Here is a 144,179-nt window from a genome sequence, read left to right as displayed (position 1 = left end):
ATATGCATGTTTAGACTACCACGAGTATGCAGATTCCCTTCTGAAAAATTCACTACTTCACTCTTCAATATGACATAAGTATGGGAAAACAGGTCTGAAATGAAATGATAAAATGGCATCTTTAATGAGAAACAAAACAGTAAGAACTATAAGACAAAATGACATTTGACAAAATAAATGCAATAAGCAGTTTTCATTGGCTAAAAAGGGAATATGCTAGACAGAGCAGTACAGATTGCTGTGCAAATGAGAAAAGGAGGGCACAGTTTTGATTTATCTTAATGTTCATGATACGTACAATGAAGATTCAAATTCAAATATGCGACATCTTTCCATAAAATTCTTGATCTGTTCTTTTAGTTTCCCTGTTTGCCCAGTCACCTCATTTGAGTGTGCTTATTCAAATATCTTATTTTCCTGTATTGCTTGTTTGATTCATCTGTTGTTCTGACAAGGAATACAGAATAACAGTCTCAGTTCTATAGGTAACTTCACATGGCAGCCACTACCAAAGTTGATTTAAGTTGTTACTGAAGAAGATCCTTAAATTGGCTTTGTTTCTTCCCTACTATGCACATATTTTGTAGGTTTTGGATAGAATGGTTAGGTTTAGGAAAAAATGTATTTTGGAATATTCAGATCATTGCCACATCTGTGGCCTGAATCCCAAGAACTGCAGCTAGTTGGACTTTGTACTTGTCTGTCATGAACACTGCTCCCCAAGCTGCATGTTAAACTTCTTGAAGCTGGGAGTTTAAAAGTTTGTGATGTGGCCTGGGGTGATGGGGAGCTGGGCATTATATTAGGCATGTCTAACTCCCTGTTTGCATCTAGTGTAGCTCTTTGAAATCTGGCCTATCAGTTTTGCTTGACATTTTTAACTTCAGGCAATCCTAGTATTTAAGGTAACACTGAAGTCTGTGTGTATCATATGGAATTGAACGAGATTAAAGTTAGAAAAGGAGCAGGATAGATTTAGAACATTTGGGAAATGTTGCAAGGAAATCAGTGGACTCATTTTTAGAGCCTATATGATTACACCAGTTAAAAGATTTTTTTTTGAAAAAATGCTTTTATAAATTAGTTATTTGCACTTTACCTGCTGGCTATTCAATTTTGGTAGTTAAAAGTCTCCAGCAGAGTTTTATAATCCCCACATGCTTAAATATACTAAATGTTCTTTTTCCATTAAGGTTAATGTTCGTGAAGAAATGGAAGAGTTTTTTCCAAGAATGTGGAAGATAAATCAAGATAAAAGAAGGCTAATGAAAAGTGTTAAAGATCAGAAAATTAAAATTGAATGGGGGAAAAAATTGAACAGAAGATTGGTCAGATAGAAGCACTTGAATATTTTTAAGGCTATAATGAATTGTTTGAATTGGGGAAGAATACACGAAGTATGAAAAATGAAAAACTCAATGAAGAATGAAGAAAAGTAGAAAGCAAGAGTGAAGTAGAATTAAAAGAATCTGGAAGAATGAATGGGTCCTAGGTTAAGTAAATGTATGGTTTATGTTCCAGTGTCTGTATGATCAAGTTGTAGATGAATTTGCATGATTACTTAGTTAATAGAGCATTGGTCATCCGGTTCAAGTAGGGAACTATTTGAGGAAATCACGCAAAGTTAACAGTGGGTTAAACAGAAGTTTGTCCTGGAGGGTATTGCCTAACCATTTGTTTTTCAGGCACAATCAATAAAATATAGTTACTTTAATATAAGAAGGTAGGCATTTGTGCAACCACTACCATTTGTAATACTGCTTTTTTTGTTAGGAGTCGCGCTCCCAGTCAAAATCTCCAGCTGGGAGTCCTGCTCGTGTAAAATCTGAGAGCAGGTCAGGATCGCGTAGCCCATCCAGAGCTTCTAAACATTCTGAGTCACGCTCTCGATCAAGATCAAAATCCAGGTATGTGTCTGTTGTTATACATTCTGTCTTTGCATAAAACTTACTTATTTTGGGCCTCCAAGGTATTGAGGGGTTTCATGGAAGAGCTTTTGAGTTGTACTTTTTAAGAATATATGGATTATTTTAAAACGTCAGACCTTGTTCTTTAGCAAGGTTGAACTGCTCCTCAGAGTAGCATAGAATTATAGGAAGCTCCCTTATACAGTAGACCACTTGTCCATCTCACTCAATACTGTGTACACTGTGTACACTCGCTGCCTGTCACTACCCAGAGCTTCAGACAGCCCTATCGGGAGATGCTGGGGTTTGAAACTGAACCTTTGGCATGTGAATCTTTTCCTGTGCCATGCAGCTACAACCCTTCTCCACAGTTAGGTTGTTGTACCTCCTCATGGCCTAGTTGCAGCACCAACTACACTATGGAAGTGCTCTGAAAATTACCCTGATAGCTATAGGAGATATGAAAATTCTCCTTTCTGATGTCACAAGGCTTTGTGCCTCTAACTGGAGAACAGTTTGTAGATTACCATCACATAAGACAAAACATAAGACAAATCAGATCCTAAAATGTAAGAAAAGCTATCTCCTTTCTGTCCCCAGTGACAGTGAAGCTTCCATAAACCGGCATTCCATACAATGGCTTGATTTTCACACAACAATAAATCACCTAAGAAATAAACCATGGCATCCTGTGAATGAGAAACATGTGTGCACACTGCACAACCACTCCTGCTTTGCTTCATTCTGCCTGGAACCAAGAGAAACAAATCACAAGGCTGGTTTTGTTCTCCTTTAGCTTCTACTCATGATTTAACTTGGTTCCACGACAGACCAAGCAAAACAGGAGTGATTGAGAAACATGTGACTTACCATGACATGTGAACCAGTTCTTTGTGGTGTTTTATATGTTCTGTGGTGAACTGCTACCTTACGAAATTGTTGTATTGAAACACCATTACATGGCTAGCGATTACTCAAGAAATTACCTGCACAAGTAGTTAAGAAATTCAAATTGTAATACAATAAAATGCAATGAAAGAAATAAGCAGTCAGTACAGTTAAATCATATACCATCTAGCACAGCACAATACAATTGCTACAAAATGCAGAAAAAGAATTGAGTGGTCCACCAAGACCCTAAGCAATTTTCATGTGGTCCATGTGGGGGGAAGTTTGGGAGCCCATGGAACAGATAAATGTTGAAAATGTTACTTACATTTTACAAAACGTTTATTTTAAAATACTTGATATTTTAAAACTGTGCCAGATACTTACTTTGATATGCTTTCAGGAGCATATATAAAAAAATAATGCATGAATTTATGAAAACTTCAATATTTCTATGGTGTTTCACAGGTGTTTTCATATAACAAATAAAATGTCTCATTTGAAGGTCCAGGTCAAGAAGGCATTCTCACAGGCGTTACACTCGCTCTAGATCCCATTCTCATAGAAGGCGATCACGAAGCAGATCATACACTCCAGAGTACCGGCGTCGAAGAAGCCGCAGTCACTCTCCAATGTCTAACCGAAGAAGGCACACTGGCAGCAGAGTATGTAGTGTAAGCTTGTAGGGAAATTATTTTAAATCTCACTATGAATATATGTATAAGAAAAGCTAATCCATTTAACTAATTTATTTTTGTTGATTAGGCATAACATCCACAGCTTGCAGGTTTCTGCGGTCAAGAATAAGAGGAGCCTTGGCATTTTCTGCTTGTCAGGTCTATTAGCGTTTACCCTAGCAACCAGCAGTATGAATACCCCACAGTACTTTCCCAAACAAGGAAGTGTAGGGGAGAGGAGAGGAGCACCCTGATTTTCTCTTAAGGGGCGGGGGGTGCTGGTGGTGGAAAGAACTGGGGGCTTTATGGGAGGAGGCCCCCCCCCAAAAAAAACCAAACCCAAGAGGTGTGTAGTTCTTTGCAAGAACAGACAACTGTGATATCCAATAGCTTTCAAAAGAGTTAAAGTTGGGCGTGGGAAATGAGATTTAAATCCTTGCTGGTATGAAGATATTTGGGTAGACTAGATCAGCTGTCCCCAGCATGGTGTCTTACAGATGTTTTGGACTACAACTATCAGCCCCTGTCAGCAGGAATCACAAATACAATTTCTTCAGAAATTTTGCATCTATCCTGTGCTGGTTTAGGGAAAGTTATATGTCAGAGGCATTTCATGATAAACTGTTGATTGACTTTAAGTGGCCAGGCAATCTCAGTGGTTATTTTTGGCCCCACCTTCCCTTTTGAAATTGAGGTTTGGTGGAAGCAGCTGAAATTGGCAAAACCCCTCCGATAATTATGGGCACAGGACTCTGTCTTTGCCTCTATTCTGGTTTTGCTATGCCGCATCCCTTGTGGTAGGCTGGTAGGATACTCTGGGTTACTCAAATTTACATAAAAATTATTTATGTAAATATTGAGGCATTATGGGATGTAGGAGTCTTTGTAACTCACTCCCATTCCAAGCCACCATTTTACCTGCTGGCTCTGGCAAAAAAAAAAAAAAAAGGATCCTGCAAGCCAAAAGTCAGGTGTTTCTATATTTCCTATACTGTATATAGAAATGATTATACATTTTAAAATTATGGAATTACAACATCTTAAGGCTCCATTTGTTAAACTGATCTGATTTCAGGAGTGGGAAAGGAACTTGAGATCCTTTCTACTCTCCTTGGAGAGTTTTGGAGCACATGTGCGGGTGGTACAAAGCAGGTAGGTTTCCATTGTATGGCTGATTAAATGTTCCCTCTTTTGCAATAAGACACTGAGGAAATTAACAAGACCTGTTTGGCTGTTTCAAGGAAGTTGTTCTTGAACAGAAAGGAGAATTGCAGGCAAATGTCTGAAACATGAAACCAGAATGCTATATCATTCCATCTGCCCATCACTAGATGGTAAATACATTTTTTAAGCTGTAAAAGACTAAACCATCATGACAAGAACAGAATGCAGCATTTTGGTCAGATTTCAAAGAAGTAATTCTCTTGTTTGCAGCCCTTTGCATGTTGTGGGCTGCAGTTTCTATCATCCCTAAGCTTTGGTCATGCCGAGTGGGGCTGATAGAAGTTGTAAGTTCAAAACATCTGGAGAACCCCATGTTGGCTACCCCTGCAATATAATCTTGTAGCCCAAAACATCTGGAGCGCACCATGTTGGCTACCCCTGCATCTTGCCATAACTGCATTAGAAACCCTCTAGCCAATATATTGTCAAACCTCTGTAGGATTAGCTGCTCTGTAGTAAGTCCAGCCAGTTTGCTGTACTCTCTCTGCAGCCAATCTGCCCCTCCCCCTAGTCAGCATAATGAAGCGAGACCTTCTGAATCCTCTTTCATTATGAGAATTGGATCCAGTGGTGGAGTAGGCATAATAGATCTTCCTTTCCCTTCTTGTGTTACTCAGAATGTGCAGTTATCTAAAATAACTTGCTGCCTATGTCAGTGAAAGAATGAGTGAGTGTGCAACTGGCACTGTTCTAGACATGCTTTGATACTTGAATTTGGTTCATTTTTTAGGCTAATCCAGATCCTAATACATGCCTTGGCGTGTTTGGCCTCAGTTTGTATACTACTGAGAGGGATCTTCGTGAAGTCTTCTCTCGTTACGGACCTTTGAGCGGTGTCAATGTGGTTTATGATCAACGAACTGGACGATCAAGAGGATTTGCTTTTGTTTACTTTGAAAGAATAGATGATTCTAAAGAGGTAAATTTATTAAGTTGGGAAGGTTGCAAAGTTTACCAGTGATTATGGGGCTGTAGAGGTTTCCCCACAGAGTTGAGATTCCCTGGAGACTTCCAGGTCATTTGAGAGGCCTGGAGCAGTCACACAAGCCTTGGGGCCAAGGCAGAACATAAGCATATAATGAAAGGCAAATTCAGTGCGCGCGCACACACACTCCCTCTTTTAAAAAAAGTTGTAATAGTACTGTATAAATCTGTGAATCAGCCACAGTTGTCCAGTGCAGACCTCCCTCCTGATTGCTAATAATAATCAAGACTAAATGAAGACTCTGAGAGTGTACACTCTGTGCCCACTTGTATGTAAATTCCCTTTTAACCACACTGTAGGGTTACACCTGATGAATGTAAACACTAACCAGGATTTCAAACTAGGCATTTGAAAAAACTACATTTGAGAGAGGAGAACCATAATAAGCTTCTGAAAAATAAACTGGCATTAAAACTTAAATTTCAATTTTTAGCTTCAGTAAATAAAGTAGTAATATAGTTTTAATCAAATCATGTGGCTGCTATAATGCATAATTTTGACTGAGAATGTTTCCTTGTGTTTACACAATCATATATAATATGAAATTTGATCTGCTGGTTACTGTAATTCTTAAATCTACTTGGTTGTGCCTCATTCATGAGGGGGAGCATGTACTTCAGGCTTTTAAAAAAAACAACAGCTATGCTATGTCATTTGGGTCTGTTTGATTCCAGAGACTACGTTGATGATGTGTCAGTACTTATGTGAAGCTGTTTGATAAAAGTATGAAATTTGAATGGTAGTCTTTGTTGGTGTTCCTTTGCATAATAGCATTTTCCAAGTTGTCTTGGAGTAACTATATATTGGTATGACTAGTGCTATAATCTATGATGCTTTGATTCAGGAATTTCATTTGTTTTTGTAGTGTGGACCTTTTGGTGGGAGAAGATTCTTTAAAATAGTGTTTGCTGTGTTTCAGTGATAGAAAGAAATCACTAGGTGGCGATATAGTCCACATTTAATCACATTTGAAATACTGAATCAAAGTGTAGAATGTTCTAGTTTTTATTTTTAATTTCTTACAATGTAAACAGTAGCCATGTGGAACTTGATTTTCCCCTAGTTTAGGCCCTAAATTATGAATAAGCCTTTTTTCTAGGGCTGGAGTTAAACAGAAATCCAGTGCCAAGAATGTAATACAATAAAAAACCTGAAGTGAGTGTTCCGGTTTTTGAACATTCTTTTGGAAGCCGATTATCTGACGAGTCTTCTGCGGCTTCTGATTGGCTGAAGGAGCTTCCTGCAGCCAATCAGAAGCCACACTTGTGGTTTTCGGATTCTGTTAGACTTCCAAGGTACAACTGTAATGTTTAGGTTGGGTCAAAAGCTACCATTTTGTCCAAATAAGGGGTTGCCTGCTCACAAAAAGGCATACTGTGGCATTCTTGAACAACTACAAGCATGACAGTTGCTGTAGAGCCTACCTGCTGTAGATAAACAAATTCTTTGCTAGTACTTCCATAAGCATTTGTGGAAAAGCAGTTCCATATATTTTCTCCAGTCCATATTAAGCAAAAAAAAGAAAAGAAAAAAAGAAAAAAAATATTTGCATCAACAGACATGGAGTAGGTAGCAACCAAGAATCTCCACCACAACCATACACACAAAAGGGAGCAAGGGTCAAACCTTTTATCAGGATTTATGTAAATTTGCTTATGGATTATTAATAATAAAATAGGGGTAATATTTTTCTTTGATTGTATTTTAGTGTTTTTATATTGTGAACTGCCCTGTGATCTTCAGATGACAGGTGGTATAGAAATTTAATAAATCATCATTATATCATTGTAAATTATTGATGCTGTCTAATTTGCATGATTAAGAATAGAACTCAAAACTCACTGTTAATTGAGGCAAAGCATATAACATCCATGAGAGTGCATTGGAGATAGAGCCTGAAGTGGAGTCAGATCCTTAATGCATTGTTTGAGTGAACTGCCGTGTGGTGAGTGAGTAATTAGGAAGTCGTATAGGCTGAACCTGCCATTTTACTAAGCTCTGCTGGAATAGGTCCTTGTAAGTGAGATGGTAGGAGACAGAAAGCATGAAATGGCAGCTGAACAGCAGCAGTAACCCAGCCATGTGCACCCTGCAGGAAGCCACACTAGTGTGCGGTCCCTTTGCTTCAAGGGAAATGGCTCCCTGTTTACCTTTTTTGGGAGCTTTAAAGGCAAAGTGTCAGGAATGCATCAGCTTCTTAGCAGGGTGCTGGCTTTAAAAGGGATCCTATTTCACTAACTTTAATGCCCCAAGTCAGTGGAGACATTTTAATTCTCTCTGCTAGAGAAAAGACGGTCCACTGATTAGCAGGATACTAATAACTAAAGACAAGCTGATTTTGCTTAATGAGAATAAGCACTAATTTCTCATTACTGGGACTAAAGTATATGCCTTCTTTGCAGGCAATGGAACATGCAAATGGAATGGAGCTGGATGGCAGGAGAATCCGGGTGGATTATTCTATCACAAAGAGAGCACACACGCCCACCCCTGGAATCTACATGGGCAGGCCAACCCAGTAAGGAGTTTTCCTGGTTTAATCAGAAGAACTGCATTTTAGAGTCTGCGATTCATAAGAAACTATGTTGTCAATAAATGCAATAGTTCTGTCTCTTCATAGGCTAATCTCTGTCTTACTCAAGAAATTCCTTTTGAAAATCCATTTGTTTCATGTTCTTTAAACTTATTGTCATTATTTTCATGCCACCTCATAACTCACTGTTGCTGAGTAGCATGCATTACAATGCACTGTAAACAATAATTACAAATACAATTAAAGGCAGACAGTTCTGGATAACTTTTTAAATGTGAACTCTGCCCATTGAATGGTCTAAAGAGCTATCTAATCCTGTAGCTTAAGCCAGTCCGTGGACCCGAGTAATACCTCGAATGGGAAACCCTGCGAGCTGCAAGTTTAAATGTTAAAAATGTGGGGGTTTTTTCTTGAAATAAGAGAAATCCTAATATTTTGCATAATGCATCTTGTCTTCCCTCCCAAAAAAGTAGTGGAGGTGGTGGCGGAGGAGGAGGAGGTGGAGGAGCTGGCCGTCGCCGTGATTCCTATTACGACAGAGGATATGACCGAGGCTATGACAGATACGAAGAATATGATTACCGTTACAGGTATGCATTCTGATTTAAATGAAAAGGCTCAGAGGGAATCTTTGTCACAAGCATGAACATTGCATAGGCATAGGCAGACACATGGGCAGGAGCTGGTTACAGAGTGAGGCTGTAGTATGCAAAGTTGGAGAAGAAGGTAAAAGAAGAAAGGGGTCGTGTGGCCCACTGAGTGTGAGGGGAGAGTGAATGGGAAAGATGGGTTCTAAAGCAGGCATAGGCAAACTCCGGCCCTCCAGGTGTTTTTGGCCTACAACTCCCATCATCCCTAGCTAACAGGACCAGTCAGGGATTGTGGGAATTGTAGTCTCAAAACATCTGGAGGGCCGGAGTTTGCCTATGCCAGGTCTAAAGGGACAAGCAGACTGAGCAAGAAGAAAAGGAGAAGCCTTGGGTTGCTGTAGAGCCTTCTGGTCCCTGTGCTTCTTTGTCTTCTGGACACACATACCAGTCCCCCCCCCTTTATTCCTATTTGGTTTGCTGGCAAAGTAGATGAAAGGTTTATATTTCAAAAGTAGTAATAAACTAGGGAAAGGGATAAGAGTGGGTAGTTGTTTTAGGAAGAGAAAGTTAATGTGAAAGGAACACAGAAAACGGATGAAATATGGGTGGTTGGGATAAGAATAGGGCCAAAGTTAGGTGTGAAAGGAGTCTAGAAGAAATGATAAGAGATAAATAGAACTACTTTAAGATGCATGTGAATGGCAGAAGGGAAAATATTAAATGCTGCCTTCACTTAGCCTCCCCGCTTCAAGCAGAATTTGCTGGTCCAAAGTCATGTCAGTACTTGAGCTCCCTGCTGCAAGAAGATTGCTCTGGCATAGGACTGAGCTGTTTCTAAAGAAGCGTTAAATATCAATAGAAAATGTCTGTAATTGCCAGGTAATTGTGCTAATCTCTGGGTTCATCCATCCTCATTTAATTACTGGCTCCATCCTTCCACTACCATTTTGTGACTGGTGGGCCCCACTAATTTTAGCCCTTAAGTGGGCCCTAGGGGTAGAAATTTTGAGATAACTTTATAGTATTCAAAAATTCTGTTAGTTCATATAGTGATCTATAGTTTGTATAGTGATTTATGGTTTGTTGCAAATAAGATTATTGCATCCATATAACTGCTTGTCAATTTATTAAAGCACGTTTAGCCTGTTTTACAAACTCTGCAATAGTCTCAAAGCATATAACAATAAATATTTTGAAACGAAATAATTAAAGCCAAATCAGCCAAGTAAAATAGCTTAAACATCTTAGAACCGAGAAAACAAAAAAATCCAGTACCTGATAAAACAGGGAATTAAAACTATTCCATATAAAAGCTAACCTGTGGTCAAGAGTTTACAGTATCATGTTGTAATCATATATGTGGTTTTTTTTACACCAGTCTAGTTACATCTTTCTGAAAATTAAACTTATCCAACATCTCTTCTAACCAGGGAGCTTGGATAGGAAGTTGTGTTTATGTAGTATTACAACTTAGTGTGCCATATGACGTTGGTGTTGAAATGACTGGGTTGAGGAGGACTAGATTATCTTTGTAGTCCCTTTCAACTCCAGGTTTCTTTGGCACAAGAACTATTATTTGTTGCAGCTGCAGGAGCACATTTGAGGGTGAAAATAACATGCCCATGTGAGTATGGTACCCAGAAATTAGACTGCCTTACATTTGGTCAGGTATAACAGTAGATACTTATGAGAGCTTGAAGATACAGACTTACGTGAAAAAGAGGTGTGTGTGTGTGTGTGTGTTCTTAATCTGTTAATGTCTTATGGTTTGTAAAAACAGTGTTTCCATAATAATCAGCACCTTAAATCACTGTGGAATACTATGTAAAAATAGATGTCTTTAAAATATGTCCAATATGCTGTGGGAGAGAAAGAAACCATGCAAATGAAGCTTGGTTCTTCCATATGATGTGTATGCTGTACAAATCATTTGACAATATTTTTTAAACTCTTGAATAGTACATACGCCACATGTACTAGAGCCACTGCTAACAAATGTATTTGTATACTTTCTTCAAAGGAGGCGATCACCTTCACCCTACTATAGTCGTTACAGATCACGGTCAAGATCCCGTTCCTACAGCCCAAGTAAGTATAACAGCAGTCTCACCAGAGTGGTTACAGCAGAAGAAACATCAAATCAAAGCACTGCCAGGCTTCTCGCCGCCCCCCCCCCCCCAATCCTTCCAATTTGCCTTATGGATATTCTCCAGTGATTAGACAGTAGCAAGGATACCATCTTCAGAGCTCCTTTTCCGTCTGTGGCTCTCCCTCTCTGCTTGCAGACAGGGATCCACAAAATCCTATAGTGTGTGCAACACCTTCACAGGGACCATAGGATTGCAACCCTAAGTAAACCATTCGTATCTAGTAGAAGTTGTTTTTAGCAAAATGAAGTGTGACCAAAGGGGAATTCACTGATACTGGGTGGAAGGAGAAACAAATGAATATGGAATTATGAGCTGATGGTTACAGTGTTCTCTCTTCTTTCTTTCAGGGCGCTATTGAAGAAGAGAAGCTAGTCACAGTTGCAAATACAATTTTTAAACAGCAAGTTCCGAACTTCGCTTTCCCTATAGATCCCCTGCAGTTATCTGAAACCCTATTAAAAGGTCCTTGGTTCATTTAGAATATATGTATTTTCAGTTGAAATACCAGTTTTCCATCTCTTCTTATTGTAATACTCCAGGTGTAATTGTTGTAGCTTTATGTACTTAAATATCTTTAAGCGAAAACTAAATAGGAAACCCAAAGTGGTAATACGTTTTGTGAATTTTTTTTTAAAGCAAGTGGATTTTTGTTGAACGTAATGGGGAAGGAAAACAGAAGTGTGTTAAAGCCCTGCATGTTGTGTTTCAGTAGAAATCTACTATTTTAATGAACTGTTCATCTTTCTGCCTATTACTTTTGAGGAAGAAAGTGTTGTTCTGTATCTTCAGTTATAGCCCAAGTCAGTGCATGCTCTTAAACCAGAGCATTTTCACTCATTTTCTCAATGCAGTGATTTAATAATAATAAAAAACATTGGAGGGAAGTCTTTGAAAAAAACAAAATTCTCGTATACTACAAATTTCACCTTGGCATGTGTTTAATATAATCACAGTGCTAATATGGATGACATTTGAAATTTGGTTAATATTAAATTGACTGGAAAACGTTCTTATGTTTGCCCCATAATCAGGACAGGCCTAATTTACTGGGCGTAGAAAATATTTGATCTGTTCTCAGCAGTTCTATATGGAAATAAAATTATGGTTAAGCAGGTTCTGTTTGGTACTATGGATTTCAAAACTATTATTTTGCTTCTCAGAATAAATTTAAATTCTACCAGTGCAGTGTTTCAGCATTTAATACAATTGGTTAGATATGCTAAGTTTCTTGCAAGGAATTAACAAGTAGTATTTCCTGAAATCTTGGTATTGGATCCAACCTAGGTTAGCTGCTCTTTAAGTCCCATCAATTTCACCCTTAGATTTAGAGTTGGGGTAGCGGTGTGCACAATAAAACATATGAGTCTGCTTCTGGAGAGAGATCCAACAGCATCTTCCCTAAAACTATGGACAATCTGGAGTCACTGAAATTTAGCACATGGAAAAAGAATTGAGGAATTAAGCTCTGGTGTATCACTCCCTGTATTAGTAAGTGTGCAGATATATTGAACAGCAAAATGGATGGAGAGAGAGGGCAAGATGGGAACCCAATAAATGGGAGAGAGCCTATGGGCATGCAAAAATAATAATTATTATTATTAGTTCATTAGAAGAAAGCTTCTCCCCAGAATCGACAGGAGCTGTGTATGTGCATAGCTCTCATGATGCATGCAAATATGGGTAGCAGAAAACAGCATGGAGGGGTTGAGCCCTCAGCTGGCCAAAGAAAGGTCCCACACTGAAGAGAATCAGGAATCACTGGGGCAGAGGGAGAACTGGCATCTTGGTGTGTGTTACATCCTAGGTGGGAGCAGTTGCCATTGCCCCATACACTGCAAGACGCTAAAAAAAGTCATGATGCCCACATCACCTTCTCCCGCCTCACTTTTTGGTTTGTCTTGCTAGAGTACCAAAATTCCAGGAAAGCTCAGTATTTAAAAACAGGCAAACATTTTCTTTTCCCTAGTTGTCCTTTCTGGGAGCAAACACCACTTTTTGGTACAACTAACTAATGGTCAACCATACTACAATACTGTGTGTAGCTTCTGAGTTGAGTAAACTTTTCAAATCTTGGTGTAAGGGATGAACTGGAAGGCACCCACAACAAAACTTTAAGAAACAAAACAAAACAGCATTAGAATGCATGATATTTACTTGGAAAACAAAGAGTAGCAAGTATGTACAACCCAAACTTTCTATCATTAAGCATTGTTGGGCTTAAGCATAAGTGCTTATACAATACATACTTGCATAACCTAAAGTAATACACATATCTGTGGCCAAGGAAGAAAAAAGTACTTCTTTCTTGACAGAAGTTTTGACTTCATCCTTTTGAGTCTCATACTGTGATGTGGAGATTTCCTTTCATTTGTACACACAAATTGCCTCCCTTTTTCCTCATTTACCAGCTCAAATGCGTACTGGTCTGGGCGGATAATGTTTGATGTGCAGAATGGTTTGGTATATAATTTCAAAGCATTCAATACGTAAGACAAATGTTCCATATCCTTTCTCATCTGAAATTTACAGGCACTTGGAATGATTGAGAATCTTCACCATTTTTAGGCATTTCGTTTGAACTCACAAGGGGCAAGCAGTCTGTCAAGCCCTACCCCCGCCCCCAGTTACACTGCATTGGCTGCAGAGTGTGCCTGGCTAATGTATGAGTGTCATTAATCTGAAAGGGGCTGCTTTACTCGCATATTGAGGATGGGAGACCTGATTGATGAGAGTTCCGATCCCTATACACACGGAAACTGCTTAACACCAATTGCACATTAGCTGGGGCTCACCCAGTTCACTACCGCTTGTTATTTTGCATGTTAAATGTGAATTCCTAAAGAGGAGTCATGCTGCAAACTTATGAATTCTGGAAGAGTAGTGCTGTTAAGCCTGTTGCAACAGGTAATCTCATGTCACTATAAACTTAAGATGCTAAGCAACTTGGTTTCCCAAAAGCGATAATGTTAGGATTCCTTTTTCCTAAAGTTTCTTTTTCATCCAAGTGCTCTTCTTTTGTGTGGTACTTAAAAAGCATGGGGTTTATTTGTTCACATCACTAATCAATTTACATGCCCTTGTCCTCTGATATTTCTCCACTTTTATTTTAGATAGATAGGAAGGATTTTTAAATCCTGCCACTTTTGAACCTAAGATGCATTACTAATGCTTTCACACTTACTCATACGATGTCATCTAAATATTATTTCAGGCATAATTTGCATGGGAGTTGAATATATTTAGGTGTCCTGACACCAGAACTACTTGGGATCCATGTGGATGCATGCATGTGTTACAGGAAGAGATTCATTACTACAGAATACTGTGCATTTTATAGTAATCTGTGGTGGAGCTCATTGTGAATCAGTTTTACATCTATGTTAACGGAAGTTAAAACTAACTCTTACTGGGGGGAAATTAAGGGTGGATCTAGACACAGGTTAAAAACGCTATAAACAAGTCAGAAATTAAATTGTTACAACAAAAGGGGGGAACCTATACAACAATCCATATAAATTCCTTTTTGCTCTCTGGCGTTATCTGATGTTGGATGTTTATAACGCTTTCAAAAAGTATTATTGTGACGAATGTAGCTGAGTCCTAAGCCATGTATGGCGGGGAAGACAGTTGATGAGATTTTTCTCTAAGCTATATCCCTGTTCAGATGTTTATAAACTTGTGTTCTCAATTATGCAAGTGGGGTACAGCAGGTATACACATACTAAGCCCACTACATCACATCACATCACCATGACAGGCCCATCTACATTGTAGGGCAGGCTTCCTCAACCTCGGCTCTCCAGATGTTTTGAGGCTACAATTTCCATCATCCCTGACCACTGGTCCTGCTAGCTAGGGATCATGGGAGTTGTAGGCCAAAAACATCTGGAGGGCTGAGGTTGAGGAAGCCTGTTGTAGGGTGAAAGTTTGTAGTGGGAGCTGGTCGTCGTCAGGCAGCTCCTGTGATTTAGAACCTAGATACTAAATCAAGTGGGGAATCTGCACGATTGCATAAATTCAGCCTCAACATGTGGAGTTCTATGGGACTGTCAGGAATGGGATGGAGGAATAGAATTAATTAGCACATCCCCACTCACCTAGTGGAGAACAAACAAGTTTAAATGCCTAAACAGGGCTTCTGTTGTGTGGTGTTTCCTGTGACTATGGAGACAATAGTCATGGTTGCTCAGCAATTTGCTTCTGATCACTTGCCTGTAAGGTGGTAGTTTATTTCTCAAAAGACAGGTTTGAACTGGCTAGTGTTCTCCCCAAGGTGAGCAGAATTGTATCTAAAAACAACACTCCCTTTCTAGTTTTCATTATTTTGTCATCTTTAACTCATAATTTTTTAAAACATTTTTTTTTTCCTTCCAGTAGCACCTTAAAGACCAACTAAGTTAGTTCTTGGTATGAGCTTTCGTGTGCATGCACACTTCTTCAGATTCTTCAGATTCTTCAGTGTATCTGAAGAAGTGTGCATGCACACAAAAGCTCATATCAAGAACTAACTTAGTTGGTCTTTAAGGTGCTACTGGAAGGAAAAAAAAAATTTTGTTTTGACTATGGCAGACCAACACGGCTACCTATCATAATTTTTTGCCATCTTGCTCTCTGCTTGGACAGCTTTGGGGTAAAATGTTTTGATCAAAGTGTTTATCACTCTTTGACTCTTGTACTGAAACATTCTATGCCTGGTATCGTCAAATTGTTTTTGTTTTGTTTTTTAGATCCTTAGTCTTCAGGTTTAAAAGAACAATTTGCCATAAAGATCATTGGGAGAGATCAATTTTCTTAAATTCTTGTCTCAGTATGTTGAACAGCAGGAACAGCTCCCTTTGGCTAGAACATTATAGATCCTAGTGCTTTAGAAAAATACTCCTTTCTCAATTTGATTCTCTGAAGGTTGTTTGATACCAGGACACAGTGGTATGCAGGAAACTCATACTTGTTTTGAGGCCAGTCCATAGGAAACTAAATGTAACACTGAAGCAGATTATTACCCCTGTTGCCTTACAAACCAACCAACTAACCCGCCCCCCCCCAGCCGTTGCACAGAAAAACTTCCAAAATAGAAAAATAATTAGCTTCAGTTTGCTGAAAGAAACAACTATGCTTCCTTCCCGTTTTTGGTGATAGGTGGCAGTCTGGAGTGGATAGAAATTAACTGTGCCCACTCCTTTGTTTTCTTCCTCCCTCTGCTTGACTACAAGAGGTTTAGAGAAGCTAATCTACCACTTTCTGGCTGTACTGCAGGTTTTAGCACCTGCTGCAGAGTGCTGAAAATGTATTACTTCCTGACTACTTAGTTTAAAATAGCATGCATTCAGAAAAGGATGAAGGCTTTGTAGTGCCTGTACCCTACACCACCTGGCTGATGATCAGCATTCACCGGTCTCCACAGTACTCCCTGTTACCCTGGTGCCTTTTTATCCTTCACAAAATGTATTGGTGGATTAGAGACGACCATTAGAGTGAGCTGTTGAGTGATGTTGCATATTTGCAGTCCATATATCATTGTAGTGTAAGCCTCGGAAGTGGAGCCTGTTACATTAGGTAACTATTTTTACACCAGCGGCTCTGTTTCAGAAAATGTGTAACTGCAATTTAGCCTGGGATGAAAGGTGAAGCAACATCTCTGTTGTTGGTTAGGACAGAGGGGGTCTTGTCTCTTAAGCCTTTTAATATGTAAAAAGCTTAACTTGAAGGGTCCTTCGAACTACATTTAAAATAAAATAAAAAAGAAAATGAAAAAGGTATAGCTCAATTTACTTGATGAGTGTTCACCTCTGCTCATAAAGACACACCTTTTTACCCTGGCTTTTGACACTTGAGACGTATGTTTTTAGATGTAACGTGATGTAAGTTGTTTAAAACTTTTACGCTGTGTGTTTAAATTGTTATAACCCACATTGGGAATTTAGGATGAAGGGCAGATTAGTGATAATAATGTGCCTATTGTTTGTCACACACACAATTTATTTGTTTGTTTGTTTGTTTGTGCATGTTTGTGTAATGCTTGGAAGAACCCGCTGGGAAGAAAAGTAATGTTACGGGCAAAAAGAGGTTGCTACGTGAGGAAGACTCACTAAATAAGCTCAGAAACAGCCTGTGCTGATGTGCATTTCTTTGTATCTATTATAGAAGCATAGAGTTCATCTGAGGATCATCTATGTCCCGTATAGGGATCGAACTTGCAGCCTTAGCATTATCGGCACCACGCTCTAACCAACTGAACTATCCACTTGGATTAGGAAATAATAAAAAGGATTAGGTTACATGATTTGTTGAACATGTCTGCTGTTACCACTTTCATATCCCGTTCCACAAACAGTTTAACATTTAAAATACTTCGCCTCAAAACAGTAAAGAAACGAAGCATTTTAAAACAGTCGACATATTTTACACTACCACCAATCAAAGTCTGAACACATTGGTTTAGGATGCATTGGTAACCTTCAATAAGGCCCAAACTAGATCTGGCACTAGTCATGTGGTCATCCCTAGCATGTAGGATTTTTAAAAAAATCAAACTGCAGACATGGGTCTCTGATCCAGAGTAAGAGCACAGCATGGGTGGAAGGGGCCTTTAACTCTTCTCCCCCACCCACCCACCAAATGCGATCCTGTTTCAAATCAACAGACCCAGTCGTGCGACTTCAGGAAGCTCCCCAATCCATTTGATCCTCACAACCCTGCGAGGTGGTTGCTGGGTAGCTATTGATAGCCGCCTCCTACTTGCTCACATTCTAGCAGGTCCCATTAAATGTACTGAGGGATTCGGATTACACTTGGATCACTTTTGGTGTGGTGTCTGTCTCCCATTCCCTTTACACACAACCGTCCCTTTCACAAAACTATTACTGCTTCGGCAGAGGCAGCAGCCTGTAAGCCTGCATTGTAAGAGAGGCTGAATGTAGGAGCAGAGAATTGATGCAGCTATTTTATTTTATTAATCCAAATAAGGTAAGTAGTGGTATTGATGAAAAACTGATAAAGATGTTGGAACCAAATCACTATGCTAAATGTGCCTGCATGTACAGGCTTTCAAGTTCTATGGAAGCCTTTTCATACAACTTTTAAAACTGTTCAAGCCATGGGTAAGCAAACTAAGGCCTGGAGGCCGGATCAGGCCCAATCGCCTTCTCAATCCGGCCCGTGGACAGCATGTTTTTACATGAGTAGAATGTGTCCTTCTATTAAAAATGCATCTCTGGGTTATTTGTGGGGCATAGGAATTCATTCATCCCCCCCAAAATATATATATATAGTCCGCCCCCCGCTAAAGTCTGAGGCACAGTGGACTGGCCCCCTGCTGAAAGTTTGCTGACCCTGGTTTAAGCCTTTTGAGCTGTAAATGTTTACGTTTAACTGTATAACCAGCTTACAGTTTAGACTGCTATTCTCAGACACAGCCTTGGGTGGCAGTATTTCTTAACAGCACTTTAGCTGCTGCAGCAAGGAAGCGGGTAAAGTACTTCTTCCTAGTAATGTGTTGGCAAACATCATTTGCCATTCCCCTATGGAGCAGGTTAAAGGAGAGGGATAAGGGCTCTCCGAAGCACCCTAGGGTACATCCCAGTTACATTATACATGTGGTGCCTGTAATTGCCTTAACAAGTGTACATCAATGGAGCTGAAATACAACTTTGAAATTGGTACTGGCTTCCTGAATGCAGAAGGAGCAGTACTGGCTAATCTACACTGAAAAGTCTGGTGTGTCTTAAGAACATGGGAAGCCATACCAAGTCAGTACACTGGTCCATTTAACTTAATATTGTATGCATTAACCAGCAGTGGCTCTCCAGTGTTTATTGGGTTTTCTGGGATCCTTTTGCATGCCAAGTTTTAGATCTGCTGCGGGGGTTTTTTATGCTGTTTTTAATGTATGTGTTATTTATTGTTGTGAGTTGCTTGGGTTGCTTTTGTTTAATATGTTTAACCCTCCTTTAGAAGAACTGAAATTCAAATGTCAGTGCTATGTTAGTTTGTGCTGTTTGATCTTAATCCAAGGACATTGCTGCAGAAAATTCAGGCAAAAGGGGTATTTTTGTTAGATGGAAAAAAGGAGAGGGATAGAAATAACAGTTGATTGTCCTGCAGCAGAAGAAGAATCAAGTCTTCTAAGAACTCCCCAGAAGGGTTTTCGGTACTTCCAATAAGCTAACTCTGATTCCAGCACAATATCCATTTGATGTGACAAAGAATTTCTCAATTTTTCAAGAACAAGGACACCAACTTGCAGTTCGTCAGATATCTATGAACTGTGTTTGTAAAATATGGAAGTTGCTTTGTGATTCTTCTTCTTTTGTCTGTTGTGTTTCTTTTAACCTGTCCTCCCAGTGACCTTGAAAGGTTGACCCTTCAGTCTTATGCTTGAGTTAATAATGTGTCATATCTTGTTGATAAGAACAATTTCTAGCCAACATATTGCATTATTTTATCCCATAGTTCTCCAGCTGCCTTGATTTTGCCTGTCTTGCTGTCTTCTCTTAACAATTATTGTTGGAAAATCCAGTACATGAAAAATGTTGATCTTTTATAGAAAACACCTGTATATGTGTGCCGTTCTGGTCACCGCACCTCAAAAAGGAAAATGCCAGCTGGATCTCCATGTAATTAGCTTCAGGATACACAATTGAGCTTAAGTCATTGATTTTTTAATAAGCTTTTTGGGTGACTTGATTAGCAAAGGCGCTACCTAGCTTAACTTTTTCACATAACAGCACCTATTCTTCCTGTCCCATTTAACTTCATTTACCCCATCTCTGCACCACCTCTGCACTGTTAGATGAAATGCTTAGTTCACATTGTGATCTTATTCAGAATCCTTGTGCCCAAACACACGGAGTATTTGTTGGGCAGCGGGGCTGGCTCCAAAGAGGAATGGCTTGATTTTAAACACTTTCCACAGTTCTATTTTCTCTCTCTTTTGTGAGCTGTGTGAATCGTGTGATGGTGGTGGTAGTTTATTAAATTAGCAATAATTTATTATTGCTACCCCGCCCATCTGGCTTGCTTTCCCCAGTCACTCTGGGCGGCTTTCAACAGAACATTAAAAACAGAATAGAAATTCAAACATTAAAAACTTCCCTAAACAGGTATATAAAGCTTATATACTAGCTTTATATGATACACATGAACAAAGCTGCTTTTCAGAAAACCATTGCTTGCATTTTGTAGCCTTGTATACTAGAGACTCAAGAGTCACCTAGTAGCATACGTGTTAAGCTCCTTGATAGCGTATATCAGCAATTTACAGTAACAAACCATATTTTGATCCACTCCAGGGGACCAGCAGTCCCGGAGCAACAGAGAGCCAAGGGCAGTTCAGCAACACGAGAAAGAGCAGAGCAATACATAGTGGTAATAAGGAAGCAGATAGTTCTTGGCCACAACCCAAGTGACAGCTAAAGCATCTCACTGGTATGATTTACATCAAAGCAGTTTTGAATGGGTAGCAAGCTGAAAACAGGTCTTTGGGGTTTTTTGCCTTGCAGACCCACTTTACACCCCAGACAACTCAGTCAGTAGAACAAGAGACTTAATCTCAAGTTTGTGGATTTGAGCCCCATGTTGGGCAAAAACATTCCTGCATTACAAGGGGTTGGGCTAGATGACCCTTGTGATCCCTTCCAATTGTACGATTCTTTTCATACCAGTACAGTATCTGAATACCAGCTCAGTGCATACACATCACCAGAGTTTTAAATTGCAAACTATAAAAGGGCATGCAGTACTCAACCTGTAAATAAAACTCAGTACAGGCAAGCCCCTTATCAACCACTGTTATCTCTAGAAAGGCTGTGTCATATGGTACACATTTCCTACTTGGAAAGCACTTTGCAGGGAGGGAAAGCATCTACCATGACACATGCTGATTATCGGATGCAATGATAAACGTATATGCCTTTTTTGAGTTTGTAGTCACGTCGGACTGTGGTTGGCCCTGGCTTTCCAAGCATGCGTTTACTGTGAGCATGCATACTGTCACATGTGGATGATTGGCACAGGTGATGATGCATTCATTCTAAGGAGGTTTCATTCTAAATCCTACGCAAGAAGCCTTCCAGCCCCTCGCAAGCTGCACAGAACAATAAGCCTTTTTAGTCCTGCAATTCAACAATTGATATCACTGTAGCAAGGGCAGTGGGGAAGTATGCATAGTCAACAAATAAAAAATGAAGCTGCTAATTATTTGGCTGCCTATATAGCGAGAGACCATTAGGAGGGAGCACAGCAGGGTGGCAAAATATAGGCTTTGGATTTACAAGGTCCTAGCTTCAATGCCCGCTATCGCTAGTTTAAAGGAAGAGATAGCAACTGGTTACGAGGAGCTGCTAGTAGTCAAACGAGATAGTAAGGATCTAGACCAGTAGTTTTAAACCAGTGTGCTGTGACACACTGGGGTGCCTCGAATGATGGTCAGGGGTGCTTCAGGCAACACTTTCTTTCCCTCTCTCTGATGCACTCTTGTCTGCCTCCCAAAGGCTTGTGTAGCTGTTCGTTGCAGCAGGCCTGGCTACAAGCTCCCCAGGTGAGTATTGCCTCTGGGGCTGGCCAGGGGGTGCTTCCTAGGCCCCTGTGGGGCAGTGTGAGGAGACACCTCTTTGGGGGACAAGGAGGCAGTTCAGAGATCAGGGGCTACAGCTGCGACTGCCCAGAGGACTCCTAAGGGGAGGGGAAAGGAGTGGAGGGAATACTCCACAAAGCAGAGTGTTCAAAAAACGGTGAGAGGCTGCCAGCTCTGCAGGCAAGGGGTGACGTGACTGGGCTCCTGAGTCCCACAGGGGTGCCTCAGAAAGAACGTACAGTGGTACCTCGGGTTACATATGCTTCAGGTTACAAACTCTGCTAACCCAGAAATAGTACCTCGGGTTAAGAACCTTGCTTTAGAATGAGAACAGAAATCATGCTCTGGCGGTGCAGCAGCAGGAGGCCCCATTAGCTAAAGTGGTGCTTCAGGTTAAGAACAGTTTCAGGTTGAGAACGGACCTCTGGAACGAATTAAGGTATTTAACCCGAGGTACCACTATTGTTGTGTCAAGGGAACCATGGACTCAAAAAGGTTGAAAACCTCTGGTATAGACTGACAAATGATCTAACCAGCTTCCTATAGGAAAAGGAAATTGGGGAAAGGAAATCAAATTGTAGTGTGGCCAAAATACAGTTGCAAATAGGTTTACTTGATTAAAAAGTGAGAGAATTGGAAATAAAGCTTAAGTAAAGCTTATGGTTCTGCGAATGATTGTTGTGTTTACATAAGAGTAAAAAGCTGTTGTGAGTGGTCCACGTAGAGCCGATGAAAAGCAGTCCCAGAGAACCTAGTTTATGAACACACACAACATGAAATAAAGCAGAACAGTTAAGCAGCTGATTAGAGTAACCAGCTTGGGTTCAGTCGTTTTGCAGCTTAGTCAGTAGGAAGGGATCTATCATACATAATTAAATAATTCTGGCACTTCCAGGGATAGTTAAAAAAGGTAAAGGACCCCTGACAGTTAAGCCCAGTCGCAAACGACTCTGGGGTTGCATACACAGAACATCAAATGTTTGCACAAAGGATGGGTACCAAATTGGGCTTGAAGATTTGGCCTTTCCTCATGCTCTATGAGGGACGTGGGTGGCGCTGTGGGTAAAACCTTAGTGCCTAGGACTTGCTGATCGTATGGCCGGCGGTTCGAATCCCCGCGGCGGGGTGAGCTCCCGTCTTTCGGTCCTAGCTCCTGCCCACCTAGCAGTTCGAAAGCACCCCTAAGTGCAAGTAGATAAATAGGTACCGCTTTATAGCGGGAAGGTAAACGGCGTTTCCGTGTGCTGCGTTGGTGCTGGCTCACCAGAGCAGCTTCGTCACGCTGACCACGTGACCCGGAAGTGTCTGTGGACAGCGCTGGCTCCCGGCCTCTTAAGTGAGATGAGCGCACAACCCTAGAGTCGGACACGACTGGCCCATACGGGCAGGGGTACCTTTACCATGCTCTAAAGGTGGGTCAGAATTATGCAGCGTGTGCGTTTGTGGAAGCTTCCACATCCAAGTCTGCTTGTTTATTTACTTGTTAAGACCATTTGTACCCAGTTCTTCCATTGCAGTACTGAGGGCAACTTAGAAAAAATTAAAAGTTTTAACAGAAATTGATTCAAATAGAACAGCGTTAAGACAGAGACAATATTGCACAGATCAGTCCACAATCCAGAATGAGGCAGCTAGACTAGTGACTGGGAGTGGACGCCGGGACCACATAACACCGGTTCTGAGAGCTCTGCATTGGCTCCCAGTACGTTTCCGAGCACAATTCAAAGTGTTGGTGCTGACCTTTAAAGCCCTAAACTGCCTCGGTTCTGTATACCTGAAGGAGCGTCTCCATCCCCATCGTTCAGCCCGGACACTAAGATCGAGTGCCGAGGACCTTCTGGCGGTTCCCTCATTGCGAGAAGTGAGGTTACAGGGAACCAGACAGAGGGCCTTCTCGGTAGTGGCGCCCACCCTGTGGAACACCTTCCCTTCAGATGTGAAGGAAATAAGCAGCTATCCTATCTTTAAAAGACATCTGAAGGCAGCCCTGTTCAGGGACATTTTTAATATTTAACACTGTACTGTTTTTAACACTTGATTGGGAGCCGCCCAGAGTGGCTGGGGAAACTCAGCCAGATGGGCAGGGTATAAATATTATTATTATTATTATTATTATTATTATTATTACAAAAAACCCTCTCAAAATACTGTTTGTCTGGAGGAGAGATATCTGAGATAGGATCTCCATCCACTCTGCTGAGACACCAGCTCCATCAGGATCATCCCTTAACAGTCATCAAGAAGATGTTCCACTGGGCTTCAACAGAGGAAGAAACACAGCTGGAGGGTGTCCATTTGCTCAGCAGAGAGACTATTTGGCTCCTCTCTTCAATGGTTTCCATTCCTGGTCAGAAAGGCATATGAGGCCTCTCTGCCTTACCTAATTCAGCAGCTCTGGGTTTGGTCTGGGCCTGGATGGGAGCCTACCCAACAACCATATTTTGGTTGCCTTGGATTTCAGGATAGGTGGGCTATGAATGGAGAAATAAAGCATCCAGCTGGCTGCTATAATTGTTTTATAAATAAGAACTAGTGCCTGAGTTTTTTCCTCTCTCCCAGTCCTTGTTTTGTGATGTCTTTTAGATTGCAAGCCTGAGGGCAGGATCTGTCATTGTCATTTCTAAGCTGTTCTTGAGTCTCTTTTCAGCTGAAGACCAGGGTAAAATACCTTGGATATATACATATCTCAGCCTGGTGAGTAAAACCTTTGGAATAAAAAATGTTTTTAGGAGGTGACGGTCAGGAGAGATGGGGCCAAATTAACCCCATGGTAGGGAGAGCCAGTGTGGTGCAATTGCAAATCCCAAATCCATGATTTAGGTTTTATTAACTATATCACATCCCATTAAAAGGCCCAATGATTTATAATAGTCCCTCTACAACCATTGAGCCCCAGAAGAGCCTCCCCTTCAGATCTGAATGAGCCAGTAAATTCAGATGCTAACTAAGTACAAAATTAAGAATGTGACAAAACAATCAACAATGCTGAATATAAATCATGCATCCTCCATGTGCAGACTTTAAAACACCGCAGGGTATGTGATCTCAAGGTTTGTATAGGGAAGTCAACAAATGGATGCAAGAGCCCTATGCCTCTAATCCACGTTCCTGCCACGATGTTAACATAACTCTTCTCCCATTACATTTGGCAGGCCTGGGGTTGTCAATCAGCTCCTATGCAGCAGAAACAATGTCAAAATTCAGATTTAAGCCCATCTGTTCACACAGGCTGTGAACACGCCATACATTTACAGCACATTGTCTCCATTCAAAGACTCCTGTAGTTCGATTTTAAAGTCTTGCCACTAGTGCCCAAAAGTTCAAGAAATGCAAGTCCAAAGTGCTCTTAGATATGTGGAACTAGCAGGGCCAGTGCAAGACATTTTGCAGGCCACAGCAAAGGACAAAACGTTGACCCTCCCCAATTCCACATACAGAAAGCTGGATTGGCATTGAATAGGACTTCAATACTTGCTGCAGGTTAGCTCTCTCAAGGGTAGCTGGCTAATTTAAAGGAAGCAGGACAGCACAGGTGGCACGCACAATTCTAAGAACATAAGAGTCCTGCGGAATTAAGCCAATAGCCCATAAAGTTCAGCATCCTGTTTTCACAGTAGCCACTTGGATCTGCCTATTGGATCTGTTCTCTGTTCTCCAAGGGGAACCTCTGGGGACTCAGGAGGAACAGCCAGGGAACAGCCACTAACTGCTGCACCCTCCCACTCCCACCTGCCGCTTGAGGTTATCTCCATATGCCTAATGGTAGGGCCAGCCCTAGGAACTATTTCTGCCATTTTCTCGGCATCAGTCCCATCTTTCTGTACCTCTCCCAGAAAGAACAACACGGCAGGTAACCCTGCTGCACAATCCTAAGCCAAATTTTATAGGCAGCAGGCTTTCCAAATAATGGGCCTAGTGTCCATGCGCCAGACATCGATCCAAGTGGGGCTGTGGGACTCGGCCTCAAAGCAGCACCTGTTATACCCAGACCAGCTGTGGCGGGTCATGTTTGTGCGTAGCGCATTGCCAGGATGCTTTTTGCACAGGTGCAAAAACAGGACTGACCATCCCAGCCTGTAAAGGGTGAATACGCAGCGCACAAAGGAGACAGACTTGGGGTAAGCTACTCTGTACGTCTGGTTGCCTGAGGAAGCCCTGGAGGGGGAGCCATCAGTGTCTTTTCTTCAGAGATGGTCTCATCTGCACCATATATCCAGAGCAAATGTTAATGCATGTGGCTTCCCACAAAGAATCCTGGGAACTGTAGCTCTGAAGGGTAAACCACAGTTCCCAGAATTCTTGCAGGGTGCGTGCACTTTACATATATGGTGTGGATGATACCCCAGAAAGATGAGTATCTCACAAAATCAACTACTGCTTGAGCTCATGATTTCACTTGCCTGAGTTGTTGTTATTATTATAAAGCGGCTGATGCAAAAATGTGTCCCACATCATTTACACAAGCTCCTGACCTAACCATTTTTTCAAATGTGGGCACAGAGCTCTACCTCCGAAGCAGTGAGACCTCTTGATCACCATTTATTTTCTCTCTCCCATCTCCCTTCCCTTAAGCCCAGTCCTGGCTGCTGAAGCTCAATTGGGGGAGGGATGCAGGAAGAGCCTGGTCTGATGGAGGAGGACATTTGGCAGCTGTGTGGGGGATGGGAGGGCTAAGACAGCTGGGAGAGGGGTGGGGGAAGGGCAGATGGTATATCTGCATCCCCAGAGAGCCAGGCTTGCATATCTCTGAAGGTCTCCCCTCCTCACGGTGTATTATTATAAGGCTGCTCTTAGGTTACAAGGGTTAACATTCTCATCTCATCTCAAGAATAGTTTCTTCAAGCTGAAGTTCCATGGGATTAGTTTTATGGTGCATATATATATATATATAATGTGCTGGTTTTGAAATTAGTTAACTACAAACACAGTTTTTTTGGGGGAGGGTCACTCATGAACAGTTAATTTCCAGTTCCAACAACAGTTTTGTACAGCACAGCTCACGGAAGGAACATTATTTTCTTCATAAGAAATGCCTTCAAATCGACAATTCAGCCAGAACAACCCTTCAGAAACAAAGCATTAAAACACAGCTGAAAATCTTACCCCTGCTTTTGGAAATTCGGTCTAGCCCAAGGCTCCACCAAGTGCTTCTAACGCTTTAAAGGCAACCTGTGCATCGTTCCATTCCAACAATTGTGTCATATTTTGGCTTTGCTGTTTCCATCCTATCAATTGCAGGCAGGGTGATGATTTTCATATTGATCCATATATATTTACCTGGTGCTATTCCCAAGTGTTTAGAGTGCTTCATATACATTTACTCAATGGTTCTGACAGTAACCTGAAAAGTAGGTCAAAATTATTATCTTCAAGGCACTGAATCTGAGACAATAGAGATTTCCTGATGCGACCAACTGACTTTCGTGGCTGTGATGAGATTTGAAATTGAGGCTGCATATGCACCCCACATCTAAAGCACCTTCCCCAAGTGAAAAAAAGGATCCTGGGAACTCTAGTTCCCCTCCCCCAGGAGCTACAATCCCCAGCACCCTTAACACTCTACAGTTGCCAGGATTCTTAGACGGTGCGGATATGTACTTTAAATGTATGGTGTGTATGCAGCCTGAACATTTCTGGTTCACAACTCACACGGTTAACAGCACAATATAGGGATACAGTCTTATACCAAGGTAAGTATTCAGGATTGACATGTAAATCCTCTTCACTGTAGGACTTGCACCGTTATGCTCCACAAGCTCTTTCTAAAAGATTTCAAATAAAACAGGTAAGTCATCAAAAAGATTACAGTACATCCGTTTTTATTTTTATCTACTGTGGGATATATATAGATATGGAATATATATATATTAGGAAGTGAAAAGGTCTGAATTCAGTTACCGTATTTTTCGCTCTATAACACGCACCTGACCATAACACGCACATCGTTTTTAGAGGAGTAAAACAAGGGGGGAAATTCTGAATGAAACAGTGGATGTATCATTTTTGTGCCTCATGCTGTGGCCACAGACATGTGATCTGATGGTGAGCTTGGGGTAGCCCAATGCAAAAATCCTGAGGATCCATGTGGATCCATGCTTTGTAACCACATTTTTGCTCCACTGCAGCCCCAGGCAACAGTGGGTGCGTGATTTGTTTGGTGCAGGCTGCAGCCATGGACATGCTATGTGATCTGATGGTGAATTTGGGGTGACCCAATGCAAAGATCCTGAGGATCCATGTGGATCCATGCTTTGTAACCACATTTTTGCACCACTGCAGCCCCAGGCAACAGTGGGTGTGTGATTTGTTTGGTGCAGGCTGCAGACATGGACATGCTATGTGATCTGATGGTGAATTTGGGGTGACCCAATGCAAAGATCCTGAGGATCCATGTGGATCCATGCTTTGTAACCACGTTTTTGCACCACTGCAGCCCCAGGCAACAGTGGGTGTGTGATTTGTTTGGTGCAGGCTGCAGCCATGGACATGTAATGTGATCTGATGGTGAATTTGGGGTGACCCAATGCAAAGATCCTGAGGATCCATGTGGATCCATGCTTTGTAACCACGTTTTTGCACCACTGCAGCCCCAGGCAACAGTGGGTGCGTGATTTGTTTGGTGCAGGCTGCAGACATGGACATGCTATGTGATCTGATGGTGAATTTGGGGTGACCCAATGCAAAGATCCTGAGGATCCATGTGGATCCATGCTTTGTAACCACGTTTTTGCACCAGTGTGCAGAGAAGCAGCTGGCTAAGAATGCAGGAGAGGGGTATAACGGGAGGGAGGAAAGGAAGGCAAAAGTCCCCCACACACACCCAAGCCAGCCCTCCCTCTCTCCCACCTCCATGTTTTCCCTAAAATGCTTCCCTGGACGCAGCACTACCGGAGGACGGAGATCCTTTCCTTTCCCCTCTGCTTGCCTGGAGGGAAGGGGATTTGCCTGCTCTTTGTTCCGTTTGAGCAAACAGCAACCGAAACAGAAGAGAGTGGGCAGTAAGACCCTGAGGCAGAATGCAGGAAAGCAACAGCTTCCTCTCTCACGGAGCTCCCTCCTCCCTTCTCCCTGACGCGTGCGATTGGATTTTTGTCTGATTTTTCCTCTGCGCTTGGGAGGGTCGGCTCCAGGGACCCCCCACATTCGCTCAATAACACGCACAGACATTTCCCCTTACTTTTTAGGAGAAAAAATCTGCGTGTTATAGAGAGAAAAGTACGGTACTTTCCAGCTCTTTTTCTGCTTATTTCAAAATTGTGAATATGAAGACACTACCAATTTTTTTGTTTGGGAATACCCAAAGGACTCCTGTCCTTCTAAAGCCAACTTTTGCTACCATCCTTGGATTATCTCCTGGATTGGCCCTAAAACAGTTTAACCAGTTTTATAGGCTTGTAAATGTCATTAAGCATCTTGGATCTTAGCATCCACTGCAGATCTCAATTTAGCCTCTGTTCAGGGGTTGACCAAAGTAAATCTGGAACAGAAGGGGTTGTGGATTTTACACATAAGACATTACCGCCTGCAAATACTGTATAGCGTTTGTCTAATTGTAACAACATTAGCAATCTTGCATCTCTCTCACAAGTAGGTGAGCAGTGCCTTGGTTCCAATTATGTTACTTGTTAAGTGTGATATTGAGTTCCATGAAATATACTAAGAGTCAATTAAGTCCGCTGGATAGATAACCAACTTTGACTCTAGACCCAAATTAAAAAACATTCTGCATGGGTCCATTGTGTGTGGCCACAGACCAGGTACTGTATACAACCTCCCACTCCCCATTTCTAAAGTGGGAACAACAGTGACCTATACCTACATCAAAGGGTTCTTCTGCAACAGATAGGAAAAGCACTTTATTTGTATCATGTCAAGTTAACGAAACCTGTAAACCTGCATCTACAGTTACTAGAACACTCCATATGTCTCTGGACTGGGGGTCTGAAATTCAGCCTACGTAGACCAAAATTTCCACAATGCATATTTAGGATGGCATTATTTCATGCACTTGCCCTAGCAGTGATCAAGTTCATCAGATATTAAAATGTAATAGCTTCTATTCCATTGTGCTTTTTTTTTCTCCTTATGGAAGAAATGCGATTGCTTGTTTGGTGGAAACGACTAAATTTACTCCTTGCTATAGTAAATATTTATTTCCATTCAGGTTTGCCATTATGCCATTACAGAACGTGACAATGGCAGGTACTTAAGACTAAACCAAGCTACTTCTCAAAACGAGCCTCTCTCCTCTGCTTACTTGTTATTACTGCAGGATTAACTTGCAGGTAGTGTCGCCACCGATTATTACGACTATGAATTCTCCAGGATCACTATGGAAACATTTTTGGGCAATAGCCAACGTTTGTCATACTCAGACCACCCATTAAAATAAATACTGGGGAACTCCCTCCCCTTGAATATTAGACAGGCAGCCTCTCCTGTCTTTTCAACACCTCCTGAAGATGTACCTCCTTCAACAAGGCTTCTTTGCAGAGATCTTTTCCAGTCTGGATTTGTACTGAATTGTTTTTAAGATGTTCTTATTGTTTTATCACTTGTTTGCTGCTCTACATTTTGGAAGAGCAGGATATGAATTTAAATAAGTCCCATTTATTTCAGTGAGCATATTATCAAGTATAATGGTTGGCCATCGCCCTTTGTTATCTTGAGGAAATGAGCGAGGGTCGTGGACTTTTGACAATTTTCAGCTTGCCACAGTATCAGTCTTGAATATATATGCCACTAAATATAATTCAGTTCTAGTTCACTGGTGTTCTGTTTTAAACATTGCAACAGAAAGAGAACATTTCTTGTCCAGCTAGAAACATAACAATGGACACAGAAAAAGAAGATAATGTTGTAATAACTTTTGAGGAAAGGCATTACACTGGTCTATTCAGCGGGGAAACTAACCAGGGACCATAAAACGGGTGGTTACCATCTATTTTGAGTGGTCTACTTTAAACAGATGTATATATTTAAAGCATTTTTAAAAATTTGAAATATTTATGTACTGCCCTTCATCTGTTCAGAGTAGTTTAGAATGGAAATAAATACGTAACAATGCACAACCAACGTTTTAAATATTCAAACCTAGAGAGCATACTCAGCATCTCTCAGTAGTTATGACATAACTAGTTTGTGTTAAATAAGCCCTGAGCACTTGCTTTAAAGAATATGAGGACTGCCTTTTCTGGATCAAGGTCCACCGAATCCAACTCATTGAAAGAATCCGAGTGACCAGCCGGCATTTGTGGACACTGTCTGAGTTCTCCTTACGCCTTCTATAAAACACCATCTTTATTGGGGCTAACAAAAATCTTTACAGGGCTTTCTCCATTACCACCATGACATTACTTCAGGCATAGCTTGACACTCGTTCCTCTCAGAAACACATTTTTCTCCCTTTTTTCTGATAGGAAAATGCAACATTTAGTTTGTGGAAGAGGTTTTGGTAACTCAAATAAACAAACAAACAAAAACTGGTGCTAAATAAGACATCAGTTTACCGTCCTGGTATACAAGCAATTTGAACTGCAAGATCCTCAGAGGTTAGTACTGCTATCTGAACTTTTCAAATGTATGTCATTTTGTAAAGACCTTGGAGACAACTAAACGACAACAACAGCTTCACACAGGTTGCAAAAAAAAAAACCCCAACCCCCATGTGTTTATATATCTCTAATGCAGGATAAAACCTCATGCATCTGATGTACAAACAGGACTCTGGCTTATAGCATGACCATCTGTTAGCCCCCAAGGTGCCACAAGACTCTTGGTTGTTTAAGACAAATCACATTTCTCTACTCTTGCTAGCCTACATTTTACATGACGAAGTCACTGCTTAATATTTACACCGCACTTGTGTTCTACTTGGTGAAAGCCTCTTGGTTAAATTTCAGAAAAGTAGAACGTCTCCCAAGAACTATAAAAGTTGGATGTGAGATTTGTCTATTTACAGAGATAATTCTATTTGTTCCAGTACCAATAATCTGCTATCCCCTGCCACCACTCCATCGCTATAAACGCATGAGCTTTGAAAACTTGACATCACTAGTTCTCTCTGGCAAAGGAAAGTGAGGGAGAAAAAGTAGATGGATAATTAAAGCTGTAAACTTTTTATGAGCTTTAAAGTTACATGGGAGGTAGATACCCAACATGTGCAACTTCCTCAGTTCTTCATACTGGTAAACACTTTAAACTTTGCCTGCTTCTGATTTAAATTCTCATTCTGAGCATTGCCCAGAAAAATTAGAGAAACCTATATTTGATTTAGAAGAAATTGCCAGCAAAACTTTGCCTAGCACATTAAATGTGCACTTTTCAAGAATATTCTCACTGATTCCTCCTAGCTAATAATTGATGCTTGTTTTGATTTAAAATAAAATAGTAAAGGTTTTCTAGTATACCCTTGCCCCCCACACCTCGTGTCTTACCTGTACTCATACCTGAAGACTGCAATAGAAATTCCACTCAAAGATTGAGCAATCCAAAACAGAAATGTTTTAACATTTAAGCCATCTGAAATTAAGAGTTCTGTTTCTTTGTATTATCTCATCTGTCCTTCTCTTCTTAAGGCTGTAAATTGAAGTCTTGATGCACTTGCAATAAACAAATTTTATTGTAGTCTTGGATTTTATTGTACTCTTGGATATTTTAACTGCTGGTTTTGATTAGTCTGGAGGGGGAGGGTTCTTTTTTCACCAGTTTCAAAATCATCATTTCAGACTTCCGTCATAGGAGAGGAATGATTCTGCACTGCCAGTGTGTGTAAGTGTGTGACATGTTTTAAGACTGAAGAATGCAGCAAAAAATGCCTGCACTCAATGTTAGATACCACCCATGTGGTATGCAAACAGGATTTTTTTTGGAACAAACTTAAATTGTACAAATAAAGAAAGCAGATCTTCCTCCCAGGGATTTCTCAAAAAGTGTATTATTATTATTATTATTATTCCAATGCATATGCCAGAGTTTTAGAACAAGTTAGATGCAGCAGGTAAAGTGGATATTTACTTTCCCTTAACTGCTAGTAGGATACTTTTGTTTGCTCATAGGTTGCTGCTTTTCCACAGGTCTGATGCAACAAAACTTCAGTTTCCCTCTGCCCTCAGTGACCTCTATTGGGGAACTTTGTTAACCTGCATTCTCAGAAGTTACTACCCATGTGTGTGAGAGAGAGTATTCTTCTACAATGTCCAGCTCATAACAAATGAATGCGACCACTGCTTTGTCTAGGATAGTTGAAATTTAATTTAGCTAAATCAACAACAGTACTGAAACTTATTTTCCTGCAATGTTGTGTGTTGCTACTGCTGTTTCCAGCTGTAGGCTTGCTCATATTGCACTAATAATTCTTTTTTTAAAAAAAAATTAAAAACTGTGGCGTGCAGCAGTAGGATTTATTTCAATTAAAAAGGTTTTCATGAAATATATACCAGTGCCAAGGTATATAGAACCAAAAATTGGTTGATTTGGAAACAGAACTATTGGAGGGAGCACTCATCTGTGAAATGTATCACACTGAAGTGCTATAAGATGCTTGTCAAGAATGGAGTAGTCTGAAGCTCTAGGGAGTAAAAACTTACTGAATGAAAGATACCTCCCCAACTATTATTTTTCAGGGAGTTCAAATTACTTGGGCCTGAGTTACAGCCAAGTAATATTTTACAACATGTGATAACCTAAGTAAACTGATACCTATCTGCTTAACTCTTGAATTGCCAGGTTCAAGGTTAACAGAAATGTATAATCATTACGGTTTCCACCCCAAACCCCTTACTTACTTACTTACTTACTTACTTACTTGGAAGTAAACCTCACTGAATACAATAGCACTGACTTCCAAGTAGACATGGTTGGGATTGCAGCTGAAATAATCTTCCTACCCATTATTTTTATACTACTTATTTTATGTTTTGTATATGAATTGCTTCAGAACTAGCAAATGAACTAGGGGGGATGACCAAATCACAGATTTACTAGGTAAAAATAATGTACCTTATACTAAACTATTTTCAAGCACATTTCCAGGTTCTAATTTTCAGGTTCAAATAATCAAATTGAGTAGAGAACCAGATAAGATTTAAATTCACAAATTGCTTTGTAATTTTGCAAAGTATAAACACAGCAGCTTATAATGAAGACTGAATTCATCTGACAATGTATTTAGTATAGTTTCTAATGAGAAAATGTTTAGAAATGTCTGGCTACAAAAACAGGTATAACACAAAAGAACTGCTTTGCTTCATATATATCAATATATTCCTGAATATCATATAGTGGTTTGGATCCAGACTAAGGATCCAATCTGATACACACCAACCTAGGAGAAAGTTCCACTGACCACATGGAACATACTTCTGAGTAGGTATGCAAAGGATTGTGCTGTAAATTAGTTGTAGCTAATTCCCATTAGGGTAGTCAGGTGAAAAAACCAAAACAAAACAGGACTCCTATACCTTTAATAGTTATCAAGAAGAGGGAACATCATCAGGTGTAGCTTCTATACAACTATAAAATATATTAGAGCCTTGTCCTCTTTTTTTTTAACTGGCCACCTTGGCTCTACTGAAATAAATGGGACTTAGTCATGACCAACTGTTCACATTAATTCAACAGCACAATCATATGCATTTCTACTCAGAAGTAAGTACTACTAAGTTCAGTGGGACTTACTGAAGAGTTTATAGGATTGCATCCCTACTCTGGATCCAGATTAATGGCACAATCTTAACCATGTATGCTCAGAAGTCAGTCCTTCTGAATTCAGGGCTGTTTACTCCCAGGTATGTGGGTTTGGGGTTGTTGCCTAAGTGGATCTTAGTCTCTTAAAGTCTGCAGTCCTAGATATACTTATTTGCAAGCATATCTCACAGAAATCAGTGGTTCTTGCTTCCAAGTAAATAAGCTTTGGGCTGCAAGAGAAAATGCCAGCATAACAAATATTAGCAAATTGTGCAACTATAAATTCTTACTAAAACTCATCATTCAAGGTATTTCTCCCATTTTGTCGTTCTTATGAAATGTTCTAGAAAGGAATGTAATAGTGTTAAACTATTTTGAAATTTTAACAAAATTACAAGTATTACCTGAGTATTGCTTTGGAAACATAAGGAAGGAATCCATTTTATCCTTCTTATTCCTGAAATGTAAAAATATTTGCCGCAGGTATGTTGATTCTAAGAAAAGTGAAGCAACTGAGATGCAAACACTAAAAGTAGTTTATGAATCTAGAACAAATCCTAGCAAGTTATTAAACAAATATTTAGGCTGAAACCCCAACACACACATACTTGGGAATAAGCCTCACTAAACACAGTGCACATAATTATATTTCACAGCTGCAGTCCTAAAATTACCCACATAAAACCAATCAATGGTATCCACTCCCATTTTTTAAAGACTGGTAGTGAGACTCTCCATCAGCTACTTATGATGCTGAATGATGTATGGAATATCAAAATAATTTAATAATCATTAACTACTGGGCGATTTCATACTTTGAATTAAATCCATTGAAATCAATGAGACTTACTCGCAGTTAAACAAGAATAGGACTACAGTTTATATAATCTACCCCCTTTGCGAAACTTTTATTTTATTCAAATGATAATCAAAATCTTTAAGTGAGATTAACCCAGGCATCTGGAGTATATGCAGCACCTATGAAAATATTAGTGGGGTGGGATTCCTAATTCACAAACACCCATCTAAATCCTACACATATTAAAAGCTATACAAAACAATTACTATTCTCATATATTTGCTGATCATCTTAATTCTTCAGAATCTAGGCTTTACATAAGTTTTATAAACTGTTTTACAGACACCTTGTCTGCTGAAAATATAGTAGTACAAGACATATTATTGTTTCATCCTGCAAACTGTTAACATACATTTTGCTTCAAATTTCATATATATTTATGTCACATTGCTTAATCTTTCAGGAATATTTCTTTTTCGTTTGTAGCATTTCTGAATCCAATGCAGACATGCAAACAATATTTATTTCAAACATTTTTAGCCATTTAATTGCAAAACTCAGCAGTAAATCAGTGGACAAATTGTGGATATTATTGCATGTTGTGGCTTTCCAGCTAACAGAATACAATATTGTTTACACACTTGAAAGTACTATATTAGATTATGCCAATTCCTATAAACTGCTTGCAATGTTATGTTAAAAACACAGTTGAGCTACAATAAACCATGTAAGCAGACAAGTTAGTAATTAATTTCTATAGTGAAAAAAAATCTGGTTACTTCTGAATTTGTTATGCTAAGGAAATTAGTTACTCCCTTTATATAACTCCAGATTAAAAAAATACATGGAACAGTAGAATGCAAACAAACATCCTATATATTAGATAACAAGAGAGAACTATTCCATTGAATTTACCATGTGTTATGTTTATTTTGACCCCAACTGGTAGCACTTAAGAACCAAGCTTGTCACCTCTCTTTCTGGCAGGTTCTCTGCATGGTCCTTTTCATCATTGTGAAGACTTCCCTGGTGTAGACATGCATCCAAGGACAGCCTTTCTTTCACCTGCTCAATTGTTTCCTTATCATGCAGCTATTTAAATCTACAGAAGCCCTGGCTGACAAGAAAGGTGCTAGCATGTACTGCATTATCAAGCTGCTGCAGAAATTTAGCAGCAGCACACTGCTGGAGGGAACTTTTAAGCTTCCACAGCTAACGATGAGACTCTTCTTTAAATACTAATTTTTTAAAAGACTGCTGAGTAGTTTTGCCTTCTTTCCTTAGATCCTCCAGAAAACTGCAGTGCACAGGAAGAAGGAGCCGTTCACCTCTCCTGAGCCTTTAAGTGGTCTGTTGTTATTCCTTAAAGTGTTACCACCAGGCACGTTTCATGGAAGACTGCACCTTTAAACATTTCAGCAACAAACAGTGCAGCTTCCATTCGAAAAAGTGGCAACTGTCAGTGGGGAAAAAAGACAACCATTGTGGGCGTTTCCTCGTTGCATATTAGGCAATATCCCAGGCTCCCAAACGAGTTAAGGAAAGCCATAAACCGAGCTTGTAACACAATTCCCTCCCCACCCAATTCGAATACTAAAAGCGATGTACAATTCGGAATACTTAAAATACCCAACGAACCATCCAAAATTGCAAGGCGAGGCTGCCAACTTGCAAAGTGTAGGGAGAAGCGGAGCTCTGTGGAAACGCGCGTGGGGGGAAAAAAGCCTTGCCAAGCCAGAAGTTACAAGTTGAGGTGAAATGGCAAAGCCCCAAGGAGGATTCCTGGAGCAGCCATTATTGCAAGGCTGAGGGGAAGGAGGCAGGAGGGAACCGCAGGAAGCCCCTGGGCTGCGAAGGCGAGTTGCGCTTCCTCCTCTTTATTTCAAGGAGCCCCCTCAGCGCAGCCAGAGGGGGAAGGAGGAGGAGGAAGGGGAAGGGGAAGGGAAGCCGAGCCGCCCTTAGCGAACAAAAGAGGTTCCCCGAGCTGCAATGGCGCGAGGCGGCGAGCCTCCTTTTCGCGCCACAAAGACAAGAGCGGCCGCGACGGCCCAAGGAGCCCGTGAATGGAGAGAAAGGCGAGCGAATCAGGGAGCCGAGGGCGCCGGCGCAAACGAGGCCGAGCGCGCTGGTAGGTGCAGCCCTCGTCCAATCGGGAGCCGGCCTTCCTCCTCTCTCTACACACACACACACACACACACACACACACAGCCGGGGAGTCTCATCCCGGAGCTCACGCGCGGCTTACTACGATTACTACGGCTACTCCCATGCAGCGCGCGCGCGCTTGTTGCTGAATTGCAAGCTCGTCCTGCTGATCGAGGCTGGGGGGGCAGTGGGGGGGGCGGGGAGGGCGCTTCCTTCGCAGTTTCCACGGCGCTTGGATTGGAAAACCTAAGGCCAGCTAGAAGAATGATTCCCCCCCCACCTTTCTTTTTAAAGGTTACATATATTTTAGAGTTTTTTTCCCCATCCCCCAGCTGCGGGTGGGTGGGGAGGAGAGGATCTGCGCGGTTTATGCGATTATGACACACAGCGCAGGGGCAAGAAACGTGTCTTAAAAAGGGTGTTTCGCGCATGAGTCAGCTGTGGGTATGTTCGAGCCAATTAAATCTGTGTCCATGGCATGCGAGGGGAAGCAATGCGTTATGCCAAAGGCAAAGCGAGGGGCAGGATGGGGGTGGCGAAAAAAAACAACCACCCCAAACCGACGTACTGCAACGCTGATCAAGGGCACTTTTTCTTAAAAATAGAATAATGCTGCTGACAGGTTTGGGAGTTAGCTGCTTCTCCCCGAGGTGCAGCCATTTCAGACATCCAGACCCCCCCCCAAGCGCGTTGAAAAACGGGAGCTTTCTCGACACGCGCGCTCTCTCCCAACCCCCCAAAAAACAACAGTTATAGGCAGCTCAGCTATATTCCTAAAAGCAGGGTGAATGTTCTCCATATTGCTTGCAGAGAATCCCGGGAAACCCAATAGTAAAAAATAGGTCATAGTTCATTAGATCAGGCCCAGGACTTCAAAACAGAGTAGACAAACAAACAGGCTTGCTTTTTCTACAGCAAGTGTACCATTATTTAGTGTTTTTATCATTTTTTAATTGAACTACTGACAGCTTAGTCTTGGCTTTCATAGATAGCCTTTCAAAACCCTTTCCAATGTTTCTACTTCCAATATTACACTTCTGCTCAGCGATAAACAACTTTTTGAAACCCATTGGCCGCTTGCCATGTGACCCCATGCAAGTCTACTCAGGAGTAAGTCCCATGGAATTCAGGGGGCTTAGTACCAACTGAATATAGCATTGCAGCCTTAATTAAAAGATAAATTCCTCATTTAGGCTACTGCAACAACAAAAATCAATTTATATTTAATCAAATTGGTTTGGTCATCCAAGAATGTTTAAGATATTTTTGGTTTCTGATCCTTTTTTAAAAAAATAAAAACCAAAGACCTACAGCAAGACCTATTAACTATTCATGCTACTTACAATATTAACCTCTTCAGTCTGTTCTGATAGAAAACATTTACCAGTTAATGCAATAGAAATCTTTGGATGTTTTTATTTTATTCCCAAGTAAAGTTAAATGAACACAGCTTATTACCAGGAAGCTCCCCAAATCAACCAAACTAATACATTATAGTCTTGGAAGTATTTTGAAATACTATAAAACTAGACCACTGCATTTTCAGCATTAAATGTATAGTTATCAAATAAATTGAAACAAATTAACTTGTAGTTAAGAAAACATTAGTTTACTGTTTACTTGGTTTAATTTTTGCAAGTCAAGCTGAAATAATTTGCTTGCAGATTGGGCTCTTAATTTTCTCTTAACATCAGAAATGCTTTTTATATACTATCAGGATTTTAATTTTATAAAACTAGCCAGTCCTTGGTCTGCTTCTCTTTTACAAAAATGAATTCAATTATTTTAAAGAAAACATTTATGGAACAATCTGATTTATTTTTTTAGAAAAGTGGCAGATTTAAAACATGTTTGTTCCAATGTAGTAAATTCTGTTGAGCTCTGTGGAACCAATTCAGTGGAACACAATGCAACTTACATCTTTGAATAAGCTTTCTCACATTTCAGTTTAATTTAGTTATTTTTAAACTAGTGAATGTACAATAGAAGAATGTTTAAGTCAAGCAAACAATTATACATTTATAGTAAGCTGTGTTCGTACTTCATATTCAAAGAAACAAACATGCAGTTTTTGCAGAATAATTGCAGACCAAAACTCCCAACTTAATTATTGGTAAAATGAATTCTAGAAAAACCCATATTCAAAGACTTCCCCCTTTTTTATTCACAAATATTCTATCAGAGACTCAGAAACAATTGTACGAAATTATACACTTCAACACTGAACGAAGAAAGGTTAGATTTCTGAACAATGATCTAAATTATAAGATTTTTCCATAAATTAGAACTTTTGTCCTAAATTAGAATTTTGTTCTATAACAAAGTCTAATTCATCTTGTCTAAATAAATTTATGAAATAATACCTGTTCATGAAAAAAGTTGCTTCGCTATAACAATTAGTTACAGGGGCTAGTTACAACTTTTACATGGTTTAAAATACTCTACATTTCTGCATCTTGTCATTCTATTGCAAGTACTATCCTGTTTTCCATTTGCAAAGCATACATACCAAAACATTTGATCGCTACTTTTGTCTGACAAAAGCACAGCTCTAACAAAGGCATTCATTAATGATACTTTTGCAGATTAAAATTACTTTTGCTTACTTTATAGTTTTAGGACTGGAGTTAGTAAGTTATAGCAGAAACAACAACAACAACCCACCCCTATTTTCTCACAAAAATATAGTGAATGTGATTGTCACTATGTAACTAATAAAAGTACTTAACTGTTTACTATACCAATTATGACCCAATTCCTCCCTCCCCAGTCTATGCAGCATAAATGAACCCTTTTACTAAAGTGAATTCTTAAACAAAACCTACTGGATTCCTATATATTAAAACAGTGTTGGCTTTCATTTCCGTATCATTTTCTTCATCTTCAGGCAACATTTTGTTTGCTCTGGAACAAGGCTCCTCACACTCTGACCCCTCCCCCCACAAACCCACCATTGTGCTTTACAAATGTTGAAAATTATGAATGGTTCCTTGAACCGAGGGGGGAGGGGGAGGGGAGAATGGGGGTAGGTGGGTGGATTTCTCTGTGTGCTATGGTAATCCGAGGGCTATGTTGTCCAATCATCCCCAATTTTTTTCTGAGCTAGAAAAACCACCATTAACTCGGTTTAAAAGAAAAAGGGGAAGGAAACAGCTTGGGGTGGAGGTGGGGAGGGAAGGAAAGGGGGGGAGGATGTGTCCGGAGTAGCACGCTCATCTCTGCCCCTGCGCACTCCCACTTTTTAATCACCCTCCAACTGGCCTCCACCCCCTTTGTCCTCTCCGATTCATAACGTTTGAGCGCTAGAACCGCTGCAGCCAACGCTCATCAAAACCGCCAGGAGCATTACTATGCAGGAAGGAAAAGCGGGTGGGTGGGGGTAGGAGCTGTTTCAAGGAGACCCTCGCTTCTCCCTCCCGCCCTCGGCGAGACCCCTCGCTTTTTCTCTGGCGCGCAGCCAATGGCGAGCGAGGGCGCAGGCAGCGCCACCAAACACGAAATCGCAGACAAAAAAGTGGCAGTGGAGCACATGGGTCGCCCCGACGAGGAAAGCATTGTAAGGGGGGGGTCCCCCTTTCCCCAATCGAGCTCGCTGGTTCCCCTCGACCACGAGCTGCAGTTGGCACCCCGCGCTAAGCGGTGGCGCTTTGCGCCAGGAAAGGCACCGAGTGGCCCTTTAAGGCTGCATTTGGCCTCCTTCCTTGTTCTATCTCGCCCCCCCTTTAACCAACCAACCCTTTCCGATTGCGTTGCGAAACGTAGAGATAGTTCCCGCAGCCCTTGCTCTATAAGGTTGCTCCTTTGCCCCCTCCTCCTCCCGGCGAAGGATTTTTTATTTTTTGAACGTCGGAAGCGAAGCTTTTGATATGTGTGTTTGTGCGCGTGTGGAGCAACCAAACGCCGCCGCAGAAAGTAGTAAACAGGGGGAGGGGAGAGAGACCACGCGGTCCCGGCTCCGCGCCCATCCAACCTCCCAGTCTTAAAAACTTGTCCTGGACAGCCAAAGCCAACTTCGCTTCTCCCTCCTCCTTTGTGTGTGTGCGAGCTTAAAACCTGCAGCTATCTAATTGAGGCGTTGGGATTCCTCACGTGAGAAGTTGATTTGTAGTTTGAACACGTGGCTCATTCAAAAAGCCGGAATATTCAAGTGATTTCTCTCTCTCTTTCTCTCTCCTCCCCTCCCCTCCTCCCACTCTGTTTTTCCTCCCCCTTCCCTTCCTCCCTTTTTGGGAGGGGCGGTGCCTACATTCACGTATTGTAACATTTTCATACTCCGCCTGCTGCTGCCAAAGGGGCTTGGGGGCAAGACAAAAAAAGTAGTTTCTCTGCCCCCCATCTCTCCTCCCTTTCCTATCTTTTCTTTTTTTTAACCGCCATCCTAGTTCCAAAAGCGTCGTGATTTTCACTATCGGTTCGGATAACGTTGTGAACCTTCAGTATTCGGATTTGGTCACGGGCTTCTTTCCTTTTTTTTTTAAACTGGTGTGTGTGAGAGAGAGAGGGAGTGAAAGAGGGAGAGAGAGGGGTGGGTGGGGGACGGACGGACGGATACAAGCTGCAGTTGTGTTTTTGTGTGTGTGTGTTTTTAAAGCCCCTTGGCATTTTTATTTTACTCCCTGGATCGTTTGAGGGGGCGTTTATATATATTTTTTGCATTATTGTTACAAGACGGCGCGTGGTGGTGGCGTCGTCGCCGTCGTCGTGGTTTTTTTTATTTTTACAAAAACATTATTACTATTAAGCAGAGCTCTATTTTTTTAATTAAAACGAGAAGATGAACAAGCTGTACATCGGAAACCTGGGCGAAAACGTAAGCCCTCTGGAGCTAGAAAGTCTCTTTAAAGAGTCCAAGATCCCTTTCACCGGCCAGTTTCTCGTGAAGACGGGATACGCGTTCGTGGACTGCCCCGATGAGAACTGGGCTATGAAGGCCATCGAGGCACTTTCAGGTGGGTCCTTCTTCTCCTCCTCCTCCTCTTCCTCCCACCGGCGTCTCCGCTTTTGGTCCCCGTTATCCATCCTCCTTTCTTCCTGGGCGCCATCCTGCCCCTTCTCCTGCTCAGACCCCGAGCTATTACTCCTACCCACCCACCCACCCCTGGGGGGCCACTCGGTTGCCCGCAACGCTTTAAATCGAAATGACCGGCCGCGCAAGGATGCCCCGGTTTGTAGCCGAGGGAAGTTGCTCGGCCAGGCGTCGCCGCGCTGGGTTGAACTGAATGTATTTCGGAGGGCTTCGGCGGCGTTATAATCTGGGGCCTTGAACGAGGGGGCGGTGAGGCTAAGGCTGCTGGTGCTGCTGGGCCGGCCTTCTGCTCTCCTCTTCTCCCCCACCCACCCCCATTTGCAACTCTTAGACGCGCAAACTGTTGGCTTTAAGAAAACCTCGCCCCCCTCCCCCCCTCCCCCCTCCCCTAATGGGGAGCGGGAATGTGGAGCGCGCAAGGCCGCTGCGCTTGGAAGAGCTTCTTTCCCCACATTCCTAGCATGAGTATATAATCTTAAAAAAATACTGGCGGAGAGGTGTGCGCGCGCGAGGTGAAAAGAGAGCTGCGTTTGCGGGAGGAGGAGGTGGTGGGGAGCGAGGCGCGCAAAAAACATCGCCCCTTCCGCGCGCGCGGGCGGGCACGCTCCCGTTCGCTCGCCTCAGACGCATGCTAGGGCCCAGCCAGCAACCGCCGGTCTCCCCCCCCCTTGCGAGGGGTTTCTCCGTTCGCCACAAGAGCACCTCACACGCGCGCGCGCGCGAAAACCCTCGGCCTCCCCGCGCTCTGGCGGGAGATGCCGGAGGGCAGGTGGCGGGGGAGAAAACTGAGGGGGGTTCCCCCCCAACAGGCACCCCGCCAAGGGCAAACGCCCTCGGTCCGCGGCGCAAAGTCGCGCCAGCCTCCCTCTCAATTCGGTGCCCTCGCTCGGCTCCCTCTGAGCGAGGGCGCGCAATCTCCCGGCTTGCTCAAAACCTTGGCGTGTTAACACGAGACGCCAAACTTTGGACGTGTAAACGGAAAGGCCCCTTGTTTTCCCGCTCCCCACGGCGCGCTTGGGACAGAGGTCGAGGCCTGGAGGCCCGGCTCGGGTGCGCGCGCGCGCCTGCACCTTGGGGGTCATTTATTTCGCTTTCGCTTTGGGCTCTCGCGCCCCGAGTAAAGCATGTCAGTTTTTCTTAGCTTCTCTTCTACATCCTGTTTTTGTGTGTGCGCGCGCGCGAAAGGCAGCTTGGCGGGCTGAACGAGGGAGGGTTGTTTGGTTGGGTGGGCTTGTTTGGGTCTTGGTTTTTGCTCCACTCCGCTTCATGGGGGGCGAGGGGGGGCGACTTTGGCCCAGCCGGTCGTGGTAGGAGGGGGCGTATGAAAAGAGCTTAAACGGGTGCATTTCCAGGGAAAAACGCGTGGGGAACACACTCCTTTTTCACCCAAACCACCAGTTCCTGTTTCCTCGTGACGAGTTCTTAGAGGCCTGTTAATCTCATCAGGGGAGGCGTACATATATGCATGTGTGTGTATGTGCAACTGAGTTTTAACGTATCACACTGGAGGATAGTAGAGGTTAAAAGAGAATAACTTCCTGCTTGAGAGTTGCCCTGAATACATTTTCAACCATTTCTCTCGGAACTGGCTCTACTGTACGCCAGGTTCTTGGCTTGTGGCTGTTTATCATTCCCACCATGCTTCAGTTGCTGCCCTGTAACTTTTGGTGAGCAAACTCTATAACATGTTGCATTTGTGTTTCCTTTGCTGTTTTACATCATAAATTCATATCGGGAGTAGGGGTGGAAGAGCACCCAATTAATTCTAAAACCACTTGTATTACTGTTTGTAGGTAAAGTTGAACTGCATGGTAAACTCATAGAGGTTGAACATTCAGTTCCCAAAAGACAAAGGTACGTAATGAATTTATTTTCTTTTATCCCCCCCCCCCCTTTGCGAATGGAAATCTTCATCATTCAGAAGAAACTGGAAGCAAGTTGATCTGATGTTTAGCAGCCTAAACATCAATTATTACTTTGTGATATTAAATCACACATTAATTTGTGATATTCAGTAATGTTGTTCTTATATTAATGATGAATGCTGTCAGGTAGCTGTGGCTTTAAAAGAAAGTTGAACAGTCATAGATGGTCAAGAGTAAAACATTTGAACAATTTCATATTGTGGTTAGGAAGTAGTGGAGCATTAAGAATCAGTGTGTTGAACCGTGAAATAGACAAAACTACAAACATCTTGCCCATCTCGTGTTTTTGTTGAAGTTTGTATAATATTTATGTAGAGAAAGTTTTATTTGAGTCTGTAACCCCACTTACCTTGGAGTAAGCCCCATTGAGTAGACATGATTAAGATTGCACTGCAAGCTGAGGTATTTCTTTATCACCAGATATTTCTGTATGGCAATATGGGAGCCTTTTTTTTTTAATGCAAGGTACAGTTGATACATAGTTAACTTTTTCTGTTTTTTTGTGAAAAGAATACTTTACACTGAGTAATACAGCTTCTGTGGGCCAGGTAGATACAAAGGTTGCTTGAATCTAAATCAAAAACTTTCCTGGAGTAGTTAAATCTGCTTTCATAAATGCATAGATTATGAAGCAATCTTTATTGTGCTGGTATCTCACATTTAACAGATGCTTGTTTAAAATCTTATTCTGTACCCAGGCAAGAATACAGTCCAGATGAAAAAGCTTTTTTTAAAGAGACAGGCATTTTTAGGCCTCTAAAATAGTTGTTTGGAAGTGTTAGCTGCTGATTGTTATCATTTACTTTGGGGAATTAAAATATGCAAGGCTTATTGAACGTTGTATGAAAATTTACGTTGGAACCAGAAGAGATTTGTGGACAAATACAATTAGGAAGCAACCTCAGTTAATGTATTAAGGCATATTGTATCTATTGGCATGCATTCTGGTATGCTTAATACTTGTTTGGTTTACACACTCTGTCTGCATTGAAAATGGGGTAATTCAACTTCTTTAAGTAAACAGATACATATTACTAGTAAAGGATCAATTCTTTTGCGTACCCTAGCCATTTTATAAGTATTTTCAGTATAGTATAATGTAAGGTAGTAAAGTAATGGTTGTATGTGTAAATGGAAATCTTACTGTACTCCAGAAATACTTGTAATAGTGAATTTTAATTATGTTGTCTTGTTGCTGTGGTGTAGTAATGAAAATGTGATTTAAAAATATTCCCTTCCTGATTCTTACTTTTTTCTTCCTTTCCTCCTTTTTGGTGTGCAGTTAAAAATGATGTGCATTAATGCTACAAGTAGCTTTGAAGAAACGTGAAAATTTGTTTAAAGTAATTTTGTGATGCACAAAATTTTCTTTTTTAAGATTTTTGCTATATTTTCATCCTTAATAGAATTTTATATAATGGAGATACAAATCTTTAATGAAATATACAGACACATGTGCTTTGTGGACTTCAGCATCTTTGATATGGAACCTAATTTAAAACATAGGCTGCAATTCTAGTTATGTTTTGGAATAATTCCCATTGAACTCAGTGAGATTTGCTTCATACTGAATCATGCATTGGACTGTAAAGTATAGTCTCTGTGTTTGTGTTTTATAGCCAACATTTCAAAAGTGTACCATTCTTCCGCTTTGTATCTAAGGAATGGACTTTCTGTGCCATGGAGCTATCTTGTGTAGTGTACAGATAAATAACTGTCGTAATGTCCTACCAAAAAAGATGAAGAAATAATGTTATTTACAGATGTTTCTCTGAGTTCATGTAAGACTTCCAGATCAGTTGATCTGCACATCATAAGATGTATATAGGAATTTGCTGTTTTGGAACCCTAGGTTAAATTACTTCTTCACCCTTTCATTTCTTAAACTCTCTTCCTCCCTCGCTTTTTCATTTTAAACAGAGGGTGCATGCTGTTATTACCAGTGGGTCAGGGACTTTTGGTTGGATAAATGCTTCAGTTAGAATTAAGAAGTAGTTTGATACAGAATATGGTGAAGTCCCGTAAAATATATTTATTAAAATGTATTGATATTTTTCAAAAAGTTCAAAGCAGTGCACAGTAGTATATTAATCTTTATCATTGAGCACTGCTGATATGAATGTTCTCATCTATCTGGTTATAGATCTACTTCTATAGAATATATAGTTCATGCTGTGTAGTTGTAGATATTCTCCCTTCATTCATTTTGGTGAGATTGTGCACTAGGGGTAGACACGGGGATATTGTTAATCCATATCCTCTCATAATAGTGTCAGGAGCTCTTACAAAACTAAATTAAATTTGAAAGGCCAGCCTCTGTAAAGCTAGCCTGGTTTGTTATTTAAAGGGAGTTTTAAGGCTCAGCAGTTGCATTCCAGCAGTTTGGACTTTTAGATTGAAAGAGGACACACCCACACTCGCAAAAGCAACCTTTATACCTGCTGTGAAAGGCTGTTTAGGACTGTGGTGTTCTAGAATGGTCGTTGAGACAGGCAAATAGGCTATATTGTAATTGAGTTGGGATAGAGGGAATGGTCTAGATTTTAGTTGAGAGCAGAGAGAGAGCTGTTTATAATATGGCTCTAGCCAGAAGCTGATTTCTGTCTTACTATGGAAACCTCAAGGGAATATGAAAGGAATGTAAAATTTTTGCATTCATAACCTCATGGATCATAGAAAACCTCTAGATACTTTAGGGAAGCTTGGATCACTTCATTCAAAACTTGGAAATGGCATTGTAACAATGCGGGCTGCTAGTCACATGTTACAAAAAGAATGTGGAGTATTCTTAGCTGTGATCATCAGCTACCACAAATGTTTGGGGAAAAAATATGCAAAACAAGATAGTACATGTATATTGGAAAACTTTTGTACAAGCCCTTTAGATACTCCCTAGCTTGCCACAAGAGCAGCTGTTATCTTGGTGGGGCAATATACATACTGCAAACTGATTATTCAAATAGCACTGATGTCATTTGTTGTGTGATGGATGGTTTAGCTTGGCAGGGAGGTGGGTGGGGATCTGATACTGGCCAGCTGGGGGCTGCATATTGAGTCAGTACTTGATGAGCTTGAGTCTTGTTAAATCCTTTCAGATTTCGTATTTCTGATATTTATTCACTAAAACTAGAATCCGTATTATAGTACTGTTTCTGCTTCAAGGTTGGATGACAACCCTGTGGGTTTCAAAACAAAATTTCATGTTTCCCTAACCACATGGGAGTGATGGTTTGGTTTTCAGAAACTGAACCACAACATAAGGTTGGGCTGTGTTGTAATCAGGATTTCTCTTATTCGTTGCGAATACCATGCCAAGTGCAATATAGAATCTATGGAATCAGCAAATTTTAAAAGCAAAAACAGCTTAGCCTTTGGATAATTTGGTGCTGAAAGTATTTAGGCAAGGAAGAAGGCTGAGGATCCAGTGATGATTTGGGGTGAGGTGGGAGCTCAGGTAGCTATTACAGTTATTACATTGAGCAGATGTTGTGCTCTATGTTCCTCTTCGTGTCTTCCATGCAGCAACACATTATTTGCTTCTTGTGCTTCATTCTACATTTGCCTTCCTATCCTATACAAAACTGGTCTTTGCAAAACATATCAAGTTTTGTTTAGAGTCACTTCAAGCAGGCAGGTTACAAAATTCAACTTTATAGTTTCCAAATATTTGTGTATCAAAACATGTATATCCTTCCCTTTTGGTGGGCTAAGAACATTTTTAAAAATATAAAAAGAACAGTATAAAACAAAACAGTTTAAAAACAAACATAAAAATATTATCTGCCACATATACCAAAAGCCTGTCAGAATAAAACAGTTTGTTTCTACATTAGTTATTAAAAAAATTATGTGGGTACCTCAAAGATCTGTTAAAATGGCATGTCCTAAAATGGGGTGGGGAATTTATGACCCTCCAAATGTTGTTGGACTCCCAACAACCCAGCCCCCACATGGTTAGTGATCGGGAATGATGGGAGCTGTAGTACATCATCATCATCTGGATAGCCACAGGACTCTTGCCCCTGGTCTGGAGAAAGTACAAATCTTTTATAAAGTGTAATTTACAGTTTGAAGTCCTTCATATCAAAGAAAAGAAACCTTTAATGTCTGTGGCAGCATGATAATCTTACTGTATTTTGGGCAGAGTTCTAAGTAACATTCAATATAAATTATACTAAACATCCATAGAAAGTATATGGCTATTTGGACCTTTTTAAATGTAGGAAACTGAGACTCTTCTGACAGTTCTTGTTAATTTCTACAGTGTGATACAAAGACTGACCCTTCCAAAATGGAATGTAAGGTATGGTGCTGCTGGAAAATGTCTTTTCATCAATATAAACATATTATTATCATGTTAGTAGATAAGCTTGAGGATGCTTCAGTAAGACAGTATGACTAAAAGAATAACCATGAGGAACCATATCTAACACCTTATACTGAAGCAGGATTGTCCATTTCTAAACCATCCCAATACATAGATTTGGTTAGTAACACATAGTTGGCATTTAAATTTGTTTCCTTCCAATGTAAGCCCTTTGTATATTAGTTTAGGAAATAACACTTCTGACCCTTGTTACTCTTATTAATTGGTATCCCATTCACACTTTTTCAGGATAAACGAAGCAAGCCTAAGTTTGTATTCATATAACGTGAATCTGCCCCTGGCTCCTTTGAATGGAAGGGCAGGGTATAAATTTTATAAATTCAAATAAATAAATCTGTCCTCTTACTTGCTGTTGCTATTCTTCTAAAAATAGTGTTTGTAAAACCCAAATCCAGGCTTAATTACATGTCTGGGTTAGAATAGGATGCTTTTTCTGAGTAGTAGAAAATGCAATTATATTTTGTTCAGAGTGAATGATATTATTTCAATAATTACTTAAAGAACTGAAATGTAGCATTGCTGAACTATTTGACTGCGCTTTGCAAGTTATAATTCAGGAGGTGATCAGTGCCATTCTCCCCTTAAAGCCAGCAGAAACGGAGGGTGCAAGGATGTGCAGCTGCTAACTACTTGCTCTTGTAGCTTCTTTTCTACTTTGTGGCTATAAAGTCAGATGGCAGGGGAGGGACTGACACAGTCTTTGGTTGTATATGTTGCTGTGCTAGGCTTCCTTGCTAGGAATAAATGCCGGCATGCTGTGGCTGCCCACGAACTGGGCACACTCTGTTCCTGCCAGGTCTGAGGGAGACAGCACAGACATGGCAGCCACTGTGTAATGCTATATTTCACCAGCTGGATTAACACAGATGAATATTCTACAACATATTCTGAGGGGGCCCTCAGGCCCTATAGTTAATACTTGTAGATAATTATTACTTAAATTTATTTGTTAAAATAGCTTTTCCAAAAAAAAGTTTTCCAAATTGGTTTATGTAACAAAATACACAGGCGCCAAACAACAAAATTATATAAATAACAGTATAAAAACAGACGCAGGGGATAAAATTGTTACAAAAGCCTTATGGAAGAAGTGTGCTTTTTCTTTTTTGATTGGGGAGAAGGGGTCTAATTAGGTTGTGATTACTTGGAAATCAGATCTCAGGGGCATTGTAGATAGAAGGCTGAGTAAAATAAGCGGTACAGTGTGGTGTGGCAGTGAAAAATTGCAAATTAACTTGTTAGGAATTGCTGGGTAAGGAGTTGAAGCTTTTAAGTACCTGTGACAAAACGTTATTGAAGGGGAGAAGAAGGTCAAGACAAAGAGGATGAAATTGCTTTCGTCCTTTTACCATCCCATTTTCCCACACTGCCCTGCTCAATAGATAGCTCAGGTTCTCCTCTGGTTGAGCAAAGGAGTCAGAGTAGTGGCCTTTCAGTCCCTACAATGCCTTTGTTGGCTGAATGTTGTATATGTGAGCGTTCTCACTCCTGACTAAGCCTCAAAGTCATCTTAGGGGTTTGTCTTGGAAATGAACATAGCAAAGCATGCTGCCGATCTCAAAACACTCAAAACAGTGGCATAGTTAATGAAGGGGAAGATCCGTTCTCATTCCCTTTCCCCTCTGACAACCTCCCTATTAAACCCAATTCCAAGGGAAGCAAATTTTGTGATGTGTCACTTCCTGAAGCCAGCACACCTCCCCAACATCTTTACGTTTTGAGATGGAATGGTCCCTCACGACTTAAAAGATATTCTTTGGCACCTTAGGAGGTGCCCATTTCATGGGGCCAATTTCATTTTACCTTGTGAGATTCCTGAAGTTGAAGAATAGGCTCACTCTGGTCATTTAAAGGAGTCTGTATGTGACGAGGTGATAGGTTTGATGAGGTGCATATTCTCCAAGGCTGCATCTCTCTTTTGCCTCAGACACGAAGGCCTGCCAGTCTCAGCTTTCCTTCAGCCTTGATTCCATAGCCTTTGATTTCCACGGCTCCTTGGGTACGCTAATGTGCAGGAACAGGAGCAATCTGCTGCCCTCCTCCTCCTATGCCTGTTAGTGTCTTGTATGTTTGTATGTATGTATGTATGCCATTTCTGTAGTATAGGATGTGATGGTTGAACCTAGAATTCCATGTGTGATTCGGTTTCTCCCCAACCGAAAAAGGAAGACCTGGGAAAAGTATAATAAATGAAATTACAAATGCTTCCCAGGCAAAGGAAGCTTAATTAATGCTACCTGTACCTCTTGGGTGCTGAGTTGAATAATATCCAGAAGAATCTTACTTTTGATGAGTGTTACATTTAGTTATATACTCATCCTCCATGTTGATTGTTGTAATGTGGTGAACAGAGTCTACGGTATTTGTCCTCCTGTTGATACTTGAGTGTGGCTTCTCTAGATATTGTGGACCTACTTCAGGATTTCAGATATTTACTTCTAACTTGGATTACAATCATTTAAATGGATCCCAAAGGTTCAGGTTGCTGCAAGTAAAAAGTAAAGTGCTTGCAGACCAGGTATCACTAGTTGACTGAACTGGCTGTTTTCTTTAGAAGATACAGTTGTACCTTGGAAGTTGAACTAAATTCGTTCCTGAAGTCTGTTGAAAACCAAATCACAGCTTCTGATTGGCTGCAGGAAGGTCCTGCAGCCAATCAGAAGCCCCGTCAGATATTCGGCTTCCAAAAATAGTTTGCAAACCAGAACAGGCACTTCTGGATTTTCGACATTCGGGAGCCAAAACGTTCGGGAACTAAACTGTTCAAAAACCAAGGTACGACTGTTCTTCATTTATTTAATCGATATATTGACTACTTTGAATGTGTACTGACTCTTGGACCTACGCACGTCTCTCTTTAATGGAGAAGTAACAAGTACCAAAGTTGCTCTAGTCAAATAGCTCATCATGTACAGTTTGCATATTAAGAGTAGTTTGCCAGAGTGATTAGTCCCTGTTTGTCTGTGAATGGCAATGGACACATTTTCCTATATCTATTAGAAAAAGAAAGAAAAGAAGCCACAGGCACAAGGGCTATTTTGGTGATTAATATTTCTGTGCTGGCTGAGTAAACTAACATTGTCTCTGTGGGATGGTTCATTTGAGATTCCTAATGTGAAGTTTTTGGAAATGCGAGTGCTAAACCTTATTGGAACTGGACAGATGTTCTTCAGTACTTTGAGGTCTCATCAGCACAAAAGAACACTGGGCGCTCCATGTGAACGTTTTCTAAGTATTATACCTGTGCATTTACATTTTGCTTGAACACTTCATCAAGAATTCCTCTTTAAAGAGAGTCTGGAGAGCCTGTGTTAGTGAATGCTTTTTATTATTACTCCTTGCCCGTATAATTTGTTTCTCTCTTCGGTCAAATGAAACGTGCTTCATTTAATCCTGAATAAGGTGTTCCTCTTTCTCTGGCTGTGTGCAGACCCAGGGGACGCTCAGAGAAAGAATGATTTGCTGCTTGTAGTTTGTGCTCTTACTCTGTCGGTGCACTTTGAGTTTTATCATCCTTCGGTAGTACACAATCATCAAATGTAGATGATTCTATAAATAGCCATTCTATAAATAGGCAGGAGTAGAAGAAAGTCACAAAAAAGCTAGTTTAAATTGTGTAGAGAAAATTTACAATATGTTTTGAGAGAAGCTTTCTGATGTTCCTTTTATAAACCATACAAATGCTATTATTTCCCTGCATCTTTTAAATATGTAAAAGTTTAAAATACTTTTGTTAGAGCCCTTTAATTCTAGAAATCTAAAACATGAGTCTGTTAATGGAGCTCAGTTCTTGCCTATCAGATGTGTCTGAAATGGCATTTACTTTACATAAGGAATATTTTGAAGTGTTTAGTTTATATGGAAGATGTTATTAATTTTGGCTTAGATGTAGCATATTCATGTCTTGCTTCACACATGAAAGCACTTATCTATATGTAACAATTTCAGGGAAACTACAAAATTTATCTAAACGTGTGATTTAATATTCATGTTTTTACACTGTGTGTATGCCTGCCAGGCATAAGTGTGTATTTTTGAGTATCTGTGTGTGGTTATTTTTTTATTTGCTTGGAAAAATGTATTAACTGCTTAATCAAATAGCTTTCTAAATGATGTACATAATAAAATTGTAGATAAAACACAGTTAAAATCCACAAACTATTTTTAAATATATATACATAATTATAAAATAGATAAAATCAGTTAAATTTTAAAAATTAATATAGTAACTAAATCATGTGCTTGGATAGGCATGCTGCAACTAAAAAAAATAAATTGCCAGGTGTGTAATGCAATGTAGTGAGGGCATCTGCCTAGTTCTATCCTGTGAACACACAAATGCCTTTGAACTGGGATTCGGTAAAGTGAATTGCTCCTCATTTTTTTTGAGATGTGTGAGATTAAAAACCTCATCAGTTCATGCTGGTTTAATTGCTTGTGGATTTGCCTAGAACTTTTCTATCCTGGAAGCAGTGTAGAACTTGTCTATGCTGGAAGTAGAAGTGTATTGATAAGAATTTTTAGCAAGCTTTTTTAAAATTACAAGGTTGAGTACTGTTAAGAACAAATCTGCAAAATGGCTTTTTGTTGACTGTATGCCCTTTTCTTGATCAAAGCTTCCGGAAACTGTCTAAGGAGCTTTTTAGTATAATAGCTGATTTGGTGTCTTTTCTGTGTTTGTGCTTTTTAAATTATGTACTGCTAAGTTGATATTAAGCAGTTCAAAATTTGTGGTGCATATGTAGTCGAATAAAATGGAAAAGTCACACTGGATAATGAAGGGGAAGTCACATTTTTAAAACTTTTGTCTATATATCGAAATCATTTTGCAGTCAGAAAACTAGCACTGCAGGGAATGAGCAGGATAGATCTTTTTTTCCAGTGGTGTTTTCACTTGCGGGAAGTTTTGAACATGAGAGAGCAGTAAACCCTCCCCCCTCCGAAGTTTGAATTGGTGTAGTCCATTGCAGCACAGAATATAGTTTGGGATCTACTGGTTGCATCTCAGAATGGGCTTCCAGTTTCTAGTGGTTTAACCATAGCAACAATAACAAATCTTTTTTTTTACTGCTTTGGTAGTATAAACACTATACCTTTAAGGCACATTTGAGGCATATTTCCATCCACAAAGAATTCTGGATACTGGAGTTTGTAAGGGCTGCTGGGAATTTTAACTTTGTAAGGGGTAAGCTACAGTACACAGAATTGTTTGTGCTTTAAAGGTATTCTGTGTGTGCAGCCTAGTGGGCTGCTAAAATCTAGGAAGCTTGAATTCTCAGCCTGAGCATGTTCTCAGAGCACCTTGTGTCATAATTCTGTGTCTGCCTTCCTGAGCCACACTTCACAGCTCTAGTTAGTGGAAAAATGAAGTGCCTCTGGCAAGCCTTAAACCTGCCCACCCTATCTGTTGTCTTAGGACTCTATCAGAATCTGCTGCATTTAGATGCTGTCAGAATGCGACAGCAGCCACACCCTGGAAAACTGGCTTGCTAAACCAGGTGAAGGTAGCTGATGGGTCTCAATCCCTCAGTGAGTTAGGCTCTGGTGGATTGAGCAGAAAAGACCAGTAGTGGGTCCAACAGTCAAGAAGGTGGTTTCTGCACATGGCACCAGCTGCATTTTGCACCTGGCTGTCAACCACTTGTTGTGACCAAGTGAAGATGCACTTGTGCTAGGATGGCGTCTGAGGTCTCCACCGTCTAGAGTTGCATGCCTGGGGATCCTTGGATCTTTCCTGTTTTCACACACTAACAACACATCCTGTTGAATTCTATTTGTGGTATTTTATCTGCACCATCAGAATGAATTTCAGGAACCAAAAAGTTGTGTTGAAAAATAAGATTTTCAAGCCATCTGGCCCCACACTGGCAACCAGACATTCTGTTTTGGTGACACTAACCCTGGTTTAAGGAGCTATTTGACACCTAGCATATATATCTGAGTTTCTAACACAGCTGGGAAGGTAGCCCATCTAAAACCTCTGCTGCCTTGTGGAATCGCTTCAGGGGAAGAAAAAACTAAGAAGTAAATCCTACTTAAATCTGCAGTTGAGTCCCTTGCACACCTCTTTCCAGCAACTCCTGCAGCCAAGCTGGGCTTTCCTTTGGACCACATCAGCGAGGCTGAGGGAGGCAGTGTTGTTGTCTGGGCAGTCCAGGACCTCCATACACACTGCCCAGGCTTGTGTCCCAGGAAGGTAACTTCAGTACTGCTAAGTCAATAGTTTGACCACCCCTGGAGGCACACTCCATTGTCTCTTGAGGCAGATGGATGCCTGCAACAGCAAGAGGCAAAGCCTCACTTCAACCAGTTGTCTGTAGCTTTTCTTCTTCCATTTCTTTGTTTGGCTTCTCTTTATGTATTGCTTCCCAAGTTGTATATATAGTAAATAAACCACTTTTTCCAGAATAAGAATCAGTGGTTGAGAAACCTTTTTAATTTGTGCTAATGTTAAGGAGGTGAATATGGTATGTATTGTATTACAATACATAAATTGGCTAAGAGATTGATGAAAGATTGAAACGTGTGTGTCTTTCAGCAATAGGCAACTGGGGATCACCTGTGGAATTGGGCTAATGCTGGAAACTTTAGTGCAGTAAATACATGCATGCAGTGGAAAGACTGATGTAACATTAGAACATTAATGCTATTGTGCTATCACCCCCCCCCCCATTGGCTAGAGAAACAGGGTGCACAGTTTCTTGGTGTGCTCTGCAGTCTTGGTTCTCTGTAGTAACACGGTCATTTGTATGCAAAACAGAATAGCTTTGACCATTTTGGGCTAGGAGAACTTAAGAGTACTACACAGAGGAAACGCTGAAATACTTGCAACTGATGCCTACTGTATTTAGCACCCTTAGCCTTCACATTTAGGCTAGCGTTTGCACAGAGAGAAGTAGGCAAACAGTATTTTAATGAAAATATGTCATTATCCCATTTGCATTTTGTGTGTCCTTTTCCCTGTAAAGAAATTATCAAATATTGGTAGGGCCCTTTCAGTATGTTTGATGACAATTGAGGCAGTGTTCAATTCTGAAAGAGCTTTACCAAACTCTTGCTATTCTCCCCCAACACCAAAAATTGTAATTTTAGTAATTATGGTGTTCCCTGTGGTATTGAGTTAACATCCAGTTTTCAATAAATTGTTATCCATTTCTTATTCCATCAAAACTCATTAGCTTTGTCATTTATTCTTTCTGTCAGGTAGCTCTAAAAAGTTATCTGAAGGTTTCACTGTTGTTCCTGTATATAATAGAAACAAAATAAATATTTAAATTCTACCCTTCAGATAGTTTAAAAGCGACAGACGACTCCAGTCATTCACATGCCCCAAATCTTTGTAGTTGTTATAATTATGTGTTTAAGGAAAGCACCATTTAATTTTTTTGCACTGCATCTCCATACAAATGATACCTTTTTAAAATTGGGCATTTCATGGTTTTAAATGGCAAAACAGGTTCTGGAATGTGCTTCTGTTTGATTTCAGTCAGCCTTCCAGTTATTGCAAAGTGCAAGCCAAGCTAAGGTTTTGGTGATAGTGACAATGCAGTTGCATTAAAGCGTAGTTTAATCTTATTTTTAAGATATAGAGCCAGCACTAGTATCTTTACCTGGGTAACAAGAAAACTATACCTCTGTTAGAATACACATTTCATAGTATTTAATGTCCGTAGTTCAGATTTGTGCTTTCCCACCATAACTCTTTATATGAAACATTTTGGAAAGGGGATATTGCCACTTGGTGAAGAGCTTGCAGTGTTGCTTGTTTTTATGCTGTGCAAAGTTCTCAAAATGTAGATTGCAACTATCAGCTATGTTGGCCATAAATTGAGTGCCTTTCTTCCATCCAGCCCCCTAAAAATAGGTTAAAGCAGGGGTGTCAAACTCAAATTCATCGGGGGCCGCATCAGCAGTTTGGTCACCCTCAAAGGGCCGGTTGTATCTGTAGGACTTTATCAAAGTTATTTTTCCTTAGGCACTGGTGTGTGTTGTCTTAAACCTATACACTATTTAATATACCTATTCCAGTACAATTTTAAATAAGAACAGAAGAAGAAATAATAATGAGTTTTTAAAAAGATGACAAGATGGGCTTCCAGGCAGACTGGAGCTCCAACGGGGAGGAGACAGGAGCCTGTCCCAACAGAGCAGAGCAGAAGCAAATGTTGCCTCCCCCCGCCCTGCCGCCGCACTCAGGAGTCGGAGGATACGGAGCTGCAGTTTGGACAGCAGCAGTTTCTTCCTTGCAAGGGAGCCCCAGCGGCACTGCGGGCGCGGGTGGCCAGGATGTCCTGCTGGGGCCCCGAGCTGCTGCAGTTGCTCCTGGGGAGGGGGCTATCCGCCAAGTCCTCCGGCCCGGAGAAAGCCAATGTGTTGGCGTGGGGAGGGGGGCGGTGTTTCGTAGCCAGGCTCCCGCAGCCAAGTTGCTGGGAGGCTCCCACTTTGCTCCAGCCGCCCAGATGCCGACACGGTCCTCTTCGGGGTGGGAGGCGCCCCTGCTTTGCGGTGTGGCACACCGCCCACCCACCCGCCTCCCTCCACCCCACTCTGCGCAGCTGAACCGGCAGCAGCTTCGCCTCTCCCAGCCCAGCCGGGGCGCGCCGCCTGCGGCAGGATCTGCGCCTGGTCCCCGCTCTCCACCCGCCTCCGCTGTTCCCTTCCCCGCCTGCCGGCCCCGCTACTTACCCACCAGAGCGACCCCCGGCCAGCCCCTGGCCCCGCCGCCCGCGCCCCCGGCCATCTCCTCGCCAGCTGCAGCGCCACAGTGGCCTCTTGCGGCCCAAGCGAGTGAGCGAGCGGCGTCCCAAGCGTGGTTCTCGCTCCCTGCTCTCGCTGCCAGCCTCCGCGGCTCTCTTGGGCTCCAAAAGTTGCCCCGCGCGTGACCTGCCCCCTCGAGCAGCCGCGCCTGGGAGGCTCCGAGGGGCGGAGGCAGCCGGCTCCGAGCTCGGCTTCGCGGGACTGCCTCCTCCGCAGCGAGCCCCGGACTGGACCGAGCGAGCAGAAAGCCTCTTTGCCTGGCCCGCGAGGCAGGCGAAAGTTGCGGGACCGGCCGGTAGGCAGCGCCGTCGGGGCGCGTCGGTTGGAGCCCTGTCTGCAAGCAGGCAGGGAAGGCTGTTCGCGTGGGTCACTTTTTAGAAAGGCAGAGAGCCTCCGCCGGAGTGCGGACCCTAAAATCTGGGTCGGGACCAGTAAAAAGGACGAGAAGCTCGCTTCCTCGCCCTTGATGCCACGGGCCACATGACGAGGTCTGGCGGGCCGGATTCGGCCCGCGGGCCTTGTGTTTGACACCCGTGGGTTAAAGAAACAAGAAGCCCAAAATGGATAACATTCAGTTTCAGGATTGGGCCCCAAGAGGGTTCAATTGGGCTGGACATAAAAAGGTATTGAAATGGTTTTTGGGGAGCTTCACTATAAAAATGTAAGACAAAAATATATTGTTTTTTAGATTTTGCTTATGGATAAAATTGTTCCTAATGTGTCTTCAAATTGTTTATCATTCCCCACCCCGATTTAGCCTGTTATCTGACTGAATGATTAGTGACTGGTTATACCCCCATTGTGACAACATTCCTGGTGTAAAACAATACTATTTCTTCCCACCCCACCCCCTGCAAATCTGTCAGCACAGTTCCTTCCAATTACATGGGCCTTAAAATGGGGTTGTCAGTAACTTGTGGAATTAAGCTAGGTACTGTTTGTTTTATAGCTTATGATCCTAGTAAAATTATTAGCTGTAATGCAGGTCAGTCATGAATAGATATCAAAGAAAAAGCACCTTGGCAAAATACAACCAGATTTTAAATTAAAGCTCTTATTTATTCATCCTTTTTGAGGTTTTGTGTCTGCAAGCCCTTTTGATTTTGTATTTGATTCCTGTCCTTTTGGTTTGTTACTTGGTAAAGTACAGTGTCTAGTGCTATTTGCATTCATTTTATTTTCCATATTTATATAGCAACCAAACACTTTGGGTGGTTTGCAAGTAAAAATCAAAGCAATAAAATGTCCAGAAAAGCATTTACAGTTTTCAGGAGAAATCATTTGATTTCTCCCAATGTTTTGTGGCCAGTTGATCTGAAGTGGCTTACAAGTTAGAAGCCTCTCAAATTATATAGAAATAGGTCCAGGGTTTTTTGTGCAAGAGGTATTTATAATTATGGGGTGTTTGTGGGGGACGGGGGAGGAATTTGCTGTGGTAATTTTGTAGGTTCCAATTCAGTAGCCTCATACATGCCCTAGGTTGTACTTCAGCATCCTTCTGCTTAAGCAGAATTGGGATTGGAGAGTTCTGATAAAATCATTACCTCTGATTACAAGCTTGTCTTTTCTCTTCCCTTCCTCCCTCTACTCTGGCATTTTCAGTGTATGGTAAACTTTACACTATTTTCAGGTTTATCAGATACTTGTGTGCTGTGTTTTTTTTGAGGGGTGTGATCTGAAGTGCCATGAAATGAAGTCCTTAATTTGGTATGGAGAACCTTGGACACATCCAGCTTTGCTGGATTCTTTGAATCCACTGCATGCCGGTACTAAATTAAATGTTTAATACCAACACTCTGAAGTGGGCGCAGAAACAACTGGAAATCAGTTTTTACACAAAGCATTGTCAATATATGACTGTATCAGCCAGTCCTTGTGGGCAATCTTGCCTCCTTCTCTTCAACGGGATGATGCTTCCAGACCACATCCCCATGTACGGTACATTGCAGTAGACCAAATGGATAAGTGTAGCTAGGCTGTCTGTCCAATACAGTGGTACCTCTGGTTACGTACTTAATTCGTTCTGGAGGTCCATTCTTAACCTGAAACTGTTCTTAACCTGAAGCACCACTAGCTAATGGGGCCTCCCGCGGCAGCGGCATGATTTCTGTTCTCATCCTGAAGCAAAGTTCTTAACCCGAGGTACTATTTCTGGGTTAGCGGAGTCTGTAACCTGAAGCGCATGTAACCTGAAGCATATGTAACCCGAGGTACCGCTGTAGAGTTGTAGTTGGTATTGAGTCACAGAGCCCAGATCACCCTCAATACAGTGGTACTTCGGATTACAAACACTTCAGGTTACAAACTCCACTAACCCGGAAGTAGTACCTTGGGTTGAGAACTTTGCCCCAGGATGAGAACGGAAATCGCGCGCTTGCGGCAGGAGGCCCCATTAACGAAAGCACGCCTCAGGTTAAGAATGGGTTCAGGTTAAGAACGGACCTCCGGATCAAATTAAGTTCATAGCTTAAGGTACCACTGTATATGAATCTGATAAATGATACTTGAAAGCACTCACAAGTGTTTCAGAGAAGTAATATTTATTCAGATGAAACTGGCGATTTGTCCCATCAGCAGATATTGGCTCAGTATCCAAGGTAATCGGTTGTCATGGGGAGATAAAGAATTTGGGTTTCTCTTGGAGGTTTAATGTTGCCAGCCAGTATCTCTCAGCTCTGGTTCCTCATCTGTAAAATTGTAATAATAGCCTATATGTGGGGGCTCTTAACAGCTGCTGAGCTTATTCAGTTTATTTCCCCTATCCAGTCAGTGCAAGATGACAGTTGTCTGCTGCTGCTGCTGCCCAAGGATAATGCTGGAAGTTGCTGGTCATTTGGGAAGTTGGGGCCTCGGTTTGATTTATTATCAAGCAATATTGCAGTTGTTATTTTGGGGCATTTCATTGCATAGTCAAGACTACGCCTTAAATACATTAACTGAAATGGGAGATGTGTATGATATACTTTAAGGAATTATTCACAAGAGACACCATGTAAAAATTAATGCTTTTAAATTTACACACTTTTTCCTGATATACTTTACATTAATTTTAAATTACTTATAAACAATATACATTGAAATGTCAGATCTTGGCTCATAGTGCAGTTGCTGATGGTTTTCTGTTGATTCATTGAATCTCCCAACTAACCTACTCTGGGAATTTTAAAATTCTTAAGCATTAATGCTTACAGATGCAAACATTGTTCTGTCTTTATTGATGGAACAAATTTTACTTTTAGTGTTTGATTCTGTTGCCACTTATCTGCATGCACATGGAAACTTTCCAGCTTCCCATACGCTCCATTGCATGAGGAGTTGGTGCTAAAGGGGGGGAAAATCTCCATACGTACCATGCTCATATAAGTACTTTGCTTATGTGCATGCTTACACAAATGTCCTCTCTGTATCTGGCATTTGTTTGCAACCTAAGAATTAAATAGAGATAAATTGAACTCACATGTAAAAACTTAACAATAAGATATTGTCAAGAAATAATTACTATGCAAAAAGAGCATTAATAGAAATAATTTATGTACCAAGTGGATTTAGATAAACTGAATAATAAGTGGTAAAGCTAATGGATGATGTTTTGAATGTGATCCTTTAAGTGTAGCCTCTGACCTGGTTTTAAAGAGTAGTCCTGTGATTTGAAATACTGCCATCTGGCAGTTATATTAGGACAACCTTAATAACTCTCAAAATGAAATTGTTAATTTTGAAGATTTTGTTTTTGTTGTGTATTCTTGGGTAATACTGGAAGCTTAAAGAAAAAATAAAATAATTAAAGCATTGGTTAAAATACTGCTTTTGTTTGCTAACGTAGATCTGCATCTTTTGTATACCAGCTCTACAGGAATTGAAGCTACCGTCAATCATGTAGTCTATTATGAATGTATAGTGATTGATAACTTAATGGTAAACTTCTATATGTGTAGTTCTTGAGTGCTGCATTTGTAATTTTCATTAAATGATAAAAATTAATTAAATGATCTACAAATTGGGAAGTGTCAGAAAGTTACCAGTTCATAGAAATATTTACTTAATTGACGATGCTTGTGTGCTGTATACAGTTAGGAAGCTGCTGTCCTAGCTTCCAGAGTCCAGGGGAAAGGAATAGATAAAGGAAAGGTGAAGCATAAATAGCAGTGTTTCTTGGTTGATCAGACGAATGAATGTTCCCTGGCATTTTTATATATGTTACCCCATTCAGCAACTGCTTGACCCGCTTAGCCTATTGCTAAGAGGTTTGCTGGATTTTATGTATTGAGATGGGTTAAATAATTGATTGCTGAGGAAATGAAATCCAAGGATTTTAACCAGCAGAGGAGCAAAAGAGGAAATAGGTGTTGGAAGAGGAGCAGCTTAGCCCCTTCAGAAGAATAAAGACATTCCCACAATCATGACCACCACTGCAAGAGGCAAGAGCTACTTTTATGGTTTTAAGCACAGGAGGGATCCATCTAGCAGCCTTTCTAGAGATTTGCATCATTCCTGTTGTGGCTGAGTTTTTTGGCATCTAGAAGAGCATGGTCATCATCCCCAAAGTCTCAATCTATTCCCAATAAGTGTACCGAGTAATGGAATGGCACCCCTGTCGATGCGTTTCCCTTCTGAGCTAGATACTTCTGTCATCCCTTAAAACCAGGAGAAGGATGAGTGGTAAGGGTTCATTAATGCACTTGCTGCTTTCAGGTCCATCTTTTAACATGGCATGCATAATGAGAGGAAGAATGCTCACACTTACCTCAACTCTGGCAAAGGGAGAGGTGACACTGTTTTCTGAATGTCTGCAAGGTTTAATTTTATGGGAACAATCCCGTGCCTTTCCTACCCTTTCCAGCTGTGACCTCCTAGGGCATAGAAGTGGTCCTCTCTTCCTTTAAGGTAGATGTAAGCTTTTGGTTGGGACGCGGGTGGCGCTGTGGGTAAAAGCCTCAGCGCCTAGGGCTTGCCGATCGAAAGGTCGGCAGTTCGAATCCCCGCGGTGGGGTGCGCTCCCCTTGTTCGGTCCCAGCGCCTGCCAACCTAGCAGTTCGAAAGCACCCCCGGGTGCAAGTAGATAAATAGGGACCGCTTACTAGCGGGAAGGTAAACAGTGTTTCCGTGTGCGGCTCTGGCTCGCCAGAGCAGCGATGTCATGCTGGCCGCGTGACCCGGAAGTGTCTCCGGACAGCGCTGGCCCCCGGCCTCTTGAGTGAGATGGGCGCACAACCCTAGAGTCTGTCAAGACTGGCCCTTACGGGCAGGGGTACCTTTACCTTTTTTCAAGCTTTTGGTTGGTTTAACACTTTCTCTGCAAAGTAGAATCAGACTAGTTAGAGGGAGCATTCAATTCCAAGGTTCATTTCTGCTTCCTCACATAATGTCAAGCCATGGTTTCGTGTTGCATCTGAACCATCACATTGGATACAAGATTGCGGACGATATTTTTTATGTTTGACTTGTGTTTACTAGTGGGGATTTTAGTGATTTGCCTTGACTTTTTAAAACATAAATTACCACACTCCAAACTAACTAGGTGGAAAACTGAATTAAAATTTATGCATTTTAGAATAAACCGTGAAAATAGACAAGAAATAACATTTCTTTCTTAGGAATCCAAAGGGCAGTCTTTACAAGTGGAAAAGCACCACCTCTAATCAGGAAATTCCTTCCTTCCTTATTGGTGCTTTGTTATGGCTTGGAAGCAAGGTTGTTTCAGAGTTCTGTGGTAATTATTCCACTATTTTTCCTTCTCACCACCCCACCCTAAGCACTGTGCCCCTTTCCTCACTGGCCCAATGAGGGATTAGGGTTGGAGGAAACATGGAGGGACCCTTTGTTACAGGGTTTTAGGCCACAAAGGAAAGTTCCTACCCAACACTTCCTTTCCCCTGAGCTAGGAGGGTTGGGGCTTGACAGTTGAGGCATTTGGATCCATCGTATCAAGAGAGGAGTAAGTTACAGTGGGAAGAGATGGGAAATCTCCTATGGTTGAGATAGGTTATAAAGGCACTTGGTATTGAAATTTGTAAAAGAGGCCCAGGAAAACTGTTGAATTGATAGTTTAACATAATCCCTGAACTGAAGTAGAGTTGTCTTGTCTGTTTGTTGTAGTGCTTTGCACACTTTGGTGAAAAAGCAACCCGTATTTCTTAATGTGTAGATTCTCAAATATATGGTGGGAAAAATAGGATGTGAACCATTTTGCTGAAAATCAGAATTAAGAATGGAAGGAAGATGATGCAGTGTTGATAGATTGCAATGTTTACCATAAACCATGTAAAGTTTTCTATCACTTTTTAAATACTTGTTTCAGTTGTATTCCATTGTGGAAATTGGTAGGAAAATGCAAAGATATATTTATGTACTTGGCACAAGAGTTGTAGCTGCTTTACTAAATCCTTTTGCTAAGTCACACTTGGGAATTATCAAATTATGAATGTAAGTTTTTATAGCCTAAGAAGTGTGAAGAACAGTTGGAAGTCCTTGTGCAATAGTTTCAAGTACACATGTTGTACAGAAGTTAATTTTTTAAAGACATAGGACGGCACTATTAAAAGCTTGACTCCTTACAAGCATGCGGAAGTTGGCAGGTCATGTGCAAGCAGCCTTCTTCAACCTGGTTCCCTCCAGAGTAAAAACAGTATTCAAAATATCTGGAGGGTACCAGGTTTAGAAATGCTGCTGTTTAATTTTCCTCATTTTCACATCTAATTTTCATGAAGGAAGATACTTTCTACTTGCATTCCATCTTGTATGGAATTGCTCCCCCCCCAGTTGCTTGGTTTTACTATAGAATAGTGTGGCTGGTATATTTTAGCTCTTAGCCAATATGGTTCAGAAGAAAAACATAGTTCCATGTACCCAAGGGAGATTGTGGTTTTTGTTTTTCAAACAGCAGGCCACCTAGGAAGACACTTTTGAAATTGAACCAAAAGTGGTTGTTATGGGCAAGGGTCTACTTATTGAAAGGGGGAAAATCGCACTGGGCATGTTCCAAATCCTTGGACATGTCTAAAATAGCTCTTTTGATCTCAGCCATGTTGTGCTAGTCATAATTCAGCATCCAAAATGGTTTTTGTGTGCCCAGCAGTATGTCAGTTTTTGTTTTGCATGTTTCTGGAAAGTTGTCTTTCAGTGCAGTCTTATACTCCAGTGGTGGCTAATCTGTGGCCCCTCAGATGATGTTGGACTTGGTCTTCCATCATCCCTAGATAGCATTACCAGTGTCTGTAGTCCAACAGCATAGAGAACTACAGGTTAGGCACTCCAGCTATACATGTCTACTCCATTAGCCTATTGAGTTCAGTGAGATTTACTGTAAAGGTGTAGACTACTAACCTTTCTAGCCTCACAGACACATTTGGGATATTAGGAGGACCTAGGCCTCAGATCTGTTTTTGCACCATGGCAGTACTGAGCTGATCAGTGGTTTAATGGTTCAGCCAGTGGAGACAGATGTAATCTATTATTTGATTGGGTGAAGGATAGCTTATGCAGTTTCAAGAGCATCCATTTTATGAGATCTGATGTGATTGTGCATTTGCATCCTTTCTGACGCTCTGTCCTTCTCGTCCTGTGGTACTCCACTCCTGTCTCTCCACCCCTGCCCCTGTTGCTCCCTTCCCAGTAATTCTGCATTCAGATTTATCTGCTCGGATGCCAGTCAGCGCCTTGATAAAGCAGTTATGGAAGAGGAAGTGGGAGAGAGCATCACTCTCCTAGCTTCCTCCTTCAACCTTATGTGCAATATTAGCTACCTAATATTGAAACTAGAAGGCTAGTATAGAGGGTGTAAATTCTTAAAATAACCATGTGAAATTTGTCCTAGCTGCTTTTGATTTTGGCGTCTAAAAATACTTCTGTGGAAGAAAACTGCTATATTGTGTTTATTTTTGAAAGTACATTTACAACACTATCACATGTATGTTTATTGAGAACTAAATTCTACTGTGTGCTGTAGGGCTTGCTACCAAAAAGAGGTGTGAAGGCTCAGGAGGAAAAAACAGCAGTGGGGAGGAGTACCCCATGTTTTTTCTGAGACTTCTCCAACCTTTTCTATAGAAAAATTGGAAATTTATGGGGATTGCTGCTGCTGTTGTTTCAAAAAATGAGAACCTGCTTGTTCTTTGGCAAGCAGGAATTATATTTATTGCCTTTTAAGAATAATGCACGATGCAAGCTCCCACTTGAATGGGTTTGAGTGGAGGCAATTCCTTCAGAAAACAGGCTTGCATTCAGCAATGATGAGTTAGTAAAGGTAAAGGTACCCCTGCCCGTACGGGCCAGTTGTGTCCGACTCTAGGGTTGTGTGCCCATCTCACTTAAGAGGCCGGGGGCCAGCGCTGTCCGGAGACACTTCCGGGTCACGTGGCCAGCGTGACGAAGCTGCTCTGGCGAGCCAGCACCAGCGCAGCACACGGAAACGCCGTTTACCTTCCCGCTATAAAGCGGTACCTATTTATCTACTTGCACTTAGGGGTGCTTTCGAACTGCTAGGTGGGCAGGAGCTGGGACCGAATGACGGGAGCTCACCCCGCCGCGGGGATTTGAACTGCCGACCTTACGATCAGCAAGTCTTAGGCACTGAGGTTTTACCCACAGCGCCACCCGCATCCTAATGATGAGTTGGTTGGTGCTTATTGCTGGGATTGGCAGCACTCAGGAGTTCCCTATCAGGAGCTCCCAAGTGCAAGCCCCAATTTTGGCAGGAATCTTCTTTTTAGCAAGGAGAACTGCTGTTTTGCATTTGCTGTATGAAGCTGTGCCTGCAACGGAAGAAAGAAAAGAATCAAGAGCGCGTTTAGAAAGAAAAGAATCAAGAGCGCGTTTAGAATGTGCCCTGATCCTTTGCTTTTGAAATTGGACCACCTGACATCAGGTGCGTCACCGTCAGGGGGGTGTATTATGGATATTATATTCAAACCGCCGACCTTCTGATTGGCAAGCCCTACACACCCGCGTCCCTACACACACGCGCACACACACACACACACGCGCGCGCACACACACACACACACACACACACACACATATATATCTAAAAACACATATCTAATATGCATTCATGCACCCAGAGGGTACTGCTTTCATGAAAGGAGCAAACGGTGTTCTTGCTTGTGAATTGCTGTTTGCTTTCCTTTGGTGGTCATTTGATCTAGTAGCTTCTACTTTTTAAGTGTCTATTTTTTGCTACTTCTCAGACATCAAAAAACTAAGATGCATGTGCCTCAGTACATAGGGTGCAGCTACTCTCCGTTATTAAGTATATATATTTACAATTATGCTGATAAAGAACCGAAGGCATATATACTTTTGAGGTCCTGTGCACACTTGCCTGGTAATAAGCTGAATTAAACAGAGTGCATCTTACTTCTGAGAAAACTTGCATAGATAGCTTTATACATCTCATAACCCAACTAGTACTATTGTACATGCCTAGATATAAATGATGTAGAAAAGCAGATTTAGGTTTCGTATGACAGTAAATACAGAATGTATTTCAATTTCCCCCTCAAATTAGTTTTTTCCCCTCAGAGGGCTGATGTGGCAGAAAAAACCCTTATTTTCTCATGTCTTCTAAGTTTCAGGAAATCTTAACATTTACACTTCCAGGTTATCAGGTTGTCTGTTATCAGACAAATGTTCTCAAGCCTAAGTACTTTGGTGAAATGCACCATGCACTCTAATTCACATGTGCACATTTCAGCTAATCCTACAGTCTTTCTGTTGAAAAGTATATACTGTCCTTGGTTACAGACTCAATTGAATTCTGCTGCTTTAAAGTAGTATGAAAATTACAACAATGCATTAGTATTCTGATTATGTTTGAGTGTTTAGTAATGACATAATTCAAGCCACTAAAAGTTCAGTGCACAGTTGCTTCCATAAATTACTTTTAAGATTTATGCACCTTGGGTACATAAGCAAGAAGCTAATCTTACTGGGTAATATCTAGTGTAAGTCATACACAGTGTAGACTTTTTGAAACCAGTGGATTTAAGTTACATATGGTCATTTTCAGTTTACTGATACCTGGCATATGAACTACCACAACTTATGCTGATATTACTTATGTGATCATAGCTTTATACGGATCCTCAATAAATAGGGGGCTGGAGGCTGTTACTTATTGGGCCCTGAAGGCTCTCACAGGGCCCTGTGAGATCTCGTGGGAACCTCCCAGAGCATTTGCACAACCATCTCAGAGCCCAGCAAACTTTTTCACCTTACTTACCAGACTTTGGGAGGCTCTGAGTTCTTGGGTGGTGTGAGGAGTACTGATTTTGCTTTTACACTCAACCCCTGGTAGCATAATCCTTGCCTAACTTATGATTGCACTGTACTTAAATACAAAGTCTAATTAAAAAAGCAAGTTATATATGTTAGGTGTTCAGTGCTGATACTGGGGATAGTGGACTGCCAGTAGTTATGAAAACTTCACCTCTCGAACACAACTGTTACCCTCTCAACTAGCATGTTTCCTCAGTAACAAATTATATTGCCCAAATCTTTAGCTTTTGATTGCCTCTTTGTGGGCATGCCTTATACACTGTTAAGCATTGGCACAATGGTTTTGATGGAGGATTTACTATTATTATTTAAAATTGTAATAGCACGAGTAAAAGTACTGGAGTCATTTAAAAGCAGTGGGTTTGGACTGCATCTTGTCTGCTGTCACACAGTCCATAAAACTAAATTGCTTGTGGTCAAGTTAGACATGAAATGTTTTAAAGCAAAATTAGAAGGAAGGTCCAAACAGGACACCAAATAGTTAATGATGAAACTTCATTATGAAAGTTAAAACCTCTTTTGTAGGAAAGGAGAATTTATTCCATAGCATATCAAGCTGTAGTGCATGCATTTCCCTATGCTCATTTATGTAAGGCTGCTAGAATTTATGTTTAGGATTATTGCTATATCTTTTAAGGGGTATAGACCTTGGAATAGGAAATAATGACATTGAAAGCAAAGCATATCTAGAACTTAACACATCTGTTAGGAAATTCTCCTTTCAGCAATTCTTGCCCAAGAGAAATTTCTGTTGGGTTGTATGTAGTGGAAAAAGCTACTACTGCATCCCTGCAATATAACAAACTAGAATCAAATATTTTTTAAAATAAAACTTTTCCAGGTTCTTCATTTATAGCAGCCCTCCCAACTGAGCGCCCCCAGATGCTGTTGGACACAACTGTCATCCCTGATTACTGGCCATGCTGATGGGAGTTGTAGTTTGAAAAGGCTGAATGTATAGCAATTCACCTAATGCAATTTCCTGATGCACCTTAAACACTAGCGTTCATTGTACCATATAACCTTTCATTGGTTTACATTCCTTTTCATTAGTGTAATCCATGAAAACTTAGGCCATAATTAATGTCTTAGTCTTCAAGGTGCCACAAGATTTTAGTTGTTTTCACCTAAATCCAGTTGACGAGTGAGCAGTTCTTACGTAACATTAAACCACAATTTAAAATATAAAGTATGGTTTAATGTGCACAAGAGCTTTGCTTCCACCACATTTCTGACTGTGCCACACAGGGAGGGAAGCAAGTGAACCCTAAACAAATCAAGAGTCTTGTAAGTCCTGTGGGCTCATTGTTTGTTTCTCTCCAAAGAAACACTGAGAAGTCAACATGTTATGAGTGATAAGCATTTCATGGCAACAAGGCTTTGACTTGTTTCCTTTCTCTCGTGAGGCATAGTCGAGAGTGAGGGAAGAGTGAATTGCTCATGCACATTGACCATAGTTTATTTTGTATGTGTTGTATACGACGAAGTCTTACTCATTTAAGTCAGTGGATATGACAAACTTAAGTTCATTGAATTCAGTGGTTCTACTCTTAGTATGACTTAGTTGGTTTAAATTTTTGTGAACCACACCAACGTAACATTTGCAATATAATCCTATGTCTGTCTGTTCAGAATTAAGTCTCGTTGATCTCAGTGGTATTTATTACTGAGTACGTGTATAGGGTTGTTGCCTTGATTATATTTATTGCATTCTATTTTTTTGTCTATCTCAATAAATCTCCTTAATTGTGAATTTTCTGAGTTCTTGTATGAATAGCCTTTCTAGCTTTGAGGAAGTACATACACTTCCCATGTGATATACAGAACCTTTTTTATCTGTACATTGCTGAAGATCCCAAGGTTATGTAGCATTCTGGGTGTGCATTTATTCTTCTTCAGGTGAAAAGGAATGAGAGGTGAAGAGACAAAACGTTTGGCTATTATTCCATTCCGGATGCCACTGGGCCTTGTTTATACTATTACAAAGCAAATGCTTTTATTGCAAGATAGATGAGTGAGGGCCAATATCTTTGAAACAAAGGTGACAATACAACAGCTAGTCAAGATTTCAGAAGCATGGAATGTTAGGAATTCAAGTGCTAATTAAACTGACCATGGTTTTAGAATTTACATATTCTTTCTTTCTCTCATGCACCATTTTGTGAAGTTTCAAATTTGGGGATAGTTTTTACAAGTCTAAAAATAATGCCACCATATTTAAACAGTATGATAGGAGACACAATATTCTTGAAGCAAAGATGTTTCATGTGTTAAGAAATGCTTCAATGTGCCAAGAAAATACTGTGAAGAGGAGTGGGTTTTTTAGTAGTATCTCTTCAATTGACTCTTACTGGTGAGCATAAGGTATATAATTATTTGTAGGCATATAATGAAATGATTTTGTGATAATTGCTTCTTACTATAGAACTCATTTTGACCTAGTAATTTTCAGAGACGTGTTATGGAGTGTACATTTTTTGTGTTTAAATAACAGGCTCTCTCTCTCCATCCCCAGGAGTCGAAAACTTCAAATCAGAAATATCCCGCCACACTTGCAGTGGGAGGTAGGCATTCATCTTTGTTTTCAACCTCTTTTAAGAGGATAAATTGGTGCTTTGTTTTTCACCTTCTGCCTCTTTCGCCCTCTCCCTTGTTTTCTCACTCCTTTTTCTTGGTCTTCTAACACATGCAAATTGTTGGCAAGAGCAATTTTGTTCTTTGAAGGATAATTTGCAAAACTGAATAACAGAACCTTCCAAATATTTCTTAACAGCTGCCGTTAATGTTAGGCAGTTGGAGATATATTTCAGGGTTCTACAGTACATTTTCAGGTGACTGGCAATTTCCTGATTCATTTTATGTCTCAAAAAGCTGATCTGAGCCTCTCTTCTCTGTATAAACATTAACATTTTAGCAACTTTTAGAAATAGAAACTCTCTAGCTTTTTCTTGTAATTCTTCTGCCACTGGTTATTTCCATAGCAGCACATCATAATTTCAGAAGCTCTATGTTAACTAGGTAGCAGAATATAGATTATTGTAAAAACGTGTCTCTTTATTTGTGCCTCTTAACCTTTATATGCCAGGGATGCGGGTGGCGCTGTGGTCTAAACCACAGAGCCTAGGGCTTGCCGATCAGAAGGTTGGCAGTTCAAATCCCCTCGATGGAGTGAGCTCCCGTTGCTCAGTCCCAGCTCCAGCCAACCTAGCAGTTCAAAAACACGTCAAAGTGCAAGTAGATAAATAGGTACCGCTCTGGCGGGAAGGTAAACAGCATTTCCGTGCGCTGCTCTGGTTGACCAGAAGCGGCTTAGTCATGCTGGCCACATGACCCGGAAAGCTGTCTGTGGACAAAACGCCGGCTCCCTCAGCCAGTAAAGCAAGATGAGCGCCACAACCCCAGAGTCGTCCATGACTGGACTTAACAGTCAGGGGTCCCTTTACCTTTTTTAACCTCAATATAGTTAGATATAAACAAGCCCCTTACTGCTGCAATTTGATGACACACACATGAATTGTATAAACAACTGATCAAGCAGAGGTTTGTGTAGAGAAGATGCTCAAGAACTAGCAGTATTTTTAAAGCCAAAATTAGTGAATATATGTATATTAACTTAGAAACTTTTGTGCCACTCTTTAGTATAATATTTCCAAGATTACTTTTAACATAAAAGGGGGAAAAATGCTTCAGTGAATTAACAGAACATTTCTCAACAATAAAACAGCAGATAAAATAACAGGATTAAAACAACTTGTAAAAATTTTAAAGGCCTGGGGAAATAAAAAGGTCTTTGCTTGATGCCAGAAGGATATTGAAAGAGGTATAACACAAACCCCCACCTCACCCTTCAGGGAAGAATTTGCATGTGGGGTGCCGCAACTGTAAAAGCCCTTTCCTTGGCCACTACCTGTGTGGCAACTTCCCTCAATAATGATGGGAGCGATGTAATGTGACTGGATTTCTTTAGTGTTTTTAAAATGTACACTCTCTCTGTCAGAACACTTGAAAGGTCTGTTATTATCTTTTAATAACAAGCAGCAAGGTATGACAGTTATGTGAAAGGAGAATTTGTCCTCACCCAGAGAATCAAAGTAAGGATGAGGCACTTTCAGAATAAAACTAGAATTTTATTTACATACAGATGATGAGGGTTATATCTTAATAATTACTCTAATAGGCACAACATAGGGACACAGGTAGCACTGTGGGCTAAACCGCAGAGCCTAGAGCTCCTGTTGTTCGGTCCCAGCTTCTGCCAACCTAGCAGTTTGAAAGCACGTCAAAGTGCAAGTAGATAAATAGGTACTGCTCTGGCGGGAAGGTAAACGGCATTTTCATGCGCTGCTCTGGTTTGCCAGAAGCGGCTTAGTCATGCCATGTGGCCAGCATGACCCAGAAGCTGTCTGCGGATAAACGCCTATAGAGCGAGATGAGCACTGCAACCCCAGAGTTGTCCGCGACTGGACCTAATGGTCAGGGTTACCTTTAATAGGCACAACACTTTGTTTCAGATGCACGTTCTTTACAGAGAGAGCTAAAAATAGCCTTAAAATTAAACCTGTCTCTGAATTGACTAATGACTCTTAGAACGTCTTGTAGGATTTTTACCTTGCCCTCAGGGATACAATCTGGGTTGCCCTGTCTAGCTAATCCCTAATTCAGCCCTAACAAGGCTCAAAACAGATCCCTATATAAGCACTTACCAAGTCCTAACTAACTGACAAACAAGCCCTATTTGAATGTTTAATGGTTCAAACTTTAGCTCACTATTCTCTCCTGATTGGACAAAACTCCTCCCAATCCTGATTGGTTTCTGGGCCACCAGGAGGCTGACCCAAGGTCTGTCTGTTATCACAACCTGCCTCACCTTAGAGAGCAAGATCTCCTGGAACAGGCAGGGTTATGTCGGAAAAGGCTTTGTCACTGACACCTCTTGGCTTTCTAGGCTGGATCTATGAGCATTCCCCAGACTGCAGAACTGATCCTTTGGTTGGTGGTTACAACCCTGTCTGAACACAGTGAACACTACTACCCGAACCAACTGCACACTAACTGTAGTCACCATTTTGAATGCACAGAGAGAAGAAAGCATATCTGTTCCCTTTTGGGGTTACCAGCAGCTAAATCTCAAATTAAATTCATAGTATAAAACATGGATGTTCAATCTTACTTAGTAGTGATCCACATTTTGTAGGTTTTAATTGTCTCTTTAAAAAAGATATTTTGAGGCAGCCAGCTTGTACCGTACTAAGAAGGACTTATTTGAAGGACTGCCTGCAGTCCCTATTGTAACCTGCCTGTGCATTGAGATCAGCCTCAGAGGCCCTGCTTATGATCCTGCCTGGCAGGCATGAGAGATGGGGCCTTTTCTGTGGTGGTTTCCATGTTGTGGAACTCTCTTCCCTCAGATCTGCATGATCTCTGCACTGTGGGTTTTTAAAATGGTGTATAAAAAGTAATATATATATTTAAATGTCTTCTATTAAAAATAAAATTCTGCAGAGCTGTCTTTTGTTGCTGTACTGTTTGAATTGGCATTTTAATGACTCAGTGATGTTGCCTTTGTTAATTTGGATTATTTTAGATCACTATTTATAGTGTTGTAAGCTGTTTTCAGTGGGTTATGCCCCCAAAGGCAGCATATGAATTACTTCATAAGTAAATAGAGAAAATAAACCACCTTTGCTATGGTTCTTTGTGTTAATTGGAAGGGATGGGGCAATTGCTTGCTGTGGTTAACATGTGCAGTTACTAAACGTGTGTATCTGATATTTCTAACACAAGGTTGCCATATAGGGTCAGCTTGGCTTGATTGTTACATTTGGTTAAACCTTGATGCCCTTGGTGGATAAGGAAGGTCTAGAATTTCTTGCCTTGTAGATTGTGGTTCAGAAAAACCAAAAATAAAATACATTTCCATTTTGTTATTAGGCCTTCCAATTCACTCACTTGTCCATGGTCAGGAAAGTACTTTCTAGTCATCTCTGACACATTGCTAAGGTATTTTGATCTGATATAGTATAAAAAGTTGTGAAGTTCTGGAGCACCATGAATAGTTGTTTTGATCTAGTGAAACTGACTTACAGATGGTAATAGAGAAGCATGTACAGCACAAATGTAAGCCTTAACCTCCTTCTCTAACTTGTGTTTACTTACATTGTGTGGCAAAGTATCTGCTGTGAGGAGCTCTTTTCCAGGAACATACTGTGCTACTGGGTTGAATCATTCTTCTTAGAAGATGTTGGCATCATAATTGTACTTGGTTCAAATAAGTTGTTTTCATCAAGGTCACCAAAGGTTTATAGTCTGTGATGAGTCATGTCCTTTTATCCTTTCCAGCTTCATTTTCACCTTGTGTGGAGTAAGGGATTGAGGATTCCACAGTGTTTGTACACAGCATGGTTTGTCATAAGGGCTTAAAACAATGTCCATAAGATCGGCTTTTAGGAGTGTAGATTAGTGTCGCCAAAACATTCAGTTTACTCCCATTGTTTTCAGCAGTTTATTCTAGCAGTTACTCCACAACTTAGTAGATTGTTTTTTGTTTCTAGGTTATGACCTTGTATCACATGCACGTTGAACACAAAAATTCCCTTCTGATAGCTTCTTTGTGTGGTATCCCAATAGTAGTAGTAGTAGTAGTAGTATTTTAAAAATTGTACCCCCACCCATCTGACTGGATTGCCCCAGACATTCTGGGCAGTTTCCAACTTATATAACAACGTAAGAAATTGTAGGTGATCTCTTCCTTGTGCATGTCTGAAGGGTTCTGAAATCATATGTACATATTCTGATGTCTGCTCCTGAATTTATTTTTAAGTAAGTTGTTATACCAACAATAGGTAGGTTTGTTCTCCAGGGATAGTGCCTTTATCAGATACGATGCCTTAGAAAAACTTGACACACTACTGCTATGATCACCAATACCAATGCAGTTTAGAGATTAGATTATCAGACTAGCACATGGGAGTAGGCGTAGGGTTAGGGGTACAGTCACAGGTACACTTGCTCAGCCAGTGCTCAAAATTCCCCAGGTGCGTTTTGCTACTGGCGTGGGTCCAGTTGCAACCAAGTGGAGATTTCTTGGCGCCCAGTTAGCAACTGACCTCTCCATCGAGCCAGCTGACTCACGCACAGTCCTCCATCACCACATCAAGGAAAGTAAGGGCAGAGCTGAGTACAGATATATTTGACAGTGCTGCAACCTTTCCACAGGCCACCCAAATGGAACTAACGAACCACAGTTTAAACACCTCGGCCTTAATCCATAGTTAATACCATTTCCATTTCCACTGTGCATGTTTCTCCTTCTTGCATGCTGGGACAAGTGAATTTTTGAAAGAGCAGGCTACAGTTAAGCAATGTAGTTGAGACCATAGAATTGCAGTGTTGGAAGGGACCCTAAGGGTCATCTGGTCCAACTCCCTGGCGAATAGACATTCTGGTGTGGTGACTGTACTCTAGATTTAAGATGCCATTTTGTGCCTAGCTTGTATATATATGAGTTTCTAACACTGCTTGCTCTGGGCCTTGGAGGGCCAAGCTAGCCAGAGGGCCACATCAAGGGCCTGCCAGACTTATGCTATCATGCCAAAAATGCCCCGTATCTCCCATACGCTCCCAGCCTCATACCATGATTTAACAAGCCTCATACCATGATTTAGAAAGTAATATTAAAAATAGCTATATTTGTGGCATAAAGCTATACATTGCATACGAAGCTGGTGCAATATCTATAAAGAACTCAAACATTTTAAAGCTTTCCTCCCAAAGGAAGGAAACCTTTGACTCAAACCCTTAATTTCTGCAGACAAAGTACAATAATAATGGAATGACAGATTTCATTAAGTCAACAGCAGATTTCTGCTCTTAATTTTCATCAGCCCCATACTTGCCACATCACACTACAGTGCTCAGTGCTTCAGTCTCGCCATCGATTCCCCACTTCTTGCTTATAATTCAAGCTTTCCTTCCAACTATTCAGTCCCTTTCATATTCCTTCCTGTGCACCATGCCAGCCCCCCCTCTCAGTCCCCAGTATTATGTAGTTCTGACATGTTGCCAAGCTTACTGAACTTCTCATTCTGCCTAATGCACACAGCAGTAGAAGGAAAATAGTTTGATGGTATATATGTCAAGACTCCTGGATAAGGGGCAAATCCAGATGGAATGGCGTAATGATAATGGAAGTGCAGTGAAGTACCTGATATTGAAATTAATGGTGTGAGAGGAGATATCTGACTTTTGAGAGTGAATGGGAAATGGACATGGAAGATTGTTGTATGTACAAATCAGATCTGATTTTTTTAAATCTGTTCATTATACTTATGCCATAAACAAGATGCTTAAGAAATGCCAAAGTTTTTTTTAAAAAATAATTTTTATTAAAGATTTTCATGAACTACAAAGAACTTTCAATTTCTTTCTCTTTTTTTGATCAGATTATAAAGTATTTTGGTACGTTCAATGTAAAATGTAAAACAATATGTTTCTGAAGGTAGGGGAAGAGGGGTTTTCACGTCGGTGTCAATTCTGTATATTTGTTGGTTTATATTGGCGATGAAAGAAGATTTGGGGGGGGGCAGGGCATGTTTGTTTGCCTTTAATTGCCTTTGATTAACCGTAGTGAGATTTGTATGTGTTTGTGGAAGGGGGATATGAAATATTGGGTCAAGTTAACCATATTCATCAGTATGCTGGTGGAAGATCCCTTCTATTACTGTTGTCAGTTTGAGCCATACCAGGGTGAATGTGTCATCTTTCTTTTGTCCTCATGTCAGTTTTAGTTTGTTGGTTAACTTTTCTAACAAGGCCATTTCCAATACAATTGGTACCAGTGGTCCATGATCATTTTTATCTGGCTATTTTATCTGAGAGAGTAAAGTTAGATTTATTCCATCTTTTTCAGGTCTTTGTCAATTTATTGCCAGAGAGGCTTGTAATTTTGGAGGTGTAATTTGTTAAGGTTTGGTTATTTGTACCCCTAAGTATCTGTAAGTATCTAAACTTGGTACGACGGAGCTTTATCTTTGTGATGTTGGTGAATTCTTTTTGGATATGAGAGGGAGTGTTGAAGCACATTGCCTCAGATTTAGTAAAGTTCACCTGAAGGCCTAACACCATTGCAAAAGTATTGAGTTCTTCAGTCAGAGTGGTTGCTGTTTTAATTGGGCCTAGTGTCATGATCATCAAGTCATCAGCAAAGAGTCCTAGTTTATATGTTTTGCCTGTTAATTCCATACCCATGATATTAGGGGGCTGCCCGGGGTCGAATTGCTATGGGTTCCAGAGCCAGGATGAATAGAAAGGGAGACAGCGGGCATCCTTGCTCCATACCTCTTTGGATTGCAATGGTGGTGGAATCCATATTGTTGATTATGCATTTAGCTGAGGCTTGGGAGTAAATTTGTCTGAGGGTTTGTAGTACAGAAGGACCGAAGTTCATGCTGGTTAATACTGCTAGTAGGTATTTCCACTCGAAGCAATCAAAGGCTTTTAGTATACAGTGGTACCTCGGGTTAAGTACTTAATTTGTTCCGGATGTCCGTTCTTAACCTGAAACTGTTCTTAACCTGAAGCACCACTTTAGGTAATGGGGGCTCCTGCTGCTGCCACGCTGCCGGAGCACAATTTCTGTTCTGATCCTGAAGCAAAGTTCTTAACCTGAGGTAATATTTCTGGGTTAGCGGAGTCTGTAACCTGAAGCGTATGTAACCCGAGGTACCACTGTATCTAGGGACATAATTGTCAGTGGTTTTTTAGTTGTTTTGCTATGGTTGATCAGGTTCAGTAACTTACTGATGGGATTTGTTATGTTGCAACAAGGGATGAAGCCAGCTCGATCTGGGGCTATTAGTTTGTGCAGGAAGACTTAGCCAGGATTGATGTGAATATTTTGTACTCCTGATTTATCAGTGAGATCGGGCAATATAATTCTACTTTGAGGCTATCTTTGAATGGTTTTGGGATAGAGACTATTTTGGAGGAGGTCCAGGTTTTGGGGGGTGGGGGGCCCTTATAGGATGTCAATAAATAGGTGAGTCATGTAGGGCGCCAGACTTACCTTGATTTATTTTTTTTATAGAATTCTGCTGTGAAGCCATCTGGGCCTGGGGTTTCAGATTTTTGAGGAGCATCTCTAATTCCTCTGAGGTGATAGGACTGTCCATTCATTCTTGTTGCTCTGCAGTTAAAATTGGCATGGATAGTCTTGCTAAAAGGGTTTTGATTTCTTACTCATACGGGTTCTGGGAAGAGTATAGATTAGAGTTAAATTCCACAAATTCTGAAGTTATTTCTTTGGAGGATAATGTTGTGTTTCATCTTTTTTAGTAATGCAGTGTGGTATTGTTTTAAGTGATGTTTTTCCGGCACCTGTTTGCTAATAGTCTGGAGTTTTTCCCTCCATACTTGTAAAATTGTACATTGTATTGTGTATAGAATGTTGATCATTGTTTTATTAATTTCTAGTGAGTCAGTCTCCCTTCCATTTTGTTCTATGAATTTATGGAGTTTTTTAAGCTCCTGCTTGTTTGTATCGTGTTGAAAGAGCTGTGATGTCTTATTCAAGTTTGCTAATTTTTGAGGTTTGTTTTTTGAGTGATGCTTTCTCTTTTATGCAAGCTCCTCTAGCGACCGCTTTCATTGCGTCCCAGAGAAGGGGGCTTGTTAAGTTGTCTGCATCATTTTCCTTGAAATAGTTTTGAAGAGTTTTCATGAAACTTTCTCTAGTTACTTGGCTTGTGGTTAGGATAGGGCTAAAGGACCATGATGGAGTGGTTTGTGTTCCCTCTCCTAATTTAAGGGTAGTTTCCACAGGGCATGGTCTGTTACCTTGATGTTACCAATGTTTGTTGTTTCAACCAAGGGGATCAGGCTTTATGTGAGCAGAATGCTATCCAGTCTGAACGTTGTGCCATGGCGCCCGGACTGGAATGTGTGACTGGTGTCTCCTGGGTTTTTTTCACTCCAGATGTCCTGTAGGCCTCCATTTTTTAGCATTTTAAAAATGATTTCCAGGTGGAAATCCTGCCACCCTCTCACATAAGTTGGAGCTTGTTAAGTAAATGGTAAGAATGAAACCTTGGTAAAATCCTTGATTGTTGCTTGGCCTCCAGGATGCTCATTATCCTAGCACAGAAATTTCAGGAAGGGACTGGTATAGTGGATTACAGCTGTCCCATTCCTAGCTATGTGCATTTGAATCCTACTGAAGACTGAGCTTGTGTGTGCTGAGTGTAAGATTGAACCATTGTTTTTGAATAAGCTGATCACTCTTAGACACTCTCTATTCACTGCCAGAGCTGACAAGTAAGCAAACTAGTCTTAGCATTCTTCTGTGGGTAAAAAACATTGCACCTCTTTAATTTGTGCAGCAGAGTAGAAAGCTAGTTCGTAAAAGAACTAACAATTTTAGGAAAGGCTTATTTCACTTACCTCTTGTACTTCCTCCAAGGAGCTTGGGGCCGTGTATGTGATTCTCCACTAACCAAGTTCATCCTCTCAACACCCATGTGATGTAGGTTAGGTTATGAAGTGGTTCACCGACTGAACAGGAATTTGAACCCAGATCTGTCTGATCCTAGCCTGAGCCACAATTTGGCTATTCCTGCACTGTTCATTATTTCATAATTCTTCTATCATATTATTTTCACATACATATCCCAAATGCTATTTTCAGTTTCTCAGAAGGAAAGCCAGATGCATTCTAGATAAAAAGTCCAAATTGAGCAGGTCTGGGGAGGGGAGGGGCGATTTTCTTACTTTACTAACTAAAGCAAACTTCTGCTCCAATGGTTTTCCTGAAACAGTATGCTGCCACCATTTAATATCACTTACACTCTTTGCTGTCTTAACTTACCAATACTCCATGGAACAAAGCCAATCAGGTCTAGGTACTATATTTAACAAAGATATTAAAAGTCTTATTTAATACAGGATTATATATTGCACAGGTTTGTGTGGGTACTTTAATATACTACTGTCTCTTTAAATGGGTTTATCTATCTATCTATCATCTATCTATCTATCTATCTATCTATCTATCTATCTATCTATCTATCTTACTTATTAAATTTCTATCCTGCCTTTCCTCCCAAAGGAGCCCAGGTAAACACATTGATAACTTCTTACTGTTGCTTTAAATGCCAACAGCTTATTTTGCACTACTGTTACTAAACTAAGAGAGCTTAGAGGAACCAGTCATTATGAAAGCTCCTCTGCTAGACTGCTCTTGTATTTACTGCACCCCATTTAAGCCCCACCAACACATTTGAGAGCTCTATTTCAAACCCTACTTGACCTATTGAATCAAAGGTCTGTTTTTGCTGTCCTGTTGTGGACTCTTTTCTCTGCCTCTCCTGCCAAGCACCAGAGCCTAGTATTCCATACTGCCTCTCACTTCTGCTCTTCATAGACAGGTTATCTTCTCATCATCCATACCAAGTGATTCAGCTACCCTAGTAAGTCTTACGCTACCTAGTCACTCTGCCTTCCTTTCAGGTCTTCTCCCTTCTTCCTCAATTCTTCTCCTTGGTCGTTGTCATCTTCTTCTGCATTCACCACAGAAGCCAACCATCAACCAAAACAAACCGACCCTGACTGACTAGCACCCAGCCATATATTCATTTTTTCTGCCTCCGAACCCCCAGTCTAGCTCCAGCCAGTCACAATAAGAATTATGAGCCGCAACCACCAGGATACTATGCATACTTTCTATCCTTCTTTTGCATACTGAGACTTCTGTTTCCAACCCCTACTCAACTGTCACTTAAGGCCCCTCAGTGACAGATAAACCAAAGTTCACCTTACCAGACTTCCCCCATCAAACACATTGCAACATACATTACAATACGAATGACACAATATCCATTAAAAGCAGTTCAAACAAATTGGTTTTCTTTACAAGGTCTAAAAGGGGTAGGGGGGTTGTGGTGTTACCTCCAGTCCTGCTACTGCTGTATGCTATCCCTCCCTTAAGAAGAAAGGTGCAGCTTCAACAAAAATCTGGAAGTTTGTGCTGCCACAACTATAATGGCATCCTGTGTAGGCAGCTTTTCTCCAGCCAGTATCTCCTTTTGTATAAAGACCAGTTCTATATACATCAAAACTTTTATCTATCCTAGTCATGAAAAATTTGGTTTGATGCAGATATGAACTAGTGGGCCAGCTATGCATTTCATGTTGAGCATACTCCCTGTGCAGCAAGAAAACTGCTAGCACATTTGCAAAGTTAAGTAGGGTCCAGTATGGTTTCACATTGGATGAGGAGCCACGTTTTGCAGTTCCTACATTGCAGGGGGTTGGACTAGATGACCCTCTGTGCCCCTTCCAACTCCTCAATTCTGTGATTCTGCTAGTTCAGTAAAATATATTTTTCCAAACTTCCATTTTTGCCTACCAAGTTGCTACATGTGAGAGTCTTTTTCCTTCTTTTTCCTGAAATAACTACCACTTTCTATCATCACTAGTTTTCCATTAAATTACAAATATGCACTAAGTACGTTTGGATGTTCTTATTCCATTACCCCCATTTCTAGACTTTAGTTCTGTGGTCTAGCATTAAATTTTAAGAATGCCAGTGTAAAAATGTGTAGGCTTGCCTTTTAAACAAGCTGTTAAAAATGTTCCAAGTATTGTTTCATCAGTATAGCTTGAAAGCATAGTTTTGCTTATGGTATTCCTTTTAAATATTAGTCTATATTGTAGTTTTTAAAGCCTTCATTGATTTTCATGTGTTCAGTTGACCCTGTGCTATAGTTTTAAGTTGCTCAGCTGACAACCATGCTCATAACACCTTGGCAACAACTGTGTGAATAAGATCACTCCATGTGTGTGATAACTCTATATAGATATTGATATAGATATGTATGAGAATGAATGAGAAAACTGGGTTTGAATTGAAACACTTCAAATATTAACTCCCCTAGAGTTTTGGTGTAGGATAGTACTGTTTATAACACAGTCAAGGGTTGGCTTTTAGAGTCTGATGAATGAAAGTCCACAGTGTAAGACTGCAGCTTTTTGTGTGCAAGAAAGAGGCATCTGTGTTATAACAAGAGGAGGAGACCCAATGTAGACAAAGCCAGAGTTCCTTCATAAAAAAGGAATGAATTATTTTCTAGCTGGAGTAAATATTTATACAAACAAACTTTTCTTTTCAGCTGCTCATCAGGATTGCTATCGCACTACCAACTTGGCTAGAAAATTGGTTTTCGTTGCCCAACACGGCTGCACGTGGTGATAGGGAGGCGGATGAGGAGTTCAGACAAAACTGGCTTGTCTCAAAGTAGAGCGAGAGGATTTGGCTGTTTGAAATAAAATGTAAAGTGATTGGGGGGTGGGGGATATGTCCAAATCAAGCAGGAAGCAGGAGCTAGATAGTATGAAAAGTGTGTAAGGAAACTCAAGCGTATAAAGAATCTAGAATGCAAGAGCTAATTTTAATTAATGCTGAAGGGGTTTCTAATGCATTCATATACATGTTGCTTGAGGCGTGGTGGTTTTTCATGGCATGGTCCTCTCTTGGTGGCATGCTTATTATTTGTTTTGTTTTCATGTGATGGTGTTGTAATTTGGCCTTGCAGTTTTCCAACTTGTCCGACATGAGCAAGGGTGTTATTGTGTGCTGGTGAACAGTGAGCTAAATATTTGGTGGCAAATTCTCATATTTATATGCAAGCTTGGTTTCTCATATTTCCATCAGTCTGTGAGGGTAACCGGGGAACCTGTGTGTTTGCATGTATGTATGTATGTATGTATACATACTTCTAACACATCCTTGGAAATGGACACAATTTTTTATGTATGTCAACACAACAAACAACGATAAAGTCTCCACTATTGCAGTATGCTGATCTTTAGACTCCTTAACTATTTGGTCATGTTGTAATACAAATAACACCTTCAACCATGTCAGACACCTAAACGAGATCAACACAAAAGGCTGATGAAAATTAATAAACAGAATCTCCACTAATGATTTACCCAAACATTTCCATAACATTGTATCTACTTAGAAATGTTTATATGTGTTGTGCACATGTGTATAACTTTTCTAAAAAGAAAAAAAGAACAGAACTTTCATTATAAACAGCACAGTAGTTTATCTTGGCATTTCTCCCCCCCCACCCAAAAAAAATTACAACAGCCTCTATAATTTCCTTTATAATCCTGAATTTTTTGAAGAATCAAGGCATGTCTTGAAGAAGCAAGACATCATTTGACACCCCACAATAATAATATAACAGTATTCAGCTGTCTCAAACATAGTATTAATAGTAAGAGAGGAAAATTACACTTCACTGTGTTACGCTCTCATACAAGAATACTGTTTTAACTTAAGGGAGAGGGAACAATGTTATATCAAGTCTGCTAGCAAATAGCTATGGTATTTTTCTTCCAATGTCCAAATAGAGGTTTTAGCTCAAAAGTGTTATTACCGTATTTCATATATTAATAGCATCATGCAATCATGGAAGTTTGAAGATTCTTTCCACAGCTAAACATTTATATTATTGTAAATATATCTATTTATTTAACTGCATTTTTATACCAATTGTAAATAAAACATTTAACCTGCTTACAAATGTAGCCACCAAGAATTTATCATACATTGCCCCATACTAAATTGTTGGTCACACAGAGACATGCCCAAGCCACATCAAATACCTTAAATCATTTCTGCCACCTCCACCCTTTGTTCTGTATCAAAAAGGAAGCAAAAAGCATCAGGTTACTTTATCCTGGGTTCTTTACAATAGCCCCCAAATAATTTATTTTTATTTAGAAAAATCTATATACCACTTGATTGTAGTGAAACCTCTAAGCAATTTACAAGAAATATTAAGATTATCAATAAGAACAGTTAAAAACAATTAAAATAAGTAAAATTAACAGTTAAACAGGCTAGCAAGCCCAAAAGTAGCCTAATGCTTATGGGGCAAAAAGCTGTATTTCCAAAAATTAGGTTCCTTTTTAAAGGGGTCGTTTGAATCTTAAAATAAGAGGGCTAAAGTATAAGTAGCTTTTGTGATCCTAAAATCTGAGGTGTGTTTTAAAGTCCTTCCAAGTACTTTGGCATTGTACCTAACGAAATATTCTTACAATTCTTGCTGAATTTAGTCTGAGTATGATTAACAAAGATGTTGTAGGTTGGTTGGACTTGAAAGGTTACATTCCAGGCATACACAAGTAAATTCTTAATCAGATGTCAGTGAAAATGTTTAAATAATATCATTCACTTGTTAATAACTTTATGATAGTCCTAAACATATTAACTACCATGCAAGATCCATTCAAATTAGTGGGATTACAGTACATCTCACTGAGTGAACATGTTTATAAAATAAAGATTGTAAAGTACTTTTTGCATCACATTACTTTTAGTAAGTAGTAGATACAATAGCTGAACACACAAGGTGTATTTGAAATATTTCAAGGTTGATTATTTCGATTCAGCTTTTATGTTTAATGAGCATTTTCAGTTTTAATCGCACTATGATAGTCGTTGTTAATATAATTTAACAATTTCACTATAAGGACCAAAATTATATAATAAAGAGTAATTGAAAGACTGTGATATAGGAGCAAAGGAGTTAGAGCAGAGAAGTGTAAATTTACCATTACACCAACCAGACTAGTTCCTGTTTTGTTTGTATTTTATTCTGTTTTCTCTTCTTGTCTAGATCCCCCCCCCCCATTCATAGCTATGGAGAACTGACTGACTTGCTGTAAATGCTAGTTTTCACAATAGGTTTGTTGTATGCATTCATTTTGTTGCTACTTCTTGAGCTATACTTGGAGTTCAAATAGAGAACACAAGATGGAGAAACTTTCGGGCGGTTCAGGGGAAAGCCATACCCAATAGTTTTGTAAAAAGCAAACATAATTTGGGGTTTCTTACAGGCTGTTTTCACATACAGCTACCATAGAAACTAATTTTAATGTGCTCCTTTTTCACAGGTGCTAGACGGATTGTTAGCACAGTATGGAACAGTGGAGAACTGTGAGCAAGGTAACACTAAAGTCAGACAATTAAAGAAAAAATTTAGGGATGTAAGCATAAAATTAACCTCCCCCCCAATATAACCTTTTCCTTTCCTTTCTTTTTCTAGTGAATACGGAGACAGAGACTGCAGTAGTTAATGTAACATATGGCAATAAGGATCAGGCCAGACAGTAAGTGTTTATTTACTTGGATTTTATATCTGAGACATCAGACTAAACGTGGCTAGGATTATACTATAAGATTCAATTCTATGGACTAAAATTCAAAATTGTGGGCTAATGCAATTGCCGTAACTTCTTGTCTGATTGAATGGCAGTTCCATTGAAGCTGATAGAAATCTTAATTGGTGTTTGTGGAAAATGCCATAAAAGTTTGTGCAACATATATGTAAAAATACAATTTATATCTCTAGTTTGACACAAGTCTTCTAGTCCAGTATTTTTCTTACCTTTTGGAGGATTAAGCCTGTTCCTAATTTCTAGTTAATATATCCGAGGATTTCACAATTGGATATAATGTAAGCTTGTTACATCGTCTGAGCATTCATAGTATTCTGTTTCATTCTGAGGGGTCAGGGAGAGGGTATTAACATTTATCAGTGGCTTTACAGCATGTCTGATGAAATATACATTATGATATAAAACTTCTGCCATCACCCAAAATGGTCTGCCTTTAACCTTGGCTCTTAAACGCTAGCTCAAGCAAAATTTTAAAGTATTCTGCAAAATGATCAGGGTTCAAAATTTGCTAGGTCTCCTGCAGAAGCGAATTCCATAGTAGTAGGCAGCCACTGGGAACAATATTTACATGCCCTTGCTTTTTAAATAGCCTCTCTGTAAGTAAAGTCAAGAGAGTGCTTTTAAAGGTCACAGTGGCACATAAGTGAGGAAGAAGTCTCTGAGATATGCAGGATCAAAGGTTTTATAAGGATAAAACATCAGTTTTATTTATGCCCAGATGTTTGAGCTCTAGTGTAATGTGTTTTGGTTTGTAGTGCATTGTGTAGCCTCTGTAGCAACGGTACAGTTGTCGAGACTCATGAGCAGGTCACAACAAAAGGGAGAGTTGATAAAAAGATATACCGGTCACAGTTGAAGATAATTTTCTAGCCCAACATGCTAGAACATCTCACACCTTCAAAGCTGCGTAGCCAGAGATGACTGGACAGCATCAATGTTCAGAGTATTATTACTCCCATTCTCACTATGAACATTTGATTTGATGTGCTTAGTTGTAGCCTTGCCTAGATCCAATGTACTGAGCTATATGAATGGTCAGATCCAGAGTCCTGTGAACAAGGGTAAATTTGAAACTCAATAATCACTGGCTTAGTTTGATTCAGTGACCTGGTAGCAGTCAGGGAAATGCCTCTGACAAAGACCCTAGGAACTGCTGCTTCTCAGTGATGATAGCACTAGAGTGGACCCACCTTTTTATTTGTGACAAGGCAAGTTGGGTCTTTTGCCCTGTATTTGTATCCAAGGCAGCTGTCTACCAGTTCCATCTGGTTCCTACCTGCCTGCGCACTGTCTCACCAGAATGGTGCATGCTCTGGTTATCTCCTGCTTGGATTACTGCAATGCACTCTACTTGGGGCTTCCTTTGAAGGTGACTCCGAAACTACAACTAATCCTGAATGTGGCAGCTAGACTGTGACAGGACCATATAACAACCCCCCTCAGCAGCAGATTTTAAAATTCCTGCTCTATATTCCACCAATCTGCTATGTTAAATTGGATGCAGAAAATGCATGTATAAGTGTACCTTCTCATATGGACACTTTGGATAGAATTCTGCATCCTGTGAGCATAATTATTCTCTCCTTCCCCACCCCTCACTTTCACATGAACCTCATAAAAACAAAAAGAAGTTAAAAGATACAGTAATAGTCTGTCTCTTTCAAAACTTGCACTGTCTTGAATATCTTGTTTACTGTGCTGTTCCTTTGAAATAAGCTGCTCTTGACGGTTGTTCCATCCTCCCACCTGTTGTGTAACATCCTCTAGGAAAATGTATAGCTGCATTGCTGTGGAATGCAAGCTTTAAACTGAAGCAGAAGTTATAAAATACTTAAACTACTCTCCCACTGTCCTGCTAAACCACCACAAAAGAATTAAAATGAGATCCATTGGAAAACTGAGAAGGAATTCAAGAACTGTTCTGTTACTTCCATGTAAGAATGTTACAAAGGCGATACTGAGACCAGTTGTGTGTGTGGACAAAAGCACCCCATATCCCATGAGATCTGTTCTGGATCATATACCATGAAGGGACTTGTTGAATGCTACAAATTGGTCAGTGCTAACCAACTGACAGCTTAATGCGCCTTTATGCAATATTGCAATTAGCTATTTACATGATTGCTTGTGGGGAAGTAGCACTTGCCTCTAGGCAACCAGGTGCAGCCCTACAGCAGGTGTGTGTGAGCAGCGAAAGAGGCAGAGAGTGAGTTTGCCAAGTCTGGTTGGCTCCTTGCCCTGCCTGGAGAAAGCGAGTAAGGGTGCTATTCGCTGCTGTGTCTAAAAACTCTCATCTGTAACTGACTCCTTTTTATTATATACAAGACATCACTTCATTCCCCATTGACTTTGTACATCCTGATACATTAAAAGGGCAAATTATTGAGGCATGTGTTTCGGCTGATATCCGTGGGTGGGTGTGTGCAAGCAACATTTTTGCATTCCCTCAGGTGAAAGTGATACTAGAATCATCGAATTGCAGAGTTGGAAGGGACTCTGATGGTCATCTAGCCCAACCTCCTGCAGTGCAGGAATCTCAACTAGACCATATATGACAGGTGGTCAACCTCTGTTTGAAAACCTCCAGTAAAGGAGAGCCCACCACCTTGGACATAATCTCCAGCACAAAATCCAGTATTTGAATCCCATTGATTTCAGTGGAAGTCAAACATGCATTCAGTTTTCCAGTTTTAATAAATGGGTCTTTAAAAGAACTTAACTGTGGCTGGATCATGCACTTAGTTGTTCATCGATCTGCGTTGCAGAAGAACCAGCCAGATTGAAAGAAACCAACTTTCTGAGGGATTTCAATTTGAAACTCAGTCTATATAGAACAGGGATCGGCAGCCTAGGGCCCATGGGCCACAAGCGGCCCGGGGGGGGGGTGCTTTAACTGGCCCACAAGCAGCCCCTGAACCGAGCTGCCCATTCGGCGAGTCCCCATGCACTGCACTAAACCAGCGTGGTGCAGGGACTCGCTTCCGCGGCGACAAAAATCTCATCTGCACAGACACCTGAAATCGCATCTGCACAGATGGCGAAAATTGCGGGTGCGCGCACGATCTGACCCACAGAAGGACCTCTGCTGGAGTGAACCGGCCCAGGCGAGGTAAACCTTGCCGATCCCTGATATAGATAAGCAGCACTTTCTCTTCCATCAGTTTGCTGGAATTCTGTAAACATGTATTTCAATCCGCTTAGCACTAGCAAGTCATTTATGGGGGCACTGGTCTCAAAAGGCAGAAAATATGAGTTCTGGCCATGAGGAGATAAAAACAAACCATTCTACATTCCAAAATATGTTAATAATAAAACATAAGTAGTGATATATTTGTTGGAACATAGGATGCTGCCTTATCCCAGGTCTGATTGTTCAGCAGCATAGCTCCATACTGGCTCCTGGCTCTGACTGGTAGTGGCTTTCTAGGATTTGAGGTTGTTACTTTCCCCATCATCTAGTACCTGATCCCTTCTATCTGGCGATGCCATAGGCTGAATTTGGGATGTTCTGCAAAGCATGTGCTCTGCCACTGAACAACCATCCTTCCTATATGTTGGGAAAGCATTCTAGAGTTTCTCCCATATGACCATGGGAATACATGGAAGAGTGGTAGGCAGTCAACAATCCCTTCTTGCAAGGTTCTTCATGCTTACAGAATTGATTTTGAAGCACTGAAGCTTAGTCCAACATTGCCCACTTCAGGCCATGACAAAAATCCCACTATTGAATAAGGCTTTTAAATTATTTGCTAAGGTGCTTGAAGTCTGCCCCAGCCCTCTTCTTTTTGTACTCTGTGTATGGTGAATAGTGACAGAAGACGTGACCAGGTGGCAATTGTAAGACATCTTTTTGAAAGTCTAAATATAATGGTGCTTACTTCTGAATGAATAGGATTGCACTGTCTAAAATGTCACCTTGTTTGCTGACCTTTAGGGATAGGGAAAATAAGACTACCAAACAATTCCCCTTCCCCCCAAAACATAAGAATTTTGAGAACAGTTAAACAGTTAAATCTTTCATCATAGCACTTATATTTGTTCATGTTAAAATTCTATTCTAATGCATGCTACTCGGGAGCAGCTCGGTTGCTATGGGAACTTTTAACTTCCCTTAATTTCCTGAAATTAATACTGTTGGTCATTTGTGTTTTTAGAGATGTTTGTTGCTATTTGCTTTCAAGTACTCCATACAGTTGTACTTTAAAGTAACTCAGTACAGCTAACCAGAAAGGATTTGGCCATGCCTTTTCCTACATTGAGATTGGATCTTTTTCTACACCCCAAGGTAATGTGTAGCCAATGCTCATTTTAGAGCCCCAGCCTTATTCAGTTTCCCATCCCTATGAGTGTGCCGAACGCTGTATAAAATTGAGCTGTCAGTTGTTCACTCACGTACAGAAGATTGTGTGGTGTGATAAAAGTCAGAGTTCAGTTTCTAACTGAAACCTCTTTTTCATCTCTATAACTTACTTCTTCTGAAGACCAGATCACACTCATATGTTTCAAAGAGGATTTTACTCATTTGCTGAGGTGGTTAAGTACTACTTCAGAATTTTACCATAGTTACTTACAATGTGATGGTAAAGGAGTTGTGTTCAGGAATGTTTACTTCTAACGCCTTTTTTACAGTTGTAGGGAAAGCAACTCACACTTGTCACGTACGTAAATGTGACAGATTTTAGCAGAGGTCGAAAACTGTAGGAACCACAGAGAAAGAACTGTATTTGAGCAGGAGGGAGGGGGGCTTCCATTAATTAGCATGCCTGAATTGATTCCCGAAGGAATTGTTCTCCAGTACTTAAAGGCTTGTGTGCTTATTGGGCTTGTGAAAATTAGCAGAACCAATATAAACCATAGTGCAAATTATGAGATTTGGCAATTAGGCTGTGCCACTTGACCCCAGGTGTCCTGATATTTGAGGTCCTTGTTTCACAGTATGGGAAATCATAGGATTGTTAAATAAATAATGAAAGAAACAAATACTGTTTCATGGTTCAAGTGCTTGTTTCTTGTTTCAAGGGCATTATTATGTTTTACATGATGGTGAATAAAATACTAGAGCTCTCCCTACAAGCTTACAGTTTAAAACTGTAGGAATGGAAGGCTATGATGATCTCTGTGGTATGGGTCTGTTACTTGTGAGCGAAAATGCCTAACATAATGATTTCTTGTTCTGCCAGCTCCCACTTACAAAATCTTCCCTTCCTTGCAAACCTGTACAGAGCAATAGAAAAACTGAACGGATTCCAGCTTGAAAACTACTCACTGAAAGTTGCATATATTCCTGATGAAATGGCAGCACAGCCACCTCCTCAACAGCATCCACAGGGGAGACGTGGATTTGGGCAGAGGGGTCCTCCCAGGCAAGGTTCGCCTGGCGCAGGTACAAGGCAAAAACCACAGTCTGATGTTCCACTACGGATGCTGGTTCCTACCCAGTTTGTAGGAGCCATTATTGGAAAAGAAGGAGCCACCATAAGGAACATCACAAAGCAGACACAGTCAAAGTAAGTTGTCCCATTACATCTTTCTAGGGTGTTTTTATTTCATGGTTGCTGAGGTTTTGATAACAAAATGGTTCAATACAGTGGTACCTCTGGATGCGAACGGGATCCGTTCCGGAGCCCCATTTGCATCCTGAGTAGAACGTAACACGCCTCTGCGTGGGTCGTGTTTCGCCACTTCCGCACATGCGTGTGACATAATTTTGAGTGTCTGTGTGAGCGGCAAAACCCGGAAGTAACGTGTTCCGTTGCCGCAGAGCGTAACCTGAAAACACTCAACCTGAAGCATATTTAACCCAAGGTATGACTGTAGTTTAACAATTGGGGTGTGGTAATATATAGGAAGGGACCGCGGGTGGCGCTGTGGGTTAAACCACAGTGCCTAGGACTTGCTGATCGAAAGGTCGGCGGTTCGAATCCCCACGCGACGGGGTGAGCTCCCGTCGTTCGGTCCCAGGTCCTGCCCACCTAGCAGTTCGAAAGCACCCCAAAGTGCAAGTAGATAAATAGGGACCGCTCTCCAGTGGGAAGGTAAACGGCATTTCCGTGTGCTGCGCTGGTGCTGGCTCGCCAGCTGCAGCTTCGTCACTCTGGCCACGTGACCCGGAAGCTGTCTTCGGACAAGCGCCGGCTCCCGGCCTCTTGGGCGAGATGAGCACGCAACCCCAGAGTCTGTCACGACTGGACCTGTTGGTCAGGGGTACCTTTACCTTTACCTTTAATATATAGGAAGAGAAGAACTCTTTTCTGTTGGATCAGCAGGTCATGTGAGCAAGGATTCTGTTCCTGACCAGGCATGTCTCAGTACTATTGTTGTGAACTTTTGCTTTACGGTATATTACCAAATTTGAGAAAATAGATCAGTATTGGGAATATTTCATACTGATGCTATGAGTGCTGAAGCCTCGGGTAATGAAAGTGAAACAGAACTGTCAAAAGAAGTACTGTACCGGTATGTGAAATAAGATTGATGTTATATAGCCTGTAGGGTAGGTCCAGTGTCTTATCTGGGCCAGTGTGGATCTGTAATAGATTCTCATTAAAACTTAGTCAAGGGATTCTATCCAAAGAAATCAAGACTTTGTATTTCAACTCGGTGCAGACTTTAATTTATACAGCCATGTTAGTGCTCTAGGGTTATTTCAGAACTTCTAAGTAAGACATTCAACTGAATTGGAGGATTTGTAGAAGAGCAGTGGTAGAAGTAGTGAAATGAATGACAAGCAACTGCCCAAAGTTTGACTTGTCTTGTCACTTGCAACAGAGAAAGAGCTTGAGGATAGTGGTTTATAGGAGTGCATAACAAGATGTAGACAGTCCCTTAATATACTATATTAGTGGAACTGACTAAACTGCCCATGAAGTTAACAGTTTGAGCAATGTGTTGCTTTATCCAGTTTTATTGTACGTAGTGAGTGAATATCATTTTACAGAATTTTGCTGGATACTCAAACTTTAAATAGAATGACTTTCTTCAGAGTTGCCATTGTTCTGATGCTGTAAGAAATGTGTACAGAAATTGTTTTTTGCATGCATGCACAGCTGATGATGGATGGCCACTCTTTTTTGTATTACAATAGTCATCTGGGCCCCACTGAACAGGATAGATGTGGTTTTTTTGGTATGAATGAGGATGCATATCCACATCTGGAACCATCAGCTGTTCATGCAACCTGAACTGTATCAAGGCCCCCAAGTTCATAGGCAATTTTATCTACCAAAGCAGAACTCAAGACTGCTCTCTCAAGACTGAATGCACAATTTTTACTACTTTTTCTTTCTTTGCAGAATTGATATTCATCGTAAAGAAAATGCAGGGGCTGCTGAAAAACCAATTACGATCCATTCTACTCCAGAAGGGTGCTCAACCGCTTGTAAAATTATCATGGAGATAATGCAGAAGGAAGCGCAAGATACTAAATTGTGAGTAAAGAATGCTTTTATTAAGAGGTCATTGGGTTTTTTAATAGTCCGTCTGAAGTAGATAATTGACAGTTTGTAAGAATGGAACTGAAAAGTGAACCCATAGGAATGTCAGGTCTTGATTCTTGTGCTATGTTTATAATTATAAAATAGCAGAAGACAACTGGTGAGCAATTCTGAAGCAGAAAAGTAAGAGGTTTTTGTTTGTTACACCTTTCAGCACCTTTTTGTGCAATTAAAAGAAAATGTAAGAGGATGGGTGGTTGCTTACTTTTCAGATAAATTCCTGACATTTGATGGTAAGGAATGATACTCCTGAACCAGACATACAGGCTTCCATAGTGAGCCATTCCCAGGCCACCTAGCAAAGGTTAGGTAAATAATGTCTGAAAAGCCGGATTACTAGTAGCAGAAGTAATTGTTATGGTATTCAAACCTAACATGCAGCAAATGAAAGACAAATATCCTTTGTGAAAGAAACCTATGGGAGAAGGGCAGCCTTCTCTCTTCCCACACTTCATGCCTGTTTTTCTTCACTTGTAAGCTGGAAGAGGGGAATGCACCTGAGTTCTTGCTTAAGCTATGTTGTATCGAGTTGAAACTAAAGCAGCAAATGCCATTACGGCTGTTGACAAACTCATTCTCCTCTTCCTCTCACCCCACCCTCAAACTGGTGTCCAAGAATGCCTGTGGCTGTTGGGTAGAAAAGAAGACTGAGCTTTCTTTGGTAATTGAGAATACATGAAGTGTAACAGATGCAGCCTGCTCTGTTTTCTACCCAGAGATGGAAGGAATCTGCGTCTAATAGGTGTGAAGGAATCCCGCTCAAGGGTCATGGAAATGGCAGAAACGTTCCTTCTGTAAAACAGCCTTTTCCATTAGTTATTCCTATGGATTAAGCAGAACAATTAATTACACTTGAGGAAATCAAGCAGGTTTTTTCTTGACAGAGGAATTTATCATGACAGTTTAAGAGTCTCCTGATTACATGGTTAACTGTCTGAGCCCTGAGTCATTGGAGAATGACTCAACTTTTTGATTTGTTACTGATAGTGAATTATGTGACTCTTGAGTTCATGCAATTCTCTGGACTGCTTACAGTACAGAAGAAATTCCCTTGAAGATACTAGCACATAACAATTTTGTTGGCCGCCTCATTGGCAAAGAAGGAAGGAATTTGAAGAAAATCGAGCAGGACACAGACACTAAGATCACAATATCCCCGTAAGTATTCAATTCTTGTTAAATGGTATATCTTAGTTTTTAAAAAGTGCTATCACTTTTTAAGAGCTTCCTCCCCAAGTTTCAGCCACAGCTAATACAAATTTAACAGATCCATAAATCAACAACCAAATCCACTTTTTACTGAGGATAGGATGAAACCTTTTCTAGGAAGCCATATGATGAGCTGGCAACTTTAAATGGTGTTTTTATCAGAACTAGTTTAATGACCAGGGAGGTTTCCTGAAAGCTAGTGTCCCTGTGTTGAAAGCATTGCTAATTCCAGTAAATATATTTGGCTGTGCATAGAAATTACTTACTAGTTGTCTTCAGTATGTTACGTCCTTTTGTGTGTGTGTTTTATAGTAATTTTTATTTGCATGTTTTACATATTTCGTATGTTACGTCCTTTGGGTTCCCTTGTCTACAAACACTATCATAAAAAATATCTATTAAGGCACAACCACCACCGCCCCCAATCCGCCCCATGGCACTGATCCAGAGGGCATCAGGTTGACCTGACTTGGGAACCACCACCCCAGATCTAGTCCAAAATAAGTTTGGGGCCAGGGCCACTGTTTAAATAGGGTTTCAAAACTTGTGGTCTGTCTTAATAAAGGTGTTTAAGAGTCTTGGAATTCACAGGAATGGTACAAGAGCCCCAACAGGGATCTGATCTGTTGAGACCCAAAGGGGCAATAGTAGTATCCCCTGGAGAGAAGGGTATACAACAAAATCTTACTGACCATTGGAAGTTATCCATGGGCCTTCTAAACATCCTTCTCCACGGACTGGTTCTCTTGACACTAGACAGCTACTAAAATATGAATAAGGAGTATCTTCAGTTTTGCAGAAGTGGGGTCCCTTTTTCTGCCTTGCTTACTGTCCACAGACTTCTTTCATGGAGGTTGCACCTGACACTCTCAGGCCATATGCCCATTGTCCTTGGAAGCTGACAATCCTCAAAAGTTTTGTTCCAGGCTGCAGTGACTTTGGATCAAACAATCCCTGTCTCTTGTCAATTCTGCAAGATCTCTGTGTTTTCTACATAGACGATCTGCCTGTCATTCACGTAGGATATTCTATGTTTCTCAATGGCTTTGTGTCTCCTGCTTTTATCCCAGTCCTTAGGAGAACAATTCACATGTTTTGCCTGCTTGTAGAGTGATCTGGATCTGGTGCCTTTACTTGGATCCTCCTTGGAAAGAGAACAGAATACCTTCAGAAGACAGAAGGGCAGCTTGATCACTCACCTTAGCTTGTTGTTCTTGTGAAACGTTTCCCAGCGACTGCTAGGGGCTTTTGGTTTGCCGTTCTATTTCCTTAACTGCGGGACCACCTAGAGCTCAAGCCAGCCTTCCCCAAGAGTCTTTGGGGAGAACACTTCTTTTGTCCCCACTGTTCTCTCCACATTTTTCTCCCATGTTTTCCTTTTGGGAGATGCTAGTTGATACAAGAAATATTTTCATAGGACTTCTTGTCTCTGGAGAGAAGCAGCACTGTTCAGTGAGTCCAGTCCTCCATTCTAGTGTCTTGAAAGGTTGCTGTAATTGCTTTAAAGCCCTGCTTCTGTGGAGGTCAGGCAATAATGCATTTTGACCATTGCATCAGCAAACAAGAGCAACTACTGATCCTTACTTTTTTCGGGCAGGGTTTTTCCTACTCTGTTAGAAACTTAAAGCTTTTGCTGTACGGCAGTGATGGCCAAACTAGGCCCTCCAGCTGTTTTTGGGACTACAACTCCCATCATCCCTATCTAACAAGACCAGTGGTCAGGGATGATGGGAATTGTAGTCCCAAAACATCTGGAGGGCCAAGTTTGGCCATCACTGCTTTATGGGAAATACCCACCAAAAGTTTACCAGGTCACATCCTATAAATTTATTGTAATTTCTCTTGTAGTTGAAATATCCCTTGGGTCAGTTCTGTTTGAATAATTGACAATACGCTTGGGAAAATGGGGTGCCAGGTGATGTGATTTGGAGCCTTTTGCTTTATAGGACAGGAAAGGTAGTTTTATCTTGGTGTCTTGTGGTCGAAGATTGTTAACAAATGTTTATAAATTAGATACATTTCATTTCTGTCTGAACTATATACGTTTTGTTGGATTTTTGTTGTTGTTTGCCAAGTTTATGGCTGGTAGCAATGCAAATGAAATGAACTGTGAAGTCCTTTTCATCTGTAGCAAATTGAATTCAACACATATATCTTAAACAAAAATGCAAATCATTGTGCAACACTAAGACACAAATCACAACAAATTATGTTGTGTGTTTGATGTACTTGTATGCAACAATGTGTTCTTCGCTAAACAGTAAACTGATTTGAGAAGTGATTGTCATTTAGCGTACATATGGGTATCTTTAAACTAGCAAAGACTGAAAGCTTGGACTCCTTCCTCGCCTCCTGGGGCTAGAAGGATTCTTGGCTCTGCTATTTCTCTTTGGCTAGCCAGACTCCACCTTATGGTCAAGGCAGGAACAAATGCTTTGGAAGTAGGTTGATTCTGCGATTTGCTTCCTGCCTCCATTGAATTCAGTCATGGTTGCTGTTGCCTCATGTATGTTCTCCTCGGACTAGTTATTCTCAACGTACTTTCTATCTTGTGCCTCCATCGTTTCAACTTGTGTTTTCTTCCTCTGTCTGCCTCAGCTTTGTCTGTGATGTGTGTGTAATAGTGTTATACTTTTCTTCCTGGTGTCCACCCACCATTTCAGTGCCCATTTCCACCACCATTTTGTTGCATCTGCCATTTCATTTCTACCCCCTCGAAACAAAAATACACACTTTCATCCTCCTTTCAACCATTTAACTGTTATTTAAGCTCCATTTTCTTTGGCTGACATTCAAGGAAGGGAATAGACAGGAGTGCCTTTTTCAATTGTTTTCTGAGTGGAGATGGGGAAAGTGCCCCTTTAAATCTAAACAGTATACCTGCTTGCAATCCATGGGTGGTTTTTTGTTTGTATGTATGTATGTATGTATGTATGTATGTATGTATGTTTTGCTGCCTTATTAGAGACACCTCAGCAGAGCAAGTACAGTGGTACCTTGGATTAAGTACTTAATTCGTTCTGGAGGTCCGTTCTTAACCTGAAACTGTTCTTAACCTGAAGCACCACTTTAGCTAATGGGGCCTTCTGCTGCCGCCGTGCCACCGGAGCCCAATTTCTGTTCTTATCCTGAAGCAAAGTTCTTAACCTGAAACACTATTTCTGGGTTAGCGGAGTCTGTAACCTGAAGCGTATGTAACCTGAAGTGTATGTAACCCGAGGTACCACTGTATAGAAAAGTAGGCAGGCAGATTATTCCCACAGGAGAAGTCTCCTTCCTTGAGCCACCTAGTTCTGCTCACTTGGCGTGTTGCTCTGGCCAAATGTGGTTCTTGAAGGAGGCTGTGCCTGCTCCAACAACTAGTAGTTTGGTAAGACCCAGCTATAATGTCTGAAGGAGGGCTGGCTTGCAAGCAGTCTTGGCCATGGGATCCCACAAGCAACAGTTTCAGGAACTACCTCTCCCTGGGGTTTCAGCAGCTAGGATAATTAGGTCGTGCACATTCCACAGAGTGCATTTCTGAAGTTTTCAAGGTATAATTACTTTCTGTTTCAGCTTTAAATACAAACCATTACATGCATAGCAGTTGACTGCTTTCTGCTTTGTAGATTACAGGACTTGACGCTCTATAATCCAGAAAGGACCATTACAGTTAAAGGCAGTATTGAAACATGTGCCAAGGCTGAGGAAGAAATAATGAAGAAAATCAGGGAGTCGTATGAAAATGATATAGCTGCTATGAATGTAAGTTGATTTCTAATTTGGGGGTTGGGAGGCGGGTAAGTTAGTCATTTATTTGATTTCCTCCCAATAAATATATTGTATCTTTTTTTACTTCAGCGGAGGGAACGCATGCAGGTTGATACCCAACCATCAGCTTCATAGAGAGAGACTGATGCATATGTTTGTCCCTTCAGATGGAAAACCAGTCTAGTTCAGTACACACACACCAAACCCATCATCCCTGGCCATTTGCTGCATTTGCTTGGGTTGATGAGTGTCAGAGTCCAACAGTATGGGGCCACCATTTCCCCATCCCTGTTGTAGGGTGCTTCTGGAAAATGTTTCATTACATTTGTTGAACGATTATGAGTTTGTTACTGGCTGTGCTGCATGCATTTCACAGTGATTGCTGAATCTGACTTGCAATACTGCCATAGCACCATAAGATGCATTTTATTTAAACCTCTTTATTTGGCTAACACAGTGGTTCATAGAGTCAAAGTACAATTGCTTCTAGCAGAATAGTGACATCTGCCCTACTTCACACTGAGCATTTAGAAAATGATACAGGATTTTGACACTTGTTGTTTGCCAAGTTGAATGTCTCGAAGTTAAAACATTTTGAAATTTGAACAAGAGCAAATTGTGGAATGTGCACAAGAGTGGCTAATCATCTCCTGTATCATTGCAGCTTCAAGCACATTTAATTCCAGGATTAAATCTGAATGCCTTGGGTCTCTTCCCACCTTCTTCTTCAGGGATACCACCTCCCACAGTAGGTGTTGCTTCAGCTGCTGCTGCCTCTTCATATCCTCCATTTGGGGTAATTATATATCTTCCTTTATTGCAGGCACTTGGTTATAGTTCTTCATGTTTTGAATCACTGGTACCTATAGGTGAGAATGGGGTTTATCGTTAGATTGTAACAGGGAGCTAGGTTGTACCTCACCATGTCTTCTGATCCAAGATTCCATTGAGCAGTATACAAACAAGGAATGAAAATTATTGTCACAGACATCATATGCAGGTGACTCACCTTTTGTATTTTTGCATGATAAGGGCATGCCGAGCCATGTCCCCCATGGATCAGACATTACTGTTGAATCCTGAGGTTGGTCTATGTGATTCCTTTCCCTATACATCTTGGTAAGCAAGGCAAGTGATACAGGACTGCACATCCCTCTAGTGTGCAATGTATTAAGTAATGTGTAAATTCAATGTAAGAGGGGGGTAGTAAGGGGAAGTGAATAACTGAAACACCATTAACAGAATAAGCCAAGTCTTTGGACAGCATTGACACATTTGCATGTTTGGGAAATTGGCAATCTGCCCCTTGTGAATGGGGTTGCATTCCTTCTGAAGGAATCAGTGCATCACTTTCAGGTACTCCTGGGTACATCTTTCTCACTAGGGGCCTCAGGGTCCTCTTTGGCTAGGAGTGCCTTTTACCAGCTTCATACCACCAGCCTGACCACTTTAGTCCAGGTGTTGGTAATCTGAAGGCTGGATTACTTTAATGCACTCTATGTGGGGCTGGTTTGTAAGTTCCAGCTGGTGCAGAATGCAACAACCAGATTGCTGATGGGAGCTTCTGGTCAAGAAAATGTGACACAATTGTTAAAACTTCCTGTATTAATTTACAAAGCTCTGATAAACTTAGGACCAGGGTAGCTCAGGGACTGCCAGAACCCTGATATCCCAGCTGGATCACTGAGATCATCTGCAGGAGTGTCAGTGGTCTTTCCCCGACTTGGTGAGGTTCATTTGATAATGAGAAACCGAGCCTTTAATGTCATCAGCCTAGTCCTGTGAAATACTCTGCCAATAGAGATTCAGCAGGTGCCTTCTGTGCCAACTTTCAAATGCCTGCTGAAAACTTTTCTATTCTGACATGCCTTTGCAGGCAATTAAGAGTACATCCTACCACCGTGGTTTACTGATATTTATTTTTGAGTTTTTAACTTTTACTGTAGTTTTGTTTTTACTGTTGTAAACCACTTTTATATAGCTTTATGATATAGCGATATACTAATATTTTTATAAATAGCACATACATGTGATTATAGGCTGCCTTTTAGGGCATAACTGTTCCAACTGTCAGCTTACATAATCCAAAATACACTAGAAACAAGAAAATTCAGATATTATAAGAGCAACATATTTATTTATTTATTAGGCCACTTAATTGAAACGTTAATGCAACAGCAACATGGATTCTATAATAGAGGAGGGAAGATAAACGATGCAGTGAGAAGTCCTGTGTTCTTCCGTACATCTGTTGTTGGTGTACAGTGAAATAATTAAAACACCTCAAAAGTTACGTTAGAGCACACTACATGGTGGTGTGAGGTAACAGAAAGGGATGAAACTACTAGTATCATTGGCAGTACAGAAGAGAAGCTAATTGGGGCATTAAGTTTATTCCCCAAAGACATCCTTTCTAAAGCCGCTTTGATGGGAGGACAGCAACCGGCATGGGAAGAGGGCCCGTCCTCTGGGCTGGAAAGGGAGTCTCCAATTTCATACCATAGGAGGCAAAGTCTCAGCGCTCACTCCCAAAACAACTTCTGCCTTTGACATAAGAGGCAGGTTCCAGCTAGACTGTGTTCTAGTGAGCTTGCCAAAAGATGACAGGCACATTTAAGAAAAGAAGAAAACTGGAGTGAGGCAGAAGAGGGAGCCATCTAAAGATGTTGTCTAGAACTATGCAGTATCTGATTTTGTCCATTCATGGGAATGAGGGACAAAATAGAAATGTGCCAAAATAAAGGGGGAAAGGGGGAAATTTTCGAAAGTTTTGAGGTGTTAGGTGTAGCTTGCCCTAGTAATTACTGAGACAAGGGAGGAAGCTTTTCCCCACCCCCCTGCTTAAAAAAAGTGTTGCATGCCAGCTCCGTCCAAACCACATTCCACTTCTGGGTCATGATTCCATGGAAATTCTGGACCTGGAATTCTAGAAGTGGAGTACATCGCAGAGGCTTGGAAGGAGATGGTGTGTGATATTTTTCTTTAAAAAGAGGAGATACAAATGCCCCATCTTGTTTAAATATAAATATATATATAAATAATATAAACCATCCCCATCTTAGCCCTAGAAGGTATTTTTAAGGAAAGCCACCACCATCCTGAAAACCTCTGAGAAATGTTAACCCAGAAATCACCCTGGGTGCACAAATGGTCACTCAAAAGAGGGGTGATTTTCAGGACAGTGTTCATGTTGCCACTCAAAATGCTGTGCAGACAAGTATTAACTGTGGCTTAGGCATCTAGAAATTTGCATGTCCTGGAAGGCATCCTAGTCCGCACTGTAATCTCTCCAGGAGCTTTTCTTTTACAATGACAGGCAACATCACATGATATCAAACAAGCTGAGCTATTAATGGGTGGTCTGGGCCTATTGTGATAGTTCTTCTTCCCTGCCCCCAGCAGTTGTCTCCTTTTTGCTCCAGTCCTATTTGCACTCACCATCAGAATTGGCTATTGGAGGAGCTTAGACCAAAGAGTTTCTACTAGTGTATAAGTATGCATATGGTGACATATATGACAGGGAAACATGTGGTGTTTGATCCAAAGCTTTTATTCCTCCACAGGAACCTTTGGAGCTAACAAATTGTGAAATTGTTTTAGCTATGTTTAACATAACTGATTATTTTATATGTGTTTACGCTAGTGCTCTAAGTTCTGTCACCACCAAGAAGCTTGTGTTTGGTTTTGTTCCCTGGATTTTCTTTGTGTGCTTTGGTTTTCTGTTTTTAAATATAGCTGAAGCATAATACGTCTGCATAATCTGACTTCAGTAAAGATAATGAACTCATTTTATAAGATTACTTCAGGATGTATTGGACATAGTAACTGAGTGCAGAGGGATATCTCTTACAATAAATGACTGAAAAAACAATTTGTTTTGTGCTACATATGGCTTTTCAATAGAGGTAATAATGGAATTGTGTATTGACAGAAATATGTCAACCTAATATTCAGACATTGTAAATCATTGTGTATTAAATAGCAGAACACCTTAATCAACCAGTTATTCCTTATAAATCAGTCCATGGGATCACAAAGAGTCGGACACGACTAAACAAAACAAAAGATAGACAGATACACAACAATGAAGTTAAAGTCCTTTTTTAATGTTATGGGATTGCTGCCAATAGAATCCAGGTGCTGCACGCAAGAGACTTCATTAGTAATAATAAAACATTTTTATTTATACGCCACACTACTGACAGGGTTGCCCCAGCTACTTTGGGCAGCTTCCAATAAATTTAAACATCAGAGTAAAATATCAGACATTAAAAACTTTCCTATATAGGGCTGCTTTCAGATGTCTTCTAAAAGTCAGATAGTAGTTTATTTCCTTGACATCTGGTTGTAACCTTAAAGTTTGCCACTGATCATGTAATGCAAATTTTTTTGCTACGTTATGTTTGTTCCAAACCTCTTTTGAGTAGTTCTTAAAACACAAAAATCTAGAGTTGCATATTTAGAAATCTGGTGGATTTAATATTTCAAGTAGAATGAATTTCTTCGTTGTTAGAAAACAGCTACTCAGCCACACATGGTGGTTGGAAATAAGGCGTATCTGTTTGCTTTCAGTTGGCAACTACAGCTTGATTGCTACCGTTCAGATGGTTCATTGCCTGACCTTTCCCCCCACTTACCTATTCCAGCAACAGCCAGAGTCTGAGACTGTTCATCTGTTCATCCCAGCCTTGGCAGTGGGTGCCATTATTGGCAAGCAGGGGCAACACATCAAACAACTTTCTCGTTTTGCAGGTGCATCTATTAAGGTAATATTAAACTGATCAACTTCGAATATCTCCAATCTTTATAACTGTCAGCAAGTTTCTGCAAGTTTGCTCTGTTCCTGCGTCTACCTTAGACACCCTGCTTTGACTGTAAAGCAGTAAATGGTACTCTCTGCTTCAGAGACAAGATAATTGCAAACATGTTTCTAGAAGTTCTTTGAGGGGTGAAATATAAGCTGTTAAAAAAAACCTGCCACCTTGGTGGGCTTGACTTTTTGTTCTTTAAGATGGTTTAGACCTTTGGGCCATGTTTTTTAATTGGAGCTTATTTTGCCATAATGTACAGAGCTGAAAATGAGATTTTAGTTAACAAACATGAAAGCAATTTAACTGTTGTGCTTCTCATGTTGCTTCAAATGTTTTTAGTTCAAAATAAGATGAGCGTATAGCTCGCCTGTGAGGTGATTACAGTTTGGAAAAGCCACTCTCTAGAATTAAGGCTGCAACCCTTATTACCTGGGTGTAAGCCTTGTTGAAATCAGTGGAGTTTACTTTTGCATGGGCAAGTATAGGATTGTGCTATAAATACAGTTCATTATCAACAATCGTGAGCCTGCCTTGATGGTTGATCCAACATAGCAGAGGGTATGTGGGTAGGACTTGCATTCACCTTTCTTGTTTTGAAGTGGGGATAAGAGGTTATTGGTTAGAATTTTTCTCTGTTACTGTTCAAAGGATTTTTTCAGTGATTGTGTCATACAGTGTATCTGACTAGTGATCTTACCTCTTCCTACATCATTCTCCCTGTCTCTCTCTTCCTGCTCCACCCCCCAGTTCTGCTGGCACTACTGAAATTTTCCATGATCTTACCTCTCAGCTTTCTCCAGCTCCATTTTCTAGGAAAGTGATATGGCTTAGCCTATAATCACAAATACATGGATGGAGTAGTAAGATTGACTGACATCAGGAGCACATTATTTTCCTTTTTAAAAGCAATCACCAGTGGATTTGTACCCTCATATAAGGGTTCACAATTTGTAGGAAAACATTAACACTAATATCCATGCTTAATGTTGCCAGTGCATTTGTACTGGAACAGCAGGATGGTGGTGGTTTTCATTTAAAAACAACACCACCCTATTATTCATCTCATTGAATAATGAGGAGAGGGCATCCAATAAGTTCCTAATCTGTCACTTCTTTTCTAGATTGCACCTGCCGAAGGACCAGATGCAAAGCTGAGAATGGTGATAATCACTGGACCACCAGAGGCACAGTTCAAGGTACAGTGTTCAGCAACTATCTGGCTCTTCTGCTAGCTTGACTTTCATTAATAGTTTTAAGACAAAACATGCATAGTCAAGAGAAGGTGAAAATCCTTCTGCCTCGTTAATTGAGTAAGTTACTTATGTGTGATGTTCCATTTGCTGTTTAGTCGTTTAGTCCTGTCCAACTCTTCGTGACCCCATAGACCAGAGCACACCAGGCACTCCTGTCTTCCACTGCCTCCCGCAGCTTGGTCAATTTCATGTTCATAGCTTCGAGAACACTGTCCAACCATCTCGTCCTGTTGTCCCCTTCTCCTTGTGCCCTCAATCTTTCCCAACATCAGGGTCTTTTCCAGGGAGTCTTCTTTTCTCATGAGGTGGCCAAAGTATTGGAGCCTCAGCTTCAGGATCTGTCCTTCCAGTGAGCACTCAGGGCTGATTTCCTTAAGAATGGATCGGTTTGATCTTCTTGCAGTCCATGGGACTCTCAAGAGTCTCCTCCAGCACCATAATTCAAAAGCATGAATCCTTCTGCGATCAGCCTTCTTTATGGTCCAGCTCTCACTTCCATACATCACTACTGGGAAAACCATAGCTTTAACTATACGGACCTTTGTCGGCAAGGTGATGTCTCTGCTTTTTAAGATGCTGTCTAGGTTTGTCATTGCTTTTCTTCCAAGAAGCAGGTGTCTTTTAATTTCATGACTGCAGTCACCATCTGCAGTGATCATGGAGCCCAAGAAAGTAAAATCTCTCACTGCCTCCATTTCTTCCCCTTCTATTTGCCAGGAGGTGATGGGATCAGTGGCCATGATCTTAGTTTTTTTGATGTTGAGCTTCAGACCATATTTTGCGCTCTCCTCTTTCACCCTCATTAAAGGGTTCTTTAATTCCTCCTCACTTTCTGCCATCGTGTTAAGCATAAAAGCATATACCTGTCAACATTTTTAAATGTAGGTAGAAGAAACAATGTGGCGACTGTTTTAAATGCAGCCAATCAGCAAAATCATGGTAGTGTTATTTGCAGTCCTCAGTTCAAATTGCTCCTTCGCAGAAACAGTGCTTCCATGTCTCTCTGCACTGTGCTTCCATAACTGCAAATTCAATGCTCCTGGTGTGGTTTAGGGGTTTTCTTTTTCTTTCTCCTAATAGTTACTTCCGCCCTCTTCTAGTCACCACCAGAAGCTTGTACATTCTCATTCTGATGTCATTTGTGTCAGGTGCCAAAATGTAAAATGATTGTATGAATTTATCAAAACTGTAATTTAATTTTTTTGAACATAATTTTCAGATTTGTTTCTACCATTATCCCTATTGCTGATAACATGGAATTAGAAAGGAAACGTAATCTTTTCTGTAGCTTCATGGGGTTGGTATGTAGGGCAGAATTTAGTGGCAGACTGATTTGATTGGCATATATTTTATTTTAAAGGCCCAAGGAAGAATCTATGGGAAACTTAAGGAAGAAAATTTCTTTGGACCTAAGGAAGAAGTGAAACTTGAAGCTCATATAAAAGTGCCGTCCTATGCTGCTGGTAGAGTTATTGGTAAAGGAGGCAAAACGGCAAGTAGCTGACGAAAAGTTGACTAATAAACCAATTACTTTTTTAAAAAACAACAACCCAAATTTATATTATAAAACATGGCACAGCAGTGCAGTGATAGTACAATTTGTTTTACACAGGTAAATGAGCTTCAGAATTTGACAAGTGCCGAAGTTGTAGTTCCCCGCGACCAGACACCAGATGAAAATGATCAGGTGGTTGTGAAAATTACTGGCCATTTCTATGCATGCCAGGTAGGTGTAAACAGAGACCTTTGATTTTTTTCAGTGATGTACCCCAAAGACGAGAATAGAAATTTAGTTAAAAATGAGCTGGCATGAAATTCCCCCTTGAACCCACTGAAATGTCACCATTATCTTTGTAGTCCTGACAAGAAAACAAGGGGGAAGTATTGTTACTAGTTCAACTATCAGTAAATACTGGATTATTTTAAATTGTGGGATTCTCTCCTGTCCCCTTGCTCCTGTCTTTTGGTGAGCAGCAAAAACTCATTTTTACACATTTGGTTCTGTATAAGTTAATGATTTTTATGTGGCTGGTTTTATATATGTACTGGTATATTTAATTTGCTGTTGAGAGAGAACATTTTAATGGTTTAATCACTGTAGCAGCATTTTTCAGGGACCAAATGTGCTATCTGCTGTGCACATTTATAATTGCAGTCTTTATTTTGAAGGTATTTACAGTCACAAATGCATGTGAATAACATAATGGGGGGGGGAGAGAAAGAGATGAGAAAGCAAGCAGTATGAAAGTCAACCTAACATGACAGGTGATGGTTGGAATTTTGTTAACTCTCTGCAGCTTGCCCAGCGAAAAATTCAGGAAATTCTGGCTCAGGTAAGAAGGCAGCAGCAACAACAAAAGACAGCGCAAAGTGGACAGCCACAGCAGAGACGGAAATAAAGGTTTAGGAAAAGACCCTTCGGAGACAGATGCCAGACCAAAGAGAGACTGTAACGGACAGGTTCTGGGCACCTGTTGGAATGATATGCAGATGTTTCACAAAGCCAGTCACTTGTTTGAGGACCAGGCCAAAGTTGGCATGCTGTCTCTGAGAATGTATTCTTTAGGCTCTCTTACTTTTGAAACCCAGCTTTAAACTTAAGGACCCCTTCACTTCCCTTTTGTTCTATTCCTCACAGTTTAACATAAACTTGTTAGTCTTCTTTTACTGTTCTTGCTATTCCCCAGCAATTTTAGAACTTGGTTTAATGAAGCTTTCTCTTTTGAGTTCACTGATTTAACAAGAAAAGGCATTGCTCTTCTAGGTCCATTTGTAAAAGAAGAAAAGACAATTGGAGGGTGGGGTTTGGGGAGGGAGGGCGGGGTTTAGAACAAGGGCATTGACGAGGTTACGTGTTACTCCCAATGTTAACCAAGTGGCATTTCTTTTAAACATTTGGTTGCATTTTTACATAACACTGCCATGTATAAACTAAGGGAAATGTTCATTGATGTTGGCCAGGGCATGAAAAGATAAATATGCATTTTACTAAACTACCTCAGGCATTTAATACCTCAATTAAGAAATTGTTCCTTTTTTGCTTCTTCTTTTTTCCTTTTTTTTCTTTTTGGTATTTTGTATACTTTATAAAGCTAATAGTTCTTAAGCATTTTATTTTTTTAAAAAAAGAAAAATTTGATCAGCCAATAGTCAGGAGCACTACAGAGTTTATTGAGCGGGGGAAGGGAAAGAAATATAGTAGATTGCTTCTAACTGCTGGCTGACAGGAGTGAGATGGAAAAATAGATTCTGATTATATCTGAGGGTGTCAACACAATCATTTGGGGTGGGGGTGGGTAGGGAATCAGCAAATGTTCAAACGATACTTAAACAAATGCCAACATTCTGATAGCAGCAATGCCATTATTTTTTCTTTTACGATGGGATGAAAAAGTTTTTGATGGTACTTTTGTTGGGAACAGAACAAGGAAGTGATGGCAAGAGGCTGGGGCTTGGGGGTAAATTTTAGAAGGTCTTTTGGAGACTGGACGTTTTTTTTCCTTTTTGTACTTGATTGAATGCATGAACCCTTTGTGCCTTTGACCATCACAACCTACCTACTAATGCTACACCTAAACATTTGCAGCCCATTTGTACTTTGCCAGTTCTGTTTCAGAGAGCAAGCTTCATCTTCAGTTTGGTAGGATTCTTTATCTGCTGGAGCAGTTTAGAGGTGTGGATTCTCTGCAGCTCCAGCAGATAGCTCCATACCATTTTCAGTTACCATAATATTGGGTGGGGGGAGGAGGAATCGAACGCTGTTTGATCTCATTTAAAGGTATTGAAAGGCTAAGTTTACATATCCAGCCGATACTAAGGGCCACACTAAGCCACTTCGAAGGTTTTTTAAAAAATAAAATAAAATAAAAAGAATACAACCTCAGGCTTGGCTAATGAAATAAGATAACAGCAAGATTTATGCACATTCTGCAACTGACCACAAAAAAGGAGGAAGAAAACTTATCAAAAGGCAGGGATCGCAGGAAATTTACCAAATTTATTTTTGATTTCAGAATGTAATTTGAATCATGATTGTGGTAATATGCATTCGAGTTTCTACAATAAACTTCAGTCTACCTCAGTTTTAACAATGTGGCAACACATGGTGCATAAAGACTGCTGTGTGCGTACGCGCCTGCCCGTGTACACGAGCCTTGCTATTACCTCGGACCCTTTTGTTTGTGATGTTTCTGTGCATGAGAGGATTGGAACTGCTACGCTGCACTGAGTTGAGGGGCACAATTAGCAAAAACAAAAAAAAAGTTTGTTTCACCATTTTGTTGATCTACCTCTTAGATTGATATTAAAATAGAGGCATTTCTTCATAGAATAGATCATTTTCCCAAAGATCGTTGTTGTACAGGTTAGATAACTTTTGAAAAATGATCTCTCTCTCTTTTTTTTTTACTGGATCTTTTCTTTACTAATTGGTTTAAAAACCACAAATCTTTGTTGTAGTTTAGCAGAAGGGAAAAATGAAAGTTTCTTTTCTATTTTGGACAGTACTTAACCTAATCTTTAGGAGACTTTTCTTACAATGAATTTACAATTACTGAAGAATTGAGAGAAGGTCATAGTGTGAATTTTTGTTGTCTGAATTCAATATCATTTTCTTAATATTGGGGAAAGATTGACTTGTTTTTCCATAACAGTTTTATTTTGCAAAATAAGTGCTGCATTTACATCTGCTGGTTTAAATATTGTAATTTTTCTTAAACTTCTAGGCTTTAGAATGGTAAAATCATGTCTTTTACTTTCAATTGAGACTTGGTAATTTGGAGTACTTGGAAATAGGTAGGAAGTGATTCTGTAAATGACTTCAGTATTTACAAAAGTATTGATCATTTCTCCTCTGTAATGTGCCCCCAATGCAGCTTCACTTGCCAGATGCCTCTGAATGGAATAAAGAGTTTAACTCCTATTATCAGACATATGTGACTGCTTTTGTGTTCCCTTCTTCCACAACATGGCAGTTAAATGATTTGTTGTTGAAATGAGATCTTGGCCTTATTTTGCAACCTTACAGAGAAGGCACTGGTTGTTCTGTGATATGGCATCCTTGCCTACCTTGGTTAACACTGAATAGCTGCAAACTTCTGAAATTTGCTTAGGGGATTTGGACTTGAAGAGAGCAGTTTAAACTGCCCATCAACCCAATATTCTCCATGTACAAAGACCTTCAATATAAGCTTAAAACTTAGCAGTCGTAAGATAATGGGGATGAGTCCTCTTCCAGTGGCCTATGACAAGAAGGAACTGATTTTTAATGGCCGATGAGATGCAGTATAATGGTGCACACGGAGACATCTGCAAAATGACATACATGCACAGGGTTTCTGCAGTCATTAGTGTGCTGTGGGGCAGTTAAAACGACAAACGACAAATTTATATGCTAAGTGCCACTGTTCAAATAAATGTCAAGCATCAGAATGCAATTATATAGACCAATAGCATGTCAACATCTAGAAGACAGTGGTAGTTCTATCCCAATGTAAACTTGTTCCATACCATGTGCCACCTCATTAACAAGATATAAAGTAAGGCTGTCAAATACTTGCTTGCTTTTAACTCTCCCCTAATGTTACATTTCTCTGAAAGAGAATTTACAGCACACCTGGCACTTCCTTGAAAGTGGTGTGTGAAGTATCCCATGCAGGGAGAATTTGCACAGCAGCAATGGTGTAGAAATGAGAAACAAAACCCCCAGTCCAATGGTAGAAATCAGAGGGGGGGAGAGAGAACAGGGCCCATTCTCTCATGACAAAGTAAAATATTTCAAAACATTAATGTATTTCAAATGTTTAATGAACAGAAACATGCAAACCAATAATGAGAGGACAGAACTATTGCAATATGGTTGCATGTTGCTGCATACTGGTTTTTTAGTTAGTGATCCTTTAAAAAGCTAGAATGGAGGAGGACACCCACCCACCCAAATCACTTCTTGGTAACAAATGCCATTTTAGGGTCCACACTCTATAGTCTAAGGGTCCACACTCTTGGGTAGTGGTGTCTACCTAAGGACCACTTCCAAGTGTTGTTTTAACCCTCCATGGGTTACATGCCAGTGGTGCACATTGCAAAATAGACATTTCTGTGTGCAAATACAAGGGGTGGGGTGGGGGGAGTCCTAGCCATCATAGTGCTGAGATGGAAGGAGAGGTTACATTGGGTGCAAGCCTTAGTTGTCAAGAACTTCCATTTTAAAGTTCCAATTGCTTTATGAGCACTTTTTCTTGTCACAGTCATTTCACTTATATGCAGTAATAGCTGTGTTCGAAATAGCTTTTGACCGTTTTAATGAAATTAATGTTTGCCACATTTTTCTAGAACAGAATGGAGGACTTCACCAGTGTGCCTGGAAGTTAGTTCTTCTGTGCAGAGAAAGCAATGAATCTAAGCTGTATTTGTAGCAACTTTGTGACCTTAGATCAGTTCATTCTTCCTTCCTGCCATAGATGAAAGGAAGCAAGGTTTTATTGCTCAAAACCAGTTGTCTGCTCTTTCAAACAAGCCTTTATTCATCATGAATTTAAATTCACTATCCTAGAATGTTTTCTTCTAAGTTACCTTTAATTTGTTTCATCTATTGTATATACTGCTTATATTCAAAATATAGAAGCATTTATGCTTTCTTGAATTTTCCATGTTTCCATTTAAAGTGATGGCAGAGGAGGAAACTAGCCCTTATGTTAGTCTGAAAGCCTGTACTCATACTGGCTAGGATGGGCATCCCTAACCTGCAGCCCTCCAGATGTTTTGGCCTACAACTCCCATGATCCCTAGCTAACAGGACCAGTGGTCAGGGATGTTGGGAATTGTAGTCCAAAACATCTGGAGGGCCGAAGGTTGGGGATGCCTGGGCTAGGATCATCACACTTGGGCCACTAGCCATCTAGCACACAACAACCTTTCTGCCTAAATTAGTTGGATTGACCTTTGAGTTCCCTAAACTTCGGTATGTCGTAGTACTTCCAACATTCACATTGAGACATTTCCGTTAGACGTGGTTCACTTTTGTGGTTTGCGTGACAACAGTGGGACACTCATACAGCTCTGGGTGGCTGTTGAATGGGATGGTGGTGGTTGGTGAGTAGGACAACTTAAAGCAGTTCTGTTGTTGCGGACAGGCGACTACACGGTAGTAGGTCTACTGAGCTTTCTAAACTCTGCTGGGCCTATTAGGATGGTCTGCACCAAAATCCAAATGGCCCTTGTGGCTTCTCTCGTTTGCTCTTAATAAACCTCTGGAAAAGGAAAATGGATCAGCCAACCATTACCCCCAAGCTGGTGTTATAGGAGCACCTATAGCAGGCATAGGCAAACTCAGCCCTCCATATGTTTTGGGACTACAACTGACCAATAGCAATAGGCAACATGTGCCCAGGTTAATGAATAAAATTCTAAAACCATTTTAGAATGAATGTATTCCTTCCACTTTGGGCTAAATTACTAACCAAAATACCTTTCAGACAGACTTTACCTGCAACCAACTTTTTTTCCACCAGCAGCTACTTGTAAGAAAACCCAGATTCGGGGGTGGGGTGGGGAATTATGACTAGGCTCTCAGAAGTCAATCTCTGCTTTATACCCACAACATATGCTTTTTGCAATACATAAACCAAGTTTCATTTTTTATATGCCCCGAATTCACTTGAGGAGTATTCTGTATGATTCTGTTTGCCACCAAGGTCTCCGATTGAGGCTTCTGTCCTCTCTTCCTGCTGCATTTCCCAAGAACTGACACCCAAGTCTCAGCTGTGCGGTATATTTCATGCAGACCTGTTCTTTCCCCTACTTGGGAGACCAATCACTGCTGTTCAGGAGTTAGCCCAATTATGAAATCGTCAGGCAAGGATTCTGGCAGTATCTGTGCCAACTGATCATCGTAAGATCGGAGCGTCCACAGCTTTTCCAGTTCATAGATTTCACGTGTCTCTGGCAACATGAAATGGATCACAATATTACCTGTGAGGATGAGAAGAGTCACAGTAAGCAACAGTGAATTTGGTCTATACGATTCTCCTACAGATAAGTGTGTTTTGAGTTGGACATGCCCCCACTAAAACTTCTAATCAACCCATCAGCTAAGCATCTTAGGCTCGCTGTAATTGGAGATGAACTGATGTTAGCACTCCCTTTTCCCTGCCCTCTTTTGCACACGAGAAGAGCAATATAAAAGATTCCACTTAACCAAATCACAATTTTCTGTTACATGTAAACTCGAGAACCATTTTACTTAGCTTATGGACTAAACTGCTTTCAATTAAGATGAAACTTCTTGTCAAAAGTGGCAGCTGTTGGTGTTCCTCCCCCAGTTACTTGCTTGCTCATCCCTGCTCCCCATGGACCTGGGTGGTGGTTGTAATGAACAAATCCAGCAGGTTATTGTCAATGTCCCCCCTGCATGTGAGCCTTTGGCAGGTGCCTGACCATGCCAGCTCTCAACACTAGCCTGCTTTCGGTCTGTGAACAGACAAGGACTGGTGGAATGGGAAGAGGGGAGTGTAAGAACCTAAAGCCTGCCACAACTTCCTCTTCCTCTACAGTTCCAAACTATAGTTTGAGATTGAATCAAGCCACCCACTTTCATTTCTCATTAAGTAAGGGCAGGAAACAGACTTTTCCCTCCTACTGAAAAGGGATTTAAATGCTTTAATTCTCATTAAAGTAAACCAATATATTTCTGATCTTCAGGGGGAAGGTATCATGCTTATGTAGCATGTCTGTAGCAATGCCGCTTGGAAGGGTGACTACTGCAGCTCAGGCTCTCAGTACTTTACAAGAGCCCAGAATACGTTTCCAGCCCCACACAGGCAGCTGGGTTGAGAGAGTAGTATACAACAATCCTGCAATGTAGTTCACTGCTACAGCACAAGAATTTAAGTGCTTAGAATCCAAGCCAGAACAACTCGCCAAACTGACACATGCTTTCTTTAGGGTCAGAAAGCAGGATATTAATATCTGTGTTAACAAATTATGCACCACTGTATGTTTGGGTACAAGAAGCCACTTCTATCCAAATGTGTTTTGATAGTTTGTAGTTAAACCCAGGACGTTCTCAAGCTCCGGTCTGACGCCTCATTACTAGAAACAAAATGATTTACCAAAATCTATGCAAATCCAATCTTCGCTATCTTTCCCTTCAATTACAACATGGGGATCCCAGTCTGTCCTCAAATGCTTGTACTGAAACAGAAAACAAAGTCAGTGTAAAAAGTCACGTTCATGGGCAAGAGACCAGTAGTTATTAAACCCATTAAATGGTTGCTGCCACTCACAAGTGTGGTATGCTATACATCGCCCTCATACAAGATTGGCAGTAAACGAGACCTATGTCACAATTACTGTTTTAATGTTTGATGTTTTACTATGTTTTTATATATGCTGTAAGCCACCTAGAGTGGCTGGGGTAACAATAATAATAAGTATCATCATCATCATTTATTTTATTAGGTTATTTGGTTTCTGCCATTTCATTTCATTTATTATATTTCTGTGCTGCTTTTCACTCTCACAAGTCACAAAGTGGCATACATACAATAAATAATAACATAGTAGAACATCACAACTGCAACATAAATTACATTAAATAATCAATAAAACAACTACCTTCTACAAAACACTATTAACAAAACATAAAAAATAGATTAAACTGCACAACCACACAAAAAGTCACGCTGTAAAATTTGCAAAGCATTACACAACACTCATAATCCACAAAATATTAACGTTAGCAAGCAAAAACAAAACAAGCACTACTGAATTCACACACACGCTCGCCGCCCCCATGACCTGAACTGAGCAGAAGACTACATCAAAACACATTCACAGAATGACCATGGTAGCAACTTCCTTCTGAAAGCTCCGAGCGCTGGAGGATAGGTAAAGAACAAGCTCTTCACTGGTGGCCAGCATAGAGTCCCATTCCTCTCCCAGCTCCTCCTCTGGAAACTGCTCCCTTATGAAGGCTGGAGGGTGGGGAAAGGCAGGCAGGAAAAGCTCTTGCCTGGTCAGCTGAGTCCCATTCCCCTGCTACCCCTGAAAAGTATTTGAGAGCAACATTGGTGCCACTAATGGCAAGGAGCTGCAGTCCAGCAACATGGTGAGCCAGAGGTCCCCCATCTATGGGATAAATCATGCCTTTTCCTCCAGCCTTTCCCATATTCCTCAAATTTCCTGTTGGGGCACCTTTTTTCCTGGAATCCCACTCTTAGTTGAAGCCAATTTATCTCCTTTGTAATTCAGAAATCTTTGGTATACTCAGGGCCTTATATTTTATTATCTACTATTTTCCCCCTAATGGGCAAATTTGCAAGTATACTTTGTATATACCCAGCCATCCCTGTTAATAAGCTTCTCCAAGCTAAGAAGAGTGCAGAGCAGTTAACTTACCATTTTGACCAGGTACTGAGCCATGGCATGGAGGTGCCTGGGAGATGTCCCGCTGACAATGATAAAATAATGGCTGTATTTCAGTTCTGGAGGCAACTCAATAACGCAAATGTCCTTGGCATTTTCTTGTCTCAGAAGCGATACCATGTAGTCAATGCTGAATACTGAAGAGACATGATCTGAAAGAGGCAACAGAATGATAAAAATGAAACTGGAAAAGAAAAAAAGATTGCAGGAAGGAAAGGGGTGCATGCATTCCTGGGGTTAGTTCCTTATTTGCAAACTATGGTTTACAAAGGGACGCGGGTGGCGCTGTGGGTAAAACCTCAGTGCCTAGGACTTGCCGATCGTATGGTCAGCGGTTCGAATCCCCGCGGAGGGGTGAGCTCCCGTCTTTCAGTCCCAGCTCCTGCCCACCTAGCAGTTCGAAAGCACCCCTAAGTGCAAGTAGATAAATAGGTACCACTTTATAGCGGGAAGGTAAACGGCGTTTCCGTGTGCTGCGCTGGTGCTGGCTCGCCAGAGCAGCTTCTTCACGCTGGCCACGTGACCCAGAAGTGTCTGCGGACAGCGCTGGCCCCTGGCATCTTAAGCGAGATGGGGCAACAGTCGGACACGACTGGCCCGTATGGGCAGGGGTACCTTTACAAAGGTTTACAAAGAATGCCTCTGTTAACTCTGGACTAGGATTTTGGAATATGCCGTTCCACTATTTGGTTTGCCAAACTCAAACTGAATTATAATCTCCAACCCATTTCCATTCTGTGGCAATTTTTAAATTTGACACCAGTGTGCAAGAGAAACTTTCACAAGTGGCACCTCACACACGCTGCTTCTAAGCTGGATCAATTCATCTAAAAGTACGTTGTTAGCATGCCAGCATGTTTTCTGCCTGGATGCAATTATGGTGAGTTCATACTACACACAAATACACACACAGTGGCTATGACCCAGTTTAAACAAGATACTGAACACAGGGAATGCTGCATGGGAGCACCACATAAATACAATTTTTCTTACTGCATATCACTTTTAAATGAGTCACATTTGAAGAAGAGAAAAGCAGCCAGGCACATCTGCCTTATCCTTTCAAACTGCATAACAAATCCTGGGGGGAAATGTAGAAATCTCTGGAAAGAGTTAACTGCTTAATATTCTGAAGGGACTAATTGAGGTAATCAGTGAGGTGACCCAAATAATGAATAATCCCCAAAAGATTTTATTTACAATTTAGCTCAATGTCTTGTGTGTTACCAACAAGAGCAGCTGACGGTTCACTACTGAAACTAAGCAATCGAGATCCCTCATTGGCTGCAAGCAAAAGTACCCTAGGCTGTAAGCAAGAGACGTGCTATTGTTTCACAGTTTAAACTTTCCCACCACCCCTTGAAACTTGTGATTGCTTAAATTACAAATTGTTTGAATTTTATTCTGGAATGGAATTTGCCCTCTCAAGTTGCACTCCTGCTCTCAGTCCCTTCTCTTCCATTGTCACACCAATGTCCCAGGTTACGTACACATCATACCCTGGAAGGTATCATATATCATAGCCAGGTTACGTACACATCATACCCTCTTTCCTTCCAATAAATCTGGGTTGACTTGCTTCTATTCGTACAGAGGTTTAATAGACGGAAAGCAGCTTCTCATGAAATGGCGCTAAACCTAGTGTGGATCAAGCTACAGGACCTGGTAATATACAGCGCCTTTGGGGTGTCAGCTAAAACTCAGCGCCCCCTGTGCACTGAGCTTGCAAGGATCTGAAAGCTCACTGAAGAGGACTTTGAAAGGGAAGTCTGGTGAGCTATGATGCTTTTGGATCTGCTCTCTGGTGGGAGGGGAAAGCAGCCAAGGAACTCATCCCTTGCCATTGGCCTTGCTGGCTGGGGCTTTTAGGAGGTGTAGTCCACAACGTCTGGAGGGCACCAGGTTGGAGATGGCTCCTCTACTTGTACACAAGGATGGAAGCAGATGGCCACCTGCCTCTCCTCCTGCACTAGCTATGGGGAGAACATTTGAAAATATTACATGCTTTGACGTATTTACTGTATTTATCTTGATTTTCTTAATGAGCTTGTGGTGTGTGTGTGTGTGTGTGTGTGTGTGTATTCCTATAAATAAAATTAAATATGCATAGTCTTTAGAGATATTAATGGAACATAGCCACCACTTCCACGAACAGGGTGGATCTCAAAGGCTTTAGAACAGTGTCCCTCCAGATCTTTTCGGACTACAACTCCCATCAGGCCTGACCACTGGCTGGGGCTGATGGGGTTGGAGCTCAACAGCATCTGGAGGGCCATGCATGTTCTCCATCCGTGATGTAGCAGAAAGTCCACACTGCAGTTTCTACAAACTCTTCTTAAGGCAACAACATCATGCTGTAAATCCTGTACTGCAAGGGGTTGGACTAGATGTCCCTCGGGTCCCCTTCCAACTCTATGAAAGGAGGACCCATCCGCATCGCACGTCGAAAAGCTTAGTAGGGTTGCCCCTACAGACGGCCAGTCGTTCTGGCCCTTGATCATAGGAGAGCAGCTTGCACCGCCAAAACTACCCGTGCTTCCAACGCACCGATGCCCACACGACCAGGCAGCGGCGCTCCAAGGTTTCTTTCCCGAGCTCTGCCTGGAGATTGCAGGGGCTGAACCCCGGGACCTTTCGCTCCCTGACCCTGCACCACCGCGCGAGGAGGTTACAGCTGTTCAAGGCCCACCCGCCTGCCCCGACCCCGAGCGGGGCTTCGGCGCTACTTACCAGACGCGCCCGCGGCCTCTCCGGCACCGGAGCCAATGCGCTGCTCTTGCCCGGCTGCCCCGTCTTTTTGCAAGCCGTGCTCCACCTCTGCATCCCGCAGCTCCGAGCTGCCCGCCGCGCTGAATCTCCGCAACCCCAGCGAGCCCGCGCGCGAAGGAACGCGGGGAGCCGCCGCCGCTGCCTCCCACAACCCGCTGCTTCCTCCTCCTCCTCCCGCGGCTTGCCAAGACCTCAGCCTCAGCAGCGCCCGCAAGCAGCGACTGCTCCGCCACATGGCAGGCCGTCGGTTCCCGAGGAGGAACCCCGACGTTCCTCGGATGGAACTTACGAACACTCAACGTTCCAAATGGAATCTCTCCGGGAAACTCCCCCTCTCCTCGGCGCGTCGGATGACGCGAGTGCCGACGCCGCTGCCGATTGGCTGCTCGCTTCTTCACGTGAAAGCTGGGGGGCGGTGAGCGCAGGCGCAGAAGCTTTTCGGGAAGCCGCTGCAGGAGTAGCGGGGGTGAGGCAGAGCTTTCGGAGCGCCTTTGTCTCGCCACGGCGCGGCGCGCTCCTTCCCGAGAACCTGCTCCGTTTTCGCCCTGCCCTGGAGACTGTGGAACAGTTGATTGAAAACACAAGCCAGCTAAGAAAGTTTGGTGGCTGCCCTGAAGACCAACGATGCGGCTGATGAAATGGATTCCAGCCCACAAAACTTTGTGCATTCATCAACTTGCTGGTCTTAATGGGGCTTAACGAGACTCTCGGCTCCGCCTTGGAAATCGAGTTTCTTAAGGCTCTTATCTCAGGGTCGTGAGTTAGAGCCCCAACTCTACAATTCTGTGATTTTCAGTTGAAGGAAGTGGACTCCGTGAAAGCCATAAAATCAGGCTGCACAAAGAGTGCAGATATCTCATTCTAAGTACTGGAATCATTACCTGACCGGGTACCCTAAGGACCAACTTTTTCCATTCGTTCCTTCTGCTAATCTCCACTCATCATCCAATACCTTGCTCTAAAATGTGAGAGGAGCCCAGCATCATGAGCTCACAGCGGTCAACATAATGCCTATGGGAAGCCTGTGAATAGGACATGAGCACAAGGGCCATATTTTTATTGTGTAGCACACAACTAAGTCAGATGTTCAAGGCTGAGGTGTTAACTGGTCATAATGGAATAAAGAATAAAGTAATAAAACCCAGGTGCACAGTTTTTGAAAATCCAAAAGAGGAAATTTCCATTTTGCAGAGCACTATTTTCAAGCTTAGAGGGACTCAGGTGGCGCTGTGGGTTAAACCACAGAGCCTAGGATTTGCCAATCAGAAGGTTGGCAGTTCGAATCCCCGTGACAGGGTGAGCTCCCGTTGCTCGGTCCCTGCTCCTGCCAACCTAGCAGTTCGAAAGCATGTCAAAGTGCAAGTAGATAAATAGGTACCGCTCCGGCAGGAAGGTAAACAGCGTTTCTGTGTGCTGCTCTGGTTCACCAGAAGCGGCTTAGTCATGCTAGTCACATGACCCGGAAGCTGTACGCCGGCTCCCTCGGCCAATAAAGCGAGATGAGCGCCGCAACCCCAGAGTCGGCCACGACTGGACCTAATGGTCAGGGGTCCCTTTACCTTATTTTCAAGCTTAAATTTTCCATAAAGCACTTTAGATACATGATAATCCTACGATGCTAACACTGTATTGAATTATGTCAACCCACACACAACTCCCAACAGAGGATAAAACCTCATACAACTGATTAATTTCCAGTATCTTTAGAGGGGTAGCCCTCTTAAGCCTGTTGCTACAGCAACAATGGGACGCGGGTGGCGCTGTGGGTAAAAGCCTCAGCGCCTAGGGCTTGCCGATCGGCGGTTCGAATCCCCGCAGCGGGGTGCGCTCCCATTGCTCAGTCCCAGCGCCTGCCAACCTAGCAGTTCGAAAGCACCCCCGAGTGCAAGTAGATAAATAGGGACCGCTTACTGGCGGGAAGGTAAACGGCGTTTCCGTGTGCTGCGCTGGCTCGCCAGATGCAGCTTTGTCACGCTGGCCACGTGACCCGGAAGTGTCTCCGGACAGCGCTGGCCCCCGGCCTCTTAAGTGAGATGGGCGCACAACCCTAGAGTCTGTCAAGACTGGCCCGTACGGGCAGGGGTACCTTTACCTTCACCTTTCACAGCAACAATAAGGCTTGTGACATTTATTTTTACAATGTTTTATTGGTTTCTATGATAAAATGGCATTTATCAACTCCAACAAAAGTAAGGTGTTGCATGCGTACATCAGTCATGTGGGGTGTGTGGAATTGAGCAGGGACATTGTTAAAGAACTGAATAATTGAATGCATTGCCAGGGCTTCAACTATCTGTGACATTGCCTGTCTATAAGTAAGTGTGAGCGATATGAGGGCTAATATTAACATCACTCCTGTTTACACACAGCTGATATATGGGAACCAAAATCACCCTGATACTTTTGGCCTCTAACAACACTTCTTTATTGTGTTAAATGCACAGAAGGAGCCAGATCCCAAACTTTCCCTTGCCATCCCCATCAGAGATCTTTCCAATGGAAGCAACCTATGAACAGGCAGCACTGAGCAGCATGGTACCTTATGTTAATGGGGGGAGGGGAGTCAAGTGACAAAAAGGCTGGAGCAGGGCCTGTGGCACCTGAGACCAACATATCTCAGTTGGTAGAGCATAAGACTCTTAATCTTAGGATTGTGAGTTCAAGCCCCATATTGGGCAAAAGATTCCTGCATTTGTAGCACATGAAGAGGCCCTATGTAGAGAATAGAAGTCCTTTGATATGTATATTACTTCTTACCCATTGAGAAGTGGGGGGAAAGGCAAAAGAATTCAGATTGTCTTCAGACAGGGATTGATATAGAGCATTTTGGTCTTGGAAAATATAGCAAAGGACTTTAATAAAATCAGAACAATATATTAGATAAAATCAATACCTTTATTGAGAGTTGCAAGAGGAAAAGACAGAAAACATACATTTTCTCTTTGCAAGGAACCTGTAAGATTTTGCAAGAATCTCCATAGACTAAAATATCAAACATACTACATTTCTAAGTCATGCCAGGAAATGGTAGGTTATAAAAGACAGAACCCAAGCTATAATAGTGTAGCTTTCTACTCCAGCTTAACAGAGTTGCAATAAGTGGGGCAAATAATTCTTATTGTTTCTTGTCTCAGACTGAAATAGTGATGTTTCAGTGTAAGGCAAGACGCATTCAACTTACAATTTCTTCCATGACATTAAAACTATAATCATTTACACTTCCTCCTCTTCCTAGCCTTTTGTATAAAAGTATGTGCACTTGTAAAAGATAGAAAAATAAAAGTTGATAATACTAATTCATACTTCCAAACCTTTAAAATATACTTATCCTGTAAAGCTTGTAGACCCATCATACTATATTAAGACTGCACACTTACCAGGGAGTATGCCCCATTTAACTAAGTGGGACTTCTGATCTGAGCAGACATATATAGGCGTGCACTATATGTTACATTTTAATTTCAGTGGAGCTACCTCTGTTTAGAACCACCATTGGGTCATGCAGACTTTACACAGCTAAACTGTCCTTTGCAATACTGCAGATTTATTGAACAACATTCAGGTAAACATTCCTCCAGCATTCCAGTTCCGTGCCATTAGTAATTTAGGAGCAGTAGTACTTAACACTTCTATAGCACGCGTTCAAGTCTTCAAAAGCATTTAGCATGCATTATCTAGCTGCATTTTGAACAACAACCTTGTAAGCCACTATATTGCTTCAAGCCACTTAATGAGTTCATTGCAAAAGAGAGATGGTGCAAACTAGGGTCTTCCAGATTCACAGCTCAGTCTCTTGCCACTATGCTGCACCTACTAGTTAGTAAAAAATGTTTACACCAGTGTGGTGGCATACCAGTCATGTGCTGCAAAACAGCATTTGTGTGGGATGAAAACATTAATACACCATTGTTAACCTTAAATTGCCTGCATGACTATACTCTTAAGATCACATAACATTCACAGTGCCATGATAACTACACCGTTATTAAAGTTACAGGAGAACTGTGCTTCTTTGCATCTAGAGCTCACTGTGCCTATTCCTGCAGGGAAAACATCGCTATCAAAGAGAACACTACCTTGCCTATATCATAAACACCACTGCAAAGATTAAACTGGTTGGGAACATGTGCTGTGAGGCAGTGCAAAGTGATTGCCTCCAACTCTGGGTGCTATTGCCATGTTTTTAACACCTGGAAAAATTGTGAGATGGGAAAGGGAAGGAGCAAAGGACTCATATTTTTGGTCCTCCTTTCTTCCTCCCTGTCCCATCTCAATGAGAAGAGGGGAAGCAGACAAAGGTATAAAGAAAAGGCTTTCCCCCTTCCTTCTGTCCTGAAGTTCCCAAATCCATCAACAACCTTTGTGTGCTCCCTTCATCCTAGTAGTTGAGAGGAGGGCTTGGCCTCAGATATAAAATGTCTTCAGCAGCCCTGTGTGGACATGAGTGGAGCAAAGTATTCTACACAATCTGCAGGATCAGGCAGATACCTAAGCAGCCAAATAACTGCAAATCAAAATAAAGCAGATTTATACTGAACAGATTTAATCAAAAACCCTTTGTGCATTTTCCAGAAAGGCAGGCAGATAGTTCCACATAATTTTCTTTAGTGGAATAAGCTGTAAGATGCAGAAAGGTCTGAAGCCAACCATATAGATTTATATGGTTGGCTTCAGAACTTCCTGCATTATAAATGGCATATTGCATAACAGTATTTCATAAATCCTACTGTGCCTATTGTGCTACCCTCCTTGCCGCAGTTTTCAGCCAAATATATTGCTTATTTTCAAAGTCTGCGTATTTCCAAAGTTTACAGCATTGCTAAACTCAGATTATGTAGTACTAGAATCAACTTGTCCTGTGTGCCAGTGTGAGTTTTCCAGCTTGATAGATAGCATAACATAATTATTGCATAAAAGCAAGCAGCACCAGGGAAGCCTTGCTTTGTCCTCTTGTTCGAGACTGTAATTGTGCAAATATATCTTTGTGCTAGGGCGCATTTCTAAGAGAACTTCTCACACTTTCCGCTAAGTGCTTTGCTATGAAACCATAGGTGTTCAGGAAAGCTGTCTAGTTAAAACACACACACCATGGACCACTCCATGTCAACACCACATGGCATGTTCTGCTGAGCAGAGAAGTGGGGACTAGTGTGGCCTGAAGTCTTAGGAATATGTAGACTACTCAAAAACAGACCCACACAAAGACATCCCAAGGGAGCAGAGCCATGGATATTTCAGTGCACATTGCCTACTGCTCCTTTGGGTGCAGAATGAAGATCCTGCTCTCATGTATCTCAAGTATAAGGAATATAGTAGGCCGAGGAAACAGAACCAAGAGCAGTCATGTAACTGCAAGTTGCTCAACTGGTGGAGAGTATATTGGGTATGTCTACTATTCATCTGAAGCCGTTGGGGTAAGGTGATGCTACATGCTGATCATTTCTTAGGTACCTATTATAATTTTCAAAGCAGCCACATTATCACTAATTAGGGAACTAGGGAAATTCCCATTTAATAGCATGATCCTCTGCATGTTTACCCCAAAGCAAGCTCCCTCAAGTTTGGTGGGACTTGACTTGCTAAGATTTCAGCCTAAGCTTAATTTTTTTGGAGAAAATCTTTCTGCCAAGAAGACGCTTAGCAATACTCAGGAGGAGTAACTAGTCTAGGAAACCGTATCAACCTTAAATGATTTATTAGCTAATATACCATAGCAGATCCAAGAACATAAGCAAGCAAAATGTATGATCAATTTCTCCATGAGATGCCATTTTAACCTTCTAAGACAAGTCAGCACAACACCAGCCATTCTATTGTACTGCAAGCTTACCACATAAATCCTGATTTTAACACTTAGGTATTCTTCCATTGAATGACAGTTCAATGCAAATCCCCAAATGCATACAAATATAAGTGATTATACTGAAGAGTTAAACAATTCCTGGCTTATTTTTCAGCAGAGGATGTTTCTCATTGTTTGCCGGGAAGAGGACAGCCTTGACATTGTTGAAATAAACACTCAGTCCTTCGTTACTGGCCTCGTCTCCAGTTTTTCTTTCAATAGGCTTGTATTCTTTATATCTCCTGGAAGGAATTTTCAAAATTAATTTACTGAAAAGTATTCCCCTGATGGTGCATTGCTATGCCAGTGGTGTAGCTGGGATGAGAACAAACAAAACAAGCCACTTTATTCTCCTGTCCAAAATGTTGTTGCCCAGTTCAGTATTTTGAAAAATTCTATGGCATGTGCAAGAGCTTCTTGCCAGGGAATAAACTGGTCAATGTGTGTGTATAAGACAATCTATTTGATGCTGAGAAAGACTTGTGGTGTGCTTCTCACCCAACAACAAACTACTCTGCAAATACTTTCCATAAACCATGAAGGAGAAAAATTATATTTGGTGTTGTTGTTCTGTAACCTTTTTTTTAAGCGATCCAATGTGATGCAGTGGTTTGAGTGTCAGATTAGGACAAGGAGTGGAGGAGGGATTCATTTTGGTAATGCATACTTCTCAAAACAATGCATGAACCAAAGGCACACCATTTTGTGGCGCCACGAACCAGGCGCCTGCATGCAGGGATCCCCGTCCCATCCTGCATGCTGCCAGGAGTCTCTGGGCCCTAGAGGCTGGCCTGGCCTCGCCACCAGGCCCCAGGCCCCCTTGCTGAATGGCCTTCCAGCCAGTGTCAGAGGGATTCACCCATCAAGGGCCATGTTGATCAACCAGGCTCCCCCTAGCATAGGTGGGCAGGTGGCATTGTGCGGCTCCAGTAGCAAGGGCTGAGCCATGTGGTAGGCTCTGTGAACCCTCCGCGCTCTGCCCCCACCCAGCGTGCCCACCTGGCAGCATTGCTGGCACGGCAGGTTCTGCTCACCCTCTGCACTGTGCACACATACACACACACCCTAGGTGCCAACAAATACCACAATGCCACCAGAAGGTGGACCTCAGCTGCCAAGGTCAAGAAGAGAGTGTTGCCCACACCACAATGTATCCCTAATATGTTGTACCTTTATGCATTTTAAATGCAAGCTGCCATGGGATCCAATATTGGCTTTAGAGCAGGATATAATTTATACATAGATAAAACAAAATAAATCAGTACTCTTGCAGGAATCTCCTTCCAAGGTAACACTGGTTTCTCCTCAGATCGTATAACTGGTCAATCTGTATTGTCAACATTCCTTGTGAACACTGAAAATGGTGAGAGCGTTGAAGATCGTAAAAAAGACACTGTTTTTAAGGTCTGGGCCTAGCAACTTACTTGTAAAGGAAAAAAGTCGCAACAGCAACAAACACCACCAAGAAACCGCAAGCGAGCAGAACTCCTTCTGCTGTCCTTGAAAATGATGCTGCAGCTTGAATGACAAAGTTAAAGGCCATAATGTTAGTTCACACTCCTTAATTTGGAGGTCAGTACTCTTATAGCAGCCTTTGCTAACCTGGTTCCATGCAGATGTTTTGGGCTACAACTACCATCAGCTTAGCCAGCATGATGGTGCTGGCAGGGGCTGAGGGGATTTGTAGTTCAAAACATCTGGAAGGCACCACCTTGACAAAGACTGCCTTACGGCATAAAATATCTCGGCAGTCTACATGTGCCTGATGCTACCACTGACACTGGACATCATTGCAGCTGATGGGAACTGCTCCATTTGTTGGAATGGAGAAATGATGCCTGTCTTATTCCAGAGCTGCCCAAATAATTTTGTGCACCCCTCCAAGTCACAGTACCTTAGTTCAGCCAAGTTGTAGGGAGCAGGTGGCGCTGTGGTCTAAACCACCGAGCCTCTTGGGCTTGCCGATCAGAAAGTCGGCAGTTCGAATCTGCGCAACGGGTGAGTTCCCGTTGCTCTGCCCCAGCTCCTGCCAACCTAGCAGTTCAAAAGCATACCAACGCGAGTAGATAAATAGGTACTGCTGCATCGGGAACGTAAACGGCATTTCCCTGCACTCTGGCACTTGTCACGGTGTCCCATGGCACCAGAAGCAGTTTCGTCATGCTGGCCACATGACCTGGAAAGCTGTCTGTGGACAAACGCCGGCTCCCTCAGCCTGAAGTGACATGAGCGCCACACCCCATAGTTGCCTTTGACTGGACTTAACTGTCCAGAGCTCCTTATTTTGGCCACTGAGGCTGAAGATCGCACAAGCACCTCTCTCTCCTTGGTTATATAGTGACAATAATAATACATTAAATAACAAAGCATTTCCTGATCTTTTAGGCATCCACAGTTAGTTGCCTGAGGGGGCCACCTGACTAATGTTAGGGCCGGCCCTGCATGTGACACCAATCCTGCACTCTTGTCAATGCAACTGCACAGTCCTAATCTTGCTACCGCATGCCTCCATCCTGTCCTGACAACCAGCAGCTATAGGAGTGTTGGGAGACAGCTCCACCACGCTTCATGAGCCACAAGGTGCTGACTGCAAATGAATGCAGATGTTCAGTCAGGACTCACCTCCACTGATGGATATCAAAGTACTTGTGAGAGCCAGGCTCGCTGCATCACCCAGTGTAATGTTCACACAATAGGTTCCGGATTCGTTAAAGGTCCGTCTTATGGTCAGCAGGCACTCATCTATGTCAACAGGGTCACATGCCTCGCTCTGTAACACCTGGCAGGTGGGGTCAGCAATTATTGTGCAGGCATCTGTAGGAAGACTAGGGCACGGAAAGAAAGAAAGAAAGATGGATGGATGAAATTATGGACTTTTCATCAGTTTTCATTTCGCAGAAGTTTATCACATTTCTGTTCTGCTTTTCTGTGAAAGCTATGTTCAGATGGATTTATCTTAAAATATATATTTAAAACCAACACAACACAATAAAAAGCAGTAAAGTACAAAAATCAGGAACCAAATGAAAGCAACACCCAAAGGCTATCAAAACTCAGGAGTAAAAACTAGCGGCATTATTCGCCAAAGGCTAACAGAAAATAAAGGTCTTCTGTAATATTTAACAATTCACAAACCTTGGTGAACCAGCCTTTTTATAAATCCTGATGCAAGGTTTTTATGTGAGCAGGGACACTGTTAGCTGTTTTAAGACCTTGGAGCATGGGCTCCTGAAACAAATCTGTATAAAATTTGTACATACTAATTTATCCCTATATATGCCTCTGGGAGACTAAGATGGTGAGTGGGTCTCACCAACACTGCCCTATAAGCACAGAGGGAAAGAGGCCAGAGATCTGGTGACTATCACAAAAGACCCAGAACTTCTGCTCCGTGGAGCATCCTCAGCAATGCCACTTTATCAGCAAGAAGCTCAGTGAGCTAAGATGAGCACTGCTGCAACGGAACAACTTAAATGTCTGTAGTACTCCATGGTCTAAGTTTTACAAGAAGAAAATTATCAGAATTAATGAAAGCACTTACCTCCCTTGACAGGTTACCACAAAATCAACCATGGAGTTTTCAACCTGAGTAGTTGCTACCTGGACACTTGTCATTTGGATAATATTGACCCCAAGGATCCCCTCTGGCCGAAGAAACAAATTGGCAAAATGTCAGAATTGCTGAGACAAGAACTTTGACAGCAAAAATAAAAAAATAAAAAATCCCATTTGGAAATGTAGAGAATGAATTGTTTTAGAATGATCTTAATTGGATCCGAAGGCTGCCTGCAAATGGAGCTCACCTACATTTTATCATAGTGGATACACAATTCAAAAGAGTGTGGAAATACATTGCAACTTATTTCATTTTGACCATTGTATTAGATTCCTGCTGTTCTTGAAATTAACATTTTCAAAGCACCTCAGTTCTCCAGACACTTTGGGATGGTCCGCACCAGAGTTTACTGTGTGTTTGCAACTGTTTGTGTTCCCATTTTATTTGCATAGTCCACATGGTGCTACCCTCACAACACCAGTCTAGATGCTTTCCCCTTGTGAATTCAGGCTTACCATACAAGGATAATCCAATAAACTGTGGGAAATTGGGCTGCAAGGGCTCCACTTGGGGTCACAGACTATTTGTTCCAGTGTTTTGGAGTGGGCAGATCTATCATCAGTTTCTGCCGCTCCCCTTCGCACACCCACTAGTTCCTCCGTACATTAATTTCTTCCCCAGCTATGCTTGTAACTATTTCCAGAGTCCTCCTGAACTATATTTCCCCACCTGCAATCCCTTTGATTTGCAGAAAACCAGAAATCTGCACAGGCAAACCACATTAGAATTTTCTACGCTAGATATTGCAAAGTAAGTTATTCTGAAAAGTGGGTGCTGAGAATTTACAACTGCTTTAATATATTTCCCGGCTGATCTCTTCTACAGGATTTTCGTAGCCATCTGTTTGGAATGGTAGCTTAAGCTTGCAGCCTTAAGCACTCCTAAATTAGATGCAAGTCCTGTTGAAACCAATGGCCTGTCAACAATATCATTGGAAGAAGGACTTCCTAGCCTGAGAAAACTACACCGCCAGAGAGGTGATGAGGAACAGCTGCATCAACGTCACAAAATGAGACAATAGCATTGCAGAGATGTTGGAGCAGCGGGTGTGTATAGGGGACACCCAAGAAAGGTGGGGAGACTTCACAGACCATCTCCTAACCAAGAGAAAACATTTGCAGGTGAGTATTGTGGGTTAAACCACAGAGCCTAGGACTTGCCGATTGGAAGGTTGGCGGTTCGAATCCCCGCGACGGGGTCAGCTCCCGTTGCTCGGTCCCTGCTCCTGCCAACCTAGCAGTTCTAAAGCATGTCAAAAGTGCAAGTAGATAAATAGGTACCGCTCTGGCAGGAAGGTAAACAGTGTTTCTGTGCGCTGCTCTGGTTCGCCAGAAGCGGCTTAGTCATGCTGGCCACATGACCCGGAAGCTGTACGTCGCCTCCCTTGGCCAATAAAGCGAGATGAGCGCTGCAACCCCAGAGTCGGCCACAACTGGACCTAATGGTCAGGGGTCCCTTTACCTTTTTATGTTTAGTAAAAGGTCGAAAGACATTACTTCATTGAGTTGGATTCAAAGATTCCCCCCTGCAAATAGGATTTGTTGTTGGGCAGAAGGAATCTTCCTCAGGCCCTCCTGTTAGAAGAGGCCTCCTTCAATTCACAGAAGGGAATTTTTGGATCCAACCCACAATGTCTGCTGCATGCAACTTGACCATAGCTGTCAACATTTCCCCCTTTTTAAGGGAAATTCCCGTATTCCGAATAGGATTCCTCGCAAGCGAAGGGAAAAGTTGACAGCTTTGAACCGGCGTGCAAAAATAAGATCTTGTCAACAGTGGAGACTGGTCCATTAGGACAAATGGGGCACTTCCCCACCAACCTCAGTCTGCCTTCAGCCAGACCTCATCTCCCTGGCTGTCCTGGCTGACACCTTCCTCCTCCTTAGTCCTAGTGTTGCTCCTGTATAACTCAGCAGGGAGGAGGATGGGGATAAAAGCAGAATGGGTTGATTCTGCCTCTCCTTGGCTCTGGCTCCATCTACAGTTGGCCTCCTGGGCTTCTGCCCCACCAGCTGCCACTAGTTACCAGCTATTGATATTCTTTATTGGTACTCTTCCAAAATTTGTCTCTTGAGCAAAACGAAACAGCAGTCAGCCAGCAAGAGCAGCTTCAGAAAAGCCACTTTAAGGACATGCACAAGTTCAAACGAATTCCTTTTATTACCTATCAAACCACATTATTTCCTTACGGATGTAGATGCATACCTGCAATGAAGAGAGATGCTTTATAAGGTCCAGATCGAGCAATATGGCATCCTTCGACAGGAGACTGTCCTGTTGGCACCTCTGTTAAACTATAGAAGCTGGGAGTTACATTTGAAGGCAGCGGGGTAGTTACTGAAACAAGGGAAAGGGAAATGAGTTAATGTATTTGCACTTTTAGCAAAACATTTTGAGCATAACAAGCAGAATTTATCTGGAACACCTGCAAGTCTTGCACTCTTGCTTAGCTCCCATAAATTCCAATCGGACGTGTTATGGCCAGATATCAAATGGATTTGTGTATTTCACACAACTAAGCAAAGGCAAGTAAAACACTTATTACACCTAGTTTTTTTGGCCTTGGGAGTTGGATGACCGACAGAGTTTTTTTGTATATACCGTTTACTGAACAGAAAGAGTTTGCCTTATTTAGAAGGTTTGTATGTATAACATAATCTCTATGGCGACGCTGATTTAATTATGCATTTATTATTCTATTTATTGTGTACATTGTTTGATGTTGTGTAACCCACCTTGTGACCTTATGTGATGGGCAGAATATACATTTTTAATAAACTAAATATTTGTCCTCTTGTCCTTCGCTTTTATGAATCCATTCTTTTACATATCTTATTACACCTTCTATTTATAATTCCTCCCCCAATATCTCTCTTGGTCCAGTTTGCCATACTTTAAAAAATCCTGAAAGTCTTACTTCTTCACATGTTTCCCCAGCTTTATATCTTGCTGGTCCCTAGTTTTGAATACACCCTCTCTTCCTCTTCTTTCTTCACTTCCATCTAGCCCCTCTAAACTTAGAAGTCTGTAAACTTACAAGCAGAGAGCCAGTGTGTTTAGACTGTTGGTCTAGGACTAGGGAGACCCAGGTTCCAATCCCCACTAAGCCACAGAGGTCACTGGCTGATCTTGGGACATTTACTCTCACTCTCAGACTAATCTAGCTCAAGGGTTTCTTGTGTGGATAAAAAGCACCATGTGCACTGCCTTGAGCTCCTGGGAGGAAAGGTAGAAATTAATGCAGCAAAAGCAATACCATCATCATTATTTTATTTTATTTTATATTATTTTACTTTATTTTTGTAGCTCTGGTGCTGCATAATGTAGGGAGAGTGAAAGAAGCCACTTCAGTATTCTTACTGCTATATATTAAAAGCATTTGTCCTAGGACACTAAAATGCCAATGGCCTACTTCAACTATTCCCTTCCAGCACTCCTGTAAGAAAGGAAATAGAAGTCAAACACCGTAAGTATGCCACAATTCTTTGTTAATCAGTATGTTCATTATTATCATGAAAGATTGTCTGGTCAACTATTCCATATAATGAACCCATTTGTTTTCTTTCAACTTAGCCTGGGGCCATGGCCTCTTACCTGGCGGAAGAGGTGTTGGTGGAAGAGGTGTTGGTGGTCCACAAGGGGCAGGTATAAGAGCGTGGACCGACAAGTCAAGGCTGAAATTTCCCAGAAGTTTATATGTGTGCATCTGAACAGAACTGTTGGAAACAAATAAGCCGCTGCCATCTCCAAAATTCCAGCGGTAGGAAATAGCAGAGCGGTTCAGGTAGTGGCTAGGATCGTGAATCTGGACATCAAATGTAATAGGGATATCCTTGATGAAAATGTAGTCTGAGGCATTGCGATCATTCTTCTGAGTCATGTTCACATAGAAAGGGATTTTATCTGCATAGAAAATGAAGCCAAGCAAAAGGATTAGATTGTAGCTGGACTCAAGATAGGTAATCCCTGGGAACTGAAAAACCATAGAGGTAACAAAATTCGATGAAGATCTCATATTTAGGAGATGTCTTCGCACAAACCAATGTTTGTTGTGGTATACAAAGTTCACATGCACACAATACAATTAAAACACTATTGTACTATGTTATTTAAACCATTCAGGTTTGCTAAGTTATTATTTATTTAACCTACCCACTTACCTGTTACGACATAAACAACATTTGCTGTGGCTACTGGTTGAAACGATCGATAATTTCGCCTGTAAACTGATAATTCCATAATTTGATTGCCAAGTGTGATATTTGTTGTGTTGATGGACACCATAGCTGAAGAACCTCCCGTCGTTTGATAATACTGGCCTGTGAAAAAAGGGGAAATATGAAAAAAAGGATTATCACTGTGGAACTGGTCAGGCTTGCAATTTTTTTCCTTTTGAACAGAGGCACCCATTTCACTTGAGTAGGTAAACACACTTATCCTTTCCCACAAGTTAGTAAATAAATCAATAAAACTTTCCGGAAACAGTTCTAAAAAGGGATTGCATTTGTTCCAATCATTATTACACAGAGGTCAGGGAAATGTATGTGGTGGTTTTGCCATTTTACCTCCACAGCTCTTTGGGATGAGATAGGGGAGAGATGAAGATTAAACCAAGGTCACTCATTTAAGGAATTTGGACACAGGTTCCCTCCATCCAAGATCAACGTTCTAAAAGCCCAAGACAGTCTCACAGTGACTGTACAAACTTGAATAAACCAATACTGGCATTGACTACCAATAGGTGCAAAATGGATGCTCCACCACTGAATTAGGATCCCTCCCCATTGTTTTCTGTTGCACAATCACTGCTCATATCATGGAAGGCATAAGAGGACATACCAAGGGGAGCTAGAAAATAACTTTATTATCTCTCACCAACAAGATCGAAACAGACGAGAAACAACCCTATTCTTATTCTTATTATTTAATAGGCAGATCACCTTATAAAATATAAACATCTTCCCAAGGCAGCATATACAATATGAAGGACACGTTTTAAAACTAAACATCAAAAGTTAAAAGAAAATAAAACAGAAAGAGCATTTCAAGCCAGCGATCCCACCTTAAATATGAAACTCCTATGGCCATTAAAATGCACAGTATCAAAACACTTCCTAATTACAAACACATATCATAATTGTATATATCCTGCTTTCCCAGAGTTGTTTAAATGCCTGCCATATTGAGCCGTTCTCCTATAAACTATAAATCCACTCAGGATAGACTGCATTTGAAAAAAGGTCTCTGACTTCCAAAATTCAGAAAAGTCAACAAAACAGCTTCTGTAGTCTGAACTGACTGTCCTCTCACATGAGGATCACATTATCTCATATAAGTCTTTCTTTATATGTAAAGAAGTTTATAAAGCATCTTAAGTGTCTTTTTTAAAAGCTAAATAATTATTGTTATGATTTTATTAGTAGCAACAAGTATTAATATTAGAAGTAACAAATACTATTAGTAGCAACAAGTACTACTAATTATTAGTAATAACACGGTAAGCTAAAGGTGCATTTTTAGGACTAACCGAGAGTGTGAAACACATAGATGAAGTTTCTCCTCCTCCAGTCTTTGTGGCGAGGGAAAGGTCTGCCATCTGGAAACACATTGTGACTACTGTTATGAGAGCAATTCTGCCCGTCACAATCGTCAATCCACTGAGTCCAGTTGTAAACATACAGGTCGGGAAGATTTGCATAATCAGAAGAACCTTGAAGCAAAGGAAAGGAAAAATGAAAAGAAGGCAACCTTTTCAGGAAAGTCAGTAAAGACTCAGGTGGAATCTAAGAGCTGTTCAACAGTGGAATTTGCTGCCAAGGAGTGTGGTGGAGTCTCCTTCTTTGGAGGTCTTTAAGCAGAGGCTTGACAACCATATGTCAGGAGTGCTCTGATGGTGTTTCCTGCTTGGCAGGGGGTTGGACTCGATGGCCCTTGTGGTCTCTTCCAACTCTATGATTCTATGATTCTATGATTCTAGACATATATAAAAACCGCTTTGAAAATGCTTTTTTTAAAAAAGCATTTTTAAAAATACATTGAATTTTCCATAAAGCTCACCACCATCACCTAGTGTCACATTGTATATTGTACTTAAAACACACTCAAAACATTTTATCTGCCGCTGTGTAGCTGAACACAGCAGGCCTTATTTCTGAGTAAACATACGTAGGACAGCACGGCACTTGTCTATGGACTAAAACAGCGACCTGGCATTTATATGAACTTGGATTTGTGACTTGCAATGCCACAAAACTCCCATCAAACTTTTGTAAAGTAAATACAGTACTTCAAGGAAGCATCATAATTATAACCAAGGAAATCTCATCTGTTATGAGCGGTGTGTCCCACAAGTCACTCCCAGCAAACATATCATGTCAGCTATCCCACGTATCATGTAAGATATTGAAAAAGGTGGAGAAGTCAAGAACTTTCCTAGTACATCAGGAATATGTCTGCCTATCACCAGGGTCTCCCATCCCACTGGAGTCAAAGCACAATGTCCGTAAATCTCTATGAGTCCCATCAGGACCACCACCGAGCCACAGAGGCTCTGGCACTTTGCTTTTTTTGTACAGAATAGAATTTTTGAAAGTGTACAGATACAAAACGCAGGGCAAAGCCTGAGAACCATTCACACTCCTAGCATACGCGGGTACTTTCATTACTTGCCGTTGATGCAGTGTCGATCGTATATTATATTGCTGTCATTATCTTCTCTTTGACATCTGGGAAACTTGAGGATCACATTAAAAGACACATTGGATCCCACCAGAGCTGGACTGTCACTGGTCAGACTGGCCACAACCCTTCCCCCTGAGGAAGTCAAGATGCGTTTGTTTATCACTTCCGGTTATATCTCGCGTTTCATATAGGATTTCAAAGTAGCATGCAATGTTTTCTCCCCGCACCCCCACTCCATTTTATCCTCATAGGCAACCCTGTACATTATGTAGGATATTTCCAAAACATTTCTTATTCATTGGTGATCTTCAAAACTACACTGTAACATGGAACAGACTCCCCCCTTTTTCAGAATGTTATTTAATTGCATTAATTTATATTCAAATAAAGCAGCATAATGTCACAGGTTTAGAATTCAGTTGCACTGCAGTTTGTTTTGTTATGTTAATTGCCAGCCTCCACTTATCTGTTATCTGCATGTAGGTGTCTTGCATTTATTGCGTCTTTTGCAATAATCAATTTTGCAGGTGTTAGTCTGAAACTATTGAGCAATATGATTTCAATATGCTCAGATAACTATTTTTCTAATAGCATTATTTAAAGACCTAAGGAACACTTGCATCTCGTTATTCTCTTAATACCTCCAATGTCTCTGAATGGATCCAAAATGTTTGGATAATAGAACATGACCACCACATATAGATGCAGTCTACTAATAATAACCGCAAACACAACATGTATATGTGTATGTATTGTTTTTATATTTTGCATGGCATCAAATTGTTGGGTTTTCTTAATATTGATGTGGTCGATGGTGCTACTCAGAGGTGTGTTTGTAATTTTAATCTGCATGGCAGCACATCTGTGAGCTCTTGACAATTCAGCACACCTGTGGTATCTTAACAATTTAACTAATTAGCAGGGGGAGTTTACCTGCTGCACCGAATGCAGCGATGTGATAGGGTAATTGATTATTTGAAAACTGTATGTAAGTTGATGAAGTGGTGTAGTGTCTACTTTTATAGGAATACTGTTATGGAATGCTGTTGAGGAATGGTGGTGAGAAGGGGTGTTTTGCAGTTGTTTGATTATTATTGAAAAATATAGTAAGCAAAGATATTGCGGGCAAGTTTTTATTCCATCACCCCATGTCGCTGCACAAACTTGGTTGGCAAAGAAGGTCCAACACAACAACTTATATTTTTATTTCAAATGAGAGTGATAGAGTTTGCTCAGTCCCTCCCACAAAATTCAGTCTGATTCACTAATTGTCAGAGGTCTTTTTCATTTGTGCTCCCCTGTTCTAAAGTTGCTCCCTGGACAGATCTGTCAGCACTCAAGTCTGGCTCCCTTCAGAAATCAAGGTTGTAGCTTGCTAAGGGTGAGAGAGTTGTTAGGAGACCCCAGTTGCCCTCACAAAGCTACAATTCTCAGAGTTCCCTGTGAAGAGGACTAGATTGTTAACCCACTGGGAAGTCTAAAAAATATTCAGAAAATTAAAGAAAGCAATTGCATATGGCACCAAAAATGGATGGGGAAACACCACTATTAAGCTAAGAGACCAAATAATTCAGAAATGACAATAAATAATATTTTCACAAATACAAACAGGTTTTAAAGCTGAAAAGTTCTGAGGCAGCTTCCTATATTCCTAAGTGTTGGCATAAAAATAAGAACCATTTTAAATGTTAAATGCAGAACAAAAACACCGTTCTGACCTTGTTCCTATTTGCAATGTGTCATCAACCTTATTACATACTGACCCTGCATCCCTTCCCATTGAGCCAGACTGATCTTTCATGTTTTACCTTTCCAGCAATCTTTCCATCTGGGATCTCCTTCTTCCCAATATGGGTAAAGCTTGTCATTCCAGTTGTTGTGATCGGAGGACCAGCTGCTTATCCCCCTATGGAACTTGCCGTGAGAAGGTGCCCTTCCTCGACTCATCACATCTCGAAATTCTAGAACGAAGGGTTAACAAGGGAGAAAGTGTTAGCACAGTCCCTTTGACTTATTTGACATACACTGAACTGCCAAGGCAAACCCATAACAAAACATTGTGAAGAAAGCACATGTCTGAGCTATAACTCTCTAAGGTTTTTCCTTTGCCAGTGGTATGAAAAAGGACTTTTATAAATGCAGAGGCGAATGAATGAACATTCTATAATGCTCATCTTTGCTTTCTCAAGAACAGTCTAAAAATGTTTTTGGGGGGTTGTAAATGAGTAACAGTTGCATCCAAACCAATTGCAGCTGGATGTTTGAAGGAACATTACAAAATTATATTTAGAAGTTTAAAGAATGCATGTTTGACACGTGTCCATGTTTACATAACTGCGATGAGTGAAATCATAGGAAGCACAGCAGCAGCTCACATTCATGGAATTGTAGAGTTGGAAGGGACCCTGAGGTTCCTCTAGTCCAGCCCCCTGCAATACAGGAATATGCAGCTGTCCCATACAGGACTGAACCCGCAACCTTGGTACTATCAGCACCATGACTGAACCAACTGAGCCATCAGTTCTCATACCATGACACAAACTCTCCTTGTAACCTTTGCTTGCAATGTATTGTTTACATGTGCCACAATCACAAAGTGGTGAGTTTGCAGGGGTGCCAGTGCATACCCTCTGGTTTGGTTTCGTTTTAAATTGCCATAAGCCCCTCTGAGTAGCGCAGAGGCACAAGAAGGATGGGACAGACCTTTCTGTGCAAAAAATAAATAAATAAAATCTTGCTTCGTGTGAGCAGGGCTGGCAAAGAGTTGAGAAATCCTTTTCACATCCCTGCCACAGGTCTTTAAGGAATGACTTACCTGTCATGTTACTCGAGATGGCTTAATTAATCAACAACATGCCTTAATTCTGCGTTGCAGTGGAGCAAGAACACACTTGTTAAAAGCAGAATCTGAGCCAGGAGCCAGGACATTTCTAAGGCTACACCTTGCGGAAGATCATAATTGCGCATCATATGATGTGATTGCTGCAAGTTCTTGCCTTCTGCTCAACTGCTTTGCATTTTCATTCAGGTTTCAAAAAGTTCCCATTATTGTAAAAGCTTTTGGTAGATGTTTTTAACTTCCAGAGCTTCTGATACAATGTGGTGCTAAACTCAAAATGTGGGAAGTTCTTATGACCTAGTGATTCTTTGGTTCTTCTAAATGGGGAATGGGGCACCTCTAGCATATGAGCCAATCTTGGCCCACCAATCTGGTCTGCAAGGACATTTCCCCTTGCCTACCCGTCAATCATCCGGTGTCACTAGGTGACATCACCTAATGGTCAAGAGGTAGAGTTGGTGCTGCTTTGCCAGTTCCTTCTGTTCGGGGAATGTGCTGATGGAGGAGCCCCCTGCAGAAAGCAGAACTGAAGTCTAAACTCATCAGCTGATGTGTGGGGAGTTGTGGACGGAACAGCTTCGTCAGTACCTTTCCTGTGAGGAATGCAAAGGTGAAACAAATTCCCTACCATATTGATTGATTGTGATAGGTTGGTGGGACCCCCAGCTGCCAAAGTTGGCCCATGGGGTGTGGGGGGAGATAAATATCTGTCCCACCAGGCCAAAAAAACTTTCCCTGTGATAAAGGTTTAAACAAGCATGCGCCCCTGAAATCAATGGTGGTGACATACATCACTGATTTATTTGTGGAGACTTCACAAAATGTTTCTGCTTCATGTTGGTCCTTAAGGATTATATTGTATGATGTCCTATTCAGAGTAGACTTATTGAAATTAATGAACCTGTGTTAGTCATGTCTATTACTTTCAATGTGTCAACTCTGAGTAGGGCTAGTATTATTACCGATAAACACCTCCCTGAGGGCAGTCCAAAAGCAAGCCTTTTTGTGGGGGGGGGTGCAGAATTTTGTGCTTACATTTTCCCCACTGAGTTTCCACATATAACTTACCAAATCACTAGCTCAAGGCTGTCTGAACTCCACTTCACCACCACTTCATAGAGACAGAGACTTCATTACGCACTCCGGCCCCCCCCCCCACTTGAAAAAAGCAACATATTTTCATTGCAAAATGCATGAGAGTCAAATAATAGGATTTTTGACTTTACTGGTATAAAAATATCGCTTATTGTTAATCACATCATCTGGCCTAGTGGATGAATGCCGTAGAAAAATTCCTTTAAAGATCGTGCTCATTTCTAGCGAACTTCAAGACACTTCGTACAGTGATCACATTTGTGTCAGTCTCAGCAACAAGGAAAGAATGCCTATGACAGTTTTTCCCCCTTGTTATGAAAGAGCAAGAATAAATTGCTACCAGATGAAGAGAGACTTTGTTCATCAAAACATCCAACATTACAGTGAATAGTTCAGAAAGGGTTGCAAGTTCTGACTCTATGCAATGCATAACTCCAAATTATTTTCACCTGGAGCAATCGCCATTCCACTTGGTTTTGTATTCACAATCACTAATGTGGATTAGAATCGCTTCCCCAACTGTAATGGCTGGGAATTTATTTATTCATTTATAATCATATTTGTACTTAGCTAGCCTGGCTTTGACATCTTATTGGCAGCAATGTGCCAACTCACACCTGGCTCATGATTGACAGAGGTGTGGTTCTCCCTTACACCTTACAAGACCCCCAGGCCCAGGACTAAGAACCCCAGGCAGGCATCCTGTGTGGCAGCCCCTAGTGAAATCCATAATTGGAGAACAGTCTGCGTCATACAAGAAGTCATGGCGGCCATGTTGGGCCATGAAAAGAAAGTAGGTCAAGCTCTAGTAGGCCAACCTTAAAATAGAATTTTAAAAAGTGCTACGCATGGTTTCAAGTTCTTTAGAATGCGGCATCAGCCTAGATGGTTGTATATATCAGTGTGTGGGCAAGAGAGGGAGAGGGAGAGAGAGAGAGAGAGAGAGAGAGAGAGAGAGAGAGAGAGAGAGAGAGAGAGATGTGGCTAAGGGTCGTAAGACGGAGAGTGGGAGGTAGCAGACACCCCAACTGTGTCAAGTGATCTTGAGCTTGCAACTCATAAGCCCAGCCCTTTATGCTCTTTCCTGGAAGAAAGTCTGATTGATCTCATGATCGTCAAACTAAGCAATCCTAGAACTGAGGCTGGGCTGAGAACTATTCTCGCCCTCCTGGACTCGCCTCTCTGCTCCAAGCATATGGGCTGCCCTTTGAGAGAAAACAGCAAACTTAAGAGCTCTTTGTGCTCCCTCAACACAGCTCAGTTCAGTTCAGAGAGATAGGAATCATTTGGTGTTCAAGGTTTCAAAGGACACAGGAGGAGCATATAGATTTTGCAGAAGTTTTGAGCACGTTCCTCCTGCACATCTGATGGTCAAACTAGGCGTGGCATTCAGCGTGCACAACCCATATGCACATTCACAATCCCCTCCTGGTCACCTTGGGGAAAGGGCTGTAGCTGAGTTGGAGAGCATCTTCTTTGACTGCAGAAGTTCCTGGTTTTAATCCCCAGAATCTCTAGGTAGGGCTGGGATAGGACCCAATCTGAAACCCAAGAGAGCTGCTGGCAGTCAATGTAAACAACACTAAACTAGATGAGCCAATGGTCTGATCCAGTATCTGGAAGCTTCATATGTGGCTATGTAGTGGAGTGTTTTTTTTATCAATAGCAACCACAGGAGAGATCAACCCAGACTGGGACCATGGTGTGGACAGAAGGATTGAACTCTGTCCTGGTCATGGTCCCAAGTTGAGATTCCCCCTTCCCCATGGCTTCTGTATGCCCCAGAAGAGAGCTGAATTGGTGTCACTGGCACCAATAAGACCTGCAGGGCACAGAGCACCCAGCTCATGTCGATTTCCCAATATGCTCACATTGCATGCTTAATAATACCCTAGGTTTTGAGAATAGAAAAGCAGCTTTATACTGAGTCAGACCACAGGCTCATCTACCTCCCTACTGTCTACAGTGACTGGGTTTCAGACAGGGGATTCTCTCAGCCCTGCCTTGAGATCCCTGGGATTGAACCTGGAGGCAAAGCATACAAAGCAGATCCTCTACCACTGAGCCCTTCTCCATATCCTGAGCTCCACATGTGCAGCACACATAGAAAGAGGAAAATGATGTTTGCTCTTGCACCATGCAAAGCTGTATCTTGTTCCTATAGGCCCTGCATTCATATTAAAACACTAAAGTGCTGATAACTCCCCAGTCTCACTTATCAGGGCCAGACAAGCGATGAAATCAACTCTGAACATGAGAGGTGGGGTCGACAGAGAAGGAAATTTGAAGTCATATCGTCCCTGCGCTCCTATATTAACTATGACTGTAATTTTTGCGCAGAGCTTGCCCAAATCTTTCTTCCACTCATCCATATCCCTAAGGGGCAAGTGACATGTTAGGGACTAAGGTGTGCAACAATGCCCCAACAATTGTTTTAAAGCAGAAGTGGCAGGAGAGGGGCCTGCACTACTTTCTCCCCACTTCCAATTTCACAGATACAAAATTTGCTCCCCAAGAGATCATCCCTACTCCAAAGTGTGTGCTTGCACCCTCACACATTGGGGCAGGGGGAGAAACTGGAGCGGGAAAAGCAGTGCAACCCCTCTGCTATTTTAACATCCTCCTCCTTTATTTTTTTTCATTTTTCAGAAGAATGCTGCTGGGGCATGACTTTATATAAGTGGTATCCCTTTTGGCAAGCTTATAATATGCTGCTTAGAAAGGATGGCATTAAGCAGCATGCCTGGATAACTCAGCTGGCTAAAGCATGGTGCTGATAATGCCAAGGTTGCAGGATCGATCCCCATATGGGACAGCTGCACATTCCTACATTGTCAGGGGTTGGGATAGATGATCCTCAGCGTCCTTCCAATTCTACAGTTTTATGATTCTGTAAATGGCTGAACTACATCAAGAATAAAAACAAGTGGTTACATGCATGAGTATGTAGTGTGCAATCAGTCCCTAAGGGACATCACCGAGTGAGGGGTCCACTGGAGCCCCTCTGGAAAGAAAGATGGCAACACCACCGTATCCAATGGAGGAGTCAAGAGAAGCGTTGTCTCCCTCAATCTCTGTTGCTACAGGAGGCAGAGGGAGTTGGTATGCAGTGTATAGCTCTGCAACCAACCAAAATGCCATCACTTATCCAGTCCAGCAACGTTTGATGAAGTCTGGAGAGCGCAGTTTCAGAAATAAAATCGTGCTCACGCCACATGCAGACTTCACACTCCATGTTAATTAATTCAGAAGGGTTAATTCCCCTCCTGTATTCCAAATTCAAAAGTATGAATCAGAACCCCTTCCCCCCTGTAAGAAAGCATTGGAAAGGAAGGGGGAAATTCTCATTACCCAGAGTAATTGATTAAAAGTTAATATAGGTTAAAAACAACAAAAACAACAATTTTTTAAAAAATTTATACCTCGCCCATCTGGTTGGGTTTCCCCAGCCATTCTAATCTGGACTAAGTGATCTTGAATATGGAATGCAATCGTTCAGTCCTATACTTACCCTCTCAGAAGTAACCACACTGAGCTCATTGATACCCCCAAGTAGGTGGGTATAGCTCAGGTCTAGTGATGGTGAAAGCATCACCATCTTTCCGAAAACTCCATCTCTGCAAATGGGCGATGCCCCCATTCGCCCTGACCCTTGATCTTGGGCTGCTAGCATCTTGATCTGGATGCTTCAACCTACCTCTGGGCTTCACTTGTTATTCCTACAGATCAGCCTGTTCTTAAAGATGTAAGAACAGGGCTATTGGGAGTAATATTTTTGCTGTACTAGGGAGCATAGAGAAGGGGAGCAAGGCACTCACGTCTGGTGGCCACAGCAGATTGAACTCCTTCAGCCGCAAGCAGGTATCCAAGGAGGAAGAAGAGGCCGGCCCCCTTCATAACTGGAAATGCACAGCTGGACTCACAAGCACAGAACTTGCATGGATCAGCCTGCTGTTTCTCCAAACCTCTTCAGAACAGAACTGGGAATAAAGTTTGCCTGCTGCCCTCCTCCCTTCTGATTAAATTAAAGCCCCAGGGCTCATCATGTGATGGCATTAAGGAGAGATGCATGATTTTGTGTCTTTGGCTTTCCTTTCCCTCCCTCCAGCTCATGTGCTTATGACTCATGCCTCTCACTTTCTACATCCACTGGGATTTTTAACAGCTTTGCTTAGATGCAATGGCCTTTTGCCTCTCAGGCATTTCTGGAGCAATCTTGCACCTTTCACAGAGGGTGTAGCTGTTTATCTTACACCAAGTTGTTAATTCCTACAGATGTTCAGGGATGACCAGCTCCTGGTTCTTTGGATACTATTTCTGCTCTCCAGATAGTGGTTAAAGGATCAGGAGTATATTTGGAAAAGTTTTTTTTATATAATGGAATCAGTGCCACCTAGCAGCAAGAATTACTGGAGCTAATATACTTCAGGAATGTCCAAGGCATTATAGACCACCAAGAGGTCTAATGTCAAAATATACTATTTCTCATTTTCTACAACAAATTTATTTTCCTTCCATGTGACAAGTGTACAGCTCCTTACATAATATGAGAGGAGCCCTTAGGGAACACAGAAGAAGGAGAAGAAGAAGAAGAGGAGGAGGAGGAGGAGTTTGGATTTGATATCCTGCTTTATCACTACCCGAAGGAGTCTCAAAGCGGCTAACATTCTCCTTTCCCCTCCTCCCCCACAACAAACACTCTGTGAGGTGAGTGGGGCTGAGAGACTTCACAGAAGTGTGACTAGCCCAAGGTCACCCAGCAGCTGCATGTGGAGGAGCGGGGATGTGAACCTGGTTCACCAGATTACGAATCTACCGCTCTTAACCACTACACCACAGAGGATACTTAGGTGCTACACTGCCTTGTTTAATACCAGAGAGCCACCATGAAGATGGCAAAAGAAACCCGCCACTGGAGTCACATATTATCACATGTGGTGGTAATGCCCTATTGTGGATTCATTCTTGGGTAAAGCCTTTGAGGCGGTATTATGGAGCAAAATATTATTGTTTAATGGACTCCAAACTGACTGTATCAGCCATGTTCCAGAAACCGAATGAAAGTCCAAGAAAGGGGTCTTGTCGTCTGGGCAGCCCAATGTGGGGCTCAAACCCACAACCCTGAGATTAAGAGTCTCATGCTCTGCTGACTGAGCTATCCCATTTCAGTGGTCTTTATTGCTTCAGTACTGTGGCTTGTGAGCCCAGGACAGCTGTTGTGTTGAATTACGTAATATGTGAGAGTTGTTAGAAATGATAAAAAAGATGCTTTAAGCATTTGGGGGGAAACTTTTATATTGACCAAGTTCTAAATGAAAGCATTAAATTGTGGGCCAGAGCCACTTTGCCGTATCCATGTTTGTCTGCAAGCTCATAAATCTAAGCAAGACCCCGTTGCGTGTCAGTAAAAGTTGTGACACAATGTCATCGCTTTGATCACAGCGATGCAGAATTCAGGGGTGGCAAACTTGTCTATGCAGCTTTTAAAGGTACAGGAAAGTCTTCACAAGCTAGTCAGGATTATTTTGGTGTGGAAATATTGGGTTGGAGCTATTTTTGAAAAGGTAGTGCGGTATCATACACTCTGTATGGCTGGTAAATCTGGATGCATATTAAGGAGCGGCAGCTCACTGTGACCAACTCCTACACGTAGTTGACTCCACATTAATAAACCTTTATTCAAGATTTAAAATGGCCTCCATATGACTGCTAGGGGTTCAGTCCTGCCCCACCAAATGTTATGACTGGGAAACACACCAGCCTGTTCTTATAGGCAGGTAGAGGCTACAGCTCCTCTTCTCCCAGAGACCTGTAAGCAAACTTCATATCAACATAGTACTGCACTCAGAAGCAGCTCAGACAACAAAAATGTCCATGCATAACTGATTGTTTGTCTGATTACACACAGAGATTTATATCTATATACTTTGAAGACTTGTCATGTGATAAATTCCAGAGTAGTGACTGTGTTAGATTGTTGCCGCAAAAGTCTGCATGTTGTCATATGATATAGCTCAAGCAACTTTGTGAACTGGAAAGTGTTTGTAGGTTTATGTAACTTCCCTTTAGCTCCTTGTCCCTCACTCTTTCTGCCATTCCTACCTGTGTTTTGTGTTAAGCAAAATAAAAAATTTAATAGAAGCATTAATGATGAGAGCAAATTAATGGCAAAGACCCAAAGAACAATAAAACGAATTCCGTGCGCTAACGGGAAATCTAATCAAAGCACAGCGTCCCACACACCTCATGGCAAGTCGCTTTCAAAAGTGACAGCCAGTGTGGTGTAGTGGTTAAGAGTGGTGGATTTATAATCTGGTGAACCGGGTTCGATTCCCCACTCCTCCACATGCAGCTGCTGGGTGACCTTGGGCTAATCACACTTCTCTGAAGTCTCTCAGCCTCACTCACCTCACACAGTGTTTGTTGTGGGGGAGGAAGGGAAAGGAGAATGTTAGCCGCTTTGAGACTCCTTCGGGTAGTGATAAAGCGGGATATCAAATTCAAACTCTTCTTCTTCTTCAAAAGCAGTTTGGGATGTGACATGGAGATTGACTGCTCCAAAGAAAAAAGTTTGTTAAAAACAAAACAAAACACTGGGTTCTAGCGCAAGCCCTTCCAAAATAAATGTGAGGGAGGTGGTTCATGATCAGCTTGCCCAATATATTTTTATTTACTTCAGAACCGCTTTGGAGAGCTCTAATTTGATTGAGGAAGTTATGCCCTCATACTTAAACCAAGCAGATTAACAGTTGAATCTTCAACACTCCATCACATCTAAGGGCAGCAGGCTAGCTCAGAGGGTGCTGGGTAGGTCACAAGCCACACACTGATCTGTCCTTTAACACCTTGCTGTCAGTTCCTGCCCCCCAAGCATCTGCCACCTGAGGTAGCTGCCTCACCGTACCTAATGCCAATGGGACAAGAACGAGAATGTCTGGTTTTTTCTGTGTGGTATTAAACAATATACTCACAATATCATTCCTGTTCTCTCTATTCATTTGTAAACCAAAGAATAGCAAACTAAGTGACTTAGCAGTTTTCTAATCTTGAACATCAAATGTGATATGAAATTGCTAATTACATGGCGGCAATATGTGTAATGAGCTTGGTTACGCTGCTTCTAGTTATTGCAACTGACACAAAGACTATCATTCATTCACTTTTACAAAATGACTGTAAAAGCACTACTGGTGTCACAATAACATCTCACTTGTTTCATGCCACTCCATCATGATGGCATCTATTTGACCATCTTTGATGGACTCAAATCTTCTGTGCTTTAAATTAGAGCTGTGGTTTGAATATTTATAGTTGATTCCTATATTCATAGTTGATTCCTCTACTGTATTGCTGTAAGCCACCCAGAGTGGCTGTGGAAACCCAGCCAGATGTATGGGGTATAATAATTTATTTATTATTACCGTGGTACCTCAGGTTACAAACACCTCGGGTTACAAACACTTCAGGTTACAGGCGCCGCTAACCCGGAAGTAGTACCTCAGGTTAAGAACTTTACCTCAGGATGAGAACAGAAATCGCACGCCGGCGGCCCGGCGGCAGCAGGAAGCCCCATTAGCTAAAGTGGTACCTCAGGTTAAGAACAGTTTCAGGTTAAGAACGGACCTCC

General features: G+C 41.4%; 4 protein-coding genes and 1 long non-coding RNA gene across 9 annotated transcripts in view; 2 read left to right on the top strand and 3 right to left on the bottom strand.

Moving 5' to 3' along the window:
- TRA2A (transformer 2 alpha homolog) overlaps positions 1-12,136 on the top strand; it is a 19,101-nt gene extending 6,965 nt beyond the window's left edge. The window contains exons 2-8 of one of the 2 annotated variants that reach the window (XM_053359757.1): positions 1,774-1,907; positions 3,301-3,460; positions 5,427-5,615; positions 8,084-8,199; positions 8,685-8,804; positions 10,825-10,892; positions 11,302-12,136. In XM_053359757.1, the coding sequence (XP_053215732.1) occupies positions 1,774-1,907; positions 3,301-3,460; positions 5,427-5,615; positions 8,084-8,199; positions 8,685-8,804; positions 10,825-10,892; positions 11,302-11,312 (798 nt within the window). In that variant the 3' untranslated portion in view covers positions 11,313-12,136. Of the gene's footprint in view, positions 1-1,773; positions 1,908-3,300; positions 3,470-5,426; positions 5,616-8,083; positions 8,200-8,684; positions 8,805-10,824; positions 10,893-11,301 lie in introns of both variants that reach the window. The other variant, XM_053359756.1, reaches the window with a different exon arrangement.
- Positions 12,137-34,729: 22,593 nt separating this feature from the next.
- On the bottom strand, positions 34,730-36,833 carry LOC128398434 (uncharacterized). The gene is made up of 2 exons (XR_008327110.1): positions 36,649-36,833; positions 34,730-36,466 (listed from the first exon to the last, which is right to left on the bottom strand). It is a non-coding gene; the product is annotated as an uncharacterized LOC128398434 (long non-coding RNA).
- Positions 36,834-36,984: 151 nt separating this feature from the next.
- Positions 36,985-108,219, top strand: IGF2BP3 (insulin like growth factor 2 mRNA binding protein 3). 4 transcript variants are annotated; one of them, XM_053359505.1, is made up of 15 exons: positions 36,985-37,138; positions 43,975-44,035; positions 70,041-70,089; positions 84,488-84,539; positions 84,640-84,703; positions 89,995-90,279; positions 92,065-92,199; positions 93,301-93,423; positions 97,083-97,218; positions 97,889-98,020; positions 101,871-101,990; positions 103,157-103,231; positions 104,649-104,780; positions 104,901-105,014; positions 105,586-108,219. In XM_053359505.1, the coding sequence occupies exons 1-15, from the start codon at positions 37,000-37,002 to the stop codon at positions 105,685-105,687; spliced, it is 1,719 nt and encodes a 572-aa protein (XP_053215480.1). In that variant the 5' UTR covers positions 36,985-36,999; the 3' UTR covers positions 105,688-108,219. The 4 variants fall into 4 exon arrangements, with proteins under 4 accessions (XP_053215480.1, XP_053215481.1, XP_053215479.1 ...); XM_053359506.1 differs by lacking the exon at positions 36,985-37,138 and adding an exon at positions 41,197-42,104 and having other exon boundaries at positions 97,889-97,972; XM_053359504.1 differs by lacking the exon at positions 36,985-37,138 and adding an exon at positions 41,201-42,104.
- Positions 108,220-110,936: 2,717 nt separating this feature from the next.
- On the bottom strand, positions 110,937-116,801 carry MALSU1 (mitochondrial assembly of ribosomal large subunit 1). The gene is made up of 4 exons (XM_053359502.1): positions 116,441-116,801; positions 113,684-113,862; positions 112,396-112,477; positions 110,937-111,256 (listed from the first exon to the last, which is right to left on the bottom strand). Exons 1-4 carry the CDS (start codon positions 116,712-116,714, stop codon positions 111,099-111,101), a joined length of 693 nt encoding a protein of 230 aa, XP_053215477.1. The 5' UTR covers positions 116,715-116,801; the 3' UTR covers positions 110,937-111,098.
- A 2,554-nt stretch (positions 116,802-119,355) lies between these two features.
- Positions 119,356-140,633, bottom strand: GPNMB (glycoprotein nmb). Its single transcript, XM_053410198.1, has 11 exons — positions 140,371-140,633; positions 134,427-134,579; positions 132,607-132,750; positions 131,465-131,647; positions 130,098-130,256; positions 129,532-129,840; positions 128,143-128,274; positions 125,863-125,965; positions 124,944-125,146; positions 123,746-123,839; positions 119,356-122,563 (listed from the first exon to the last, which is right to left on the bottom strand). The coding sequence occupies exons 1-11, from the start codon at positions 140,447-140,449 to the stop codon at positions 122,410-122,412; spliced, it is 1,713 nt and encodes a 570-aa protein (XP_053266173.1). The 5' UTR covers positions 140,450-140,633; the 3' UTR covers positions 119,356-122,409.
- Between the last annotated feature and the right edge of the window lie 3,546 nt (positions 140,634-144,179).

Source organism: Podarcis raffonei, chromosome 12 (assembly GCF_027172205.1).
Source record: "Podarcis raffonei isolate rPodRaf1 chromosome 12, rPodRaf1.pri, whole genome shotgun sequence".
In the NCBI taxonomy this organism is placed as follows: Eukaryota; Metazoa; Chordata; class Lepidosauria; order Squamata; family Lacertidae; genus Podarcis; species Podarcis raffonei.
The sequence above is the reverse complement of the archived record's forward strand: the minus strand, read 5'-3'. Positions and strand labels throughout refer to the sequence as shown.

Bases quoted from the DNA above. Each gene is read 5' to 3' on its own strand.
- GPNMB (XM_053410198.1), bottom strand. From the start codon at position 140,449: ATGAAGGGGGCCGGCCTCTTCTTCCTCCTTGGATACCTGCTTGCGGCT. The intron at 132,751-134,426 runs GTAAAACATGAA...TGACTTCCTCAG, and splicing joins ATGGAAAGATTGCTGGAAAG to GGGGAAGGGTTGTGGCCAGT. The intron at 129,841-130,097 runs GTAAGTGGGTAG...TTTTCTATGCAG, and splicing joins TGTTGTTTATGTCGTAACAG to ATAAAATCCCTTTCTATGTG.
- MALSU1 (XM_053359502.1), bottom strand. From the start codon at position 116,714: ATGTGGCGGAGCAGTCGCTGCTTGCGGGCGCTGCTGAGGCTGAGGTCT. The intron at 113,863-116,440 runs GTAAGTAGCGCC...TGCCTCTTTCAG, and splicing joins AGAGGCCGCGGGCGCGTCTG to ATCATGTCTCTTCAGTATTC. The intron at 112,478-113,683 runs GTAAGTTAACTG...TTTCTGTTTCAG, and splicing joins CTCAGTACCTGGTCAAAATG to TACAAGCATTTGAGGACAGA.
- IGF2BP3 (XM_053359504.1), top strand. From the start codon at position 41,930: ATGAACAAGCTGTACATCGGAAACCTGGGCGAAAACGTAAGCCCTCTG. The intron at 42,105-43,974 runs GTGGGTCCTTCT...TACTGTTTGTAG, and splicing joins GGCCATCGAGGCACTTTCAG to GTAAAGTTGAACTGCATGGT. The intron at 101,991-103,156 runs GTAATATTAAAC...CTTCTTTTCTAG, and splicing joins TTGCAGGTGCATCTATTAAG to ATTGCACCTGCCGAAGGACC.